Source organism: Punica granatum, chromosome 5 (genome assembly GCF_007655135.1).
Source record: "Punica granatum isolate Tunisia-2019 chromosome 5, ASM765513v2, whole genome shotgun sequence".
In the NCBI taxonomy this organism is placed as follows: Eukaryota; Viridiplantae; Streptophyta; class Magnoliopsida; order Myrtales; family Lythraceae; genus Punica; species Punica granatum.
In genome coordinates this window covers 5756386-5870016 of record NC_045131.1, presented here as the reverse complement: position 1 = coordinate 5870016, position 113631 = coordinate 5756386, and the positions used below count along the sequence as shown (strand labels likewise).

At 39.0% G+C, this 113631-nt stretch overlaps 14 protein-coding genes and 1 long non-coding RNA gene across 16 annotated transcripts; 12 read left to right on the top strand and 3 right to left on the bottom strand.

Moving 5' to 3' along the window:
* Positions 1–4558: 4558 nt before the first annotated feature.
* LOC116207789 (pentatricopeptide repeat-containing protein ELI1, chloroplastic) lies at positions 4559–6725 on the top strand. The gene has a single exon (XM_031540884.1). The coding sequence runs from the start codon at positions 4650–4652 to the stop codon at positions 6540–6542; it is 1893 nt and encodes a 630-aa protein (XP_031396744.1). The 5' UTR covers positions 4559–4649; the 3' UTR covers positions 6543–6725.
* LOC116207790 (WD40 repeat-containing protein HOS15) lies at positions 6698–13013 on the bottom strand. The gene is made up of 14 exons (XM_031540885.1): positions 12806–13013; positions 11625–11770; positions 11167–11506; positions 10338–10438; positions 10196–10242; positions 9449–9599; positions 9242–9305; positions 8829–8987; positions 8618–8739; positions 8142–8216; positions 7652–7705; positions 7497–7570; positions 7330–7404; positions 6698–7190 (listed from the first exon to the last, which is right to left on the bottom strand). The coding sequence occupies exons 1-14, from the start codon at positions 12864–12866 to the stop codon at positions 6971–6973; spliced, it is 1689 nt and encodes a 562-aa protein (XP_031396745.1). The 5' UTR covers positions 12867–13013; the 3' UTR covers positions 6698–6970.
* Positions 13014–17347: 4334 nt separating this feature from the next.
* Positions 17348–19415, top strand: LOC116209457 (cytochrome P450 81Q32-like). The gene is made up of 2 exons (XM_031543103.1): positions 17348–18301; positions 18596–19415. Exons 1-2 carry the CDS (start codon positions 17405–17407, stop codon positions 19226–19228), a joined length of 1530 nt encoding a protein of 509 aa, XP_031398963.1. The 5' UTR covers positions 17348–17404; the 3' UTR covers positions 19229–19415.
* Positions 19416–25230: 5815 nt separating this feature from the next.
* LOC116206775 (cytochrome P450 81Q32-like) lies at positions 25231–27381 on the top strand. The gene is made up of 2 exons (XM_031539579.1): positions 25231–26170; positions 26389–27381. The coding sequence occupies exons 1-2, from the start codon at positions 25265–25267 to the stop codon at positions 27043–27045; spliced, it is 1563 nt and encodes a 520-aa protein (XP_031395439.1). The 5' UTR covers positions 25231–25264; the 3' UTR covers positions 27046–27381.
* Positions 27382–28541: 1160 nt separating this feature from the next.
* Positions 28542–30278, top strand: LOC116207941 (cytochrome P450 81E8-like; the record flags this gene model as incomplete). Its single annotated transcript, XM_031541084.1, has 2 exons — positions 28542–29399; positions 29535–30278. Coding segments are annotated over 2 exons (1491 nt in total), but the record flags the coding sequence as incomplete, so codon positions are not given.
* Positions 30279–33002: 2724 nt separating this feature from the next.
* LOC116209592 (cytochrome P450 81Q32-like) lies at positions 33003–35142 on the top strand. Its single transcript, XM_031543280.1, has 2 exons — positions 33003–34012; positions 34232–35142. Exons 1-2 carry the CDS (start codon positions 33113–33115, stop codon positions 34883–34885), a joined length of 1554 nt encoding a protein of 517 aa, XP_031399140.1. The 5' UTR covers positions 33003–33112; the 3' UTR covers positions 34886–35142.
* Positions 35143–40704: 5562 nt separating this feature from the next.
* LOC116209627 (cytochrome P450 81E8-like) lies at positions 40705–42839 on the top strand. Its single transcript, XM_031543327.1, has 2 exons — positions 40705–41755; positions 42085–42839. The coding sequence occupies exons 1-2, from the start codon at positions 40856–40858 to the stop codon at positions 42721–42723; spliced, it is 1539 nt and encodes a 512-aa protein (XP_031399187.1). The 5' UTR covers positions 40705–40855; the 3' UTR covers positions 42724–42839.
* A 733-nt stretch (positions 42840–43572) lies between these two features.
* On the top strand, positions 43573–45417 carry LOC116208906 (cytochrome P450 81E8-like). The gene is made up of 2 exons (XM_031542477.1): positions 43573–44525; positions 44630–45417. The coding sequence occupies exons 1-2, from the start codon at positions 43629–43631 to the stop codon at positions 45281–45283; spliced, it is 1551 nt and encodes a 516-aa protein (XP_031398337.1). The 5' UTR covers positions 43573–43628; the 3' UTR covers positions 45284–45417.
* Positions 45418–45425: 8 nt separating this feature from the next.
* Positions 45426–46950, bottom strand: LOC116208907. The gene is made up of 4 exons (XM_031542479.1): positions 46307–46950; positions 46109–46213; positions 45859–46023; positions 45426–45660 (listed from the first exon to the last, which is right to left on the bottom strand). The coding sequence occupies exons 1-4, from the start codon at positions 46559–46561 to the stop codon at positions 45616–45618; spliced, it is 570 nt and encodes a 189-aa protein (XP_031398339.1). The 5' UTR covers positions 46562–46950; the 3' UTR covers positions 45426–45615.
* Positions 46951–49270: 2320 nt separating this feature from the next.
* Positions 49271–52070, top strand: LOC116208591 (probable receptor-like protein kinase At2g23200). The gene has a single exon (XM_031542118.1). It carries the CDS (start codon positions 49361–49363, stop codon positions 51950–51952), a length of 2592 nt encoding a protein of 863 aa, XP_031397978.1. The 5' UTR covers positions 49271–49360; the 3' UTR covers positions 51953–52070.
* Positions 52071–66162: 14092 nt separating this feature from the next.
* LOC116207914 (protein MRG1) lies at positions 66163–72083 on the top strand. Of its 2 annotated transcripts, XM_031541034.1 has the most exons (11): positions 66165–66550; positions 67672–67725; positions 67935–67948; positions 68298–68443; positions 68825–68860; positions 69597–69637; positions 70131–70232; positions 70732–70811; positions 71152–71321; positions 71439–71523; positions 71683–72083. In XM_031541034.1, the coding sequence occupies exons 1-11, from the start codon at positions 66413–66415 to the stop codon at positions 71777–71779; spliced, it is 963 nt and encodes a 320-aa protein (XP_031396894.1). In that variant the 5' UTR covers positions 66165–66412; the 3' UTR covers positions 71780–72083. The 2 variants fall into 2 exon arrangements, with proteins under 2 accessions (XP_031396895.1, XP_031396894.1); XM_031541035.1 differs by lacking the exon at positions 68825–68860 and having other exon boundaries at positions 66163–66550.
* A 94-nt stretch (positions 72084–72177) lies between these two features.
* On the bottom strand, positions 72178–73331 carry LOC116207915 (transcription factor MYB44). The gene has a single exon (XM_031541036.1). It carries the CDS (start codon positions 73279–73281, stop codon positions 72517–72519), a length of 765 nt encoding a protein of 254 aa, XP_031396896.1. The 5' UTR covers positions 73282–73331; the 3' UTR covers positions 72178–72516.
* A 545-nt stretch (positions 73332–73876) lies between these two features.
* Positions 73877–74941, top strand: LOC116207916. Its single transcript, XR_004156985.1, has 3 exons — positions 73877–74214; positions 74371–74513; positions 74592–74941. It is a non-coding gene; the product is annotated as an uncharacterized LOC116207916 (long non-coding RNA).
* A 7822-nt stretch (positions 74942–82763) lies between these two features.
* LOC116209358 (putative oxidoreductase TDA3) lies at positions 82764–84846 on the top strand. The gene is made up of 3 exons (XM_031542971.1): positions 82764–82846; positions 82968–84040; positions 84310–84846. Exons 1-3 carry the CDS (start codon positions 82779–82781, stop codon positions 84684–84686), a joined length of 1518 nt encoding a protein of 505 aa, XP_031398831.1. The 5' UTR covers positions 82764–82778; the 3' UTR covers positions 84687–84846.
* A 12517-nt stretch (positions 84847–97363) lies between these two features.
* LOC116208480 (probable LRR receptor-like serine/threonine-protein kinase At4g37250) lies at positions 97364–101113 on the top strand. Its single transcript, XM_031541956.1, has 2 exons — positions 97364–99235; positions 100105–101113. The coding sequence occupies exons 1-2, from the start codon at positions 97528–97530 to the stop codon at positions 100803–100805; spliced, it is 2409 nt and encodes an 802-aa protein (XP_031397816.1). The 5' UTR covers positions 97364–97527; the 3' UTR covers positions 100806–101113.
* The last annotated feature ends 12518 nt before the right edge of the window (positions 101114–113631 follow it).

Sequence of the window (113631 nt, the reverse complement as noted above, 5' to 3'; positions counted from 1 at the left end):
TTGTTCCATAATTGGGTATTTGTGATATTATACGTATACAATTTATATTTGAAATTATTAAATAAGAATGTGAAAATGCTGGAAAACAAAATATTTAAAACCGCAGGGTAAAGCTGAAAAAACTGCAGCCCAAGACCATCTCTCTACTAAGACAAGAAGTTGAAGAAAGAAAAATATGAAGAGAGAGTAAGATGAGAGGAGCCACAAAATTTGAGAGAATTAGGCTGCGTTTGAATTGTTAGTGTGATTTTAAAATCATGATTTTAATTTTGACTTTGATTTTGATTGTTGAAAAAAAAAATGAGATAGTATTATAATTTTGACTTGAGAAACGTGTATTTTTATTGTGTAGTGTATTGAGTTAAAATCAAAATTATGATTCTAAAATTAGTTTAACAATTCAAACGGGATCTATTGTCCAAACATCTATAAAAACAACGCGAGATTCTTTGATGGTTTAATCTTATCACGCAATTTGAGAAAGATTGATTTTGGTTAAATTGCAGCAAATAGATGAAGAAATGTTGATATTAGTGCGAGTAGTGTGTCATAAATTTTTTATTTTGTATTTTTATCGTAAAGAACGAGATTCGTAACCTTAGTATGATAAGGGAATAAAGGGGCATGAAGACTTCTACTAACAAGAATCTAGCTCGGAGTATCTCTTAGTACCACTATACTAACCTTCTTTCTTATTAGTGTGCCGTAATTTTTAACTAATTGTAAAAATTACATTAGCCGTTTCTAATTATATTGTCACACATTGAGTTATAAGTTCGATCGAGAAAATGGATGGCTCCAACAGTTCAAGCTTGTTCAAAACCTGAAAATGTTTTACAGCATATACGTATATATATATATGCGTATTTTTTTGTGTGTGTGTATATACATATGTTTATCCGCACGTGCATGATAATTTAGGGCCGAGTTTTAGAAAGATGGATGGGCATAACGCATGCAAATCAATTTATTGTATTATTTCACCCGGAAAAGAAAAAAGAGATGTTTGCGAAACCGCATGATCCATCGATATTCATTCGGGTGGTCTTTTCCTTCAATGCACCAGCATAAGCTATGTGTTTTTTTTTTCTCTGATTACAAGGGAACTATGTTCCTATTGATAATTTAAATTGACACAAGAAAAAACATAGATTAGATTGATGATCTCGATAATACTTCTATTTATGCCCCAAAACAACTTTTGTTTCTGCCCGAAAACACTTCCACTGGAAAAGAGAACTACCACATCAACGGCGCCGTGCATCTATATCTACAGCAAAAGATGATATATAAGCATAGACCGAATGATTGAATCACTCTTCACGAAACTATGACATCTTAGTCATCACGTGAAGGTCTGCATTATTGCGCTACACTCTTTTTGAATAAAACTACTTAGACATTCCTATTGAAATTTTTTTACTCTCGTTTTGTGTTATTGAATTTAGTTTTTGCTCTGGGACTTTTGCGCCATTTTCTCACTGAAAGAAAGAACAGAGAATTAGAAGTTATATTTCCCAATTATGAAGCACGTGTGGTTGGGCTTCCATCTGAATTTTCCTACCAAGTCTTCCCGAATTCTTATACAATCTGGGCTTTACATATCTCTTGACCCCCCGTAATAATTGTATTCAAAGCAAGGCTCAATGAGAACCCCATGAAATTTCTGGTTCTTAGCTCTCCAAAAATAAAAGATGGCAGCATTCGAAGTAAGTTTAGGAACTAGCTTCTGAATAGCTTTCTAATTAGCAGAAATTAACTTTCACTAAAATTCGCGATTAAATACCTCAGCTAGTTGCACGTATTAGACCATCTACAAGCCTTCACATGTGCATATGAAATTGGACCGAGGAAAATGAGGTGAACCTTCCCATGCATGCATATATGATTGGAGATGTTGGTTTCGCGATGAAAATATATATATACATTGCCAAATCTATAGGGCAGATTTCATACAACGAATCCAGTAAATCTCTCTCGTACGCTTTCATTGATCTTTGTCAAACATTCACATGTCTTTAGTTTTGGAAGATAATAAGAAAACCCTATACATTACAAGTCATGATCCCACAAGATAATAAGAAACCCCTATTCATTACAAGTCATTACCCTCTAAAGCAAACCCTAGTAGGCCCCCACAATATATTCCCAATTATAGTCTATGCAATGAAGCTGCCTTATATATTGTCACCATAATAAAATGATTTTTAGAGACTCGCCACGTGACCCAATCAGGCCATTAGATGTGTTGAGGGTGTTACTATAAATTATAAAAGTTTAGGAGTATCGACATAATATTAGTAGAATCCCATAAGGACGACGTCATTTCCGGTACAACAGACATATTCAGATTATGAGCCTTTGAATAGACAGAATCTGAGCATAACTGTGTGTGGCATTGAGCGACTCAAATTCTATTGGCTTTTAGAATTTGAGCGGTGACGATGTTGTATTCGAATCATTACTGCTTCTAAATATGGACAGTCGTGATGTCGTTTCTAAATTATGACTGCCGGCAGTTACAGATCGAGAACATAAAGCTTATCCAAGGTGGATTGGGTCAAAGTTGTGGATGATGGTTAAAAGCAATTGGATAATAAGTAGCCCACGTTTGAAAGATCAGAGAGGGGATTTTGTAACCGTTAAGGAGGAAGGAAAATCTATAAATACCAGAAGATCCCATATGATTAATACACAACTCATTCAATAGACAGAATCTCTGCAGATTTCTTAACTCTGACAAGCTTTTATTCTTTGGAGTAAAAGGAATTTAGATATCCGAGCTTGTAGTGACAGGGTGATCCCTTCAATTATTCAAGTTCACAAACTTGTAGTGGTAGAATTACATCATCAACGATACGGTCACGACTCCATCAGCTCGTTGACAGAAGGTCTCGTTCCTATTCTACGACCATTCACTCAAAGCGTCTCAATGTTGTTGCATTCCTTCTACTTTGTCTACAAATGACCTCATACCTGAATTCAGAGCCTAAACTACCTGCCTCGATAAAGAACAGAGTAGGTTATGCTCTGTAATTTTGGTTTGAATTGTTTATTTCTATCTCGTTGGGTTGCAATTCCACCATTATATATATCTTCTTCATTTAATGAAATATCTTTTATCATTTGATTATCTACTTTCATTGAGTGAATCTCTCCGATACCTATAGTTCTTCTACGTAAGGCATTACCAAAATAATTCACTTAACATTTGAAAGGAAAATATGTTTTTCAGTTTTCTCTCTTTACAGAGAGATTATAAATCGCATTTCTCTCTTCATCAAAATTCGACAACATATATTCAGCCAAAAAATAAAATAAAATTGAAGCTGCCTTATAAGGAGTTACTTTTCTCTTATTTCTCAATCGGTCAAATTAGCGATGCTCTTTCGCATTAATAACTCGGGAAAAAAAAGAGAGAGTACGAGAACCTACTTTTATTTCGTGTTATTAAGCACTTGGCATGTGATTGAGTGGATCGACATGCTAGATTTGCTTAGCTAATATATGTTAACATCACCACCCGCACGTGCATCTCCAAAAGATATATGTTACGGACAAAATGTTCTTCAAACACCGTACGTAAGGGTAAAGATGCCTCAATTATTGTAGCGCAGTAGCTGCTTACGGTCGTCCTTAGCCAATATAAGTAGATATATGCCCTAACCTTTTTTTTTTTTGATATATAAGTTATATATGTCCAAACTAAGATGGCGATGAAAATGAATTTGGTTTTAGGGATGTTGAGCTTACGTACATCATAAACATGTTACCTATGTACACATATAATATGTGCGCATGTTTGTATGTGTTCCGTATATTGCGGATATTATCCAAATCAAGGCAAGGCACGGCCCGGCACGATGGTCGATTTCCGAGAATTTCCTTTAAAGTTTATAAGACCCGATATTCTTATCTCACACTTCATTTATCTTTGCGTATGTCTTTTTAACAGAGACAAAGTTCAAGTCTGCAAGCCCAAGAGCTCAGCTAACAAATAAACGAATGAAGAAAATTGGAGTTTTGCAATTACCCGGACGATTACAAATTTGCCACCCCTGCCCCCCCCCCCCCCCCCCCCCCCCCCCCCCCCCCCCCCCCCCAACAAACAATAAATTAAGATAAAATTAATTTATTTTGTAATTAGCAATTGTCTGAAAATTATGATAACGTGAATCTCGCGTTACTTTTTGAAGCCTCTTCTAATCCTGGAGTGCGAGCAACTTTTATTGTCAACTTGCTAAAGCATGAATATGCTTCTTTTCCGTATTCAGTCGCTAGAAGAACACATATTTTACGTACATCTTCATATTATCGCGGACAACTCGAACTTCAATTCTATAAATGAATATATCAAATCAATCCGGCATTACAACTAATTCAGAAGATTTATATCCATTTTCACCAAATATAAGAATGAATTAACTTATCAAAGAATATACATATATAGGAATGAATATCTTTTGTTGTTTAGTATATATAAATGAATTTTGTCTTGGTCAAAATCTAATATGCATTCCCAAAGACGTTATGTGCACAAAAGCCTTTTCAAGTAATTTTTTTTTTTTTTTTGTGTCTGTTGTATTTTAATGGCACGTCGGGCAAAAGTAAAACCGCGCGAAACATAACGGACCCGCCGGTTCAGAGCCATGCCCGCGGCCACTCTTCTCGTCACACCTCCGCGACCCGCCACCGCGAGACGCCGCTCTCGAGCGCCGACCTCTCCTCCCTTGACCCTCCAAGAAACATTCTCGGCCCTGATTGACAAATCCCAGACTCTCAGTGACCTCCTCCAAGTCCACGCCGCCGTCCTCCGCCGCGGCCTCCGCGACGACCGCATCCTCAACTTTAAGCTCCAAAGGGCTTATTCCTCCCTTGGCTGCCTTGATAACTCTGTCTCAATCTTCAAAAGTACTCTGGAGCCGAATGTATTCAACTGGACGGCCATTATTTACAGTCATGCCCAATTGGGCTTACACGACCGAGCTATGGCATACTTCATTGATATGCTGTGCAGTGGAGTCGGACCCAACGCGTTCACGTTCTCGGCCGTGCTGAAATCCTCCCCGATTAGGCCCGGGAAATCGCTCCACTGTCTCGCGTTTAAGCTCGGCTTCGGCTCCGACATGTATGTGGAGACGGGTCTGGTGGAGGTGTATGCCAGGGGTGGCGATGTTCCATCGGCACGTAGATTGTTCGATGAAATGCCCCAAAGAAGTTTGGTTTCTCTGACCTCGATGATCACGTGCTATGCGAAGCACGGGGAGATGGGCAAAGCGAGATGGCTGTTTGATGAAATGCCGGAGAGAGATGTCGTGTGTTGGAACGTGATGATCGATGGGTATGCCCAGAATGGGTTCCCGAACGAGGCCTTAGTGATGTTCAGGAGCATGATGTCTGATGCCAAACTGAGGCCGAATGAGGTGACCGTACTGGCTGTCCTTTCAGCATGTGGGCAGATGGGAGCACTGGAAATGGGACGGTGGCTTCACTCGTTCATCGAGAATAGTAAAATTCGTGACAATCTTCATCTGGAGACTGCCCTGATCGACATGTATAGCAAGTGCGGGAGTTTGGAGGACGCAAGGCTTGTCTTCGAGTGGATGAACAAGAAGGATGTCGTGGCATGGAACTCGATGATCTCAGGGTATGCGATGCATGGGTTCAGCAGGGATGCTCTCGCGACTTTTGATGAGATGCGGAGGCTGGGCATAAACCCTAATGACGTGACATTCATTGGTGTCCTGAATGCCTGTGGCCACACCGGGATGGTCAGGGAGGGTAGGATGCTCTTCAACATGATGAAGGACAAGTACGGGATTGAGCCGAAGGTGGAGCATTATGGGTGCCTGGTCAACCTTTTGGGTCGAGCAGGGCACCTAGAGGAAGCTTATGATCTCGTAAAAGGCATGAGGCCTGAACCCGACATTGTCATCTGGAGCTCCTTGCTCGGCGCATGCAGGCTCCACGATGACTTGGCGCTTGGGGAGGAGATTGCGGAGCTATTGCTCGAGCAGAACCCTGCAAGTTCCGGAACTTATGCCCTCCTGTCCAATATTTACGCGAATTCAGGCAACTGGATCGAGGTAGCAAGGATTAGGGGCATGATGAAATCAAAAGGAGTGGTGAAGGAGAAAGGCTGTAGCTCTATAGAGGTGGACAATACGGTACATGAGTTCCTCGCCCGTGACACCAAGCACCCGAGATGCCAGGAAATCTACTTGATGTTAGAGGAGATGAATGGTTGGCTTAAGGCAGAGGGTTACAGAGCAGAGACTGATAAAGTTCTACATGATCTAGGGGATGCAGAGAAGGGTAGATCCCTAGAGGTTCACAGTGAGAGGTTGGCAATTGCTTTCGGCCTCATAAGCAGTCAACCGGGAACTACAATTCGGATAGTGAAGAACCTCCGTGTTTGCTCGGACTGCCATGCAGTCAGCAAGGTATTATCGAGGGTCACTGGACGGAAGATCATCATGAGGGACCGGAATCGGTTCCACCACTTTGTAGATGGTTCATGTTCATGCGGGGATTTCTGGTGAAGGCTACTTGCTAGTTTTCCCGGGCACTGATTAGTCCAAATAGGGAATTTGTTGTCCTATGGAAGTTGTTAATATGTTAAGCAAGCTCGTATACAATCATTGTACGATTTACTGCAGCAGAAAAGACCGTATGAAGGCGGAAATCTTCCGAAACATAACAGAATGGAGCGCACAATTTGCAAATCAATTAGGAGCATGCAATGATTGATTACAATTTCGCAGCTACATATACACAAAGTTTCCTACTACTCCCACCTCTGACAGTAACTTGGAGCTTTCACTTCTAATCATAAACAAGGCAAACGGCAAACGGCAAATGGCAAATGATCAGCTGCTAGAAATCTAACTACTCCCTGACGATGGTTAAGCATACATTACACTTCTCATCCACCAGAAACCCTACGAATCATTCTGGGGGAAGCAAGGATTTACATTCTGAAGTCCAAGACGCAGACCGTGTTGTTTGCGAAACATGCTGCAATCTTGTCACCTTCCTTGTTCCAACAGACCTCGAATATACCTCCACTGCCTGTGTATGTCCTCACAATCTTGCCCTCCTTGAGAGACCAGATGTGGACGGAATTGTCGAGAGACCCGCTTGCAAGGTACTCCCCATTGGGGCTGAATGCAACGGAGTATACAGGACCCCTGACATGATATGACCAAAAATTGTTCAGAGCAATTATAGATTAACCTTTATACAATTGAGAATTTTTCTCAATATGCAGAAAACAGTTGGGACGTTCATTAATGTATTGAATTGTCATTGAAGTAGCAGAAATCAAACCTGTGTCCATTCAAGCTGTAGATCAGCTTTCCCAATTCCACATCCCACAATTTTACCGTTGAATCAAATGATGCACTGCATAAAACAATGAAAAGTTAAGTAGAATCTTACAAGATGTAATCTTCAAAACAATCAAATTTGCCTAGTCAGTTCGTAAGAGCATGTACCTTGCAAGAACTAATTGCTGATTAGGATTATTCGTGCCAGGTCCCGTTGGGCTCCATCTGAGAGTATATATTTCCTATAATACAAATTCTTCACATGAAAACCTGCTAGACAACAAATACACGGATGGGCAGGCGAATTGATAGAGCAGGAATACCTTAGAGTGCTCCTTCAAATCATGAAGGTATTTGTCATGTTTCATACTCCATATCTGCACCATTAGATTTGAGAGAATTATTGAATCACAAATTTGTAGGTTTTACCAAGCCAAACCATGCGAAAGGGAGATTGAGAAAAAAAGATGCCAACAACAGAAATAGACTGTCCAGAACTTTAATTGGTTCATCCCTCTATTGGAAGAATTATCCATATCAGATGCCTTTCCCGTGGTGTATTGGTCTCCTGTTATACCGTTCATTAATTGAACCATAAATCGAAAATCTCAGGACTGAACAAAGAAAAATATGCACTTTCTAATACCAATGCCAGTTGAGCATTACATTAGGATACACAAAATAATTTAACAAGGGAAGCATCATGATCATCCAATAATAATGGTTTCAATTTATTCAAATGAACGATTTGAAGACCTATAGATCTTTAATGCAAAGAGGCCAACTAGTTATGCTTAAGGGAAAGCGTATAACCTTTGCAGTAATATCATCAGAGCAAGAGGCCAACAATGAACCTGTTGGATCCCATTTGACACAGTTCACTTCACCCTGAAATATACCAAGAAAAGATACAGCCATAAATTCTCTAGTCCATCATAACTCTGTCCTTGATATTACTAATTACACACAAAGGCGAGAATTCCCGATACAGACAGAAAATTCAACAGAACAAGTAACATAAGGAGGGAAGAAGCATACAATGAATTCATCAGTCCTTGTCAAACAAAATTGTTAATATATTTCAAACTCCAAAAGGGGAACTACTTAAACCAATCGAACTACCTTTCAAATCAAGTAGGAACCTCAATCTGAAGTCTAAGCGAAACAAGAGATGGAGAGACTACAACCAACCAGCAGCCCTCCCAACCCAAGGGACCCACCTCCCTCCCCACCCCACCACATCACATCAAGAAAGAGGAAGTAACAGAACTATAGAAATTTCGATGAACCTGATGGCCTGCAAAAGTTTTGACAGGTCGGGTCTCTCCAATTTTGCAAACATATATCATGTTGTCTGTTGAACTTGTTGCAAAAGAGACATTGTTCCGCCAATCAACATCAAGTGTGGGACCTATAATTGCAGATGAAATCAGTGTCTTTAAAATGAAATCAATCTTACCAATTGGCAGTACTTTTGCATCAAAAAGTTCAACATGCTACCTGTATGAAATTCAAACTGCTGTTTCCATTCCTCTGCCTTCACATCCCAGACAATAGCAGTTCTGTCACAGCTCCCTGTAAGAAGATAGTCGCCCTTCTTGTTCCACTTTAGAGAGAATATGGGTCCTTTATGCTTACTCAATGTGGTCTTTAGTTCCCCTGACCATTGAATATGCAAAATAAGACGATTTAGGACATCAGAGAATACATGAGCCAACAAATACCCCTTTGCACCAAATATACAATAAACAGTTTATGAGCCAATTCCTAGAGCATATCAATCATCCTCGCAAGACTGAAACCCCGGATTCTTTGTCTTCAACTATAGTGTCTAGGAAGGATTTACTAAAGTTCCATATTTGCTGTTTCCAATCAGTAGAAAAAGGTCAATTTATGTGAGAACCAGACATTACCATTTGTACTCCAAATTCTTGCTTGTCCATCATAAGAGCCAGTTGCAAGCAACGTACCCTCCCCCTACAAAAGATGGTTAAAAGATTTAGTACCTTAGAAAAAGAAAATTGTCTTTGATAGTTGAGAAGGTCAAGAAGACTGCAAAAAGAAGTCTCTTTCGTAGTCTAAGTAACTCAAAGGCCAGCTTTCAGCATAGATGAACTTACATTCCAGTCAAGTGTCGTGACATCCTTGCTCTTCTCGTTCGTTCTTCCCTTAACATGCTTCAAAACAAGCACATTCAGTGGACCATTCTGTGCACTGGACCTAGAGGCCCCATCAGCTATAGTCCATAAACGAGCAGTTGAATCCCCAGACCTAGGAATGGGACAGCAAGGTTTGATTACAATTCCTATGACACAAACACTAACTTCAAAGAACTCAACACCAGATCTATCAACATAAAGATAAATAAATAAATAAATGAAATTGAACCATGAAGACAGACTATATGAATCATGGATGCATATATGCTAGCTGTAAAATAGGATTGCACAGCAAAGAGCACCACTAGCTCAAAAGGAAAAGGCTGCTTTTAAGCAAGCATATTAAAATAGATTTGAAGGCTTCAGACAATCAGAAGGCAATTTCTTCATTTTTTTTTCTGCTCGCGATAGCATAGCAGCACCATTTTCTTAACATATTACCTGAGATTCAGTCACACATCAATATTTAACAAAACGCCTTTAGCACATAAAGCAAAATACAGGGATCATCAGCCTATGTTACTTCACAAGCTTATGTGAGCTATAAGGATCTATTCAGTTTTGAGCAGAAAAACATCTTTATATAAAACTACACCATTTCTTATAAGCTGGATAAGCTAACAAGTAAGCAAAGTTCCATAACTTTCTAGGATGTTACACATAAATAGAAGGTCTACTAGTCAACTTATCATTGAAAAGAGTACCCACCCTGAAGCAAGAAGTGATCCAGTGGGACTCCAAGCACAGGCACAAACCTGGGAGTGAACAAAATCAACTGTGAGAAAGCAGTCACTTGCAAGTAAAAGAAACAAAGAATAAGGTAATATGCAGGAGATAAACAGAATCAAACCTCAGAAGTGTGTCCTTCCAAGATTGTCACATCCGAACTAGGAATCTCACATGCTACAACAGATGGGGCAGCAGAGATATCCATCGGTTCAGGTCCTATCCCTACAATCAAACAAACTTCTCATGACCTTGTACTCAATGATGAAAAAAGATGGGCTACCTTGTTAATTAAAAAAGAATTACTATGAACCCGTATTAAGAAGGATTTCTACGTAAATATGTAAATTCTTAAAGGGGAAAAGATAAAACTTTTCTTTCCCCTCACAAGGCAGATTTATCCCATTGATATCACTTTCCCAAAAAAAAAGTCCTCTCCGATATTCAAGAAAGAACCTGTGATGATGGTGCAACTTATCAAACAATAACCATTAAACTGTTACTTCTCACTGAATCCCCTTTCCCATGGCCCCCTCACCCCATGGAGGACAAAATCAACTCCTTTTCCACCATTTCATATTGTCATTATACAGAAAAAGCACTTCAACCTTTTCAGATCTTGTTGTTTATCCAATTTTATGTGCTTGAATTATCAAATTTCTCCGCCTCCTCTTCTCGTTACATAAACAGAGAAGAGCCTGCACATCCATCAAAATTACAGAAGAACAATGACAGACCACAATGACATAAGAATGGACAAAAACATGCAGTCATGCGTTGCCAGATTCTTGCTTCAATACATTGCAGCATATGTCCCCCAACAACACCAACAAAATCTTCGAGCAAACTAGATTATAAAAGCATTGAGTTCTAGATGCTCTGCCATATTTTTTCCCAAGTTTCTAAAGAGAGACAGATAATGTGGGACAGCAACAAAAATAAGAATTGTTTACCTGCAGAAGCTCCATTTTCGTCATGTTTTGTATTATCTCCTCCCTCTGGATCGGTAGCCATTTCTTTTTCTTTGTGATCCTCACGCTGCTTTTGTTGCTCTTTTTCTTTTTCTTTCCTTCCACGATCCTTTTCATGCTCCTTCTCTCTTTCAATTCTATCCTTCTCTCTTGCCCTACCTCGCTCAGCTTCCTGTTCCCTATCTAAATCCTTATCTTTATCTCTTTCCTTCTGCAGATTTTTCTTTTTCTCTCTTATAATTTTCCGCAGCTCATAGACATCCTTAGTGATAAGATCTAGTGGTTCCAGGAATGAGAAATCTTCATCTACATCTGCATCATTCTGACAAGCTCAAAAGAAACACTAATCAACATGATATCCACGATTCCACGGCACTCTCAGTGTCTTCATAAATGCTAGTAGATGATATTAAAATAACAAGAGAAATAAGTATGCTAACATTACTCAAATTTGCTTCCATCTCCAAGTACTGAAGTCCTTTTTGCACTAAAGTAATAAGAGCACTTGGAGGAACCATATTGCCATCAATCGTGCATTTATTGATTCCAGCCTCATATCCCAATGCAAATGCCGAGTGGGTGAACCCTGCATTAATATGGGAAAACATATAAGCGCGAAACCCATAACCCTAAATCATATGAAACCAAACAAGGAACTTCAGTGCTCATTTCCTTTCATGATTGCCAGGCAGTTGAGGTATAAGATGAAAATATGAAGCTGAAAAATTAGGAGTAGATAACCACATGATAGGCATTCACAGCAGACTTTAGCATACTTGGGTGTGCAGATACTATAAACGTTTCCACGGTCTACTTTTAGCAGGCAAAAAACAGGGGAAGGCATAAATTCAGCGACCAATGACCATCAGGTGCACTGCATACACTTATCTTTAGAACTTCTACTGTATTAAAGTAAGCTTCCCTGCACATAACTAGCCTGCCATCCATAGCTACAAACTAGCCAACTATCCATAACTACGAACTAGCCAGCTAATTAAAATATGCGATAGTTCCACTCAGAGCTTGTGTAAGAGCAATAATTACATTCTTCTTTTTATCTGAATCCTGGGTTTCCTTATGCAAGAACAAAATATCGTTGACCACTTTTCTCCGTCTAATCCAAGACCTGGCATAACACCTTCTTCCCCTTCTTCGATGTAAATATGATATGTGCAGTACTCTTTCACCTTCACCGCATGTTATGGAGCTAGTTCACAGGGTTTTCTTCCATTTTCTGGGCGCAGGCTCATTGAGTGCCCGAGAGTCTAGCTCAATTTCACCCTAATGCGAATCAAATACCCCATAGGCTACAAATCCTCTACTCTCGAAAACCCAACCCAATTTTGCACCAAAATCTAATATTGAAAGGGGCCAAACTGAACGAAACGAGATGGAAAAGATGACAGCATGATAAAGATATGCTCGGACTAGCTTCCGAACTACCAAATACCGACCCCGTGCCCTAACGGAAAATCAACTCAGCAGGAAAAGCATTCCAGCAACAAGAATCCAACGGCAAATGAATCTAGAGAAACCCTAGGACTCGCAGGAACCCGAAAGGGATTGCAGAAGCCACCCTAATCAAGCTGAAGCATGAGCGGAAGCTCGTTGAAAGGGTTACCTGACTCCTGGAGGTAGCGGAAGACGAGGTAGTTCAGCTGGACGGAGGTAATGGAGGTCATGCCGGCGGAGAAGCTGGGGTTCGGCTCCGGTTGGGAAGACGGCAATGGAATGAAATTGCTACAGATGAATGAATGTGTTTGAGAGAGAGAGCGTGAGACAGAGGGACAGAGAGAGAAAACCGCCGCTTGAGTCTGTCGAAACTGTGGGAGATGGTTTAGCCCGTCAATTGAGTTGGACCCCCCTCACCCGATCCGACGTATGCGCCCGGTCCATGTCCACCCGAAGCGAAGGACGTGGGCCCTTCGCTTTGGGCCAAATCGTAATTTTGAAGAGTGGCTCTCCTGATTTTTTTTTTTTTTCATGATCATGGAAATACCACTCGTCCCACCCACCTCGACTCTACCAATTTTTATAGTTGAAGGGTCCCATAAGAAACGAGTCAAGCCGAACCCAGCCCGAATCAAGGAGGTTCGAGGTCAGCTCAATCATTTTCTCATGAGCTCAAGCTCAAGCTCGATTGAGCTAGAACACTCGGGCCTGAGCTCAAGTTCAACGAGGCTCAACTACTATCGAGCTCAAACTTATATAGGCTCAGTTTAGTTCGAGCTCATGCAATTTCAGCTGAGGTCGAGCTCGTTTAAATTCGAAATAAAGCCAACAATTATGGTTTTTTGAACCTTAAATATATATATATATATATATTAATCATGGAGTCCGTGTGTTGTATGAGATAAAACATGATTAATTTTTTAATGAAAAAGGCTTCAATTTAATAAAAATGAATTGTTCATAAGAACGTATAGCTAAACGTAGAAAAGAGAGAAAAAGTTGAGATTGATTTATTATGATTTTCATATTTTAAAGATTGAGAATTTGAAATGAAACAACAAAAGGCAAAAAATTAAAATGACAATAACAATAACAATGATTGAATAACTCACCTTGCGTGTAGGGTTTGAGAGCTGAATATGTTATCATTTATGTGCTGTATACTTCCTAATTATATTATTTTATACAAAATTTAGAAAAAAATATATAATCTGATTTGTTTGTAAAAATTAAATATGATTTAGATATCGATAAATTATATGATTTAAAATCTATTTTTTGAAAAGATTATATAATTTATTTTGTAACAGAAAAAAACTCACCATGTACAATGGGAATAAAATTAATACGTCAATGGACATAGCTAGAGAAATTTTTCTTAAGGACCCCATGGAGACATAGATAAGTAAAATATAAAGAAACATGCATAATACATATATTATATATAATACATAAATATATTTTCATTATAATATATGGATATATTTTCATTAAGATATTTAACTATTACAATCAACCCAAACAAAAAGAAGGAGATGTACGATACATATATTGTATATAGATATATTTTCATAGACTTTTTATCAGCGGTAGGTACATGTTGCACTAAATCATCATCGTGAAAGATAAAAATATTTTAGAAGATATCATCGTAGGTAAAGATATTTTTAATTTAAAAATTTTTATTTAAAATGACTCATGATTTACCCGTTTTATCAAATCTATCTTATGCTTTTTTTTTGTCAAACCTATCACATACTTTACTTTTTGCATCAAATCTATCACGGCGTTATTTTTTCCGTCGACATCTAACGGCCGTGCTAACATGGCATGTGGAGAGATAGTGGGCCACACTTGCCACGTGGGCGCCACGTAAGCATGGCCGTTAGATGTCGACGGAAAAGATAACGTTAGGATATATTTGATGCAAAAAGTAAACCATGAGATAGAATTGACAAAAAAAATATGATAGATTTGACAAAACGGGTAAATTATTGGTCATTTTAAGTAAATTCCCCTTTAATTTATGATAATTCATTAATTTTAATTTATAATAATTTAGTAATGATTTAAAAATAAAAAAAGCTCAAAAATGCGAGAAAATTTCGTTTGGAAATAGAGTGTTCTGATTTTTTGATAATTTCAAAAGATTTTATAACTGAAAATAATTTAATCATATTGCATTTGGATATCACCGTAGTATCCAAAAGATTTTTATAGTATTTTGGATTATTTAAAAAGGAATATTATAACCGAAAAAAATTTCGGAAGATTTTGTTGATAATTTTATAACAAAAAATAATTAAAAACTTAAAAAACTCAAAATTAAGAAAAAATTCATTCGGGAATCAAGCGTTTCTAAATCATCTAATCGGGTCCACCTCGTCCTTGCTTTTACGTATATAGATATAGCTATAGCGACCTATGAGTCTACAATATTTGCGCGCTTACAAAACAGTAAGATTCGATTAGGCTCACAAGTTTTTTGAGCCGAATATTATGGAGTTTGAGCTCGGCTTGCTCAACTGGTAAGTTCGGCTCAACTGGAGCTCTCATCGAGTCAAGTTCGAACAGTTGGTGGATTGTTTCATCTCACCTGTACCCTTAGATAAGAAAGAGTTGTTGTAAGAGAAATTGATCGGGTCTAGAGTCCTGTTCAGTACTTTTTGTTTGCTGATATTTTTGGGCTATCAGGAAATTGACAAAACATTCTAAAGATCAGAACCGAACATCAGAGATGGTTCTTATTTCTAGACATCAGAAAAATGTTGCGGGGAAACATTTCTGAAGCGTCCGTAGTAAGAGTTGTATGTTCTGTTCCGCAATTGATAAATTTACACATTCCATAATCCAAGCCAAATTATAATATATAAAAAAATTATGCATATATATAACCGTAAAGATTGAAGCATGATAGAAGAGCCGATCACCCTAACATATACTGATTCTCATTTCTAAACATCAGACAACTTGCTGCAGACTACTTCTCATAACCCTGCAGACAAAATTCTCTTGAGAGGAGTGTATTTCTTCGATAATAAGAGAGACCGGCCTATGCCTAGTGCAAAGATAGCGAAAACACTAAATAATGGGACATGAAAGTCCACTGAAGTGGGTTGAATTAAGGACCCCATAGTTTCGAGTCCGCGACTTGCGTCGAATTGCTGACTCATGCAGACATGTTTTCACAGACAAAAGCTACGAAAAAATAAAAGGGCCCTAAACAATCAAAGCATAACGACGACCCACTGGCGACGGCCACGGGCTCACGGGGCAAAGTGAGTTGGGGATGGTTGGAGACCACCTTGCCTTACATCATCAGTTTCTTCATTATATTCTTCTTTACGCCCTCCTCCACGTCAATCTTCGCCTGGAACTGGGCAGGCAGTGGAGACTCGGATCGTAAACGTGTGCCAGGTACGACGGCAATGATCATCTCCCTGGGATCGAATACAAGCGTCTCCTTCGGCAAGCCGAATTCCAGAGGGTCTATCAGGGGGAAGACAATGAGATTCCTCTTCAGCAAGGCAGGGACTCGGTGTATCTTCGTGTGTTTGCACTTTGGAACAATCGAGATCCGCAGGTGCCTAGCAAGCTAAATTTTCCTTTATTTGGTGGGGACGGGATTTTGCTTTTTGCCTCTGAACAACACTGTCATGAGCGAATTGGTCAGGTTGAGTCAAGTAGATTTTTTTTTAAGTGCATGCCGTGATATTCAGAATTCAATAAAATCTAACTAATTCAATCGAAAAATTGAGCATTAAATGTCATTCTTTCTCCCAATAAGTGCGCTTCTCGGAGTTCTGAGTCAAATAGATTTCAATTCTGATTATTAATGGCACAACGATTGGTTATGGACCAGTCTAATTGTAGTCCCCATAACTATTATTTGGATAGACTTTATCAATCCGTTTTTTTTTTCCATTAGTTTATCCAACTCAATTATATTCTTCTTCAAATTCAAAATTACAATCTATTACTGTTTTATTTTTTTAATTTAATAATAATTTCTCACCTATATTTTTTTAATAATTTTTATAATTAATTTTAAATATAAATTATATATATACTTTCATATATATATATATATATATACATATATAATTTTATCAATCTATATATTTATCAACACTTACGGTTATTAAATTAAGGTAAATTATGATTCAACTTGAAAATCAAATGCAAGCCTGACTACCAAGCAGTGCAGAGTCATGCTTTGCATCTTCATCGCCCTCAAAGGCCAAACTGCTGCTGAAGCATTCCAGCAGAAAACGTACGCGCTGACGTACGGGGAGGCAGAGGCCCAGCTGGCAAGTGGCAAGAGCGACAGATTGTGTGGGGCGCTTTCTCTTTCCCTCAATCATAGTCATGCACGTGACCCAATTCAGACCTCAACACGACTCGACCATATCCGGACTAAATATTATATTACTCATCCTAAGTAATAATCAATAAAAAAATATATATAAGCGAAAATTTATAGACTTGTTATGTGGTTAATTCTTTATTTTCAGATATTTTGATTTGATATTATATAATTAGGTGATTAAGTAACACTCACTTACTATTTATTTTCACGTCCGAGGTTTGATAGGTGACACCACTGGTCAGAGAGCCGCCCATACATATCCAGAACATCATTCGAGTCAAATTTTTCTCTTTGAAATTTCAACCACACATATTGTGATGAAGATACATATACATAATCACGGATGGATAATTCTCCACATTGCCATCACATACAAAGATAAAGTGAGTGACAGCAACAATGGAAGTGACTTTGTTCCATGTGGTCCTTTCCCTTCCCATTGTTGTGCTTGCCCTCAACTTCTTGTTCAATAAGCTTTCAAGAGCCGAGAACCTTCCTCCCAGCCTGCCTTCTCTCCCCATCATAGGCCACCTCCACTACCTCAAACACCCCCTCCATCGAACCCTCCGCGACCTCGCCGAGAAGCATGGCCCCGTGTTCTTCCTCCGATTCGGCTCCCAGCCGACGGTCATCGTGTCGTCCCTCGAGGCAGCCGAGGAGTGCTTCACCAAGAACGACATCATCCTGGCGAACCGCCCGAGAAGGAGTGCCGGGAAGTACTTCGGGTACAACTATACCACAATCTCGGCGTCCCCATATGGCGACCACTGGAGGAACCTGCGCCGGGTCAGCACCATCGAGATCTTCTCGGCCCACCGCCTCAATGTCCTGGCGGAGATCCGGAGGGACGAGATCAGGAGGCTGCTCCATAAGTTGTCCGCGGGTTCCCTCGAGGGATTCACCCGGGTGGAGCTCAAGTCCAAGCTAACCGACCTGACGTTCAATATCATGATGAGGATGGTGGCAGGGAAGCGATATTTCCAGGACGAAGTCGAAGATGAGGAATCGATGGAGTTCAAGTATCTCATCAAAGAAGTAGTAAAGCTCGGCGGGACAGCAAACCCGGGCGAGTTCGTGCCCGTCCTAAGGTGGATGGGTTTTTATCGGAAGTTTTACAAGAATATGATCGAGATCTTTAGGAGGACAGATGCGTTCATGCAGGGCTTGATAGATGAGCACCGGCGGAAGAAAATCGATGGCTCGGAGATCAAGAACACTATGCTCGATCATCTTCTTTACTTGCAAGAATCGGAGCCAGAGTACTACACGGATGAAATCATCAAAGGGCTCATAATGGTAAGTATAATAGTCATGGCCAACTTCCCTAATTTATACGAGCACGTGACATCCTAATTAAATAACGTGACATATATCAATAAAAGTATTGATTGATTGAGTGGTAAGTAGTTCATCCTTAAGGAGGAGAACACAAGTTTAAATTCCATAAAACGTACTTGTTAAGAGAAAAAATAACCTTTAATACTCGATCTTTCGACTTGATTAGTCAGATCTCATTTGACTATGAAATCTAGGATACACACCGAAAAAAAAAAAGACATATTCATGATTAAATGTATACATGTCGTGCAGGTGATGTTGCTAGCAGGGACCGACACTTCATCGGTTACAATGGAATGGGCATTGTCCTATTTGGTGAATAATCCACATGTGCTGGACAAGGCAAAGAACGAGATCGATGCACATGTTGTTCAGGATCGCCTGATCGACGAACCGGATATCTCGAAGCTGCAGTACCTCCAGAACATCATCTCTGAGACCCTCCGACTGAAGCCGGCTGCCCCGCTCTTAGTACCCCACTATGCGTCCGAGGACTGCCAGATAGGAGGGTATCACGTGCCTCGCAAGTCAATGGTAATCGTCAACGCCTGGGCCATCCACAGGGACCCTAAGCTGTGGGACGACCCCACGAGTTTCAGGCCAGAGAGGTTCGAGGGCGGACCAGAAGCGGGCAAGAAAGAAGCCCACAAGCTGATACTGCCGTTCGGGCTGGGGAGGAGGGCTTGCCCTGGTGCACCTCTCGCTCATCGTGTGATGGGCCTGACCCTGGGATCGTTGATTCAGTGCTTCGACTGGAAAAGGGTGAGTGAGGAGCCAGTCGACTTGACTGAAGGCAGAGCGGTCACCATGCCTAAGTTGGTGCCGCTGGAAGTATTGTGCAAAGCTCGCCCGGTCATGCGCAAGGTGCTCTCCGAAGAATCGTAGACTATTAAGGGTCAATAAGCTCGAGACTTTCGGGCGTACTTATGCGACCATGAAGGATCATGTTTTTATTAGTTGGGTGACTGTGAGTATCTTGGAAAGCATATATATAATTAGATATATATGTATATGTATATATAAATTGTCATGACCGTTATCATCAAAAATATAAAATAGAGTTTTCTCGTGATGGATTAAATCTTATATAATGAAGCTATCACGTAATAATATCATCAGTTAATAAGAATTTTTTATTTTGGTTTAAAATAAGAAAAATTCATAGTTGATAAAAATAATTCATTATTATCAAAAATAATATTTTTTTATGTATCGTGATATAATCTTACGTGATATTTTTATTACACACAATCCTTTTTCCTCATGATGCCATGTCATATATATAGTAAGGAAATTTGTATATTCTTTTATAAAAAATATTTATTAACCGAGAAATATATTCATCATAATATCTTCTTATTTAATATATATATATATATAGTAGAATATATAGATTATATTTTGTTCATTTTAGAAACACATATATATATTTGCAATATATATTATATATTGAGACTTAAACTACGATTATCAATTATATATATGTCATATATACAATATAGTGAAACTTAAACTATTATTTTTTGAGATGAAAATTGCATTATATAGGAACTTTTATATTCGATAGGAAATTTCTTTTATTAATTTGTATGATCTTTGCACTATATATATTATATATTTGATATACTAACACCAATATCTTACATCAATTTGATCGATTCGCAATACTTTACCAGCATTTAACTAGGTTTCGTCATGTTTTTTCGAAATGCATAACTGTCAAATTTATGTATTTCTTATGATAAAAGTAATTTGTTTAGAATATTATCTTTTCAATTGGATGTTAATTTGTTTGGTGCGTTTATTATTTGCTTAGAACTACTATATTTGCTTGAAAATTTTTCTTTATCATTTATACCTTAATAGATTTTGAAATAATATGATTTATCATATATTAAAGAATTGAGACCGGAAGAAATAACAAAATTATGATTTTTGATATGTTTTTTTTTATAAAGAGGTATACTTTGCATGTTTGATTAAATATATTATTTTATTAATCAAAATTAAATTATTAATGATTTATTGTTTCTAATGAAATTATGATTTATTGATGTAAATATAAGAAATTTTCAGATTGATCTGTTTCGTCCTTACTTTGAGAATAAGCTTATATACGATTAATAATTTTAAGATAATTACTCTCTAGTTGATGTTGAAGTAAATATATCATTTTTTCTTAGTCAATATGAATGTTTTTTTCAATTTATTAATATGCTTAACATAATTCATTCGGTTTGAAGTAAATTTTATTTATGCATAATGTGTAAAATTATTTAAATTAGTTGCAATAAAAAGTTATTCAATAGCGTCTGCACAACGTGCAGGTCATGAACTACTGTTAATGATATTTGTCTCGGTAAATCAATGTAAAGAGTCCCCCACAAGCTTTTGAATTTTTTGAGCAATTATATGTGCTGAGTGAGATTTAGTGTGGAAAATGCATGATTTCCATCGCTCCACTAATCAGCCCTTAATTGAGAACTCTCCGAGGAAAAAAAAGTCTTGGTACAGTGATATAAAACACCGATTTGAAACTAATAAGTCATAATTTTGATTCTTATAATTGAAATTTATGTCTCCCTTTATTTCGTAGTTCTCGATTATAAGTCGAATAAGATCTTTTGAAAACCCGAGCTAAAAATAGCTTTTTGACGTTCAAGCGGAGATTAATTTGGTCATAGTTGTTTCTTTCTGTCTCTGTCAAACGCTAACAACTCTCGCCCTGATTAGGCCACGAAGAGATAGATGTAAAGCTACAAGAATCATAAAGAAAAATCAACTCCGTGGAAAGGCCAAGAAAATTCAACCATTTCCACTTCGATTCAGAAACCGTGATAATTGAAACATAATTTATTCCCAGTTAAATATTTAGAAAGACTAGAATGACTAGAAAGAACATCAGCTCCGAGGAAATTTCCAAGGCGAAGAAAATTCAACCATATCAACTTCGATTCACAAACGAATAATCAACTCGAGGAAATTTCCAAGGCGAAAAAAAATCTCAACCATATCAACTTCGATTTACAAACCATGATAAGTGAACATATATTATTATTCACAGTTAAATAGATTATGGTGTTAATAGGGGGACGATTTTTGGTCGTGCATGGAATTGATTGAATCGTACTATCAAGTAATTTACTAAGCATGTGAGTAAAAATTTAAATAATTCACTAAAAAAGAGTAAAGTTGCTTGAAATGTGTGTAATTTATTTCAAATTTTGTATAATTTATTTCGAAAGATGTGTAATTTATCTTGGAATCCGTGTAATTTATCTTTTCTATTAATAATTCCATTCCTTTGTCAGTAATTTATTAGAAACTTTTATGTAACTTAATACAAATTTGAGTAATTTATTTTGATTGTATGGTACAACTGATTATATTTTCAAACCTTCTCCTCACATGCATATTTTTCTAAAACAGAAAAACTCGTAGGAGCTCCACTATAACTGAAAAAGAATGAAAGAAAAAAAAATTGTATCTAATGATCATAAATGGAAATGAAAAATAAAGAGGTATAATGGTGACTGTGCCCATCTGAATTTCGTCTTGTCGGGCATGTATGCATGTGCCTATGCAACGCGGCTTGAGAGTGCCCACCTTTCGAGGGACGCGCGACGGACGTACGTAAGAAGGAGTCTTCACTTGCCATTTTACGACCCGAATGTCGAGAGCCGGCAAGTTACCCGGGTCTAGGGGTACGTGGTACACCTAAAATGCTAAGGCAATAGTCCATACGGAATCGAAAATTTCGAATTCGGGGGTTCTATTACGTGTGGGCCTATATCCCACACGCCCTTTCGGTACTCTGGCTTGTCTAGGCTTGCCATTTTAATTTAATTACCGCTTAATTAAGTTCCGCTCATCTTATGCGTTTTGACACCGTAAATTTGAAGAAACACTTTGACCGTTCACTCTCCGACCGGGATTATTATATGAATAAATATACAACATAAACCCTTACATTGTTCTTTCAAATGAATAAAAGACAAGTTACAATGACTAAATTCTGGTCGGTTCGCGTTCGGTCATTATTTCGCTCATGCTCACCGTGTGGTTTTGGAAAAAAGACCGAAACTTAAATTAAATGCGCACTCGGTGTATGGGGGCATCGGACCCCGTGATCGACGGTTAGGGCGTTGGATCCAGTGTGAATCAAATCCTAAAGGATCGGGCTCGATCTGCATAACAAACAAGTGCAAAATGTAACAAGCCAGCTCAAATAAACAAATAATGGGGTTTTGTTATCGCCGAATTTACGTGAATTAACTGATTATTAACCGAGGTATCTTGGCGTACAAATCCTACCTTAAAACAAACAAAAGGAGTGATAGATAGGGCATGTAGCATCCAACATTATTTTAACGGACCCGACAAACGTGATGTCCATAGTCAAGTCTCGAATGTATAGGTTATTTTTAGATTATTCTATATCGTGACAATATGACTTTTACATATTAAGAGTATTTTCATCTAAAATCCAAAAAACATAACCCTCTATTTGACTATAGCCCATGTTTGATTTAAGCCGAGTTTGAGGTTAATTTGTTTTTCCATGTTTTAACCCGTTCTAAATACAAACCTATACTAGAGTGACGACAGGACAAGAACCGATAGTCATCCCCCTTGAATGGAAAATATGTGTGTGTATGAAAAATCAAGATTACGTAGCACGTATCTCAATGCTTTTGAAATTGTGAATTTAAAAGGGGAGTGACTAACAGTTCTTAAACTGTCGACGCGATTACAGATTATTAATCGGTTCGTGCAATTCATTTAAAAGAGTCAAGTGATTTAATTTAGCTAAATTTAACGTCCCGATTATCCCATATGTAGAATTTTAGATTAATTAAAAATTTACCAAATGCTTTAAGTCTACGGATTTCGAGCCGTCGAGATAGCCATTAATTGACCGCCCGATAAACTCTATTTTCCAACATGGTCACATTGTATACATATAATTACAAAAATAAAATATTTAAATGGGACACATACATTGTCGGTGGGTGATCCAAGTAGGAAAGGGTCGGATATTTTTAGAAAAAAGTCCAGGGGATTGAATTGAACGATTTTAAAAGAGTAGGGACTGATTTGAAAATTCGGATAAAGTTTCGGGGACCGATTTGAAAATTCTAAAAAATCGGGGACTGATTTGAAAATTCTGAAAAAAATTGGGGACTGTGTAAAAATTACTGAAAATGTCCTAGGACTTATTTGAAATGAATTTGAAAATCTGGACTGATTTGAAAACAAAAAAATGGCCCCATGACTAAAATGAAACAACTTGAAAAGTTCCTTGGGATGCTTGAAAAATTCTAGGAATTCAAGGGCTGATTGAAAAATAGTAAAATGACTGGGAATTTATTGAAAAGAATTTTTGAAATTTGGGGTAGATCTGAAAAGGGTGAAAGATGGTCCCGGGACTAAACTGAAATAATTTGAAAAGTTCTTTGGGATTCTTGGAAAAATTCTAGAAAATTCAAGGACTGATTGGAAAATAGTAAAATGATCGGGACTTGATTGAAAATAATTTTTAAATTCGGTGTAGATCTTAAAAAAATAAAATGCGTCCTTTGGACTGAAATGTGACAAAATAGAAAGTTCGTAAAATCGAGTTCGGGACAAATTCGATCACCCACGCGACCCAAGAACACTCATTTCAAATTATATCCATCAAGCAAGCAATAATATCCAGGAAAGGAGCCCTAATCATGCCAATAAGTCGAGAATTTACCTAATTCGGAAAGTTGAGGGGTGATTCTGTGAATAAAAAAAGCTGGACAATCGGGTTGGATCGGATCGGATCGGACTGCCCGCCTGAAGGAGAAATCGCTCAGAAGAACGTTGGGCCGAACTGGGGACGTTGGGCCGGAATGGGCCGAACTTTTGGGCCGGACCTGCGAAGAAAGGGAACTGGGTCGAGGCCCGTTAGCCGGCGGGCGGTCGGGGTCGTCGAAAACGGCGGCGACAACGTTGAAGGCGGCTGTTCTCACCCCTGGACGCCGCGATGAGGGCCGGAATGGACGCGGGAGATGGCTCTGGGCACCGCTTGAGCTGCGCGGTGTCCGATTTGGACTTCACCAGGGTCGAAACGGCCGGAATCGAGGGAAAAATCGCATTGGACGCGGGAGATGGCTCTGGGCACCGCTTGAGCTGCGCGGTGTCCGATTTGGACTTCACCAGGGTCGAAACGGCCGGAATCGAGGGAAAAATCGCATTTTCCGGCGAGGGTTTTCAAAATCAATCGATCTTGTAATCGGCCAAATCGAGGACAAATTTTGCATTTTCTCTTGCTGGGTTTTGTTTCTCCCTATCCGAATTGTCGATCTCCCCATTTAATTGCAATCTCTTCCCCTTTTTCGTTAAGATTTCAGCCGATTTTGAAGAAAATCGCGGAAATCCGAGATTTGGGGGCTCCGGGCTGGCGGGGATCGCGGGCAGCCGGTGAGCGCTGCCCGAACGTTGTTGTTGTTGTTTTTTTTTTTCTGGGTCGACGGTTTATGTGCAGCCGTTCAACGCTACTCGGCCTGCCCGAAAATTAATTTTTTTTAAAAAATATTATTTATTTATTTATTATTATTATTTTTAGAATAAGGTAATAAATTGAAAAAATAACGATTTTGTCCCCTAGAGCCAATAGACCGAAATTGGGTGCTGACAGTGACAATCGAACCTAAAATGCATTTATTGACATAGACGATACGAAACAAATGGAGCCTCTATAAACAAGAAAGGTTGTAGCGCACATTCTCACCTTATAACTTAGAGGTCCCCAGTTCAATGGTCGGTGGAACTACCCATACTACTTTATTTAGCTATTATTATTTTTATTTCATATATTACATCCATGAGTCTTCTTATAATAAGAAATGGAGAAAGCACAAATTCTCCAACTTTCATAAATCATCACAAACCATGGAAGTCACTTTGCTCCATGTCCTGCTCTCTCTTCCGTTCCTCGTCCTTGCCCTCGATCACTTCTTCTTCCACAAGCTTTTAAGGAACAAGAACCTTCCCCCGAGTCCCCTTTCTCTCCCCATTATCGGCCACCTCCACTACCTCAAACACCCTCTCCATCAAACTCTACACGCCCTCGCCGAGAAGTATGGCCCCGTGTTCTTCCTGCGGCTTGGCACCCGGCCAACAGTCATCGTGTCGTCCCTGCAGGTGGCCAAGGAGTGCTTCACCAAGCATGACATCGTGCTGGCAAATCGGGTGAATACAACCGATGGCAAGTACTTTGGGTACAACTACACCACGGTCGGGTCATCAGCCTATGGCGAGCACTGGAGGAACCTGCGCCGGGTAAGTGCCATCGAAATCTTCTCGACTCACCGCCTCGATGCCCAGAGGGGGATCCGGAGGGACGAGATTAGTAGGCTGCTCCAGAAGTTGTTGACCACGGGGAGCTCTCTCCCGGAATTCACCCAGGTAGAGATGAAGTCCAAGCTGACCGAGCTGACGTTCAATATTATGATGAGAATGTTGGCGGGGAAGCGGTATTTTGGGGACAACGTAGTCGACGATGAAGAAGCGAAAGAATTCAAGTATATTATCAATGAATTATTTAAATTTAAGATTGGTGCGAACCTGAGCGAGTTCTTGCCCGTCCTGAGGTGGATGGATTACAAGAGGATTAATAAGGGGATGATCAGGCTCTTTAAGAAGACAGATGCGTTCTTGCAGGCCTTGATCGATGAACACCGACGGAAGAAAATTGATGGCTCGGAGATCAAGAACACTACGATCGATCATCTACTCAGCTTGCAAGAATCAGAGCCCGGCTACTACACGGATCAAATCATCAAAGGATTCATAATGGTAAGTAATTAAGTGGTGATTTTCATTTTCCGCTGAAGAAAAAAGGGGCCTTCCTTACTTCATAGGTTTTGGTTGGCATATTACATGTGCGCCCTTCCTTAAGTAGAGAACAAATTATATATGCATACCTGCGGGAATTGAAATTAGTCGGACCCACTGGATTTCCAAATAATCTGGTGGGGCAAATCGAAAATATATGTGATTGTATTTCTATCCAGGTGATGTTGCTAGCAGGGACAGACACTTCATCGGTTACATTGGAATGGGCACTATCCTATTTGGTGAACCACCCGAACATATTGGACAAGGCGAGGATCGAGATTGATGTGCAAATAGGCCAAGATCGCCTGATCGATGAAGCTGATATCTCAAAGCTGCCCTACCTCCAGAATATCATCTCCGAGACCCTCCGGCTGAAGCCGGCAGCCCCGTTGTTAGTACCCCACCGAGCGTCTGAGGATTGCCAGATTGGAGGGTACCACGTGCCCCGCGACTCGATGGTCCTAGTCAACGCATGGGCCATCCACAGGGACCCTGCGCTGTGGGGGGACCCTGCAGCTTTCAGGCCCGAGAGGTTCGAGGGCACCGGGGCAGAGGTGGGCAATAGAGAAGCCCATAAGTTGATACTGCCGTTCGGGCTCGGGAGGAGGGCCTGCCCTGGTGTGCCTCTGGCTCAGCTCGTGATGGGACTGACCTTGGGGTCGTTGATTCAATGCTTCGATTGGAAAAGGGTGGGTGTGGAACCGGTCGACCTGACCGAAGGCAGGGGAAGAACCACCATGCCTAGAGAGGTGCCATTGGAAGTGATGTGCAAGGCTCAGCCTGCTATGCACAAGTTGATTTCCGAAGAATCGAAGACTACTGGGGTTGAATGAGCTCAAGACATTGGGATGTTTGAGGATGAAGGATTCACGATTTATGCAGCAGTTTTTTTGGGGATGATGAGTAACTTGAGAAGCACATATACTTCATAGCTAATTTTCACGGTATTTGTCTCAATAAATAAGTATACCTCAGTTAATAGAGCCTACAGAAAGGTTGATTGAAAATTTTCCAAGAATTCGTCGTACCGATATATTGAGATAAAAGTGATCAGGAAAATGTATGACTTCCATGGTCTCACTATCCAGTCCTGGATAGGATCATGATCACATGTATTGAGGCTTTTAAAACCCACTAAGAACATATTGTGATCATGCTAAACTGATACAGGACGAAGATTAATTTTTTTACAACAAATTGTATCGTTCACGACCATGTATATATATATATTTTTTGTTCCTGTATCTGTCGGTCTCTCGGAGAAACTAACTACTCTCAGATTGGGTGGCAAGGAGGTGGAAAACTACAAGCATTAGAAGGAAAAAAACACCTCGAGGAAATTTCCAAGGCGAAAGAAAGATCAACCGCGTCAACTTCGATCAAAAAACAAATAATTGAACATAAAATATTATTCTAGTTATTTGTTAAAGAAAACGGGGCAAAGTGAGTTGGGGATGGTTGGAGACCACCTCGTCTTACATCATCAGTTTCCTCATTATATTCTTCTTTACGCCCTCCACGTCAATCTTCACCTGGAACTGGGCCAGGCAATGGAGACTCGGATCGTAACCGTGTGCCAGGTACGACGGCAATGATCATCTCCCTGGGATCGAATACTAGCATCTCCTCCGGCAAGTCGAATTCCAGAGGGTCTATCGATGTATCTTCATGCGTTTGCACTTTGGAACAATCGAGATTCGCAGGTGCCTAGAAAGCCAAATTTTCCTTTATTCGGCAGGGACGGGATTTTGCTTTTTGCCTCTGAACAACACTGTCGTGAGCGAATTGGTCAGGTTGAGTCAAGTAGATTTCAATTACCAATTCTGATTATTAATGGCACAACGATTGGTTATGGACCACTCTAATTGTAGTCCCCATAACTATTATTTGGATAGACTTTATCAATTGGTCTTTTTTTTTTCCATTACTCAACTCAATCCAACTCTATTCTTCTCCAAATTCAAAATATCCGGATTAAACTTTATATTATCCATTCTAATTAATAATCAATAAAATACATTTAAATGAAAATTTATAGATTTATTATGTGATTAATTTTTTATTTTTAGACTTTTTTTTGAATACTATATAATTAAATGATTAAATAATACTTACTGAATATTTATTTTCATGTTCGAGGTTTGATAGATGACACCACTAGTCAGAGAGCCGCCCATACATATCCAGAAGATCATTCAAGGCAAATTTTTCTCTTTGAAATTTCAACCATACATATTGTGATGAAGATACATATACATAATCACGTATATATAATCATATCACATACAAAGATAAAAGTGAGTGACAGCAACAATGGAAGTGACTTTGCATTGTTGTTCTTGCCCTCAACTTCTTTTTCAATAAGCTTTCAAGAGCCAAGAACCTTCCTCCCAGCCTGCCTTCTCTCCCCATCATAGGCCACCTCCACTACCTCAAACACCCCCTCCATCGAGCCCTCCGCGACCTCGCCGAGAAGCATGGACCCGTGTTCTTCCTCCGATTCGGCTCCCAGCCGACGGTCATCGTGTCGTCCCTCGAGGCGGCCGAGGAGTGCTTTACCAAGAACGACATCATCCTGGCAAACCGCCCGAGGAGGAGTGCCGGGAAGTACTTCGGGTACAACTACACCACAATCTCGGCCTCCCCATACGGCGACCACTGGAGGAACCTGCGCCGGGTCAGCACCATCGAGATCTTCTCGGCCCACCGCCTCAATGTCCTGGCAGAGATCCGGAGGGACGAGATCAGGAGGCTGCTCCATAAGTTGTCTGCGGGTTCCCTCGAGGGAGTCACCTGGGTGGAGCTCAAGTCCAAGCTAACCGACCTGACGTTCAATATCATGATGAGGATGGTGGCAGGGAAGCGATATTTCCAGGACGAAGTCGAAGATGAGGAATTGATGGAGTTCAAGTATCTCATCAAAGAAGTAGTAAAGCTCGGCGGGGCAGTAAACCTGGGCGAGTTCGTGCCCGTCCCAAGGTGGATGGGTTTTTATCGGAAGTTCTTCAAGAATATGATCGAGATCTTTAGGAGGACAGATGCATTCATGCAGGGCTTGATAGATCAGCACCGGCGGAAGAAAATCGATGGCTCGGAGATCAAGAACACTATGCTCGATCATCTTCTTTACTTGCAAGAATCGGAGCCTGAGTACTACACGGATGAAATCATCAAAGGGCTCATAATGGTAAGTATAATAGTCATGGCCAACTTCCCTAATTTATACGAGCACGTGACATCCTAATTAAATAACATGTGATATACATGATTAAATATATACTTGTCGTATCCACCGAAAATGAAATGTATACATGTCGTGCAGGTGATGTTGCTAGCAGGGACCGACACTTCATCGGTTACAATGGAATGGGCATTGTCCTATTTGGTGAACAATCCACATGTGCTGGACAAGGCAAAGAACGAGATCGATGCACATGTTGGTCAAGATCGCCTGATCGACGAACCGGATATCTCGAAGCTGCAGTACCTCCAGAACATCATCTCTGAGACCCTCCGACTGAAGCCGGCTGCCCCGCTCTTAGTACCCCACTATGCAGCCGAGGACTGCCAGATAGGAGGGTACCATGTACCCCGCAAGTCCATGGTAATTGTCAACGCCTGGGCCATCCACCGGGACCCTAAGCTGTGGGACAACCCCGCGAGTTTCAGGCCAGAGAGGTTTGAGGGCGGGCCAGAAGTGGGCAAGAAAGAAGCCCACGAGCTGATACTGCCGTTCGGGCTGGGGAGGAGGGCTTGCCCTGGTGCGCCTCTCGCTCATCGTGTGATGGGCCTGACCCTGGGATCGTTGATTCAGTGCTTCGACTGGAAAAGGGTGAGTGAGGAGCCGGTCGACTTGACCAAAGGCAGAGCCGTCACCATGCCTAAATTGGTGCCATTGGAAGTGTTGTGCAAAGCTCGTCCGGTCATGAGCAAGGCGCTCTCCGAAGAATCATAGACTATTAAGGGTGAATAAACTCGAGACTTTCGGGCATACATTTGCGAGGATGAAGAATCATGTTTTTATTAGTTGCTTGAACTGTGAATATATAAATTGTCACACCGTTACATCACCAAAAATATAAAATAGAGTTTTCTCGTGATGGCTAAAATCTTATATAATGAAGCTATTGACAATGTTATCAGTTAATAAGAATTTATCATTTTAGTTTAAAATAAGAAAAAATTATTATTGATAAAAATAATTTATTATTGTCAAAAATAATATTTTTTATATGTCGTGATATAATTTCACGTAATATTTTTACTACACACAAGACCTTCTCCTCATAATGCCATGTCATATATATAGTAAGGAAATTTGTATATTCTTTTATCAAAAAATATTAATTAATTGAGAAATATATTCATCATAATATCTTCTTATTTAATATATATTTATATAATAGAATATATAGATTATATTTTGTTCACTTTAGAAACACACACATATATATATTTGCAGTATATATTATATATTGAGACTTAAACTACGATTACCAATTATATGAATGTCATATATATAGTATAGTGAAACTTAAACTATTATTTTTTGAGATAAAAATTGCATTATATAGGAACTTTTATATTCGATGGGAGATTTATTTATTAATCTGTATAATCTTTGCACTATATATATATATTATATATTTGATATACTAATACCAATATCTTACATCAATTTGATCGATTCGCAATACTTCACTAGCATTTAACTAGGTTTCGTCATGTTTTCTCGAAACACATAACTGTCAAATTCATGTATTTCTTATGATAAAAGTAATTTGTTTAGAATATTATCTTTTCAATTGGATGTTAATTTGTTTGGTGCTTGTATTATTTGCTTAGAACTACTATATTTGCTTGAAAATTTTTCTTTATCATTTATATCATAATAGATTTTGAAATAGTATGATTTATCATATACTAAAGAATTGAGACAGGAAGAAATAACAAAATTATGAATTTTGATATGATTTTTCTTGATAAAGAGGTATACTTTGCATGTTTGACTAAATATATTATTTTATTAATCAAAATTAAATTATTAATAATTTATTGTTTCTAATGAAATTATGATTCATTGATGTAAATATAAGAAATTTTCAGATTGATATGTTTCGTCCTTACTTTGAGAATAAGCTTATATATGATTAATAATTTTAAGATAATTACTCTCAAGTTGATGTTAAAGTAAATATATCATTTTTTATTAGCCCATATGAATGTTTTTTGTAATTTATTAATATGCTTAACATAATTCATTCGGTTTGAACTAAATTTTATTTATGCATAATATGGAAAATTATTTAAATTAGTTGCAATAAAAAGTTATTCAATAGCGTCCGCACAACATGTGGATCATGAACTACTGTTAATGATATTTGTCTCGGTAAATCAGTGTAAAGAGTCCCCCACAAGCTTTTGAATTTTTGAGCAATTATTTGTGCTGAGTGAGATTTAGTGAGGAAAATCCATGATTTCCATCGCTCCACTAATCAGCCCTTAATTGAGAACTCTCAGAGGAAAAAACTATTGGTATAGTGGTATAAAACAGCGATTCGAAACTAATAAGTCATAAGTTTGATTCTTATAAGTGAAATTTATATTTTCCTTTATTTCGTACTTCTCGATTATAAGTCGAATAAGATCTTTTAAAAACCGAGCTGAAAGTAACTTTCTGACGTTCAAACGGAGATTAATATGGTCATATTTGTTTCTTTCTGTCTCTGTCAAAGGCTAACAACTCTCGCTTTGATTAGGCCACGAAGAGATAGATGTAAAGCTACAAGAATTATAAAGAAAAATCAACTCCGTGGAAAGGCGAAGAAAGATCAACCATGCCCACTTAGATTCACAAACCGATAATCAACTCGAGGAAATTTCCAAGGACGAAGAAAATTCAACCATTTCAACTTCGATTCAGAAACCGTGATAATTGAAACAAAAAATATTATTCACAGTTAAATATTTAGATTATGGTGTGAATGGGGGGAGAATGACTAGAAAGAACATCAGCTCCGAGGAAATTTCCAAGGCGAAGAAAATTCAACCATGCCAACTTCGATTCACAAGCGAATAATCAACTCGAGGAAATTTCCAAGGCGAAAAAAAATCTCAACCAAATCAACTTCGATTCACAAACCATGATAATTGAACATATATTATTATTCACAGTTAAATCGATTATGGTGTTAATAGGGGGACGAGTTTTGGTCGTGCATGGAATTGATTGCACTATACTATCAAGTAATTTACTACGCATGTGAGTAAAAGTTTAAGTAATTCACTAAAAAAGAGCAAAGTTGCTTGAAATGTGTGTAATTTATTTCAAATTTTGTATAACTTATTTCGAAAGATGTGTAATTTATCTTGGAATGCGTATAATTTATCTTTTCTGTTAGTAATTCCATTCCTTTGTCGGCAATTTACTAGAAACTTATATGTAACTTAATACAAATTTGAGTAATTTATTTTGATTGTATGGTGCAATTGATTATATTTTTAGACCTTCCCTCATATGCATATTTTTCTAAAACAGAAAAACTCGTAGGAGCTCCACTATAACTGAAAAAGAATGAAAGAAAGAAAAAATTGCATCTAATGATCAGAAATGGAAATAAAAAATAAAGAGGTATAGCGGTGACAATCGAACCTAAAATGCTTTTATTGACACAGACTACACGAAACAAATGGAGCCTCTATAAACAAGGAAGGTTGTAGCGCACACTCTAGCCTTGTAACCTAAAGGTCCCCAGTTCAATGATCGGTGGGACTACCCATACTGTTTTATTTAACTATTATTATTTTTATTTCATCTATTAGATCCATCTTCCTCTTATAATAAGAAATGGAGCCTCTACAAAGCACAAATTTTCCAACTTTCATAAATCATCACAAACCATGGAAGTCACTTTGCTCCATGTCCTGCTCTCTCTTCCGTTCCTCGTCCTTGCCCTCGATCACTTCTTCTTCCACAAGCTTTTAAGGAACAAGAACCTTCCCCCGAGTCCCCTTTCTCTCCCCATTATCGGCCACCTCCACTACCTCAAACACCCTCTCCATCAAACTCTACACGCCCTCGCCGAGAAGTATGGCCCCGTGTTCTTCCTGCGGCTTGGCTCCCAGCCAACAGTCATCGTGTCGTCCCTGCAGGTGGCCGAGGAGTGCTTCACCAAGCATGACGTCGTGCTGGCAAATCGGGTGAATACTACTGATGGTAAGTACTTTGGGTACAACTACACCACGGTTGGGTCATCAGCCTATGGCGAGCACTGGAGGAACCTGCGCCGGGTCAGTGCCATCGAAATCTTCTCGACTCACCGCCTCAATGCCCAGAGGGGGATCCGGAGGGACGAGATTAGTAGGCTGCTCCAGAAGTTGTTGACCAAGGGGAGCTCTCTCCCAGAATTCACCCGGGTAGAGATGAAGTCCAAGCTGACTGAGCTGATGTTCAATATTATGATGAGAATGATGGCAGGGAAGCGGTATTTTGGGGACAACGTAGTCGACAATGAAGAAGCGAAAGAATTCAAGTATATTATCAAGGAAGTATTTAAGATTGGTGTGAACCCGAGCGAGTTCTTGCCCGTCCTGAGGTGGATGGATTACAAGGGGATTAATAAGGGGATGATCAGGCTCTTTGAGAAGACAGATGCGTTCTTGCAGGCCTTGATCGATGAACACCGACGGAAGAAAATTGATGGCTCGGAGATCAAGAACACTACGATCGATCATCTACTCAGCTTGCAAGAATCAGAGCCCGGCTACTACACGGATCAAATCATCAAAGGATTCATAATGGTAAGTAATTAAGTGGTGATTTTCATTTTCTGCTGAAGAAAAAAGGGGCCTTCCTTACTTCATAGGTTTTGGTTGGCATATATACATGTGCGCCCTTCCTTAAGTAGAGAACAAATTATATATGCATACCTGCGGGAATTGAAATTAGTCGGACCCACTGGATTTCCAAATAATCAGGTGGGGCAAATCGAAAACATATGTGATTGTATTTCTATGCAGGTGATGTTGCTAGCAGGGACAGACACTTCATCTGTTACATTGGAATGGGCACTATCCTATTTGGTGAACCACCCGAACATATTGGACAAGGCGAGGATCGAGATTGATGTGCAAATAGGCCAAGATCGCCTGATCGATGAAGCTGATATCTCAAAGCTGCCCTACCTCCAGAATATCATCTCCGAGACCCTCCGGCTGAAGCCGGCGGCCCCGTTGTTAGTACCCCACCGAGCGTCTGAGGATTGCCAGATAGGAGGGTACCACGTGCCCCGCGACTCGATGGTCCTAGTCAACGCATGGGCCATCCACAGGGACCCTGCGCTGTGGGGGGACCCTGCAGCTTTCAGGCCCGAGAGGTTCGAGGGCGCCGGGGCAGAGGTGGGCAATAGAGAAGCCCATAAGTTGATACTGCCGTTCGGGCTCGGGAGGAGGGCCTGCCCCGGTGTGCCTCTGGCTCAGCGTGTGATGGGACTGACCTTGGGGTCGTTGATTCAATGCTTCGATTGGAAAAGGGTGGGTGTGGAACCGGTCGACTTGACCGAAGGCAGGGGAACCACCATGCCTAGAGAGGTGCCCTTGGAAGTGATGTGCAAGGCTCGGCCTGCTATGCACAAGTTGATTTCCGAAGAATCGAAGACTACTGGGGTTGAATGAGCTCAAGACGTTGGGATGTTTGAGGATGAAGGATTCACGATTTATGTAGCTTTTTTTTTTTTTTTGTGAATTAATTTTATATAGTTGCATCAAGGATGATGAGTAACTTGAGAAGCACATATACTTCATAGCTAATTTTCACGGTATTTGTCTCGATAAATAAGTATACCTCAGTTAATAGAGCCTACAGAAAGCTTGATTGAAAATTTTCCAAGAATTCGTTGTACCGATATATTGAGATAAGGACTCATGAATCATGTTTTCATTAGCTGTATGTATGAGTATCTTGAGAAGCACTGATAATTAGACATACTAATGTTCTTTAAAGACAAATTTAAACAAAACAAGGACAATTGAAGATCTTCCCACCGGCAAACGCCCGATCGATTATTTGAGTGGGTGTTTAAGATCAAGCCACGAGCAAACGGCAACATGGAGCATTATGAGGAGTGTCTTGTTGCCAAGGGCTTTACTCAAATAGAGGGTATTAATTTCAACAAGAGACTTTCGCTCCCATGGATAAGCTCGTCGCCGTTAGATGCTTGTTGACTATATTAGTGGCCAAAGGCTGAGAGATGCACCAAATAGATGTTCATAAAGCGTTCCTACATAGAGACTTAGATGAAGAAGTTTATATGCAGCTTCTGCTTGGTTTTACATCCTAAAAAGCAGGATTTGTTCGCAGGCTTCGCAAGTCACTTAAGGGCTTTGTCAGGCATCACGCAATTGGTACTCCAAGTTTGCGGATGCTCTATAGCATTACAGTTTTTGTCAATCAGGCGTTGCACTCTCTGTTTATGTTTTCGTGGGGCAGAATATTTCTTGAGATACCATGCTTGTCTACATTGATGACGTGATTTTGGCAGGCAATAATTCGGGTCACTGCAAGTCCTTCAAGGGGTATCTTGATTAATGTTTTTGCATCAAGGATTCAGGTCCTCTCAGATATTTCTTGGGAATTGAGGTAACTTGAATGAATTTCGACCTTTTTCTCAGTCTGAGCAAATATGTCCTCAATATTCTTACAGAGTGTGGGATGTTATGTTCTAGGTTGTCTCCATTTATGATGGAACAACACCATCATTTACGTTGATTCGGGCGCCCCCTTGATGACCCGATTCGATATAGACACTTAGTTGGTCGTCTCCTTTATTTAACGGTCACTCAGCTAAAACTCAGTTATTCAATGCATATTTTAGCACGCAGGATCTTCGTCAAGGCCATTGGGATGTCGCCATGCAAGTACTTCAGTACCTCAAGCAACTCCCAGGTTAAGGAAATTTCTACGTCCCAACTCCATGGACCTTGAAGCATATTGTGACTCAAACTTAGTTGCTCGATGACCCACCGCTCAATTACGGGTTATTTTATAATTTTGGGTGGCTATCGTATTTCCTAGAAAACAAAGAAGATGTCATGGCATCCTGATCACCTGCAGAGGCAGAATATAAAGTCATGGCTGCTGCTATCAGTGAAATTTTATGGCTACGGAGCTTGCTCGCTTCCATTGGGATTGCACTCGCACATCCCACCCGAATATTCTACGACAACCAGGCTACATTGCATATTGCAGCTAACCCCGTATTTCATGAACGAACCAAGTGTATCGAGATCTATTGTCATTTTATTTGTGAACTCAAATCTCAAGTCAATGTCACTACCAATGTTTCAACCCAAGTGCAACTCAGAGACATTTTCACGAAGACATTGGATCGAGATCCTTCCGCTTCATCCTTAGCAAGTTGGACGTTTGAGACCCTCGTACTCCAATTTGAGGGAGAGTATTATGGGACAAATGGGGGATTTGCTATATATTAGTTGATTTAGTCAATCATGAGTTATTAGATATTCTGGCATTAATTTCTCAGACAGAATTGTTTCCAACATATTTTTTCGGTTACAAGTGAGAACATCGACCTAGTATAATCAAAGAAATATACTAATAAATAATAAATGGGTACAGATAGTCCTAGTAGATATCAAACCTGTAATTTTTTGATTGTCAGGCGAGAGCTTGCACTATTGCGCTACACTCTCTTTTAATAATTATTTCCAACATATTGCTTCCTTTTCAGCTAAGTCGTTATGCCTATTTGTACTCACTCATGAATCAATGAAAATTGAGCTGCGTGGTTCCAATGTACGAATTTCCATTGTCCCGCTAAGTCTAACAAGCCCTTAATTAGAACTCTCATCATTAGAATTAGGATAACATTTTTTGAAAAACCCAAGCTAAAAATGGCTTTCTGACGTTCAAGCGGAGATTAATTTGTTTCGATAAATTGCATCGTCAGTGGTCATATTTATTTCTTCCCGTCTCTCTCTCAAAAACTGACAACTCTCCACTTGAATCGGCCACGAGAGGAGATGCAAAGACTATAAGAATCTATATATATATATATATATATATATATATATATATTATAATTCAAATTACTCTCACGAGAGCCTCTCGTTGGATCGATGAGGACTTGCTACGTTAGCGTTCTAAAAGACCCTCAACCCCAAGTGGCATTTTGAGAGACCCTCAGCTCATTGTGAATAGTTTCTTCATGTTCTTTTAATAAAGCATACGCATAAATGCGTTAACTTTTATAATTTTTACCACAATCTCTTTTTTTTTTTTCTCTAGAAGGCAATCTTTAGTAATATCATTAACTAGTTGAATATCTGTGCATTGAATGGGCACGATATAAAATACAAATAATCTCTTAATTTTTTGGTAGAAAAAATGTTATAAATATATACACGAATTACAAACTCGCTAAAGAAAATTGAGATTTGAGGCATGTGTGAAAAGAATAGACTTGAATTAATATATATGAGCATATATATCAATCAAAAGAAAAATATGAATTTTTCGTACAAATGTGTGAAAAGATGAAATTAATGAAAATATGTGAGAAAATATATCAACTAAAAGAAAATAATAGTCTCTCCAAGCAAAATATCATAATAAAGGAAGTGAAGATAAAACTTGATGAAACTTTTTTGAAACAATCAAATTGGCATAGAGCGGCGTTGGTAGTGGATGTGGATGCAACACAATATATATATATAAAGTTTGCAAAAAACCAACACATCTTTGCAAACACAAATATAATGGTAAATGTTTCGTGTAAACGGCTTCTATTTATATAGCTCCAATATATAATGTTAACTTTGTATGTACAATATAAGTCTTCCACTATATATATACACGTTCTTATAATATATCAAACAAATATATATATTATATATAACAGCAAAATAAAAATTACAATATATAATGTTAAATACCAATATGGGTTGGTTCATGAAATTCGGCGTTTGTTTCGCTTAAGCAAGGTCTCTGGTTTAAGTCCTTATGAATGCAGAAAATTCACGCTGTGAGAGTTTTACCCCTTAACAAAATTCGACTGGATTAGTTGAGGCTCAATTGGATTTTCGAATGCCAGGATTCAGAAAAAAAAAGGTTAATAATAATGTTAACTATGTATGTGCAATATATGTCTTTGATTAAAATGAACCTACGATTTAGAAAGAGATGCATGGATTTAAAAGGGTATAGATAAGGAAGGAATATTTACGCGGCATGGAGAGTCCTGTTGATTAGAAACAAACTCTATACCACCTAGGTTGAGCAAGATGCCACTGTACTAAACATGCCTCTCAAAAGAAAAAAGAAAAAAAAATTTACATCAGGGAAAACATTTCGATCTTAAAGGACCTCTTTTTCATTAAAAATCCTTCATCAAAACATTCTATTTTCTGTTGACGAAAATAGCACGATGATTTTTCACAGGACAATAACGATTTAGAGAACGATCGTGTAAAAAATATAGATACACTGCAAGGATTTTGTCTACTTTTTGTATTGGAGCAATAACAACTTTTTATTATTTACATCTAAAGCAATGAGACAATAATACCATACCCTGTAGAATGGTGATTGTATAAGAATTATCCCCACAAACAATTACCCCATTTACGTTGTGAAACAAAAAGACCATTTTGGGAACAGACAGTATGCTTTAAGCATGCCACTTTTCTTCTATTCATGGTTTACAACCAACCAAGAAGTTACTAAATCATTGATGAAGGACACTTTTGCTTTATCCACTTAGCCTTCTGAAACTTTAATTTGCTAGCAGGAAATAGTGCATAAGTTATTCCTTTAGCATCCATAACCTAAAGAACAAAATTCAACAGATTGGACAACATAAGAAAACTAATTCAGACAAGAAGCAAACTTGTTTTCCGGAAAAGTGCCAAGAAGACTCCATTCAGCTAATGAACTATAACACAATGCACAAAGCTAATGAATTATAGCACAAAAACACAAAAATTTTCGAGGTTTTCAAAAACTTTTAAAGTTTTCGAGTTCTTCCCTATTCTCCTCACTGATTGTCCAAGAAAATAGTTCCCTTATAAGCGAAGGCTCGAAAGAGATCCTTCCTTTGTTTTCCACTAATAACAATTCAAGATGCGAGCTGAATTTGGTGGATATAAATAGCACAAAAAACAGAATATTGTAATTCAAGTCGATAGAACTGATTCATTAGGCCTTAAGATACGCAACTAAAGATGGACTTCACTGTTTCAACCTCTTGTTGAGGAAAATTCAGTGCCAAGGGCCTTGCTTGTTGACCAACGAACCAAACTCCTATCTGGATCCAAGGGAAAAAAAACAACCAAACCAACAATACATGCATGTACTACGACAGAGACGACATAGAAACTTAGGGGCGATTGAAATGGAATCCAGATGCTACTCCGATCAGTCAGACAAGGTCATCCATTCCATTTTCTTCAGTTACTATAGAGCAAGACAGTAGTCCTGGACTGGATCATTGCCGGTAGTCTAAGGCTTTCGAACCCTACTAAGACATTTTGTGATGATCACTGCTAAACTGATCTCGAAAGAAGATCAATTTTTTTACGATAAATTGTATAGTTCTTGACCATTTTCTTGTTCCCGTCTGAAAGACCTTTTCTTAGTAACCAGAAATTTCGGGTACTATGTCGATCTCTCTAAGAAATTACTAACAATTCTCACTTCGGTTGGCCACGAGGAGATGGAAAACTACAAGAATTGAAAAGAAAAATCAAATATACGAAATTTCAAAGGTGAAGAAAAATGGACCATGTCAAATTCAATCACTAACCTATAATCAACTCGAGGAAATTTCCAAATAGGGGACGAGGGAGGCCAACTGCTCATATTTTTTTTTCGATTACAAAGGAGGCTCATATACTTAGTACAATGAAATATAAATCCTAAATATCTAATAAATGGGCACATATAGTCCCACCTGAGTATCGAACATGAGGTCTCTTAGTGACTAGATTAGAGCGTACGCCACTGCATTACACTCTCTTTGATATAATAACTCATATTTTTTCTAACTAAATTTTTTTTTCTTTGGGTGAACATAATACATGAGACTTTTTTCTTTTTTAATTTTCAATTATAAAGGAGATATATAGGCCAAATTAAAACATAAAATTTAATAAATAGGTACGAACAGTCTCGCCTGGAAAATCGAACCATTAACTTTTAGATTACTATCCGAGAGTGTGTTGCCCCTATATTACACCCCATTCATAAGACTTTAAAGATGAAAGTACTCGTTTTGTTTGTTTGGGTAAATGATGAAAATAGACTCTAAATGTTATTATGGAAAGCTTGAATATAAATAAGAATTCATTATTTTATTATTGTAAAATATAATATTAACACTTAAATTAAAATACTAGAAATTTGAATTGAAAAGCACTAAATATGTTTAGGTGATTACTTTTCTAATTATTATAATCAGTGCCCGGAAACATCCAGAGGAAATACTAGTCAAAGCCCCCTAATCAACTTTCAGCCACAAATGACAGATCCATACATGGATATATATGTAATCATCAGAACGAACAGAGCCACCATGAAAGACAATTCATTCCCCCGACATTACAATCATAAATCATCACAAATTAACCATGGAACTTAATATGCTGCCTGTCCTTCTTTCTCTTCCGTTTCTTGTCCTTGCTCTCAGGTTACTGCTCCACAAGATTTCAAGTAACAAGAAACTTCCTCCAAGTCCACGTTCTCTCCCCATCATAGGCCACCTCCACATCCTCAAACACCCTCTCCATCGAACCCTAAGCGCCCTCGCCGAGAAGTATGGCCCCGTGTTCTTCCTCCGGCTCGGCTCTCAACCGACGGTCATCGTGTCGTCCTTGCAGGCGGCCGAGGAGTGCTTCACCAAGAACGACATCGTGCTGGCGAACCGCCTGAAGAGCATTGCAGGGAAGTACTTTGGGTACAACCACACCATGGTCGCTGCAGTATCCTACAGTGATCACTGGAGGAATCTGCGCCGGGTCTGCACCATCGAGATCTTCTCGACCCAGCGTCTCAATGCCCTGATGGGGATCCGGAGGGACGAGGTCAGGAGGCTGCTCCGGAAGCTGTCCCTTGGCAGCTCCATCCAGGAATTTACCCGGGTAGAGATGAGGTCCAAGCTGACTGAGCTAACGTTCAATATTATGATGAGAATGGTGGCTGGGAAGCGGTATTATGGGGACGATGTAGTCGATGATAAGGAAGCGAGGGAATTCAGGTATCTCATCAAGGAAATAACTAACGTTGGTCTTGCCGCGAACCCAGGCGAGTTCTTGCCCATCCTGAGGTGGATCGATTACCAGGGGATTAATAAGAGGATAATTGAGCTCTCTAAGAAGACGGACGCGTTCTTGCAGGGCTTGATCGATGAACACCGACAGAAGAAGATCAATGGCTCGGAGATCAGGAACACTATGGTCGATCATTTAGTCAGCTTGCAAGAATCAGAGCCCGACTACTATACGGATCAGATCATTAAAGGCCTCATAATGGTAAGTGATTCTTTTCTTTTCTTTTTTCTTTTTTTTTAAATATGGATACAATAAAACTCCAACCAAATCGCAAAAGACTACAAAACCATGTCCATGAGGAAAAGGGATATTGAGTGGCAGGAAAAATGCTATCTTACTTTTACTGGTTTTTGTTAGCTTACACTTGCTTTTCTTCAGATAGAGATTAAATTATATATGCATATTTTTCTTCTTCTGTTTTTTTTTTTTTTGGGTACGGCGGTACATGTAATAATTATTTGAGATATGAATACATGTATTTCTTTGTTTAGGGGAAGATATATGTGATTGTACTTTTTTTCTATGTATAGATGATGTTGCTAGCAGGGACAGACACTTCTTCGGTTACAATGGAATGGGCACTGTCTTATTTGGTGAACCACCCCAACATTTTGGACAAGGCGAGAATTGAGATCGATGCACGGATAGGCCAAGACCGCCTGATTGATGAACTGGATATCCCGTATCTACACTGCCTCCAGAACATCATCTCCGAGACCCTCCGGCTAAAGCCGGCAGCCCCGTTGTTAGTACCCCACCGAGCATCTGAAGACTGCCAGATAGGAGGGTACCACGTGCCGCGCGAGTCAATGGTCCTAGTCAATGCATGGGCCATCCACAGGGACCCTGCACTGTGGGATGACCCCACAGCTTTCAGGCCCGAGAGATTCGAGGGCTCGTCCGAAGTGGACAACAGAGAAGCCCATAAGCTTATCCTGCCATTCGGGCTTGGAAGGAGGGCCTGCCCGGGTGCGCCCCTCGCGCAGCGTATGATGGGCCTAACCTTGGGGTCGCTGATTCAATGCTTCGACTGGAAACGGGTGAGTGAGGAACCGGTCGACTTGACCGAAGGCGGGGGAATCACTATGCGTAAAGAGGTGCCATTGGAAGTGATGTGCAAAGCCCGGCCGATCATGCCCAAGGTGCTCGTTGAAGATCTGATCGAGTAGTGTTAAAAACATAGAGTGAGCATCCTTGAGACTTTGAATGTACGATACAGGTTGAATATAACTACTCATGTTCCTTTATTAATTAAATATTTAGGATTTTAATTTTATTGTATTAAGTATATGTGTCTCTTTTATGACCGGATAAAAAAAATCAGAGGGTGTCATAAAAAATGTTCATGTTGTTAATTTAGAAGTTCATATTACGTATAAAACTTAAAAAATTTTGTTTAAGCACTACCAACTTGGGTTGATTCAAACGGTTCAACACTTGTTTCCCTTAAGAAATGTCTTGGGTTTGAGTCTTATAGATTAAAAAGATTCACGCTGTGAGAGTTTTACCTCTTAGTAAACCGATCCAACTTGAACTGGATTAGTCGAGATCAACAGATTCCGAATACTAGCGTAAAAGAAGAAAATCAAACATGGCTTGCCCCTACTTCACACGACCATCCATATCTAATCACTTGGGACGTCTAAGCCTCCATAACTCAACCTCCTTTTCTTTTTCTTTTTCCCTTTTCGTCATCAGGAAAAAGGCTATTCCACGTGGCATAATCATATGGTTCCGAATTTCATCGTGAAATGTCCAATTTGAATCAAAATAACATTAGGACTCAAGCATTTGAGTTGGTCACGATGACCTCAAAAAAGCTTCAGAAGAACACCACGCATCCACAAATTTATAATTAGAGTATTAATATGTAAGCTGGTTCGAAAGCAAATTAAAAAAAAAAAAAAACTACTTCTCCCTAGAGAAACTTTAGCCCAGACCTACTATTTAGAACAGTAATGCTTTAGTTATTGATCCTCTATAGACACATATACACACACGCACACTTCAAGAAACCAACTATAAATCCAAATCAATTTCAATCAACTGTTACTAAACCCATACAAATTCGACGATGGAAGTCAATTTCCTTTGTCTGCTCCTTTCTCTTCCCTTCCTCGTCCTTGTCCTCCGCTTGTTGTTCCATAAGCTTTCCAGAAACAAGAACCTTCCTCCAAGCCCGCCTTCACTCCCCATCATCGGCCACCTCCCCTACCTCAAACACCCTCTCCATCACACCCTCCGCTCCCTCTCCGACAAGTACGGCCCCGTGCTCTTCCTCCAGTTTGGCTCCCAGCCGACAGTCATTGTGTCGTCCCTTCAGGTGGCTGAGGAGTGCTTCACCAAGAATGACATTGTGTTGGCAAACCGCCCCAACTGGACCACCTGGAAATACTTCGGATACAACTTCACCACCATCCTGGCATCCAATTACGGCGAACACTGGAGGAACCTGCGCAAGGTCAGCGCCATCGAGATCTTCTCGACCCACCGGCTCAATGTACTGATGGGGATCGGGAGGGATGAGATCAGGAGGCTGGTCCAGAAGCTGTCCATGGGATCCCTGCAGGCGTTCAACCGGGTGGAGCTGAGGTCCAAGCTGACCGAGCTGGCGTTTAATATCATGATGAGAATGGTGGTGGGGAAGAGGTATTTCGGGGACGACGTGCTCGATGACGAGAAGTCAAAAGAGTTCAGGTATATCGTCAAGGAAGTAGTTACAAACAGCGGGGCTACGAACCACGCCGAGTTCCTGCCCATCCTGAGGTGGATGGGTTACGGCGGATTTAATAAGAGGATGCTCAGGCTCTTTAAGAGGACGGACGTGTTCTTGCAGGGCTTGATCGATGAACACCGAAGGAAGAAAATCGATGGCTCCGAGATCAAGAACACTATGATCGATCATCTGCTCAGCTTGCAAGAATCCGAGCCCAACTACTACACGGATGAAATCATCAAAGGGCTCATATTGGTATGGATTATGGAATTTGGTGCCACTTTAAATTGATCTAACAGCCCTCTATGTATGTTTGATCTAGCTCCTAAATAACGATCGTGATAATATCTTTCGTATAGGTGATGTTGTTAGCAGGGACGGACACGTCATCAGTTACCCTGGAATGGGCACTGTCCTATCTGGTGAATCACCCGGACGTGCTGGAAAAGGCAAAGAACGAGATCGATGCACAGATTGGCATAGATTGCTTGATCGACGAACCGGATGTCTTGAAGTTGCACTACCTCCAGAACATAATCTATGAGACCCTAAGACTGAAGCCGGCCGCCCCGCTCTTACCACCCCACCGGGCTTCCGAGGACTGGCAGATAGCAGGGTACAACGTGCCGCTCAACTCGATGGTACTCGTCAATGCCTGGGCCATCCTCAGGGACCCTATGTTGTGGGACGACCATACCAGTTTCAAGCCTGAGAGGTTCGAGGCTGGACCGGGAGAACTCAACAAAGAAGCTCATAAGCTGATGTTGCCATTCGGGCTTGGGAGGAGGGCCTGCCCTGGTGCACCCCTGGCTCAGCGCGTGGTGGGCCTGACCTTGGGATCGTTGATTCAGTACTTCGACTGGAAAAGGGTGAGTCAGGACCCGGTCGACCTGAGTGAAGGCAAAGGTCTGACCATGCCTAAAGCAGTGCCACTAGAAGCAATGTGCAGAGCTCGCCCGATCTTACACAAGGCACTCTCCGGAGAATCATCAAAGACCATTAAGGGTGAGTAAGCTTTGGAACTCTGGATGCGCGTAAATGGGGGATGCATGATTTGATTTAGTCGTATAACTTTGAGAATCATTATGCATACTTAGTAGTTAATTTCATTTTCGCGGTATTTGTCGAGATGAATAAGCGTATGGACTGAGGATCGGTGAGGAAAATATATGATGTCCATGTTGTTCATTTATCTTGAATTACAGATAGTAAAAACATGACTGATCACGGACATCAGTGAGTGATTAATTTACCAATCTTGATCAATGACTCAATCCTCCACCAGACTCCCATCAAAGTCAAGATGCGATAATGCAAAAGGATAGCAACAAGGAAAGTCGAAAAACTAATTAGATCCCTCACTCCGATTCGGCTTCGAGGAGACATAAACCTACATGAAACCCGAAAGTAAATCTTTACTTGAGAAAGCTTCCGATCAATGTCTAAGAAATATTCCCTTGTTACCCCATCGGTATGTGCTGTATACCTCAGTAGCTGATCGGCAATCATATATATAGAGCGTAAGATCCAATCCATCATGTCATATAAGTATTTGACGGAAAGTGAAAGAAGCCGCATCGGATTATACCTGATGATGATCTTCTTCGGGGATCGGGACCCAGTCATTCATTGCAGGGTTGCTTCTTAATTCCGGTCGGCGATACACTCCACCCCCGTCATGGCCTCTTTCCAACTGGATACCATACCTGGCCTCGTCTCCTCCTCTCTCCACATTTATGAATCCATTTCCCGTCTGGGAATCATTTGATTCATGACCGTTAATCTCAAACTCATTATTAACTAGTGATCAAGCGGTGCGAAAAACGAATAGCGCCTACCGTGTGATGCTGCCTGTCGATCGAGCAGAGCTCCGTGTAGTACTGTGTCTCCACGAACTCGTCCGCGATCACCGGAGCCCCCTCTCCCACTTTAGAGATTGCGATCTGATCGATAGGATACGACATTGATTGATCAAATTACAATTAAAAGAATCGAAAATTCATAATCAGTTCCAGAATAATAATAATTAATTTCACCTGAGATTGAGACTGGAGAGATCGGAGCTTGTCGAGCTCCGGAATGTCCCCGCCGCCCACGTCGGAGGTGACCTGCTCCGAGTCCGATTCGCTACGGCTCGGCTTGGCAGGGCGCTTGGGGGCGATGGAGTCGAACTGCGCCCTGACCTGATCGGCCATCCGGAGCTGCTGCTCGGCGTCCACCACCTCGTCGCTCCGGCTCGGCTTCGCCGCCGCGCGCTCGGCCGCCTCGGTCAGGCAACGTTGGGTCTGCATAGCTGATTTTGAAGGTTTGGTATTTTCTTCGCTCCTCTGTCCTGTGATCGGTTTCTGCCTTGCTAAAACAACGGCATATATATATATATATATATATATATTATACACCCAAAGATATATAATATAATATATGCGCTTATATGGAGAGAAGTCTCTAGTAGGAAGAGAAGAAGAAGAATCGGCCGGAGAACGGTTTTCCGAGAAAATCCTGTGAACTATAGATCGGTTTTCCGATCAATTAATTGAAAAAGTCGTCATCGTCGATCAGGAGCATCTCTTGTTGGTTACCTATTTCCTATAAATAGGTTTCCGAGATAAAATTGAAATCGACAAGGCCATGACTCAGGAAATTGAATAAGCACCCATGTCGTGAATCGCCTGTAAGCAACCAATACGAGGCTCGTATGTATAAATTTGTCAAAAATGTCATCCTATGATGGTTACATTCATGGCCTAACTTATTAAGTACATTTAAGTGTCAAAATAATCTTTTAAGTGTTCAATAGTTCGAAGGAGATCGATCTTGCGCACTTAATGGACTGTAACGCGACATGCACCAACATTTGTCGGCCATGTGGAAAGTGGACACTCCTGCAAGGATCTATTGGTTCCACAAAGTTATCTCTTGCTATCAAACAGCCGAAGATTGTTCGCTCGGGATGAGTAATGCTTACCGAATATTTTCCAACAGAGCAATTGGTATCGTGTTTCCATTAACTAGACCTCTCTACGTGCTAGCTTCGGCTGGACTTGGGCCCACAGCCTAGCCGGATGTCACGCCCAGATTCATGCCCGAGCCCGATTCTATTGAGCTGTGACCCGAATCTTACTGGCTTCAGCAACCCATTGGGCTTTCACGGCCCAGGCCCAGCCTGTCAATACTCAGAATTCATCGTTCCGATTCCAGGCGAGTTAAAAGCGGGCGATCTGTGCTTACCTAGGTGAATCTATACCACTATGGTCTTCCTTTCTTTTTTTTCTTTTTTTTTTTACGGTGTGTATCACAAGTTATATGAAATTCTAATAAGTTTAGACTAATCCATAATTGAATCGAGTCAATCCATTGCGATGCTCAAATCAGATACCTTATTTAAAAAAAATAGTAATAAATCACTTGAATCAACTAACGACAATACCACTATGATCTTTTAGCGATGATGGTCATTTGGCCATCGGCTAAGTCCCCTTTAATTTATTTCACCTAATCTTTTGGTTGTAGACTATGCTAGTGGTAGTTCAATCTTGGCTTACTCTTAACGCTCATGAGGCATGAGTAGACCATGAAGTGTATAATTATGGCATTAAGAAAATTATTATTAAATTTTCCCCCTTTCCTATGACCAGTGCATTATAATTTGTTTGTTGGTAATATAATAGAATTAATTATCTAAAAAAACACTTGTCGCCTTTTATCAATTTTAGCACTTTTTTTTCTTACACAAACTATTTATTTGATATTAATGTTAGCAAGACTTTCATTTTTTCGATCGGTGGACCTCGACGATAATCACTGCCCGCCCAATCGGGGATACCCAGACTTAGCAAAAGTCTCATGTGACCCTTTGGGGTATAGTGGCCGCCAATGAGACTTCCATCACCCATCCTCTTCTTTTTTTTCTCAATTTTACTTGTTCTTTTTTAAAATTTGGGTAATGAGGATCTCATTGGGACCCACCGCCCCTTCATAAGTTCGCCGGCAACCTCAACTACCTCGATCGAGGGTGTGACTATAAATTCTTAGGGCCCGTTTGGTTTCATGATCAGATTTTAAAATCATGATTTTGATTTTAACTCTATCCACTACACAACAAAAACACACGTTTCCCAAGTCAAATTTATAATACCATCTTATTTTTCTTTTTCCACAATCAAAATCAAAATCAAAATCAAAATCAAAGTTACTTTTAACTCTGAAACCAAACGCTTCCTTATTTAAATTAAAGGAAAAGTTGAAACATATTAAAATTAATATCAAATTGATAATTCGTGCATTTATAAGTACAGAAAAAAAGTTGATGCTAATAATGTGAAAAAATTGTATTTTTTTTAGATAATTAATCTTATATAATATTAATATTATATATATTGTTAAAAATGAATGACATGAAAAGGGATGGAAATGTGGGACCAACAAAAGAACAAGACGACGCCCAATTCTCTCGGGCTGCTTCTGATTTTTCTTCGATCGTCTAATGCTATTCGCCCACCATCAATCTTTTATTAACTGTGTTAACAGAGTCGAGTTGAGATGATGAGATGCCATGCCTTAATTTTATTTATTTATTTTTTTTAAAAGCCAAAACAATGCGTCCTCTCCTTTCAATTCCATCGACTACGATGGTCGGATTCGGGTATCTCTTCATTGCTGCAACGCAATAGTGCTAATCCCTATTCGTTGAAAAAGATTTTTGTCTTTCATAATAATTCATCGCGATCGTTGCTATTTCGTACACTGCGAATTCACCTCACATGCACTTGGTTCGACCCGGAAATATACAAGACCATGAGGACACAAATAATCTCGCAAGCCAAGCAGCCCATGTAGACCATCAACTTGGAATAGAAGTTGCTAATGGACGTATCCTCTTGAGCATCGTCACTTCTCGGTCCCTCAGATTTATGAACACGACAAAAGAGTTCTTTTATGTGGATCTCGTACAGTTTCACCATTAAAAAAATGAAAGGATAATCTATCAAAAGCAAGACAAGTCAATCGCGGGTCAATGCTTTGCTCAGACCTTGAATGCTCTGCTCTCTCTGATCATCACCCACACCCTTTCCTCCATTGATATCCTGAAGATGACGAGGTCCATGGAAGACCTCTACATCCGCCACCACACTACCTCCACTTTCCTCCTCAGCCTCTCTTCCTCCTTCTTCCTCCTCCTCCTCCTCCTCCTGCCGTCTCTTCCTTCCATCTACTCCGAAACTGCTTACACCCTCCCCACGGCCTACTTCATCAACTGCGGCTCCACCCACAGCGTCAACGTCTCAGCGAGGCTGTTCGTCGGGGACTCCGAGGCCTCCCCCTCATCCTTCATGTACCAGGACAGCTCCCACGATGCCTCCAACTCCTCCTCCTCCGTCGACCTTTACCGAACTGCGAGGATCTTCAAGGCACCAAGCTCGTCCTACAGATTCAAGGTCAATAGCCCAGGCTCCCCGCACTTCCTTCGCCTCCACTTCTACTCCTTTGTGTCCGCTGGGGGTCGGCTCGACCTCTCCGGCGCCATCTTTAACGTGTCCGTACAAGGCCTCACGCTCTTACCCAATTTTAGTAACCCGGCAGGTAGTGCTAACAGCAGCACTGCGACGGCGACGGTGAGGGAGTTCCTGCTGACCGTTAATGGAGATGTTTTCGCCGTCTATTTCACCCCGATCGGGTCGTCGTCTTTCGCGTTCGTGAACGCCCTTGAATTCTTCCCTGTCCCCGAGGGGCTCGTCCCCGTTTCCATCCCGACATCGAGTGTCGGCTCTAATGGTGACTTCATGGAGCATCGGCGGGAGGTTCTTGCCACTAGGTACAGGTTGAATGTCGGCGGTCCCGCGGTAGAACCCGGCTCCGACACCCTCTGGAGGCAGTGGGGTAACGACTCTGGTTTCCTCCAGAACCCGGAAGCTTCGCAGACAAAGACTTACCCAGATGACCTCGATTACCAATATGACCTCACCGGCGTCGATATCTACACAGCCCCACGGATCGTGTACCAGACCGTGAGGTATTTAAATGCTACCGACGGAGTCTATTCCAATGTCACATGGCGGTTCCGCGTTAGCCCGAATTCCAGCCATGTGGTCCGGTTCCATTTCTGCGATATACTCGGCATAGGAGATAACACTGTGTGGTTTAAACTATCTGTAAATGATAATTTCACCATGGGAATTCAGGATAAGGACGACTATGTTCGTTTGAAGGTCCCTTTCAATCAAAGCTCGGTGGTTAAGTCAGGTGTGGATGGATTAATCAAGGTCTCGATTAGGAACAATTCGGGTAGCAGCCAGTCGAGTTCATTGCCGTTAGCTTACCTCAACGGCCTTGAGATGATGGAGATGATTGGGTATTGGGATGGGAAATCCACGGCCACTATGCCCAAAAAAAGCCATACCCGCCTCATACTCGGGGTAGCTTTTGGGAGCTTCGGGCTGCTCCTTGTACTGGTTCTCGTCGGAGTTCTTGCTCTGAAGGGTAGAAGGCAAAAGCCGACCGATACGGTCTCAGTTTGGTCTCCACTCCCTGCTTTTGCTGGATTTGGCAGCTCTCATGGCAATAAATCTAGTGATCCGAGCATCTCTAGCAACTCCCCCGTCCTGAACTTGCACCTAGGCCTGAAGATCTCTTTGTCGGAGATCCTTTTCGCAACTAACAACTTCGATAGTAAGTTGATGATCGGCCGGGGTGGGTTTGGGAACGTCTATAGGGCGACCCTGAGGAATGGGACCCAAGTGGCCGTGAAGAGGAGTGAGCCTGGGTCGAGCCAGGGCCTGATGGAATTCCAGAGGGAGATCATCGTCCTGTCCAAGATCCGCCATCGCCACCTCGTGTCCCTGATCGGATATTGTGCCGAGAAGTCGGAGATGATTCTGGTCTATGAGTTCATGGAGAAGGGCACGTTAAGGGAACACTTGTACAATACGGACCTCCCTGTCCAAAAAAATAAGGACCTCCCAGTCCTGCCCTGGAAGCAGAGGCTGGAGATCTGTATCGGGGCGGCGCAAGGGCTGCAATACCTCCACGAGGGGGCAGCTAACGGAATAATTCATCGTGATGTCAAGTCCACCAACATATTGCTTGATGGCAATTACGTGGCGAAGGTGGCCGATTTTGGGCTGTCGAAGCTCAGTTCGTCCCTCCTGGATCAGTCTCAGATGAGCACGGGCTTGAAGGGAACATTCGGGTACCTGGACCCAGAGTATTTGAAGACCCAGCAGATGACCGAAAAATCCGATGTCTATGCTTTTGGGGTGGTCCTCCTCGAGGTCCTATGCGCGAGGCCTCCAATTGATAACATGCTCCCAAGGGAGCAAATGAACTTGGCGGAGTGGGGAACTGCAAATTTCCAGAAGGGAACGCTCGAGAAGATCGTCGATCCATTGATGTCAGGGCAGATCAATCCCAATTCTCTGAGGAAGTTCGGGGAGACCGCTGAGAAGTGCCTTAAAGAGGACGATCAGGAGAGGCCGAGCATGGCAGATGTCCTATGGGACCTGCAGTATGCTTTGCAACTTCAAGGCAGTCCAGTCCCGAGACAACTGCACGAGGACAGCACGACTAATGGCTCATCCATGTTAGGTTTCTCCGAAGTTCAGAGGCTCCCCTCGTTCAGCATGTCGTTCACTGAAGATGATTCGTTGATCAGGAAGGAGAACGAGCACGAATCCTTGAATAACTAGTATTGTAATGGTTCTGTAATTTATCATTGTGTTATGTCGACGCATTAGTTGGTGTGGTGTCTCCCTTGCTATCATCTGAAACTGTTCTAAGTGAAAAAAGCTCATTTCCCAAAGCTCATTTCCTGAGTCCTTATCCTTGAGGCTAGATTCTGACTCATTGATGTGGAGATCAGCCCACACTTGGCCCACACGTAGCCCACACTCATTGACATGGTCTGGCTGGTGCGCAGTTGAAGTTTCGGACTTTGCCATGACTATTTAACAAGACTAATTAGGAGTGGTCTATGATCTTCCATTTGAAAAGCATTAGATCTGATGCAAAATTGGACCGATGACTGGGGGGATGGCGTATGGTCAGTTCATTCGATTTCGGGATGAATCGTCATTAAAATACTAACTGCAAATGATATTGAACCTTAATCCTTCCTCTTTCCCCTGTTTATTTATATATATCATCTTTGTGTAAAATCAAGACATGTACAGCATAATTCACCTCAAAATCAAAGAATGCCTTCGGACTCTCTCCTACAGATCAACCGATCACTCACCGGCCATTTCTGCGGGAATGCAACTAAATTACACGAAAATCATTTATGAACATCTTGTTTAAATATCGACAGCTATATAATCACATAAATTCGGAAGCCGTAACTTCTCTTCTTTAATGCCCGGAGCCTTTTCTACTCGGCCCAGCAGAGGCCGTGGTGAACACTTTGTCCGTAGTACTATTTCCGCCACCATTTATGCTCTCCGGAGCTGAATCCCCTTCAGCGCTGAGAACTCGGGGTGTGGTGAAATCGGAGACCTTCTGATTCCCGGCAGATGGGACCATTCTTCCTCGAACCATAAAGCTCAGCGCCGAGACCAAAACCATCACCAGCAACACCGTCCTCGTGGAGTTTCTTATCGATCCTGCAATACCCATCTCCTGTTGGGCTCGAACGCTCTATTCCGATTGCCGGGTTTTGAAGAACCACTCCGTTCTTAAGAGGGAGAGTGCCCTGTTCTTATGAGAAGTTAAGTTGGTGGCATCTCCGAGCTCCACGGTTCAAGGTACCGCCACTATATAAAGGGTGGACGATGACTGGGAATATTGATCTCTGGTAGGGGCCCATGAGAAAGGACGGTGGAGAGCTTTTCGGGGTGGGGCCCGTCAGAGATAGAATTTGACTTGGAATTTCTTCCCGGCTTGGTTGGTGATGGTCTGTGCAGCAATTCCACTTCGAGTTAACTGGTAGCACGTTCACTGCGATGTGCACCGACCATGCACCTTCGAAACGGTCCGGCACGAACTGTGTTCATATTGAGTTGATATCTTGCAGTTGTGCTGATTTAGGATTTTCTTGTAAGAGTTTCATGTTATGATCAAATTCTAATTTCGCAATAATAAATAAATAAATAAATGGGATCCTATATCGCGGAGGGCCGAGAGTGGAGGAGCTTCATTTTCATGCAATGGAATGATATCCTTCCAATTTTTTGACTAAACAATCAAATGACTGGTCTAGGAAGCATATGAAAGGGCATCAAAGACGCAAGTGGGAAAAGGGAAAATAATCAATTTGTCATGCATGGGAGGTGGAAGAGGGAGATGCCAATTCACCGAACACTTACCGCCCATAGCGACTATCTCTCTTCTTCTATTCTAGTAGATAAAAGGAGTCGAGCGTCGATATGTTCTTACATATGAATAGTTTCTTTTCATAAATTACGGTTCCATATACTATTTTACCTCTATAGCCGTGCTCCTCCTATCTCATTTTAGCCATACGATTTAGAATACGTTTTAACTTCTCCCTTTTTTACGTGAGATATAGTGAAACCACTCCGGTTTAGGAAGAACGGGCTTTCCACGAGGGCCTCTAGTTTCACCTTTGACGGGATTAGGAAACCAGGAAACTTTTATAGTATAGCATATAAGGTCCTAGAGAGAACCTATGTGGATCATCAATGGTTCTCATTTTCCACAAAAATTATATATGAAGCTATGCTAATTAGCAGCATAGGTGTCGGCTTCGCTGCGTGCTTAAACACTCCTTTTCCAACTTTAAATGTGGTTCGACCCATTAAAGCTCTTCTTAGGGACGCCACATTTTTGCCTGTAACTGAATCCACATATCGGCATTGGAATTGACAATTCTTTAACATTACTTTGAGGAAAAGGAGGGAAAAAGACCGCATTGGAGTTGGGAATTGGAATTGGAATTGGAATTGGAATCTCCAGTCTTCGATGAAAAGGAGAGCGGGAAAGAATGGCTGCAAAGATTGTTCTTAAAGAATGGTCTTGAGCCAATTCAAAGGAAGGGGGGATTGTGGGATTATCATTTCATAGCCTCTGACCAGAAAAGAATAAATTCATTCTTTATCTCTCTAATAAATTACAAAATTGCATGCTTTTGCATTGAAAGAGAAATTCGGATGGAGAAAACGTATGGGATTGCTTTTGATTGGACACAGTAATCACCTGTTTGGATTGAGGGATTTGAAGAAAACGGGAAGAAGAGGATCATGAGAAGAAATTATTTCTCCAAATTCTTTGGTTCAAATGAGGAGTTTTTTGGCAGTAATAGGAATTCTCAATGGGATGTTGCCCGTGTACAAGGCAAGAAATTAGGTTATATTTACTCTTTGGGTTAGTTTAAGTATAAGGTAGAGATGGAATGGGATTTTAAATCTAATGCTTGGGGTATATTTAGACTTGTGATTGAGATATTAGCCAAATGACCAAGGAATGTTAGTTGTTCAAGTATAATTAAGTGCTTTTATAATTTCTTAAAATAAAGATAATCTAGAAATTGAAAAAGAAAAAAGAGGAGGATGGACAAGTATTGGAGAGGAAGAAGAGGGGCAGTTGGAGTCTCGACGCTAGTCGCTAATGACCTTGCAGGGGGCGGTGGTGGCTTGCATTGGGTATTTACCGCTCCACAGCCTTCTCCCTCTCTCTTCACTTGAAGAAAGAACGGAGTGAGATTGGGGTTGTGGTATCCCAACATCAACTACTACAACCCCAATAGAGATTGCTAGCGATCACTTTGACCATTGTCAACCTTGAATAGGGCTATGGTTGTCGCCATATCACAAACCTAGTTTCACTCCCGTTTCTCTTCGAATGAAGAGAGAAATTGGGATCGGGGGCAATAAGGGCGCAACGCCAGCCACTGCTACCTTGGGCAACTTTGTTGGCGATCCCTAGGTCCATCAACAACCTCTCTGGGGTTAGTGGTCCATGGACGAACCTTGCGGATGAACCCTTATGTTTTTTTGGCTCGTCAGGCCCCACCATCCCTCTTCCTTCTTCGCCTCTTCGTTGGCAATTTTTATAAATTCAAAGTAGGAAAAATGGGGCATTTTTATCTTTTCAGATAGAATATCATCACAATTCACCCTAAACCACCCCTACTTAGGATTTGCTTTTTAGTAAATATAACAGATCAATCCCAATCCCTATTCCTATTCTATCGTCACCGAACATGGATTTAGAATTTTAAGTCCTATCATACCTCTTATTCCGACCATCAAACATGGCATTAAAAGAATTATGTCTAGAGTCAACTGGGAAGATCTCGATTTTTTGGCTGAAGACTATACTTACTATTCTTGTCATAGATCTCGAATTTCAGTACACGTTGAGATGGCCTCTCCTCAGTTGTTTGCCATTAATCAATCTATACGACCAACTTTTGGTATACATTACCTGATATTTTAAAGTTCAATGCATCTCAATTAATCCAGATTCAAACCAAATCGGCCAACGAAGAAGTAAAATTCTTCCAATATATGATTTTCTCTATTTATATGATTCGAATTTGAGATTTTACTTGAAAGATATAAGCGAAAAAACACTTTAATCAACCTATATTGGTTATCCATATGGCCAATTTCATTGATTGTTACTCGATATATTCGCGTACAATCACAGAATTGGGGGCACATTTTTTTTGTGAGATCTTCCGAGGGGGGAAGCTGGCATTTTGTTTTCCGTTAAGATTGGTTACGACGGAAGTCAGACCACTGGCTAGTATTGAGAATTTTCTGATTGGATCAATGAATGCCATTTCCACGTGTGAGACATCAAAGTCCATAAATATATTAAATTACCGAGATAAGATAATATTATGCGCACGTGCAATGGTCTGACAGAATCAGCTCCCGTGACACAATACCAAGGCCGCCGTGATTGTTCTGCTCACCCCAAAAGAGACCCCCGTGATTTTCTGGACGGTCGTATCTTTTCTTCTGTAAAATCGCTGAAAATTACTGATTAAATTAGGAAAGGCACTTACGCTCTTGTGATACGTATCCTTCTCTACGCGGGTTGTTTCGGTCGATGGTTTCAGAGACCTGGAGTACGCCGGCTACAAGCACACTCGAGACTAGCAAATGTTTCGACACGGTAAAGCATCCTTAAAATGTGTTAGTCTCTGATCTAATATCTCGTGACAATCTAGAAAATTCAAGCCTACAAAACGTGATGCTTTACTGGAGATTATAGCAAAAAAATCAAAGTACACAAAGCAACACAAACCAGATTATAGGAGAAAATAATAAACGCAAATGGTTTTGCTACAGCAAATGCACTGCACGTTAAAAGAGGGATTAGTGTAGTAAATTGGTTCTTCTTTTTTTTTTTGATAGGTCAAAAGAGGTTGAGGGGGCAAACGTTAGAAAATTCTATAACATATAGGACGCAATTATATAGGTCTGAGTCGTGTCGCGAATATTTAATTTGAGGCATAATTACATCAGGATCAAAAGGACTTTTATTCTCACCTTGATCTTAATGAGGATTTAGTGGAACACCATTTATCTGCAAGTCCATAATGAGATTAGAATACTACTATCACAAGTAGATTTGACAATGAACAGATTTGGATTGTCAAATTAAGAGAGTTTTATAAAAAGGGCATTTAATGCAGCGGCGTACATCCTCGCCTGTCGACTTAGAGATCGCAAATTTGATACCTAATGGGATTACCCGTGCCTCTTTATTTACATTAGATTATCATTAATACAACTTCCCGTACCATTTTTGTCATCCCGGCTGCCCGTCGACCTGGAACCATAAGTTGATATACATTTGGGCCGAGCTGGTGGAAAAGGTATTATAGGTTTGGATTGAATTTAGGCCCATCTCTCTCTCCTTCTCGTGTTACAAAATCATCCTTCTCGGTTGTCTTCTTGCATGGATCCATTCAAGCATAAAAGATAAAACAATTCTTGCCAATATTTTCCAGCCCAAAAAAATGCTAGAAGAAAATTGTAAAAATGAAAGTAACAAAGGGGATTTCAATACGAAAAGATTATTTTCTTTCACTTATTTTGACAAACTATATATAATTTTTTTTGCTGGATAATTTTGACAAACTACTAGTTGATTCTGAAAGAGAACAAATTTTGCGATTAGAATCGCCATACCATCCGGTTAAAAAAAATAAAAAAAGAACATTTCCCTAAACCAAAAGTTTCGCTTGTCTCCTCTATCTGCACAGTTATATATATATATATGTATGTATGTATATATATATATTTTGTATAGTTTAGGCGCAAAAAATTCATTGACATATAATCCCATATTGAACTTCTTTTTTTTTTGGGCAGGATCCCATATTGAACTTATCATGCAAATTATGTTTAGGTATATTAACAATATAAAAGGATCACGATTACAAAAAGATAAAAAGAAAAATCTGTGCACACCAGGTGGGGCATATTATTATTAACTTTTATAATTAGTTGTGTTACAAATCCGGACAATATTTTCTTTTTGAGTGTGAAAACTGGAAATCTGGCTCCCCCTGCTTAATTCTAGGTTTATTTAAACTATGAATTTTTACGCTATATATCTCATAATTTACCATTTTCTTAAATTTATCTATGCTTAAAAAATTACATAAAAAGGTTTATGGTTTATATTTTGTTACAAATCTATGACGTCATTAATTGTCCGTCAATGAAACGCAAGTGAGCTCCAAACCTATATGATTTAAATTTTTTCTCAAATCTTTCTCATGATTTCAATTTTATTCTCAAATCTATTCGGGAAAAAAGGGCACAATTGTAAGAATGAGCCCGCTTATTTTTCACATTAGCAATACCGTTAAATATTGACAGAAAAATTAACGTCATGATAGATTTGAAACCATATGTAAATCATAAATTTTTTTGGATAATTTTTAAATCATTGAATAAATTTGATAATGCCTTGGATATCTGACGTAATAGCGCCTTTAAACTATGCACATCGCAAATTATCTCTCTGCCCCAATTAAAGAAATCCCAAGTAGCTTATTCTTAATAAATACAAATATATTTTATGGGTAAATTATACAAAAAAAATACAAATTTTCAGTTTTATCTTAGTTTTAGCACGAATTTTCACTTTTGACATAAAAAATATCAACTTTTCTATTTTGTTTCAAATCTGCACGCCACTTTCATGGATTCCGTCTAATTGCATACATGGCATATAACAGAGTGATGTGGAGCCCACTGATACAATGAAAAGGGACATATGTGTAATTATCTGTTGAAAAAAATTAAAAAGAACCCCAGATTTTTTTTTTTTACGTATTCCCGTCTCCTCTCTCCTCAACCCATTCTGTCTTCTGCAACTCTCTCTCTAGAACCTGGGCGATCACTTCGGAGCCGACCGTCGAGAGAAGGAGCTGGAGAAGGTCTTCAGGGGATTGATGAGATCCTGCATATGCCCATTGTAGACTCCAGCGATGTTGCTCTGTACCACCAGTTTCTTCCGCCACAACCTCAGGCTCTTTTAACAACTTCACCTTCCTCACCATACCAATTCTCTCACCCATTTCACTGAATTATAGAAACACGCCGGAGCTCCGACGTAATGAAAAGGAGTAGTATGGAGCGGGGGAGCTTCATCTTCGATGCTTCCGCTTGTCGGGGGAACACAGATTCCCTCTTCCCAAGTGAAGATTCATCTCCCGCTCTGTTTTCTCTATTTGAATGGAGGATTTCTGATTGATGTTAGTTTGCAGGAGCAAGATTGGATGTGGCTTTGGATGAATTTTCAAAGAGGAGGTCGTTTTTTGGATCACCGGAGATGTTCAGCGATGAGTATTACAATGATCAGTCCCCGGTTAGGGGGGGGGGGGATTTGGGGAGAGGTGAATATGTAAAAAAGAAAAAAAAATCTAGGGTTCAATTTAAATTTTTCAAAAGATAATTACACATGGCCCTTTTCAATGGATTGGTGGGCCCCACGTCACTCCGTTACATGCCATGTATGCAATTAGAGGGAATCCGTGATGGTCGATGGATGGTGTGCCGAATTTGAGATAAAATAAAAAAAGCTGAAATTTTTTATATCAGAAATAAAAATTTGTACCAAAACTGAGACAAAATTAAAAATTTGTGTTTTATTTTTGTAATTTATCCTATGTTATTTTGTCCCGATGTCAATCCTAATATTCGGAAGCTAATTGGACTCGATTAATTCAGTCGAATCAGATTGATCCACTAAGGGATAAAACTCTGCGAGTGTGGATTTTTTTGCATACCTTATGTTATTTATGTCACATGTATTTGTCTATATATGTAAGTATATATAGCCATAGAAATTGCATCATATATAGAACTGATCCATGCAGCGTTGCGTTGCGTGAGGCAACTCACTGAAAACTCATCCTCCCAAGCCAAACTGTGCGATGGAAACAGCAACCAGATCCTCCTCTCCATCCTTGCCCTGCTTCTTCTTCTTGCTTTTCCTACTTCTGTTGAGCTGTCTCTTCTCCTCGGTGGATGCTCGGGTGATCCGCGTCGACATGATCCCTGCACAGACCTCTACAAGCAGTATTTCCGAAGACAATGCATTTTCACGGATTCATCCTCATGGATCGGGTCCTAGCCCAGGTCAGGGGCACTGGAGCATCAACTTCCGGAAAACCCTTGGAGGCATCCAGCAGTCAGGGCCCAGCCCCGGTGAAGGCCACAAGCCTTAATTCACCTTCACGCTGTTGTTCGTTTGTGCCTGGTATAGGGTCGGATACACATCAAGCTCGACTTACTCGCGGTAGTGACAGAAAATTTGCACTGCCCCCCTTAGAGCTAGCCCTTGCTTGATCAGGCAGGTTATGATCGATTTTGGACATAAAACACCATATTTTCGCAATGGAGCTCAACGAATCGATATTATAGAAAGAAGGCCTTCGGGCATATATAGTTAACCATCAGCTGGTCTTCATAGTAAAAATTAGTTAAAGTCCCATATATGTTTTTCGAATGAGGATAGATGGACGTATCGAGAGGTTTTTTGAGTGCAGATTTTTTTTTTCCGGTGGACTGTGTGCAGATTACCAAACGGGTCATTTGGCAAGCATACGGAATTGACTTGAAATGTTTGTATACTAAAATCAAATCACCTCCTATGTTAATTTGTGTTCCTTAATTTGGATAAATTTTTTGTATAAGCTTCTATGTACATAAGTGTCTCTTGTTTTAAACTAAAAATATATACATGGGGAGAATGGAGGATTAATGTTTTGACACGCTTTTGTCTTTAAATCTAGAGATTCGAGGTTTGATTGTCCTAGTTGGAGCTATCTTGCCTTTTTTCTCTATTTTGACGGGGTGAAGTGCCCTTCTATTTATATCTTTTTAGTACTATGCTTAGAAGTCTTCTTGTAACCGAAAGATATGTATACGGCGAGGTTGTCATTTTTTATTATCTCATCTTTTACAGTCTGTTCATGATAAACATTGAAAATCCGCCAATTGCATGAGTTAGTCAAGCAAAAAAGAACAGAATAAATGCATGATTAGACTTTCTTCAGAATATAAATTGTGCGTATAAGTGTGGGTATACACAAATATATAGATATAGAATCTTGTAAGCCGATTTCTCTTTTTGTATTTTTGTGGAGCAAAAGAAAAAATTCTGAAAACATGTGGGGATGATGGGTGTTGTGAAAGCGTCACACACACTGATCCAAACTGTCACGCATCAAATAAGTTTATTTCCATAAGGTCTCAATAATATAATTAGAAGCCCAAAGTTAATATGGTTGGTACGTAATCTACCCAAAAAAAAAATCTACCGAAAATAAATATGGTTAGTACGTGGTTCACCCAAAAAAAAAACAAAAAATTAGCACCTTCGTATTTTATACTTGTTAAAGCATCTGCAAATGGCTGGTACCTTCATATATTTGGAGATTTCTGACACCTGTTAAAGTTTATGCTTTTGCATAAATTAAAAAATGCACGGTGTATTCATCAAAGAGAGTATAGGATCATATCGCCTACTTTTGATTGATAATCAAAAAATTCAAGATTCAATACTTATTAGGACCACTCGTACTCTTTTATTCGATATTAAGATTTCTATTTTAATATTAGAAATTTTACAGCATTTGATATCAAAAAATAAGTACAACAATTATTTTATTTCTGACCATGAGACATTCTCATTTAAAATCATGACGATACACATGTCTTTAATTGTTTTAGTTTAAGATTCATCCATCACGATTTAATTATTCATATTTTTAACCATACATCTTTTGCATTAAATCAATCTAGATACAAGCGAATTATAAATTCAAAAAGATTATGCACGAGTTTCGTTTATGCAACTTTCAGAGTTCAAATTGACCCTTTTTTCCCCCTTGAGTGATATAATGGACTAGTCATACCCTTATTATTTTCTTCATGTAAATATTTGCAAATTATTAAGCACATACATAATGATTTGAATAACATCTATTATGTACGTACTAGCTATTGATCAAGCGTCAAAGGCACGATGCTTCTGCTTGAGATAAAAAGAAGTTAATGAAGTGGGATATATTGATATTGTTTTATGCTAATTAAGGATCTCAAGAGAAACATTGATCCATCTTATTTTGGAGGTAAGCAGGTTGGTTCGATTAGGCTCAATATATTTTTTAATTATAATATTGGTAGAACAGTAAAATTTATTACGGCCGTTACCAGATTCTTTTATTGCACTTGAACTAATAAAGTATTTTTCTAAGTTCGAAAATTAAAATTAAATAGTTTTTAATCTGGTTAAAGCGGTGAAATTCGGTTTGGTTTAATATCGAATATCGAACTGGATCCAACTAGTTCACATATGAGACCGAACGTCGATGAGAATATATGTGGCCAAAAGTATAAATAGTTAAAATATCATGGGTGAATCTTAATGTAAAAAAATAGGACACATATACGATCATGATCGTATGTGATGGAATTTAATGGTAAAAAATAAAACAATCGTGATGGTTATTTTTTTATACCACTCGCTGTAACATTCCCATTTTAAAATAATGAGGGAATTCGATTCAATATAAAACCATTACTTTTAAGAATTGACATAGACTGATGAATGAGAATATAGGAGGTTCTTTTATAAATATATATATATATATATTTACATATTTTTTTGGTTTTTTTATTGCAAATTAGTTCAAATTATTATCAAAATCAATGCCTTGATGACAGGAAATAATACGTAATTTTTAATATCGAAGGGGAAATAGTTCTATATATGTACAAGCACTTAAATTTTGATGATTCTATAATTAATGTGAAAGTGGAAACTATAGAATCAGAAACTAGCACTCGAATTCTAACTCGTTTGTTTTCAGAATTAAAATCACAAAAAATTTAACTTTAATTTTAACTCAATCCACTACACAACAAAAATACATATTTTTCAAGTAAAAAATTTGAACTTTAATTTTAACTCGACACACTACACAACATTTTATCATTTTCTACAATCAAAATCAAAATTTTCTCATCCACATTTTTTATCGTCAAGTTTTTTGAGAAAATCAAATAAAGGACATTAGATTTCACCCGAAAAATATAAAGGACATTATCGGCATCGATATTCATTGAAAAAGTCATGAGTCTCTCTATACTTCAATGCAAATAGCAAATATTCTATTGTTTTAGCAACTTTGATAAGCTAAAATACAAAATGCAAGCTAATTTGGATAATATTGATGATGATGAACGATAATGATTATACTGATAGAGATGATAGTTTAATGACTTCAGAAACTATATATTTAAAATTAATCGCTTATCAAAGAAGATTTAGCACAGTAAATTCGATATTCGTTGTGGCATTATCCGTGTCTATTCAATTATTATAATTTTTACTTTATTGTGCTAGATCCATAAATTTCTCTTATAACATATTACAAAAAACTATATCGCGTTGATTAGAAAGAAATAATTTTGATCAAATTAATCAAAGTTAAATTTTGATAAATAGTGCAGCTTATTAAGGATACAAGAATAGAAGAGGAGATGGGTTCGTGTCTGTACAATAATTTAATTAATTCTCGTTGTTATCTAAAAATAAATAAAACTATAAGAACATGAACCCTACGTATCATTATAATTAATCAGCTGTGATCTTGTCTTCGAAGAAACCTCTACCCCGTTACCAGATTTCATTTGTTTTCTTGTGGGCTTGTCTCGATTCTCTTTTGTCTGTTTTATATCCTGTATCCAATTTGCCAGTTATAATTATATACATCTTAATCTTGTTTATTTTTTTTTCCTGTTAATAATCCTTCATTTCTCAGCTCAGTTTTAGATATCTCGTCATTTTTTTTGGGTGAATAGATATCTTGTCATTTAGATTTCTTGTATTTCCTTCAGTGTCAATGGTTAGTGCAACCCAACATGATGGTTAATTAGCTAGACACTTAAATGTTGCTATTTATTTTTCTTTCGTAACTTTAGAATATAAATAATGATTTGTATGCATCGAGATTGAGAAGGAAATAAGTGCGCGGATTGACTTGCGTGTCTCTCTTTGGACGCTAGCTAGGATCCCACCTTTTTCAATATTCGCCAGCTTATATAGAGCCGTTATTATTTGGTGACCTTAAAAGGGTCTCCACATTCCGTTTTTGTTTTTATTTTTGTTTTCTGTTTTTAAAATCTTCTTGTAATAGGGCTCTAGCCCCATTTTTTCACCCAAAAGAACTAGCCAGGCACTTAATTTTATTAACTTATTTTTCTCTTATAGCTTTAAAATATAAAATAAAAGATCTGATAAAGACAAAAAAAAGTAAAAGTAAAAAAAAAAGATTAAATACAATTAAGTCATGATTGCCTCCAACGAGGATGCTTCTTATTTGTAATTATAAGCAAAACCTAAAATTTCACCTAAAGTATTTGTAAAAATTAAAAAAAGATAATCCAACAAAGTTGTCTTGATTGTAAAAAAGAGTGACTTTTTTCATGAAGTCTTAAGTTTAAGTCACTCCAGAAACCATATAAGAGAATATGCTATATTGGATCATTTACAAGACTTAAGGCCCGCTAACCTATCTTGTAGCTTGCAAGGCATTTGCATAACCATGGGTATTAGTTAGATAAAATCTGGATATCCCTTATTATCCTAAAAGAAAATGGAAGAAAGGAGATAGCAAAGATAATGTCATATTATAGATATCCACTAGTAATTACTCGCAGCGCGTTGCTGTGAATAAAAAAATTGAGTTTTATAATTTCTTATTATAAATTGATACATATGTTGGAACTTATGAAAGAATTAGAAAATAAAAGATAATACACTATAAAGGAGATGATGAGATGATTATATGAGATTCAATTTGAAAAGTATAAAATAAAAGCTATTATATTATATATATAAATTATTAAATAATAAAAGAATAAATAAGGCGTGTTTTGAAGACTTCTCTTAATGAAAAATAGATTTTTTTTTCACCGAAATGATAAATATTTTATGCGAAACTTAAATCAGCAAGAAAAATAACAATAAAAGGAAAATGGAGTAGGTTCTTCAACATCCATCTAATTATTATTCTTTAAAAAAAAAGAAAAGAAAAAGCATATCATTAATCAGGAGAGGAATAAGTTATGTCATACTATTTTGATGCATTTTTTTCCTCTCTAATTGGAATATATGCATATCTATTTCCAAAAGATTCAAATTATTAATTTCTTTTTGCAAGATTGGATAAATAAAAATATCTATATCTATATTTCGAATTGGAATAGGATGATGGTTGGGGTAACATTCATATTCCCAAAGCTACCCTTCACAATATAATATTATCAATTTAGTATCCACCAAAATTATTGAAAATTAAGAGGATAATTGAATAAATTTATGTGTTTGTTAACTACAAAAGAAAACTTCTCACTCTCTCCTTCCTTTTTTTTTTTAATCTTTTCCCTTTCCCCTCTCTCTCCTCTATTTTTCTTCTCACAGTTCCCTCCCTCTTTTTCTCTCTCTTCAACATTTTTATTTTTTATTAATTTTCTTATTTATTATTAACATTAATAAAAATATTCTTTTTGTATATATATCAATATATGTATTGAAAAATTATGAAAATAATTAAATTTTAAAAATTAATAGAAAGAAAAATAAAAATACGTGTAGCGTGGGTCGGATTTTTAACCAAGAGAAATTATAAAAGCTTTTGCATAGCACGGGTCTATGTATTGTACTGTTTAGGGGGGGGGAAGAGAAGGATATGCATAGTGGGCTTTATCTAGGCCCATTAAAGAATGGATATCTTGGATCGAGGCCCAATTCACAAGGCCGGGCTTGGACTTCAGCCCATGAGCCCACGAAGCATTTGCTAAAAAGAAAAACAGACTTTATCCTATCGAACTTCCAATTTGAGATTGCTTGGAGGATGCAGGTTCGTCGTACGAGTTAATACTGCCATATTCTCTTCTCTAGCTTTGTTTATGTTATCTAATCTTTACGACTTTTTAAGTTTCAACATTGATCAGATACGGAGAAGCACCGATAACCGTCGATAAAATCCGTGATTTAGAAAGTGCTGGTGACACCAGAAGACAAAGTACCGTTAGATCTCAACTTTCCAACACTGTAATTAGATATGCAGTTTAGTTTGGTACGATTTTAGAAAAAAAAAAAATTAAAGACGATGACCTCGAGAGACGTTTTTGTATTGATAATTATCAGGCGGCCATTCCTTGTTACAATAATTCTCATAGAATTCATTTAGAAGGCAAGATGGGGTTTCCTTCGAATATAAAAATAAAGTGAAAGATGCACGCATAATATCAATCGCGCATGCAAATATGGATTTATTTGGTACGCAAGTAAATGCAAAATATGTATGCATCAAATAAAATATTTTTTTTAGTGGAAATTCTGATACGAAAGTTCAATTAATAAAAGGAGCATATTTTTGTAATTATTATTATTATTATTATCGAATGATGAAGAAAAAGGCTTTCATTTTTCATCTTCATTTGTTCAACCGACGCGACTCATTGAGCGGGCTCGAGGAGGAGGCCGATCCCGCTCGGTGGTTATAAATTTTTGAATCGGATAACATCTCCCTCGGTCACTGCTCCGGCACCACTCTGCTTCTCCCTCTCTCTCTCTCTCTCTCTCTTTCTTTGCGAACGAGCGTTCGCCGGCGGCGGTTGGGTGGCTGAGTGCGGAGGCGGAGTAGCATGGGGAACTCTTCCAAGGACGGCTCCGGAGGTGGCTCCGGCGGGGACAATTCGAGCGGGCGCGACCCTCCCACCCGCACCTTCTCCGAGGGCGAGAAGGTCCTCGCCTACCACGGCCCTCGCATCTATGAGGCCAAGGCAAGTTTTGTACCCCCCCACTGGCACTCTCTCCTCATAATTTCCGGTTCTGAGCCATGTCCACTGTTTGTTGTGATGCTTCGGTGGTTTTTGCTTTACACTTCGAGCAGTTTTTGCTCACATTGGGGATATGTTGGCACTGTTGTCATCTCCGGACACTAGTGAATCTCGATTGCTTGGTTTGCTTGTCGATAAACGAATTCTCGTTTCTGCAAGGCTTAGTTCAATCTAATTTGTGTTTCTGAGATAGATTTGCTTCTTTTTTTTCGAGCATTGTCGAGCCTGTTCCATGTACGTTGCATGCTGTGGTGCTCTATGGTCAGATTCAGTGAAGTTCTGACTTTCATGTGGCCATATTCACGTTTTTGATCCCGGTCAGTTTGTCAGTGAAACTGAAGAAAAAGGTACAGTGGCTGCTAAGAGTATGAGAACGTCTTGACGTAGTTCTTTGTGTGCGTGGTTGTATGTAGATTTTGACTTGTTGGTTCTAGTTGAATTATCAATTTTAACCAGTCAGTTATGAGTGAATTATTGATTATAATTTGATCCATGTCGTTATCGATTTACCTAGTATAGCATTGTCATGTAAATCTAGCACTCTGGATCGTCTAATCGGCTATTGCTCAGGTGCTAGATTGATTGGAAATGCTATGTGCTCGTCACACTTATTCTATGTGTCCTGCCTAGCAGTTAATTCTCGATGGGAATTTTAGTAAGGTGCACCAGGACACGACGAGTTTGGAAGTACTTGTTAGTTTTTCATTTGAACTAGTATGATAATTTTGAATGGAAGAGTTTTGAGCATCCAGCTAATTGAATCTAACTGCTTTGCCGCACGGACGTTACTGGCAGCACTCTGAGGATAATATGTAGCTTTCTTTATAGTTGGAAAATCTCTTAACTTTAGCCATAAATGATTGAATTCTATGGAGACCCTAATTGGTGAATTTATTTTTTGATAGTCCACGTTTGTTTCCTTTTCAGTCTGCTGTAATAGATGAAATAACTTTGCCAGCCTCCACAATTTTGAAAGTCATTTCTTAATTATCTGATCTTCATATGTTATCGTCTACTAGTTTTACTTCATTTTCTGCTGTTAACTCATTTTGTTTTTTAATCAGGTTCAAAAGACTGAGGTTCGCAAGAATGAATGGAGATATTTTGTTCACTACCTTGTAAGCAGCTTTCTTCAACACTCGTGCACTTGCACCTTAATGCTTCTCTTTTCCGCATCTAGCTGATGAAGACGTCTTTTCCCATATGGGCCTTGAGATATTAATAGTTCACTTTTCAAGTGCTTAATGCTTGAGATAAACAAAAATCTACAATTTCATGACTCCAGATTGTAGCTACTAGCTAACGTACACGGATTATGTTTTTGCAGGGCTGGAACAAAAAGTGAGTGTGCCTCCCTTTGATCTCTCGGACTTGTGAGAAGTAATAATGTGCAGGATCCTACTCTTTTCTCCCTATTATGTGTATTATGTTCTCTTTGAATTTCCTATAGTGTCGAATACTTTCTTGAGCATCTAATAGGTTCACAATAGCTTTAGCACGTAACATATGTTGAAGAAGCCTTGTTCCAGATTTATATTATTTTTGGCATATAATCTGAAGTAATTGTCATGTATTGAGAACGTCCTGGAGATGTTAAATGTATGTGCTGGAAAAGTTTTTGGCTTCGTGTTATGTATTTCCCAAAAAGAATCTGATAAATCATTACTGTGGCTGGACATTGTGTCCACAGTTGGGATGAATGGGTAGGTGCAGATCGTCTATTGAAATATACAGAAGAGAATATCATGAAGCAGCAAGCCCTTGAGAAGAAGCAGGGTATAGATAGGAATCCAAAATCTGGACGTTTGACTCAACATAAGCCTAAAATTTCTGCTGGTTAGTTTTCTTTCCCGACTTTTTTCTCTTTACCGTGAAAGTTTAAATTGCAGTTCTGCTGGGTTATTATTTTACAGTCTCACAGATGTTATTAAGTTTTGGTATGTGTTTCTAGGCACTGTTTCATGATTTAGTGATAATGGTGTGTTGTTCTAAATTGATTTGATGGGCATAATCTCGCCCATTAGATTCTTTCCCATGTGCATCAAACATTGAAGCTTCTCCACTTTTGCTGGTTCCTAAACATATTATCCTTTTGAAGCCCTTCCAGAAGTAAATAAAATTATTAAAGTTGGATAACTGGCTGAAGACGTGCTCAAGTAGGTGTTACTGGGTTACATACACTTATTATGATTTTACTCTTCTTTTTGGATGTTGTAGATGCTAAGGTGGATAAAGAGGACCTCAAGAGCATTGGTACTTCTCATTTGTTCCATTTCCATTTACTTATAGTTAATTAAGTTTTATTGCCATCAGGGTGCCTTCCGTTTAGAATTTTGAGTCTTAAATCCCCAGAATAAAGTCTAGGTTTTTTCATGATGAAATAAGTATCTAATGGGATAACTGTCTCCGAGTCCCTACATTGTGAACTGGCACTAATTATTAGCATTGCCATACTTCAAAAGATTTTTACCAAATGAGAGCGACTGAACATAGTAAATTTGACTTGATGTGGCTTTTATTCCTGTGCACTTGTCCCTGAAACAGTTGTTTAGACTGCTCTGTATATATTTTGATTTTGGTACTATCTCCAAAGAGTTCTACTTGGTGTGCATGATTGTAGCTTTTAATATATGTGATTCCTACATTTTCATGCCTTTAGGATCACCCTGAAGGGATTTAAACCTTGAGTTTGGATGTCCTTATGCTAAATTTTGTTTTGCAAGTGAACTGTGTTCCGCCAGATTGGCTTTCTCAAGTATTTAGTAAAGTAATACATAATTTGAATGGAAGACTCCCTTCAACTGTAATCTAATGCTTCTCTGATCTTTGAAATTTTTCTAAAGCCAGTAAGGTTTGCTTCTCCATCCCTTGAAATGTGTTCCGCAGATAATTAGCCTCACCTAAAAATGTATGGGATAATTTCAGTTGTGCTGATCGATTCACTTCAATCTCAACTGCTTTATGATATAGTGTTTTCTGTCTACTGCAGCCACCAAAGGGAAGAAGCGAAAGAATGATGCGGTTACAGAGGTCTGGTTTGTAAACTGGCATACCAGTGGCATTGTCAGTTGCTTATGTTGGAAAAGTTAAAAAAACGAAAAAGACACCATGCTTGCATGTCTTCCACTAGTTTTTGTGTCCCTAGATATGCATATATATAGATTAATGTGGCCATATTTCTAATGTTTGCATAGTGCATTCACATATATGTAATTTCGTATGCAAGTTATATGCATCCTTTTCTTTTACTTTGCCTCCATGATAGTGTCTCGCCAAGCAACTGTACTGTACAGCACTACGAAATTTTCTTTAAGCACGGGCAAAGAATAATTAAACCATCTGGAAGGATGTCAACTTAATCATGACTCAAAAGCTGAATGGTCCCATCTGTGCAGGCACCTTAATTTTAGTGGTTTACTATATTTTCGTTTTTGAGGGCTATTTTTCATTGATTTCTGATTCTGACTTAAAAAATAGCAGGATTATGGTTGGGTTAATAAATGAATGTTTTTCTAATTGTTAGAAGGACAATGTTGTAGCGGAGAAGCTCGTCAAGATTCAAATTCCGTCAACACTAAAGAAGCAATTAGTTGATGATTGGGAATTTATCACTCAGCGGGATAAGGTTTGTCTGTCTACTGATGCTATTAATTGTTGGAATAGATTCTTTACCTTTTTGATGCTTTCTATGAGGGAAATGGAGTTTTTTGTTACCGAATAGTATGAGTCTAGCTTGTTCAGTCAGTCTTCTATCCTGAATACTAATATTACAATTGTTGCGAACCACATCACTTCACATATTGTTTGCTGCATGTTGAAGTATACAATTTCATCTTGCAATCTGGTAATAAAGAGATGCACCTTTCATAATCTAATAAAAACTGACTTTGTGCAATGTCTTATCAGATAAATCCCTTGCAGTGGTCTGAGTCGATCAACATTATTAAACAGATATTACTTACATATCTATCACCTCTTTGTGAGAGCTAATTATGTTGAATTATTAATAGTGGTTGCCTTGGTGATATAGTAATTTTGCTTTTTCAGCTAAATTGCTTCTTTTCATTTATGAAATTGTAAATGGATCTGACTGATTTGATTGGAATGTTGCCTTTTCTCTGCAGCTGGTTAAACTTCCTCGTTCTCCAACTGTTGATGATATCTTAACAAGTTATCTCGAGCACAAATCCAAGAAAGATGCAACGTATGTGATACTTAAATCCATTTTAAATAAAATTATTATTTGTCTCTGTCCTGCTAAATTTATTTTCCTCTGGTATATTCGAGAGCCCCAAGGACTAAATTAGATAGAAGCAAAACTCTAGTCCGACAATATTGCATTGCATAAATCCAATTAAAATCTCATGCAGTATCTCACCTTTGCTTGAAGAGGTTTATTCATTGAATATAGCCCTAGAATCTGTAGGAATTCCAACGCCCAATCAGATAAAGTCAGCCGTATATTTTGCATGGTTTTCATGGCTATATCTGTGTTTGCCTTAAAGTGGGACATCCTTAATCTTGTGCTTATTTTGGTGATAAAGAGTAACTGATTCGGTCGGTGAGGTCTTAAAAGGATTAAGATGTTACTTCGACAAAGCCTTGCCAGCAATGCTCTTGTACAGAAAGGAGAGACAACAATACAAAGAAGCAGTTGCAGCTACAGTGTCTCCCTCAACCATCTATGGGGCTGAACATCTACTGCGACTTTTTGGTATGCAACCCGATATATGAATGTTCATGCACTGGTATTGGTTGGCAAGACAAGAATATATCATTTGGATTCAAATGTTATGGTTAGCCTAATTTCCATAATGCTGTGGGTTTCCAGTGAAGTTGCCGGAGTTATTGGTTCAAGTAAACATCGAAGAAGAAACATTAACCCGCTTGCAGCAGAAACTGGTTGATTTCCTCAAGTGCGGTGCTCATTCCTTGAATTACAACCTCGTCCATTTTAATTATGCGTTGCTTTGATCTCCACATTTTTCTTAGAACATAATCTCAAGAGTACAAAATTTATGGCTCGTATTGATCCTCAGGGGCAGATTTTTTACCTTTACCCCTTAAAAGTGCAGGTTTCTGCAGAAGAACCAGAGTACATTCTTCCTCTCCGCGTACGAGGGATTCAAAGCTTCAGAAGGTAAAGGCAAGAGGAAAGAAGATCGAGACTAAACCCTTGTCGAGGCAGAACATCAGGCATATATTTCGTTGGTTGCAATTCCGTTGCGGTGTGGGTCGTTACATTCTCGGACAAGAGAAAGACATGCTGCTGTTGTAACATTAGCCATAGTTATTCATTCTTTTCGGGGGCGAATTGAGAAGAGGGGTGAAATAGAAGTGTTACTGATTCAATTAGTACAGGATGTACAATGATAGTTTGCATTCTAGAACTTAGGCAGACAATTCCCGCTTATTTTCCATTTCCACATTGATTACTTTCAATCTCATATTTTGGGTTTGAGGGTTTTTTTTTTTTTCTCTCTCTCTCATTTCATTTATTCATTTACTTAAGTTTTCCAATTTTATGATTTTCCAATGATGGCAGTGGGGGGGGGGGAAAAAAAAAAAAAAAAAAAACTGACCGCTGAAACAAAAACTGAGTTTGAATTTCACGGCATCGTCCGGTGTCATGCTTTCCATTTTCTCAATTTTCCGACAAGCCTTCGGCTTTTCCTTTCATCCCTTGTGCCCATCTCAGTCAATCAAAACCTTCCAACTTCCCTCAAATCCATCTCTCTCACTTTACATTGCCCAAATTTATTCCCCTACCAAAAGAAATATCCTTTCTTCTCTACATTTACCAAATGAAAATGAAAAACAGCTTTCCCCCAATATTAACACATCTCACCATAGTCTCCTACCATGTTCGGTCTCTCACCAGCTTTATCCGGTAAGAACAAAGTTCGATCCTACTGCTGTCCAAGCATGCCTATCTCAACCCGATCGGACCTGGTCGTAAAATTACGATTGTACCCCATCCGATCGATCACGGCGGTCCTAATCCCCTCACTTATCGCCTCCTGCGAATGAAACCCGAATCCCCCACTCCTCTCCAATCCCGCCATGTAATCCCTCACCTCCTTCCTTATCACCTCCTGCACTGCTGCCATAAACTCCTCGCTGAATGGGCCCCCGGTACGGGGCGGAGCCGACTTGGCCCGATTTGAGCTATACCCCGGGAGCGATAATGTGAGCACTGTCGGCGGATCGTCTGCCCCCGGCGGCACCGTCTCGGGCGGAGGAGCCGCGAGGGGAAGGACCGGGGAGGACATGAAGTCAACGCTGGAATCACTGTCGTCGGAGCCGGATGAACTGCCGAGGTCGGCGCCGGAGCCCGGCTGGGCGGGGCGCTTCTTCCAGCGGCGCTTGAGGGTGGAGTTCCAGTGGTTCTTGATGGCGTTGTCGGTGCGGCCGGAGAGGAGGCGGGCGATGGAGGCCCAGCGGTTGCCGAGGCGGGCGTGGGCGCGGAGGATGGTCTCGTCCTCCTCGGAGGTGAAGGGACGGTGTTCCACCCCGGGGGAGAGCTGGTTGCACCAGCGGAGGCGGCAGGACTTGCCGGAGCGGCCGGGGATGGAGCGGCTGATGAGGGACCAGTTCCGGGCGCCGTGCGTTCGGACCAGCTCCCGTAGGGCGTCGTCCTCCTCGGGGCTCCACGGCCCTTTGACCCGATCCATCACGGCTGAGCTATACAGACTATCTGGGTGGTGCTAAGCGGCGATGGCGCGTATATATACTGCCTGTTGAGGAGACTGGCTGGGACGGTGGGGGAGGTGAAGGGGCGACCGGCTGCTGCAGGTCAGGCGGTTGGGAATGGGATACAGCTGGAGGGTGACACGCGTCACGCTCCCCATGCGCCAATGCAAACGAATAAAGCCACAGGTCGCTCTCTCTGTCTGTGTGTCGCTCGGCCTTGGCTGTCTGTTCTTTGGGTTGGGTGGCTGACGTGTAATCTCGTATCTCTTTTTTGGTATTCTCGTACGTATAGATGGCTAATATACCTGTATTCTTGTACCTGCTGACTCGGTCAGCCAGTAACAACATTTAATATAATCCCTTGTAGATGTAGAAAACTAAGGTATTCACTGTTTCTCTTCTTCTTTCTACATTTACCGTTACCGTGGCTGCACGCTGCTCATTTACCTTTCCCATGGCTGTTCGGAGGATCTCATTGCCGTTGTCCCACTCTCTCGACTTTTACCACCGCCTCCGCTCGGGCTTTGCTGTCTCAAAGTGCTGCTTCACTTTCCATCGACGCTCGCAATGGTAAGTGTAGGTTTATTGTCTCTTTTCGCCTTGAAATCAGAAAGTAACTACCTTTACCGATGGGTTGATCAATTGGATAAAAAAGTTATTATGATCTTTATGGGGTTTTGTTTGATGGTCTGCATTGGTTGGTCGAGTTAATCTGCAATACCGTTATCTGTTTTTCGTTTCATAAGGGAAGCTCATGGAGGCTTCATTCATCGAGTTTAGTTCGATGAATCCGATTCCTTCAGTGATAAGGAACCACAGTGCCGCTGCAGTCCTGAAGGAGTCGATAAGCCCGGGTGTCTCGGTGAACTACACTCAGCTCTTGATTAGTGGCAAGTTTGTCGATACGGTGTCGGGTTGGTTTCGTGCTTGATTTGAATTTTTTGAACAATACGTTATGCCATAATATTGCAGCACCGTGGCCATGGAGAAAATTTTCGTGCTTGGCTTTCGAGGTTGCAGCCTAATGTCGGTGTCTTATTATTCATGTTGTTAGTGTTCCCTTTGTTCAGGAAAAACCTTCCGGAAGTTGGACCTTAGGACAGGGGAGGTGATCGCCCATGTAGCTTAAGGGGATGCCGAGGACGTAAACCGAGCAGTGTCGGCTGTTCGTAAGGCGTTTGACGAAGGGCTATGGCCGAAAATTACAGCCTACGTAAGTCTTCCTAATCACACCAGCTAAATTTAGTTATGCACATAATTTTTAATCACCGAGTTCACTATTCCTGTAAAGATCGACGGTGCTTCTTCGGTTTGTGGATTTGTTGGAGAAGCATAATGGCGAGCTAGCAACGCTTGGGACATGGGATAATGGAAAGCTATATGAACATGGATTTCAATAAATCCGTTCACATGGATTTTTTTCGATTACATGAAAGGCCATTTGCCTGGATTTAATAAATGTAAAATAATTTACTTAGATTTTTATTTTAAATTATATGTCTTCCTTCTTTCTTTTAATCACGGTATTCTCGGCGTCTTTTCATTTTTTTTTCCCTTTTATGTCGTGCACTTTTCCTTATCTGTCTCTTTATATCCCTCTACCGAAATTAACATTTATAGCTAGGTTATTTATTTTTGGCATTCTTTCCATTTTTTCTTCTTTTCCTCGGAACGTTTTCCTTCTTTTCTTCGACTCCTTTGGTAGCAGAGTGAAATTGGCGAAAGAACATTAAAGAATAATAATCTTATAGGCGTTAAATTTTAAAATTTCAGAATTTATAGATGTAGTATATATTAATGTTTAATCACATTACTTTTATGTATTGAGTCTTCATGGATACGTAAGTTACATTTATGAATGGTCAAGCTGGCATTTAAATTTCAAAGATGAAAATGAGATGAAAATGTGGTACCATCCTACAGAGTGCTACAAAGTGAATCGTTCCTTTATTAGGGTGGGAAATCTCAATTCATCACGTGTAATTATATAATGCTGTTAAAAAATAATTTTAAATAAGAGGAATAGTAAATTTCCGCGCAACACGCGGACTAGGAAGGCTAGTAAAAGAATATTTTGAATTCAATTCTTGTCATTAAACTCTCTGTTTCCTTAAAATCATGGACTTTTCTTTAAAAAAAAAGAAAGAAAATGACGACCGAACTAATTTGAATTAAAAAAAGAGAGAGCATAAATTCATGTCATGCTCAACTTGGTAATACACAATTATTAGCGAATCAATAAGTCAGGGTGGTTACATACGATTCTCGCAAAAAAATGGCAATTTTCCTTCAAATTTATATATACAATGGGGACATATGTAACAATAATAATTTTGCATATTGATAAATTAAGTCGTAGTTTTTGTTGTTCTCGAGTGAAATATGAGGCTAGCTAGAGCTCGGGACACCAATCGTTTCCTTATGTGGTCTGTGTAAACTTCATTAAGAAGTTATGATTGAACTTCTTTTTTTTTTTTTTTTTTCCTTTTGCGTGGGTGAACATTATCAAAAAATTTATTGACATTTTATTTTTATAATTTGTGTAGGGGCACACGTAATTTTCTGAACTGGCGGAAAAAGACAAAAGGCAGCTGCTGAATCGGAACACGAGTCCTTGCAGATTTCCCGTCAATGTCCAGCCTGTTCATACTTACATTAGAAAAAAAACACTGCCCGCTGCACCTTACCTTGACGGCCGTTCCCAAACAACCTACCGACACTTGTCCGTCGCCCACCGGCATGAAATTCACGGAACCGGTTAACCGTCTCCAATTAATGCTATCACTTTATTTCCTCTTTCTCTCGCTCTTTTTTTCCTCCCTTTTTCCATGCAGCACAAAAAGGCAAAAACTCAATTTCTATTAAATTCCTTGCACTTGTTCTGGGCATTAATCAGTCGGTTAATCTTTTTGGCAAGACCATTGTTTGCTAATTTTTCTGGTAACTATTTCTCATGACATGAACTGTCATAGAGAAGTTTTCTGTCCATACAGCTAAGAAAATTAATCATTTTACCGAAAAAATGAGAAAACTAAATGTAACTGATGTGAAGAAAAATATTGAAAAAGGAATATTCTCTCACTATGACGAATCTCACTCAATGGATACTTCATCTCCTTGTATTCTTGTCTTATACTTCTCTTGCCTTCGTCAATCTCATGTGTTTGGCTGCCACTATTCTAAATGCCCTCGACCAATGAATCCGATGTCAGTTGGGGACTTGGGAAGGCTTCCGCGAAGAACCCCTCCGATGCTCAAATTAGAGTCTCACGAGAGATATGATTCAATTCACAATAGAGGAACAATAAATTTAACTTGTACCTGAGTGTAGATTCGATATTTATAGAGAGATGTTGGAGACTCTACTTGGATTATTCTGGGCTCTTTCGGCCGTTACTCGGGCTTGAGGCCCATCAAGTTGGGTTGAACCCGTTTCGTCTGCGACCTTAACCTCCCACTCGTGGAAGGGTGTGGAAGTTTATTGGCCTTGGGTCGAGGAGGATCGGCGAGCCTCCCTTGTGTCCGGGAGGCTCGGCGAGCCTCCCGCAAGTTGAGCCTCCCATGGGCCGGGGGAGGCCCGGCGAGAATTTCTCACATGGGAGGTTCATCGCGTCTATTGGGCCGGAAGGAGTCCATTGGGCCCCCCGGAGTTTATCGGGTGCGGTTCGGTGTAACTCCCTTATCAGTAACCACAACTCTAGTTATTAATTCTCTACATATGTTAACTATATTCAGGGCACTAACTATGCCAAGCGCGCCCGAATTAATGACAAATTATGAATGGGTCCAGCTTTATATTTGTGTTGATCTGTCTAGAAAGGTAATTTGATTCGAAACAGAAAAAGAATTTGAGATGAAAGGTGTTGTCTAGCCAAACAATTCTTTGTCGAAATGGAAACTGCTTTATAGATGGCTAGCGAGAGGAAGGATATCGACATATAGCGCCATGCATTAATAAGGACTTTAATTATTAAAAGCTTAGTGGATTGTAATAATTTAAATCTCTTCAAAAGAGTATCCACTCGAACGATTTAACCCAGAATTCGACCGTCCACTAGTTCTCTCTCCTGAATTATAGGAAGTTCAGCAGCTCCTTGAAAACGACCCCCAGCTTTGACATGAGGAAGCAACATGTCTTCTTTCTTATAGTTAAATTAAAAAAGAAACAAATGTGTCTTAATTTATTATTCAATGCTTGCAGCAAAATAAAAATACAAGGCGTGTCTTATCCATGCTTTATCTTTTATTTTTTGTGAGAATTAATTTAAGTTTTTAATCGAAACAAACGATTGAAGACCTCATAACTTTTTTTTTTAAAAGTGCAACAGTTACTTTAAATTTAGATATTTTTATTAGGCAAAATAGCCTAAAATCTCACATTGAAAAAAAAAAAGAGAATATCTACAGGTTTATATGTGACTTAAATATCACCACTTAAGAGTTTTTAAGTTGAAATGAACCTGATCCGTATAAGTTCAGCGAAAACTTAATATGGTATCGAAGCGGGTTATGCTTCCACGTGCTCATATGATCGCAATCGTTTAAGGGGATTTGACGACGGGTAAGCAAGTGAAAAGAGAAAAAAATCACATGTTGCACGTGAGAACAAAGTTCTGAAGCAAAATAGCCTAAAATCCCACGTTGAAAAAATTGAATAAATATCCATATAGTTATATGTAATGTGAGTACCATTACTTAATGGTTTAAATTTTTAAGTGAAAATGAATATGATTTCATAAAAGTCTAATAAAAATTTAATAATTTTGAATTCGATTTTTATAGTAAAACTCTTGCCTTTAAAAAAAATATATTTATCTCTTTCTAGGTCCACACTTTTGTTTATGATTAAAGGGAAATGAATCTTCACAAACTATGATGCCCGACAGCTGCCACATTAACAGCTTAAGGTAAAAAAGTTTTCATTGTATTCATTGTTTTTGTTTTGTATTCATTGTTATTTGTTATTGCACCAAAGTCTTCTTAATATGCATGCCACTGAAAAAATTCTATATAAACACTAAGGTGACACATATACAATTCGCAAATGATGGCAAGAAAAATCCAAAATAAATAGATCTTGCAGGTTCGAAGGATAACATGGAGAGTTGCGAACTGCAATATATGTATTTTTCTCACTTAGCATTTTATTACATACCGTCAAACTGAATCCCCATCGTCTCTCTCACCGATTATGTACAATTCATTTGATTGCGTGTACAATTACTTTCCACGTCTTCAGCATCATTCGATCTCAAAAAGACAGAGATCATACGATAAATCAGTATGATTTCAACATATACTCCGCCATTACCCGTACAGCCGTAATTATGCTTTTCGCCATTGATCGGTGTATACTATCAATTAAGTGATATAATACCAAAGAGTACGTCGAGTGTCAAAAATGGGCGTGTACCATAGCACATGTCCTCTCCTTTTAACCGATAAATTCAAAGCTCAATTCTTTTTTTTTTTTTCCCTATCAGCAAGTTCAATTAACTTTGATTGTGCACTTTTTTTTTTAGTTTCGCTTTTTCGGCCTTTTAGATTTATAAATCACCTGGAAAAAAATAAATACCAGTTACAAGTGGCATGTGAAGTACTCAATGGTATCACAATACACGTGTACAGATTTCATGTTATTAACTTTTTGTGGGGAAGTAATTATCAATGATAGAACGAATCTTGGCTTTAAGCAAACGGAGCTGTCTGCTTTAAACCGTCAAAATTGGATAAGGAAGAGGACACGTCGGCTGGGATTTGCCAGCTACAACGCATTTCACTTTTATCTTTATTGTCCTTTGTGTTTTTTCCTTTTTTCATTTTCTATCATATTATATAATAAATAAAAAAAGTACTAATATAAAACTTAATTGAAAAAACTATCAATATAGCTCTTCAAACATCATATTATTATTAATTTGATCATTCAAATATTTTTTTCATCAAAATAGTCTATCATATTTTTATTAATTTGATCCTTCAAAGTTTTTGTCATCAATATAATGCTTCAAAGATCATTATGTCCATCAAATTAATCCTCCGTTAAAAACACTGCTACTATAACTTAACTCTGTCAAATAATTTTTATCAAAAAAATAAAATAAAAATAGAAAAATATATTTGTTGAAAAAAAAAATCCAAATATTTTTCACTCCAACACATGCATTGTGATTTTGTCAATCGCCTAATATTCTCCATCTCCGCCTCCATCTCCATTCATCTTTATCTTTTTCATTGATATTGAGAACTAAAAACAAAGAAACCAATCAGACACGTACATTTTCAACATGACACATCTATAGATTGAGTATTACAAAGGGAGTGTGAGAAAAATCGAGAGAAAGCAGTTTTTCTTCCGTCTAAATAGAACTTTTCTATTTTTATTTTTATTCCTTCTTAGTTCTTATGTAAAATTTTGGATAGTATATAAAATTTATGATTATAAGATTCTTATCCTTTGTAGTAGGGACCCATGAAGCTTTTAAACAACGGGTGTTGCACACAAAAATAAAATAAAATAAAATAAAATAAAATAAAATGAACAAAAGGGAATCAAGTTTTTTTAATTTGCACCATTCGTTTCAAGCAAATTCTTAAAACGTACTTCCGACTTGATTCTTATTCGGGGGGGGGGGGGGGGGGGGGGGGGGGGGGGGATTTTCTTAAGCAATTCAAAATAAGCTTCTTTATTTTTATTTTTATTTGGATAAGTGGAAGTACAATAATTAAAGTTCTGTGTAAACTGATACGTTGCTTGCAGCAAACAATTGAAAAGTCACTATCAGGAATTGGCATATGTCGCAATCACACAACGAAGATCAATTACACTTTATATTTTGAACTAATTAATTAAATTAATTGGTCCACTGCCAATGGAGACTTCATTAATTACGTGGACTTCATTTTGCCGGTGCAACTTTTCTCAAAGTAACGGAAGTCTCTGTAAATAATTGAATGAATGAGTTAAGTGTGGGATGTGACTTATTGCCGTATTCTTAATTAATTATTATTACTGTCAATGGCTACATAGATGAACTTCATAATATTCAGCATACATACATGTCAAGCTATTTCTGGGATATATCGTTAGCTAGGTTACATTTGGTACATAGAGATGGAAAAAATGCAATGGAATGAATATCTTGTCCCTTCATGTCTATTTGCTCTTTTTAACGAGTTAAAAAGATCCTTCCACTTTAGTAGTCCTCTCTTTCGATTTGATAAAATGGTCGCGACTTCATCAAATTTGAATAATTAATGTTCACTCTATTATTCTAACTATTTCTTATGCAACTATCTTATATTTTGTTTTGAACTCCTATATCAAAATATATACATATAATGATATCTCGGTAAACAAGTTCGCGATTTTAACTCCTTTATATGTTCAATTAAAAAAAAAGTACATGTTCTCTCAATATAATTATATTTCTCTTTATGAAACTCATTCTATTTCATTTTATATCATGCCGGTTTATTAAACGTGATGTTATGATGCGCCAATAATTCACTAAATTTCAAAACTTTTTGGACAGTTGGTCATTGACATGGTAGTTAATCAGTCAATTACGTGTTGTTAGGAGGATAGAACATGTCAGGCCAGGCCAGGAGGAAGATGGAATGATTAGACGTAGGAGTCAAGTTGTAAACAAATCGAGCTTGGCTAACCCATCTTGCTAGGCGAGGGTAATTCGGGAGATTCAAAGAAATGGAACTTAATTTGCAGTCTATGTTACAATGGTGATTTGAATCTTTACTACTCTTTTTGACAGTCAAATCATATCTAATACATGCAAACCAATCATTTTAAAATAATCCAAATCCATGGATAGACACGAGAATTTGCATGACAACATTAATATATCCTTGACCTCTTGTTAGAACCACCTGCTTTAAACTAAAAAAACTGCCATCTTCCAACTGACCACCGGACAAAATAAAGAAATATGAGTCCATTATTTTAATTCATAAAATAATTTCAAAGGTATAGTTGGAAATTCGATTGTCAATTAATGTCGATATGCACTTCGACCTAATTCTATTGTTTCCACAAATCTTTCCACTTTTCTTCTTCCATAATCTCTTCATTGTTTGCTAATATGAGTTACATATCAAATGCGTATAAAAATACAAGACCAAAGTCGAAAGAGCAAATTAATTAAGAACTAATCCCTTTCTCTATATAAGAGCAGTTGCGAAAAATCTGTTCTGATATATAATTTGTATAAAATTTACTGGACATTTAAGTTTGTAACAAAACAAGTTTTCGCCAATTTGAACACATATTTTTTGTTCTTTTCCAGCGTGAAAGTTCGACTCTCGAAAGTTATCTTGTCATAATATAAGAATCAAATAATAAAGATAAATAAAATCGAGAAACAAATAAAGGGAGAAAAAGAGAGTTGATAGTGCATGAAACGGCCGCCCACTAAAATGATTACAAGTTCCAATTTGGACTTTGCAACTTATGACATTGAACTTAATCCGACTTTAATTATTATAACCTCTATACATATACAAATATATATATATATGGACATACTCCTTATCCAAATTGCCATCATGAATTCTCAGCCTAGCCTAGGTAATAGGCAACTCTCAAATATATGGAAAAATATAATATAATCTATATCTTAACATCGAGAGCCAATCATTCTTTCCCTAGGGTTTGTGAAAGCAGGACACGACATTTATGTCAGGCCCCCACCCACTAACTCTAACGTAACTCAGTGTGCTTTTGATTTGAGAGTTAAAATAATTTTAATTTTAATTTTAATTATGAAAATGAACAAATGAAATGATATTATAAATTTGACTTGAAAAACGTGTATTTTTATTATGTAGTGGATAGAGTTAAAATTAAAATTAAAATTCTAAAATTAAATTTTAAAATCAAACGGCCCCTTAACATCGTACCATGCATACCTTGGACTCTCAACGGCGCGTAATTAACATCTACCTTGACTTTCCAAATGATGAAGTTTGACCCTTTGATTTGTTTATTAGCACACGATGACAATGGAAGGCGTGCATATTGGTTAGTGTTAGTCGCGTCTCCCGATATATAGACTTCTTTTACGCCTAGAGTGCAATTACTGGCTAAGAGTGCATGGTCCATCTCAAAATTTAAAAATAGATCATCATACTTTGACTCGTGGAAAGTTCTTAGGGGATGAAAGGCCCTTCATCAATTTTATAATATATATATATATATATGCCTATGCTATGCCTGCAAACAACATAATATCTATATTATATACACAGTGCGGGATTACCCAACCTTGTAATGATTTCAGAGGTATCCACGTCATTAATTGGACGCTGAGAGTAATAGCAAGCCAAATATAAGCATTATTTTCCTTTGTTCTTAATTAATTTTCTCTACGAATTTCGGCTCTTTCATATTCTTTTCTCATCTGTTCCTTTCTCTTTCCATTGTTCGACACTGTACTGACCTTCCTTTGCACCTGATGGACCTATGGCTTTCCGATACATTTCGAGATTGCACTTCGCTGTCCTGCCACCGTGCTTAGCTATTTCGAGTCGGTTAGTCAGCAAGAACCCCATCCGATCCTTAAGTTGTTTTAGATGAGTTATGAACCTAAGGTTGAACTTGTAACTTTGGGTTTAAAAACTCATAACTAATGTGGGTGCATAAATTATGCAGACCCAACTGGACTCATCTGATGGGCTTTGGGCTGAACTTCAATAGACAAATGGGCCCATTTTCAAGCCCAGACCCAACTGGGCTCATCTGTACGCAACAAAAGTTCTATAATCATCGACGCTCAACACCCAGCACACGTGTCAGCCCCACAAAGCTCCCGACAGATTATACAGCACCGGAAACGGAAATGCCGGCTCTGACATCATCGGTGTTTCCACTCTTCCCTTTTCTCCGACGGAATCGAACCCCAAGCAGACACTCACTCCCCGCCTCGATCAGCTCCTCCTCTTCGTCAATGGAACCTGACCAGAGCCGGAACCGGGTGGTCGTCTGCGGCGGCGGCGTGATCGGCGTCTGCACCGCCTACTTCCTCTCCAAGAGGGGCGCCGCCGTGACCCTGGTGGAGAAATCCTCCGTCGCATGCGCTGCCTCTGGTAAGGCCGGCGGCTTCCTGGCCCTCGATTGGTGTGACGGCGGCCCAGTTCAGAACCTGGCCCGGGCGAGCTTCGAGCTCCACCGCTCCCTCGCGGCGGAACTCAACGGCCCCGAGTCGTATGGTTACCGCGCGCTCACCACCCTCGGGTTGACCGTCACGGAACCCCGAGAGAGGTCCGATCCAGTCACTCCATCTGGTTCGAAGGTCTCCGGTTTGCCCGAGTGGGTGGACGGGCCGGCCAAAGGAATCCGTGTCATCGGGTCGGACCAGACCACGGCGCAGGTCCACCCGCAGCTCTTCACTCGGACGTTACTGTCCAAGGCTGTGAACGATTACGGGCTCGAGGTTGTGATAGGGAAGGTACAGCAGGTCGATACGGTAGGCGGGCGAGTCCAGGCGGTGGTGTTGGAGGGCGGGCAGGCCATGGAGGCTGACAGCGTCGTCCTGGCGCTTGGGCCGTGGTCAGGGAAGTTCGGGCTTGTGTCGTCTCTTTTCGGGGTCTACGGGCTTAAGGCCCACAGCATTGTGTTGGAGCCGAAACAGCCCGACGCAATCACGGCACATGCGCTATTTCTGAGCTTCATCCCCCGGGACGGGGGATTGCCGATGGACCCGGAAGTGTATCCTCGTCCTACAGGTATATATTGTTACTTATTTTCCAAACGTGCAGCCACTTGGTCCAAATTTATAACAAATATATAGGATGTAATGGATGTTCGTAATGGCACGAATGGTTGTACCAATATTGTATTAGTTCCCGGATTGTTGCAATTTAGATGATATAGTTGGCATGATAGAATGGAATCGTTGATTTTCCTATGTAACTATAAAATCACTAATTTTCTGTTGATATTGCTTTGTTTAATGGAACTGAGCCGATACGTGATTTGATCGGATGATGTGCAGGCGAAGTGTACATATGCGGTATGTCCTCTCGGGAAGAAGTGCCCGACGATCCTGAGCAAATCAGAGGCAAACCGGAGTCCATCAAAGTGCTGAAGGAAGTGGCCCGGGCCGTCTCAACCCAGCTGGATGAAGGGGAGGCTCGAGTAAGGGCAGAGCAGGCATGCTTCCTGCCCTGCACGGATGACGGCATTCCCGTCATTGGGGAGCTTCCTGATGTGAAGGGGTGTTATGTGGCCACAGGACACAGCTGTTGGGGCATCCTCAATGGTCCTGCCACGGGGGCTGCCATGGCTGAGCTCGTGCTAGACGGGCGGGCTGGTATCGTGGACCTAACTCGGTTCAGCCCCTCGAGATTTGTTTCCAGTAGAAAGAAATAATATGCAGCGAGTTCCTGACTACGGTTCTCCATTCATGAATTCTACTTTTAGCACGTGTACTGTCAATTTGCCTGGATCGTGTAGATTATACCAATAAATCGGGTGCCTTAATTAATAATTAACATTGATTCAAGAAATGAACTACTCCGCATTTGGTCTCCGCCTCTGGCTAGATTAAAATCCTTTTCCATTTCGCGGTAACAAACACGGCAATAGCATTTCATCTCTGATGATTTATCTGATCCGAGAAAGGATCAGAGTCACATTGGAAACATGTGGGATTCATCACATTTTTTTTTTTTCATAGGAGGTTTGAATTACGGTGTTGTTTTGGCCTGTATGTCATCATGCTGCTTCCTTCTTGAGCTCGACAGTATACTATTACCGTTGATGCTTCAGTTCAACCGACTGAAACATAGTTCGGCTTCCCATCTCGAACGAGTCAAAAAACGCGTAGTACCTTGTCTGTGTTCTCGAAGAAAGTTGACTCGTATAAGTGGCTACGAGCAAACGACTGCATATCCTCAGCTACATTGTTCCTCGACAAGTGACCTTGAATGTAAGTTGTGATTCACAGAGGTAAAGTGGGTCATACTGTCAGGTGAATTTGCTTCCCCTGGGAGTGTTGCTTGTTGGGGGGATTGACCCAGTGGGCCGAGTTTTTGGTTTGAGTCCACGGAGGGTTTTTTTTTTTTTTTTTGGGTGAAGGAGTCCATGGAGAATTTGACAAAGCTAATTAATGGAACTTTTCCCTTTCCTGTACAGAAGAAAATTCAAGCGAGATCTTTGCCAAACAACATTTAAGGCATTACAATTTACAAGGGCTTGAGGAAGCCCTTCTTTGGTTCGAAGGGGTCCGAACCCCATTGCTTTCCGGACTTATAAAAGACTTAAACACATAAGCAACGTGCTGCGAAGAGTACGTTATTCATTGACTTCTAAGCTCTTTATTGTTAGATCTTGAAACTATACGTGGCTACTCATTACGATAAACCAAATTGTTTTGTCATGGTTGAGACTCGTTACGTGAGTCTGAATTTCATATATATTTTCGAGGTGAAATTCGGTGCAATGATATCAATGTCGACTTGAGATTAAAGGATCGCGATTTGTGAATTTGCGTCATGCCCTTGTATATGATTCCTCCCTCTTTATCTGTCTTCCTTTTCTTTTGGTCATGGGCTTTTTCAGTAAACCAATACCAAGAAATTCATATTTTCTCTATGTGCGGATTTCCGATTTCCGTAACCCGTAAGTTAGATTTGCGGTATAAATGTTATGTAGCCAAAAAGATAGAAAGAAACAAAGAAAGATTTGCAGCATAAATCACAAAGTTAATTATCAGAATTAAACAGTTTGGTATTATCTAATTTGCATGCTTTACTTTGGTCTGTAATCCAGTGATCCAAATAATTACGACATGAAACCGCCATTCCATTTTTATACGGTCATCAACTTTACAGATTCCTGATGAATACTTGCATGCACAATACATATACATACATTTATTCATATAGATATTAAATTGAATACGTGCTTTGGTTGACTCGTTTATTAATATGGAATGATACGATATCCGTGGCACGAGTGAGAACAAGCAAAGGCAACCAATGTAATAAATTCTGGCTGGTTACATATGTATAAATGTCACAGGACGACAATTTAGAAATTAAAAGATCTAAAAAAAATGACATAATTTCTCTACAAAAAAAAATGACATACTTTTTCCACAACGTACGGCAGTTAAAATGTAATACGCACATTTCTTCCTAGCTTTGGAGGAAGTCTCCTATGTAACGGATATATTGCGTGATACGTGAGTACAACAAAAGCCATGCATGCACGCTGCATGGAAATTCATAAGAGATCTGAGTGCAGTACATATTTCTCTTGAGATAATAAGAACAAAGGATCATACATCTAAGAGTTAGTATAAGTAAATGGGATCATAAGAAGTACATATCTTTTAAGATTATTCCTTATGTAGGAGTATACTTTTCTTGCTAGATTATCTAAGAGCATACGTACTAGTAATAGTTTACTCTCAACCTCTTCTTTTAGACAGTCGACGGACAGGATCGGAATAGCCTGATAATCGTCCTAGACAGGTACGATGCTGAGCTAAGAAATAGAGAAAGGATTAACTCGGCCGTTCCAAGATGATCTTCGAGATCTAAAATATATTAAAAAGAAAAAAGCCAAAACCAATTAATAATCAACTGTGTCACGGTCAATAGGAAAACCATCGGCTTTTGTGGAGGTTTGTGCTTTTAGAGAAAAGGGAAACCTTATCAAACGCAAAATTCCCTGCAAAGGCAGCGCAAGCATCGGAATCGGGTTCCAATTTTAAAGCTTACATTGAAAAGAAGATTCCATCAATAATGTCGGTAAAAAGGGAATACTTAGTAATATATATGATAAACTTTTCATCACGGACACAACTCAATACGACGATTCCCAATTATCTAATAATAGTAATTATGCCCCCCACGTTTTTTACTATAGATACTTAACTACGGGGGAAAAATAAAGATAAGAGTGTTAGATATATACATATATATATATATATATATATAATGGAAAAATAATAATACAGAACAATTGATACACGCTTTTGCCTATTAATTAGGAAATTTCATTGGTGAAATGCCCATGTCCTTTACTTAATTTTCTATTTCCTTGCATTATGTCCGTAAGTTTAACCGGAAAAAAAAAAAAAAAGAAGAAGAAGAAGTTAAAAGTAAGAAAATAAATTATAAAAAATGATAAAAAGATTGAAATTTATATTAGACTGGTCTAAGGTAACTCCGTGGCGTGGCAATCACGGGGGTGGACTACGCTTACCGAAGTTCTATTAGAAACCAGCTCATCATCATTTCCCTGCATCTCTTCCTCTTTATACTAAAACAACATATATATATATATATATATATATACCCACGCACACACAGACACACATACATTATATATATTTATATAAGTAAAATTAATTAATTAGCTAGTAAGAATTCTCTCTCTGATATGTGTATATGAATCAGGGCAAAGCATGTGGATGTACAGCTGATATTTGCATTTTTGACCAGAAATAATGGTTTAAGTAATGAAAATATATCGAGTTTGTTTAGGACACGTGTAGTCTCACTCTCACCAACTAGGTGAATCGGGGTTAATTATTTTCAATATGGTCCTTGAAGTCTTCTCCGGTACATCTTGGATTGTCCACGACTAGTATAAAGCAAATCATACTGTTCAGGGTGCATGGTCGATCGACTGCTGTCTAGTATATTGGCATAAACACGATTCAGGGAGTTGCAACATTCGGATTCAAAGAAATCAGGAATTTGTGGTCGGGATATATTTGAAGCTGCTAAAATGGTAATTAACTACTACCGAGAAAAAAAATGGTAATCGTCCGAAGTCAATGTAGGAAACCTTTGAGACGTAAGATTCAGATCGATTAAGGACAAATGTGGGATCAAACACCTTCTGAATCAAACCTGACCCATACGACTTGAATGATGAATCGAACGTATTGGACGATTATTCACGTTCATTAGTACGTATGATCTACACATGAGATTAATCTCTACTCAAGTTTGTTATGCTTCGTTCACCCAAAAAAAAAAAAAGGAAGAAGAAGTTGGCTATGCTTCAAACAAGATCAAGTAGACATGCATTAATTATTGGTCAAGAGAGTTTGGTCTTCATATATAGGAGGACCCATCTCATTGAGGGACGTGAGTGTCCCCAATGACAAAAGCAAAAATTCACACACGCTACCCCACCGATCACGCCACCTTGTTTAGTTCTTGGCACCTGGCCGTCTCTATATATATGCAATAGTAATCTTATGGAAACAGCTATCAATAATTGATGAAGAATTGAGGAGAAGAGCATCCTTCTAATTAATTTCTGGTTTGTTTTTCTTCTTGTACTGTCTTGTGACAACGTAGTATGGACTTGTCTGATGTTGGAAATTTGTTGGAGAATCGAAGAAGAGATTGGGAAGAGCAATTAAGAGGACGTGGGGCCACCGACCACACACGTACGTGCATGGACCCAATTATTGAATTATGGGAGGAATTTTGACTAATAAGGGTAATTATGTCTATACCTTGCTGAGTCCCCAATATTTGGATAAATTTATCAGGAATTGAGTTGAGTGAGGTGAAAGCACAACGTAAACGATTAAGTCCTCAATCCTGGTCGGTCCCAACCAAATCAAAGAACTAATAATTTGATTGGTTCACCATAAACGTCTTCAATGGTTGCATGCTAGCTAGATTGTATATTCAGTAAATTATTTTAATTCATCGCCATCGGCTTTTTCATTATCATATTTATTAGGGATATCATCAACTGCCACATCATTCATAGTTTCAGTTAAGGGCAACGGGTGTGTTATTGAATTGTTGGTATTAGTAGGAACAAGTCGATCATATTACAATCGCATATAGTGTCGGAGGGATGTCGGGTCTCAATCATCCATTATTTATAGTTCCCTAGTGTTCAAATGTTTTGATTTGCCAATGTTTATTGGTTCCGAAGGAAATTCAAGAATGCAATACAAAGATACAGTATTTTAAATAAAAGGGTGCATATAGTCCCGCTAATGATGGTCGAATCTGAAACCTTTCAATTCTTAGGCTAGAGTATGTCGATGTACTACGCTCCTATTCATTGATTATAAGTAAGCATATTTGGATTAATAATTATAAAGACAGAAGTAAATTCCAATAAGCCGAGGAAATTTATTTCATTTGAAAAACTGACACTTTATTAAAACCTAAAACTTATAAATTGAGAAGTTGGATTTGATTGTGATTAAGATTGGAGGATCCAAATTGCAGCCGTTGTCTAGTAGCTGTCAATGTTGATCTTAATAAGTTCGCAGAAAACTATTGTAATGAACCATTCTATTTTATCGAACTCCCGTCCTTATTTTCTTTCACATTAGTTAAATCACCCATGACTAGTTCAACTAACTCGTAATTCCGATCGATTTACAGCTCTCTCTTGTTGATTTCGTTCAAACTTTGATTACTTGCATCCCAATTTAACGGACATGTAAATGCTTGAAATTCTCGCTAACCGAAAAAAAAAAAAGAATGCTTGCAATTCTCGACTAACTTTCCCGTGAAGTGAGGGTAAAACAAGATCCGTTGAATGGGGGCAGCTCTCAGTTCAGTAATTACCGAGCCAATCCTTCCGACTATTGTTCCCTTTTGCAGGATGTGCACGAAAATGCAATACGTTTATGGGTCATTTTTCAACTTTAATACCACCTGTCCCCCTTGAATTAATTAAATGAATAGAAATTTATTGAGATATTCTATCGAAATAAAAATATATATCAGCATCAGCTCTATACAAGTAGTCGTGCATGGGAGACTGCCAACGATATATTCGACAAGAATAAGATAACAAATAACTATTACTATAATAGTAATAATGTAGGTGGGAATTTTTTCCAAAAAAATAATGTATAGGTGGAGCTATTATTATGTTCAAAAAAGGAAAAAGAATTCCGCACGCTGTCGCGGATTATTTTTATGATGAAATTACATTCAGAACTATCAAGAGATGATATAGCATAGTGACGCACCTCTCGCCTGGTGATCAAGATGTCCCATGTTCTATATCCGGTGGGACAACCTGTATCACTTTATTAGATATTTAGGATTTCTATTTCAATATATTAAATTTATGAGCATTCCTTATAACCGAAAAAGAATTATATTCAAAACTCATTTAAAGTATTATAAATTCGCCTCTATTTTAACTTTCCTAAATATAATTTATTTTATTTGACTATTATTAATACAATCACCACTAATATTCATCCATAAATTCAAATTATCAAATATGTGAAATATATTATAATATTTAAGGATTAAATGATATTGAATGAATTAAAAATACTTTTGAAAATTATATAGAAATCTAAAGAAAATATTAAAATATAGAGCACTTAAATTAATATAGATTATGCTCGCAAAAGTCTATAATAACTTGTTGAGTAAAATATTAAATAGATTATTTTTTCATGTCAATAGAGTTAGGGAGATTTTTGAAAGAAAAATATATTTTGAGAAATTAGACGAATTTATCTGAAAACGGTGAAAAATAATATAGAGAAACTTAAAGAAAAAGGAAAAAAATGAATCAATTAATAATTCATTGACGTATGGCAAAAAAAAGAAGATTTTTTTCCCTTGAAACTCTCATTTAGCTTACGGTATCGATAGATATATCATGGTGGATATTAGCTACATGCCTTCACAAATGTGAATTTTGCAATTAATTTCTTGTCTCACTAGAGGATAAAATATAATTAATATCATGTATTTTGGGCACAACAATTAGTATTACAGTTATTGTGAAATATGTATATATATGTTTGCTGATAACAGACATTCAAGTTATTGTGACAATATGTTATTTGATATTAACGACTGTAATATTTTTTCTGAAGTGCCCAATGAGAATTCCTTTTAGCTTTACCCATGTGTAAATAAATAAATAAATGTATTTACAGTGGGGCTTGCTTTGGACACCGCCAATTGTCTTTCGTAATTTATCTTTTCGAAGATACATTTGTCTATGGACATGAAATTTGCCATCCCAAAGAGAAAAGGAAAGCCTGGGCTAACTTCAACTCAATATATTTTTATGGTTTATTTAATGGTTTTGTCTTTTCTTAATTTTTTTTTTAAAAAAAAAAATTCCCATCCTCTTTTAAGCACAATGTCTATGCATGAAAGGAATGCAACTTTATATTCGGTAGCTAGCTTTTGGAAAATATTGCTTTGTTATTAAGATCTGAACCAAACCAAATCTCATACCGAGTTATGGCAACAACCATAACAAGATCTTCCATTGTCATCTCCTTCCGCTTATACTTCAGATAATTCTTGAAATCCTTCCAACCAGAAGACAGCTTTTCAATGACAACAACCACTTGAAAGGATTCACTTAGAGCCATCCCCTCAGCCTGAATCTCATGCAAGAGCACTTGCAATTCCTGCACTTGACTCACTACGGTCCTTGAATCCACCATTTTAAAATCGAGGAATCGTCCAACGAGAAATTTCTTCACACCGATATCCTCTAATTTATATTTACGGTGCAAGGATTCCCATAGTTCCTTTGCCGTCTTAAACCCCTTATAGACACTATATAGGGAATCATGAAGACTATTCATGATATAATTATGGCAAAGATAGTCGGAGTGCTTCCAAGCGTCAACCGCACTAAGAGCCTGCACATCTGACTTCCCCACAGATAGAGTTGGAGCATTTTCAGTCAAGAATCTTGCAAGGTTCAGAGTTGTGAGGTAGAATAGCATCTTTTGCTGCCACCTCTTGAAGTTCAACCCATTGAACTTCTCGGGCTTCTCGACATGGTTCACAGGGACTATCGAGGGAGCAGCCACGTTTTGGCTAACCAAATGGTTAGGCAAGATAGGAGCAGGGCCGAAGCCAGTAGTCTGGCTTCCGTTGGTCGTATCTCCATCGTTCCCCGACGCCATTCGAATCGCTCAAATAACAAATTCTGTTTCAAGATTGTAATAAAAAATTTAATTAGCCGTAATAAATCACAAATATTGAACGATAATTCAAATAGCTATTCGGACAAATAGAATACTATAAAATTAACTGAATTTCATTAGTGTAAGAACTTGGAAATTCAAACCGAAACAAAGGCGAAATCGAAAGATACAAGAGAGAGCCAAGTCCCGTATTAGACACAAACCCCTTGAAACAGAATTGTCCCCTCCTAGGTGCTTGAGGTTACGTGGACAATCGTTTCCCGGGTAAAATGGCAACAAGCAAAGCAGCAGCAAAAACAGCAACGCTTCAGAGAACTCGAAGAGAAGCGTGAACACTTTTGAAGTCGAATCTTTCGTAGAAAAATTGTAGCCAACCACTTGTGTAATTTCCTTTTGGTCTCAGTAAAAGGAAGTTGTTCTTCTCTAGGGAATTGCAACCAAGGGAAGACTTTTCTTCCTCTTTTCAATCGGCTACAGGAATCAAAAGGAATGGCAGGAGGCTTTTTTCTTAATTTAATTTGCCGCATGTGCCTTTATAGCCTACGGGTTCTATCTTTCCATGACTCTTCCTATTATCCTTTCATGGGGAATAACTCACATATATTCAATATATATGTTGATGGTATTTGATTATTCATGAATGCAATCCTTTAATTTCTTGTAACCAATAAGAAAATCAAGAATTATTGGCTTGTGAATAATTTTCTCATTCATTCATTAGCCATATTTTCCAACAATATAAACGCCAAAGAGTTTAGCGTCGAACCCCACCCTTAATAGTAAAAATTGATCATAGCTGTAAATTCTTTCTAATAGTGTGCTTTTCTTTTTAAGTTAAGATTTTCAGAAAAATTACAAGCTTCGTGATGAGCTATTAATAAATAAATAAATATATATTTATTTATTTATTTTTTCCTTTTTCTCGAAATATTGTACCAGATTTTTGTGGGTAGATATAGGCTATTAAATTCTTTCCTAATGGTGTGCTTTTCCTTTTGAGTATAAATTTTCAGAAAAGTTACAAGTTTCGTGATGAGCAGCCATTAACAAAAAGATGAATTTTCTTCTTCGTGATGTGGATTATTGCTCCTTCATGTACCAATCAGGACCCTCATATAACTTTTATAGCACAGATAACTCAATCGAAAGACTTAATAGGTTTTTGAAGATCAATATATATGCACATTTCCGAATAATTATACATGTGAAGTATATAATACAGTGTTAATATATAAACTTTTTCCCTGTTGATCAACAGTACAAAAGTTTACTCTGCAACTGTAGGGGACCTATGGATTCCCCGTAATGAAGGGCCTGGTTGAAAAGAATTGCTATCAATTCCAGAAGTTGGGAACCATTAAGAATACCACGCAAAGTCGAGGGATCAAAAGCGTAAAGCTTTTCAGTGCGGTGACCTTCCCAAAAGTTCCTTTATCTCTCCGATCTGTCTTTAAGATAACATCGCACGAGGGTCCAACACCATTCCATCACTCGTTGCCATTAGCAGCTTTTCTTTCCAAAAAAAGAAAATTCTTTTTTTTTTTCTGTGTGTACTATTTGATACTCAGAAGGTTAATGAACCTTAATTAACTCAAGTTCGAGTGTGATTTGTCTATTAAAAGATAAAATTATCTCAATTACAAAATTTTCTTCATTCATAAACTCGAATTCCAAACCTTGCTTCGGAGAAATAAATATTGAATATCTTGAATCAATTCATGTAAGTAAAAAGAAAAGAAAATTATCTAAGAAAAGAAAAGAAAATTAAAGATGCCATAGAGAGGAGCTTTTCTCGTCAGATTTTTTTTTTCTGAATGTTAAATACTTTTTTTCTCGCCAGCGCCCTTTCAATAATTTGTTCCTATATTTAATAGGAGAAAAGATTAGTAAAAGTAAAGGAGCCTTTCTAATCATTATTAAAAGTGGTCTAATGGGCACCCAAAGACATCCTTAATTTCGATTAATTATGCATGTGAACAAAAGCTAAGAACGGTCCACCACAGCTCCTGCGACGAAGGTGCGCCAAAAACGCCTTTATCTAGTAAAGTTGATAACAGATTAATTATCAAATAAACTCGATTTCATCTACCACAACAGACAGCAAACGAATTTCGAAAATGTTTACAAGATATATAGTCTCTCACAAATCCAGCCAGTCAGAACAATCCTAGCTATAGATAAACTGGGCTCTCTTCTAGCAGGAGTTTTGATGCCTGCCTTTCTTTTCATAATGATAGGTTACGAATGCCGATTCTTGATGGCGATGGTTAACATGGAACCCGAGACAGGTTTTATTATAGGATGCTCCTGCTAGTTTGTTAGAGTGAAAAAGGGAGGATGAGAGGATGGAAAAGTAGCAGATTAGAGGAGAAGGGTGATCATGAATGATGATGATGATGATATAATGGTTTTCCCTTGTGTGCAAATGCAGAGAGAGCAACAAATTCACTGATTGAAAGTATTTCCATTAAGTGATGCTTTTTCGTTGTCACAACTTACTCCAAAATTGGCTTACTGCCATTGAAGCTCGAAAGAGATTTATCGAGGGAGTCTAGAGACTCCAGATTTAGACATTTGACCTATTAATTTATTTAAATATTCCCCAAGAGTGTGTGTGTGTGTGGGCGTGTGTGTATGTATACAAGGTCAAACCAAAGCCATACAACATGGCAATTTGACCTAGATATTAATGTTCCCTAACTTCGGTGTAAAAGATTAATTAAAAATTGCTTCCCATTAAGGAAAGAGTTTAAGTTTTGACGAATGTAAATTAGTTCAAGTGGGTCGGCGTTTGTTCCCCTTAAATAAGATTTCGAATTTGAGTCTTGTGACTAGAGAAAATTCATGATAGGAAAACTTTATCCCTTAGTTGATTGACTCGGCTTAACTAGATTAGTTGGAACCCATTAGTCTTTCGAAAAGGTGCACAAAAGAGTTTAATTTTTGCAATTTGTTGAGTAAATAATGGCTTTCTTTTCTAGTGGAAAATGGAGGCCAAACCTAATACGAAAGAAATCAAGAAATACAAGAGAGACGGGTTAAGGCAGTTCCAACAATATTATCATATGAGAACATACTCAACAATGGATGGTGGATAACGATAAGAGTGTAAGCTGAATGGAAGAGTTAATGCACTTCAAGCCAACCAATCAGTGTAGGCCTTTAATTTCCCTCAAGTGTGATCAAACTCAATAGTTAATGGTGAATTTTTACCATTATTACGTCCGGGTTTTCGGTGAATTTTACCATTACGTGCTTGATCGTAGGGGTGAATTAATATGGGTGTGGTTGAATGCCATAGAGGGATGAGAATTTACTTTGTCCAAGGACACCCTTTTGGTCCAGCAAATGGGCAATTCTTTGCTTCCATCTTTCTCAGACATCTTCAATGAAAATGGAACCCATTTCAACAGTATTTTGAATCCCCACGCAATTCAACCACTCCATTAAATTACATCCCCAGAGCTAGGCCAGGTCTTCAGACTCACCCAGGCATTCAATGAACACCAGAATTTTCTTTCCATTTATCAATCGAATTTCCGATGCTGTACTGTAGATGAGATTAAATTGGAAATGGGGTCCCCTTCGTAATAATATATATCGCACAGTTCGAAGAAAGCGAATCATGTTTGATTATGTCGTAATAACGTCGAGACTAAAAATTAATTAACCTGGGCACCTGGCTTGCTCATGTAAACATGACCCGTGCCAGGATGCAAAGAGAATTAAGATTATGACATATCCCGGTGATTGATGTATACTGTACATACACAGAAAGGAGTTTTATGTGCTGATCGTACTGATCAATGGGACCGACCCATTTTCAATTAGTAATCGTGCCAACAGATCATAACAACCTTGTTCATGCTACGTGCCATGTTTTTTTTTTTAGTTCTCTCTCTCTCTCTAATAAGAACTTTTTTCTACGGATTGAGAGTGCCTTTTCTTTCTTTTAACTTGACCAAAATGCCAAAAACGATGTCGAATGTTTCTGGGGTTTATTTAATAGAATCATACTTAGAGATGAATATTAACAATAAAAGAAACATTAATCTAGTTTTTGCTGGAAGCTATTAAAACCGAACATGGCTTGAAAATTAATAATTTCCCAAATCTTGCTCCTTAAGGACAATTAATCTATTCCGACAGCATGTTACTGACAATAAAGAAATGTAGTTTCAGTACACCCTCTTATTAATCGAAACAAAATTAAAAGGATTTCTTGATTAATAAAAGTCAATCTTTTGGGTGTAAATGTGTTGTGACAGTGAGGGACCTGCCACAGCCTTAGCTCCATCTTTATGTCCTCTCTTGCAAAGATGCTATTCCCTTCTTCCTCTCCCCCATCTTCTTCTTTCTTATTAATTAGATGCAATCTAATTAGCTATGCAGTGAGAGTACAAATCATCTTCTTATCATTCTTTTAATCTATGCCCTGAGATCACAATCTTAACATACGAATTAGTAATAAGCCACTAATATGTCGAACTGTTTCATATGAAAAAAGAGCTATCACGACTAAATGAGAGACCTTACACAGTATGTACGTAAGTTAATGTGAATGAGCATGTCCCTTTACATATATGGCGATAATGCAAAAGATCTATGGATAACACCTGAACTGGTTCATATGAAAAAAGAGCTACTAATAGACGCAACTCCACATACATGTAATAGATTTACCCAACTAAATACTACAGTTGACAACTTCGCGCTAACAACCTGCAAGATCGGTCTAATCACACACTCCGTGCAGATGACTCAATAAGAAGCATTCTCCTAATTTTTTAGGTTATTTGAATTTAGATCTTCACCAAGAAAATCACTCTTTATAATTACTAGGCCAACATACCCAATTGGTAACTGGTTATCGTTAGACAAAATTTCATACATATGGTAAACTTACCGAATATGTAAGTTAATTGATGTGGATGAGCATGTGACCTTACATGATGATAATATAGAAGATCCATTGCAGTGTGTATATGTGTATATATATATATATATATATTGTACTATTAATGATTGTTTTTAATTAGCTACAGAGCTGCTCAGGAGCATATTGGTAGTGAGGAGTTTTGGTTTAATTTGGTGAGCTGTGCTGTTTGTGCAATTTTCCCATAACATTTTTCCTAATTTTTTAAAAACAAAAATCCCCCTCTTCTTCTCTCCTCTTCACATGGCTTCTCAGTGTATGAATGCATCATAATAAATCTCAGTTCGCTCTCTCTTCTTCTCTCTCTCCTTTGATGAGAGAGAGAGAGAGATGAGTCCTCTCTTCCATGAACAATGAGTTGCCCTAAGAGAGTTGATGACCTTCATCACCTCCATCCATGGTGGAGGAGGAGGAAGACAATTCACTCCCTTCTCCTCCTCCTCGCCCTCCTTTGTAGTGTCATCACCACCCCTTCACTAGGCCTGGACACTGATGGAGTCTTGCTCCTCTCCTTCAAGTATTCCATCCTCGATGACCCGCTCGGCGTGCTCGCGAACTGGAACTACAGTGACGAGACCCCGTGCTTATGGAACGGCGTCTCCTGTGGGGTCCCGGGGAACTCCACAACTTACTACCGCGTCGTGGGGCTCTCCCTCCCGAATTCTCGGCTCTCCGGCTCGATTCCCTCCAACATAGGCATGATCCAGTTCCTCCGGACTCTCGACCTGTCCAGCAATTCCCTCAATGGGTCCCTCCCCTCGACGCTTTTTAGCACAGCCACCGACCTCAGGTTCCTTGACCTGTCGAACAACCGGATCTCCGGGCACATACCGGAGATGATAGGTCAATTGACGAATCTCCAACTGCTCAACCTATCCGACAACGGGCTATCGGGGAACTTACCGGACAATCTGACCAGCCTACAGAACTTAACCGTTGTTTCACTCCGGAACAACTATTTCAATGGCAGCGTTCCAAGTCAGTTTAGCTATGTTCGGGACCTTGATTTATCCTCGAACTTGATTAGCGGGTCACTCCCGCCAGACTTTGGCGGGGACAACCTTAACTTCCTGAACATGTCCTACAACAATCTCTCTGGGGAAATCCCGCCCAAGTTCGCCTCTAGGATTCCCGGGAATGCGACCCTCGACCTCTCCTTCAATAACCTTACTGGAGAGATCCCGGAATCAGTTTCGTTCCTAAATCAGGAGTCGCATTCATTCTCAGGTAATCCCGGGCTCTGCGGCGTTCCAACCAGAAATCCGTGCCCAATTCCATCTTTTCCATCGTCCCTCCCAAATGTTTCAGCTCCAACTTCTCCACCTGCAATTGCTGCGCTTCCTAAGACGATAGACTCGAGCCCGGTGGATGGCCAGCCCAATTCAGGAAAGAGCAGAAGCCGCTCCAGGCTTCAGCCTGGCACAATCATCGCCATTGTGGTCGGCGATGTGGCGGGGATTGGGATCTTGGCCATGGTTTTCATGTATGTTTACCGGATAAGGAAGAGGAAGAACAACCTCGAAGCGGCAAAAAGAATGGAATCTAAATCAGCTGCAGCAGCGACTAAGGATTCGTGGTCGTCCACCTCATCAGAGTCGCGTGGCTTTAGGCGCTGGTCTTGTCTGCGGAAAGGAGGTAACGAGGGGGCCAGCTCTGATACAACTGCATCTGACAGCGACGAGGAACACGGGAGTAGTACTACTGATAATCACAGGGCGGGACCGAATCAACCGTACAAACAGGGGACGCTGGTGACGGTGGATGGTGGGGACAGGGAGCTGGAGCTGGAGACACTGCTCAAGGCCTCGGCGTATATCCTAGGGGCAACCGGTTCGAGCATAATGTACAAGGCGGTTCTGGAGGACGGGACCTCCCTGGCGGTCCGGAGGATTGGGGAGAGCAGCCTGGACAGGTTCAAGGACTTTGAGGGGCAGGTACGGGCCATCGCAAAGCTGGTCCACCCGAACCTAGTCAGGGTAAGGGGGTTCTACTGGGGGGTCGATGAGAAGCTCATCATCTACGACTTCGTGCCCAATGGCAGCCTCGCTAATGCCCGATACAGTAAGTCCCATTTCTTCTCTTGTGCAATTTCGAGTTTTCTTGTCTATGTCAGTAAGGATCATTCGGCATGGAATTTACAAGCATCATAACATCCAAGGACCCGCATTAGTTTCAATATCATTACGAGTGGCACCATCACGTTTCTGAGTCCGGATTATGGAGAACAAATCCTAGTTAGGGATAAATAGAAAGTTCTTAATTCGATCTACTCTTTTGACGCTGTCAATGACACCATTATCACAGTAAATCTCGTGTCGGGCCCCGCAACATCAGTAACAGCAATCAGTGATCTTCCAGGTTTAGCGTGTCAGCATAGTTAGTACACGGACCATGAATGTGCCAGCAAGAATTCAGGGTACTGAAGGCGAGAAATTTTTCCGGAAATCTTACGGGTATATTCCTCGAAAATCCGAGGAATCTAGGCATATTGGGCCTCACTCCTTGGATCGATGATCGTCTTGTCCGGTTGTTGCATGTTCGATTTAGAACTCGGACGATCAACTGTCCATGTCGATAAGTTATTCGAGTACGTTCGACTGCATCTTAGGGATGAGGGACAGAGACGGGGGAGGGGGGCTGGCGTGGGGTTGTGGAGTAGGTGCAACTGAAGCGTTTGTTGTTTAATGCCGAGGAGGCAAGTCAACTGTCTGCCAGTCCCTCGGCACTTTTTTATCCAAATTTAATAACATACCAATGCCACCGTCACGACCTGCGATATCGATTTACTTACGTTTGCCCGTCTCTCCTTTTCCATTTTCACCCGAAAAATATTTATTGATCGATTTTCACGTCCGCGACACGTTTGAGTGGACGGTTTTATATTAATGTGTAAGTCCATAATGTTGAGTTTGTTGGGGTTAATGTTGCAGGGAAAGTGGGCTCATCACCTAGCCATTATCTTCCATGGGAGGCCCGGCTCAAGATAGCCAAGGGGGTGGCCCGAGGGCTGACCTACCTCCACGAGAAGAAGCATGTCCATGGGAACCTAAAGCCCAGCAACATCCTATTAGGTCCCAACATGGAGCCCAAGATCGGTGACTTCGGTCTCGAGCAACTCTTGGTCGGCAACACAAGCTACAAGGCTGGAGGGTCGGCCCGGAACTTTGGGAGCAAGAGGTCCACTGCATCCCGGGACAGCTTCCAAGACCCTGGCCTGGGTCCTAGCCCCAGCCCCAGCCCGAGCTCGATCAGTGGCATCTCCCCGTACCATGCGCCCGAGTCGCTGAGGACCCTGAAGCCCAGCCCAAAGTGGGATGTGTACTCATTCGGGGTCATCCTGCTAGAGCTCTTATCAGGAAAGGTAATAGTCGTGGATGAGCTGGGCCAGGGGAACGGGGTCATGGTCGATGACCATAGCCGGGCCATGAGGATGGCCGACGCCACGATTAGGGCTGATCTCGAGGGCAAGGAGAATGCCCTATTAGCATGCTTCAAGTTGGGATTCAGTTGTGCATCCCCAATCCCACAAAAGAGACCCCCAATCAAAGAAGCACTCCAAATGCTTGAGAAGGTCCCATCTAACTCATCTTCTTCTTCTTCTTCCACATTATACTACTATGGAAATTTGTGATGGGGTTGTAGGTAGGGACCATTTGTGTATGTAAGGGTGGTTGACTGACATAATTTTTGCCCAACTTGTTTTTTTTTTTTTGGGTCTTTTTTCTGTTGGGATATTGAAGAAATTGAGAGTAGAAATAGTATGTTTGTTTCAATGAGGGGCCCACAAGCGATCTGGTTCTTTCCCGCCCCCCTCTTCAATCATTGGATTTGGAAGGACTGCCTTATCGATGAATTTTATCATCAGCAGTGTCAATTTTGGAGTAGTCACTTTCATTTTCTTGTTTTAGCTGATTAAAAAATGTTATTTGATGGACTGAATCGGCATATAGATTTATTTTCCTGTCGTAATAAGTCGACATGAGTGGCCAATGAGGACCATAATCAGTTGAGTTTTGGGGCTTTTGTCTCAATTTGATTGGTCATGTCAACTTCTAGGATAACAACAGCTCATAAATATTGTCCCTTATGTCACGTTATGAACATATATATAGTAATTCAGAAGTTGTGTGGACTGGCATACTCGAATTTACAGATATTGATTTACAATATGACACCAATACTGTAACACAACTATCCTAACTAAATTGTTTACAAATAAGATCTCAATTTTTTACTTTACCAGGATATACATTTTAACCCGAAAAACTGGCAAGAGGTATATTCATTCCAGATCTGTGAATAGGACATTTGTATGTCGATGAAAATTTTGATATTTCCTAAAAAAAGCTAAATTGGTGACATATTTATATGATTATGACACGATTATGATAGGATTCAATATTGTCTTGTATGGATGGGAGTAGGATTACATCGGACTTTCCTACCTATTAAGGGTGGGATAATCTAAGCCTTTTTTTATTAGCTTTGCAATAATCTCAATTTATTATATATAAATATAAAATCGGCATTTACCTAATATCGAATTGAAGACAAGACAATTAGGTTGGGTGTATACATTTGAAGAGGGCCCGACAAAATCTCCCCCTTAAGAAATCCATAAATCTTCATGCATGTAACTCACCCTTTTAAGCTGTCTGCAATCTTCCTAATAACGCGTTAACGCACTACTAAAAAGCCCTGACATTTGATAATTACGATAATATAAGATTAATCTTATCTGAAATTTGCTAATATTCAAATCTTAAATATTCGTTTATATATATATCTATACACACACGAAATTTTCATCACATGGTCCCCTGAGGATGGGAAAAAAAGCTTCCAACGATATTAATTAATACAAAGCAAATCGACAAAGCGCGAAACAGAGAGGCAACGGCTATGGAAAGAATTTGGATAAAATATTAATTTTCAGAAATCTTCTACGCAATTTTCAGTGGATATTTTTTTTATCGGTTTTCGCTTTCAATTTACAAATTAAATGCCCAAAACCCACCATGTTTGCATCCTATACACTGTGGTTTTATCGTTGATTCATTTCTCGTCAAAGTAACAATAAACAATCGAACCTCCGTAGGTACTAGAACGAACGGACTGGTACCATGACAATACGACATGCTCATGACATGGGATTTTACGAAACGATAAGAAGATTACTTGCTTTGCATGCATACAAAGTTACGCATGACACAATGGTTTTGATATAACTCGTCAGATATCATCTAGCTGGATATTTCCTAAGCCCATTAATAATGCTCAGAGGATTTCAAAGCCCATCCCAAAAGCCATTCATTCTAAATGGTCTCGTAGCCCTTTACTAGTTCACTTTCAAGAAGGTCGGTTTCCACCGACATTCATCGACTATACATTTACAGGGAACTTGGAAGAGTTTCAACTTTCAAGGATACATCGACTGAGCATGTGCATAATATGTGCAGTGACAGATGACTTCTCAAGCTCGATCGGCTAATTATCATGGATGTAGGCAGTTGAGTTGGTGGCAAATTTATTCATTTGAGTTGGAATATCCTGGGAGAGCAAAATCGGATTTTTGAAAGCCACCGAGCTGGCAAGAGGAAGAGGAAGAGGAAGAGGAAGAGGTCTATTATGATATAGAAACAACTCAAGGACCGAAAGAATGGGCAATCCGAATGTAATATTAATTCCAGCATATATATAGATATAGAGATCGTGCGTATTCGACCGAAGCAACCATGGGGAACAAAAATTTTACAATCCTAAGTAACTCATTCATCTACTTATTATAGGCTGAAAGATGCAATTAGCATCTAATTTGAACTAAAACCGTACCTCTAGATATATAAACAATGGGGTTCAATCTTATTTGATAACATCTTATTCCTCATATTACGAGATATGTTCGGGATATGCTAAATCTTCTACGACAATATCTCGGGATACACTTTGTATTACATTTCCATTGTAATCTTCCTAGATTAGGCACCTTTTGATTCCTCCCTAAGATTAGTTTCTTCTAGTTTCCTTTCAGCAAGAGAATGGGTTTGTTGTATATATGTAATCCCTTCGACATCAAATAAATTAGAACATTCAAGACAATCTTTTATCTTATTCGAATCGGCCACGCGACAAGGATAAACTTGCTGAGAGATCTCGGAGGTGCATATTTGTAGGTTATCCTCATGGGAAGAAAGGGTGGCGGATGTTCGATTTGGAGAAAAAAGAGTTTTTTGTTTCAAGAGATGTGTAGTTCTGTGAGAATGAATTTCCCTACGAAAAAATTGGTCGATGAGCACGGGAAATCCTTTACTTTTTGAAACATGGGCCGAGGAGAATGTTGAAGGAGAGGGGGAGTTGAATAGATTTGGGGATGACGGTAAGGGAATTCGGGATGGGAGTGAAAAGGGCAAATCAATTGTGACCAGGCCGACATCAAAAGAGGAAAGGAGAGCCAGTTTTCTAATGGGCGACCCAGAAGGGGAAGAAAGGGCTCGTGTTTTACTGGGCAGCCCACGAACAAATTGGCGAAATGGATGGGCGGAACAAGAAGAGGAAAGCCCACAATCGAGCATGCCCAGCGGAGCAGCGAAACGGGCCTCTCAGAATGCAATGACCAGTCCACAGCTGAACAGCTCCAGTGGTCTGAATCTGTCCAGCCTAATTCGCGCGCAGAGTCTCCAGCTCGTAAGACAACCTGATCGAGCTTAGCAGACTGGAAATATTGAGACCGGCCTAGCTGAACAGACCGCCAGAAACAAGGAAGTCGTGATTTCGCGACGGTCGGGCAGAGCAATTTTGGGGCCTAAGCACCTCAAGGATTTTGTGGATCACAAAAATAAGGAATTCAATACTCATGTCGCCACTCATTACCCCCCTTGCTTCCCAGTTCCATCGAAATCATCAGGTACGCCGTATCCTATTGAAATGTATCTAGCTTGTGCTGATTCTCCTAACTTTGATTTATCTTATTTGGCTGCTATCGATTCGGATATTGAGCCTAAGACTTATCAGGAGGCAATTCGTGATTCTCGATGGAGAACTACAATGACAGAGGAAATACGCGCTTTGGAATTCAACCATACATGGACATTAGAAACCTTACCTCCTGGCAAGCGACCCATAGAACATAAGTGGGTTTTCAAAATAAAACGACGAGCAGATGGAAGTGTTGAGCGTTATAAGGCATGTTTACTTGCCAAAGGATTCACTCAAGTGGAAGGCATTGATTTTCAAGAGACTTTTGCTCCAGTAGCAAAATTAGTCACTGTGCGATGTTTGTTAACTGTTGCAGTGGCGAAGGGGTGGGAAATGCATCAGATGGATGTACAAAATGCATTTCTCCATGGGAATCTAGATGAAGAAGTATATATGAGACTACCGCCGAGTTTCTTTTCACGAAGAGAAGGGATCGTTTGTCGGCTTCGAAAGTCTCTTTATGGTCTTCGGCAGGCTTCACGCAACTGGTATTCTAAGTTTGTGGATGCCTTACGAGGATACGGATTTCATCACTCTTTGTTTATTTATTCAAGAGGAGAGGTTTTCTTGGGAGTTCTTGTTTATGTCGATGATCTTATAATGGTCGGCAACAGTCCTGCTCACTGTGCCTCGTTTAAGAGGTACCTTCATCAGTGCTTCCAGATTAAGGATCTTGGTCCGTTGAAGTATTTTTTGGGAATTGAGGTAACTCGTACTGATTCAGGCCTCATTTTAAGTCAAAGGAAATATGCACTCGACATTCTCACTGAGTGTGGTATGCTGGGATCTCGGCCTTCTTATGTTCCTATGGAGCAAAATCATGGGCTCTCTGTTGATTAGGTTCACGTCTTGCAGACGCAAGCAGATATAGACGTCTCATTGGTCGGTTGATTTATTTGACTATTACCAGGCCTGATTTGAGTTACTCAGTGCACATATTAGCCCAATTTATGCATGATCCACGACAGTCTCATTGGGATGCAGCCATGAAAGTTGTGCGTTATCTAAAGCAGTCTCTAGGATAGGGAATTTTCATACAGCCAAATTCTCTGGATCTTGTGGCATATTGTGATTCGGATTGGGTAGATTGTCCCATGATTAGAATATCGGTTACATGATATTTCATTACACTTGGAGGATCACCGGTTTCTTGGAAGATACAGAAACAGACTACAATATCCCGATCATCTGCGAAAGCTGAGTATAGAGCTATGGCTGCTACTGTAAGCGAGATTATTTGGCTGCGGAGTTTGTTGAGTTCTCCAGGGGTTAGGAGTGACCATCCTACACGCCTGTTTTGTGACGATCAAGCTGCATTACACATTGCAGCTAATCCTGTGTTTCACGAGAGGACCAAACATATAGAGATAGACTGTCACTTCATTCGTGAGCACATCCAGTCTCGAGTCATCGCCACTGCACATGTTTCATCCAAGCTGTAGTTCGCAGATATATTCACAAAGGCATTGGGTCGAGATCGGTTTACTTTTCTCCTTAGCAAGTTGGGGCATTCGACCATCTCGTGCTCCAACTTGAGGGGAAGTATTACGAGATATGTTCGGGATATGCTAAATCTTCTACAACAATATCTCGGGATACACTTTGTAATATATTTCCATTGTAATCTTCCTAGATTAGGCACCTTTTGATTCCTCCCTAAGATTAGTTTCTTCTAGTTTCCTTTCAGCAAGAGTGGGTTTGTATATATGTAATCCCTTCGACATCAAATAAATTAGAACGTTCAAGACAATCTTTTGTCTTAACACCTCAAGCGACAAAATAATTTGGACTCGGTAAATTTGGACTCAGAGGGATGGGACGCGATTCAGCTATGGTTTTTCAGAATCGAAGGAAAACTCCTGTTCGTGATTGTAATGGAAACTCGAGCGGTACCTGAGGTTGTTATCTTGATCTTGTTTGAGGAAACATATTATCAGGGAAAATCAGCTGTATTGATGATTTGGTTAGTTAGCGCTGTATATACTTTTCTTGTTTGATTTCCTTCTTAAATTCTTTCAGTGCGACGACTCCTGAATATCACACACACACACACACACACACACACATATTGGTAGACAATTGATTATGAATCTTTATTTCTTTTGATCGAGTTGGTTCATGGGATTTTGTTCTTGACTATATATTATGTATTGTCATCCAAACGTTGTATAAGCTACTTACATGAGGTGTTCTAGATGGAAGTTGAAATAAGTTCGGCTTTGTCGACTGGGCACATCACGTTCAATGTAGATGATGTTACATGGTATCCTTTGCCAATTCATTCGGATTATAAATCTGAGGAGTTGGATAATATTTTCCGAACATTTATAATATGGAATTTATTCTACGTAAAAATTGTTAATTATGAGTCTCTCCCAATGATTTTGCAAAACCTTAATAAATTGACAACGTTATTAAATAAAACTTCGTCAGCATAGTTAAAAGAATGAACTCACGCATCTTCTAATCTCTTCAAATTTATTGAGGAGAAAATCAAAATCATTAATAGTATCTGCAATTCAGAACGCGTATTATTGAAGATAGTGAAGAATTCTACCAAAAACCGAAAAAAAAAGATAGTAAAAGAAAAAAAAAAGGAAACAGGAAATTAGACAATAAATCGAATGATACTATAGAATTAGAGCCACAATGAATATCAAGAAAGCCCTTAAAAACTAAACCAAACTCTTTCTTGATAAAAACAAATCATACTCTTTTTTTTGGAGAAATATTATTCTAAAAATTTATCGGTTAAAAAAGATGTTCATGGGTATAATATAATAAAGTAAAAATCTTAATAGCTTATATAGAGGTACAGATAGCCCCACAATAAATATCAAATTCAAAACTATCTTAATTACTAAGTGAAGACGTACGTCACTATATTATACTCTCTTAGATAAAGGTGATTAAAGTTGGCAAGCATCCGGAAAAAGTAGGTAGAATGTTTTTAAATGCCACGAATTGTGTTTTACTCATTGTTCTCCTCAGTAATGTCCATGTTTTCTCCCGCAGGTTTATCAGCAGCCTTGACCATGGCGAATCCTAGTTTTCTATCAGATCGGAACGATATTACCCGAACAACGTCCTCTTCTTTGAGCTGCTTCATTTTTCGACTTGATCACAGAATGCCATCACCCCCCTAAAGCATAGATGAACGTGGAAGACATAGACCAGAGCCTAAGGCTCAACTTTGAAACCTTATGGCAAGGCTCGATGAGCAATACATCGATGATTTGCCTGTTATAAAGCTTCTCCTTCTCTTCTTCCCTGAGGAAATCATGGATGACTTGACCAGGAGGAATTCAGAACCGGCCGCTGTCCGTATGATCAAGTTCGCGTCAGTCCCATGCATGCGCTGTTCAATACTCAACCGAACCTTGGGTGGCATCTCAAAGTATTCCATTTTCTTATTAGATTTTACCACTTGTAATTTCTCAGGGCCTTCCCTAGTAGGCTTTTGACGTTCTTGCGCGATTGGCTCTTGTTCTCCGGATCCGTAACGCAGTACTCTTGTATCGAGTAAAGAATGCTTCATCGTATTTTTCCGAGGGACTGCTCCATCGTCGTTCCCCAGTTCCTTCTCAATGGGGATAGTACTTTCTAGCAAAGAGCGTGTCTAGGACGCTGCAACAGTGGTGTTCACCAAGAGATAGAGATTCGACCAGTCTGGCTCAGCTCCTTCCATCTTTCGTCTCCTTCGCGATCTTCCCCTACCATCGATGATATATAATGTGTGTATATATATAGCACAGATACAAGTAATTTACATCTTGATGGTGGATATAGATTGGTCTTATAAAGATAAACTGGATATAGCTAGCGTCGGAATTTTTGGTACTATTTAAATTCTCAACGAAATTACAATCCTAATTAATTACTCCTATCAGTGCAAAACTCGAGTCATATAGAAAATTGGGCCAATTTCTTTTGGATGTGACTTCATACTGGGCCGACCTTTAATATGTCTCCTCAATCTCGAATTGGGCTGGGCTGGGCTTTCGAGGACCAACTTTAGTTCCTTATTGGGTCCGTTGTTGCATGACTTGTGTCAATTGCATATAGATTGTAATTACAGGGAAAAAAAAAAAGGCAATTATACTTCGTGTTTGATCCGCATATAATGTAATTACTTCATGTTTGATTTGACTTATATAAACGTCCAATTATAGAAGCCATCATACGAGAGTTAATTTGTACATAAGAAGCCTTAATTAAATTTGTCAATTAATCATCAATGATACAATAGATTGCAAAGTATATGGTAAAATTTACCTCGTCTTTTCTCAAACTATTATGTTCTATTAAGTAATGGTGACCCATATGTATCAAGTAGGTAATCTGTGTGCTATTGGCTAGGAGCTCCTTGGAATTCCCATTGGATATGCACTTCTTTCAGAACTCATCGAGTGCTCTGAGAACGATCTCATGTTCGGCGCAATATTATCAGAGCTTCCATATATAACCTGCCATGGCGTCTTTTGATTTTATAACTTCTGTGATTGGGTTTGAGGCTTATCTTCTCAACCGACAAAAACAAAACAACCGGCACGTAATGTACCAGACAAACTCAATTCTTCTCTAAACCTAACGAGCAAAAGGTACTTAAATGACTAGCTAGAAATTATTTACGCAACAAAACCTGTCCATTCGAAGCCGTTTCAGGAACTGTTCAAACCCAAAATGGTAGTTGGCTGTCGGGTATTGAATTCATTTCAAGGCCGGGAAAAGTCATAATTCGGTTAGATTTTGAAAAGACCAAGGTCTAAAGTCAGCATGGTATTTACTTAATTTGTGGAAAAAATCGTTAGGTTAAGTCCACTATTGAAGCATGACTTGGTTCGTTTGGTTTGTATTACCGTAAATCAAGGTTTGGGTTCGAGTTTTGTGTGGATGGAGGAAATTCATGATTATAAGAGTTTTATCTCTTATAAATAAGTCGGCCCAATTAACAAGGGCTAATTGAAGTTTATTGGACTTCCGGATATTAAGTGGGGTGCATAAAATAATTTTTTTTTAAAAAAAAGGTCGACTATTGGATCAAAAATACATGCATGGAATTTGAAGACTCTTCACTGCTTACAGCTTAGAGCAGATGCAACTATATTATGTTCATGCATTAATGAAGAAACACTTATAACACTGGATTCTCGATATAATGCCGGTAATTATTCATGTCGATAATGTCTGTCCTTTATGTTTTCGGAGAAGAAATAATGTTCTGAAGTAGCTAGGGGCTGGCACATAAATTAGATTAGAGGCGAATTAATTAAGGGTGTCGAGTATTATATACCTATACACACACACACATATATATGATATTCATCAATGAATATATGTTCTTAGATGGAAAGGAAAATTCCTCACATCAGTAGGTGAAGCCTCTCACTACGTAGGTAGTGGGGTCAATAACAGAGAAAGGAGGGAGCCTCTTCTGGTTTTCTAAATGAATGAAGAGGACATCAACCTAACCATTCACTTGAATATAGTATCGTGTGATCGACAGGCCTCTCTAATTTAATTGCAGTCAGGTTTGTCCGAGGCGATAAACGTGTCTAGTTCGTGTCTAGCTAGGACGATTCGCTTACCATAAGCCCTATCCAGATCATTCCTAGAGACATTTAATCGTGGTTACATAGATGGGAGTCGAAGGCTCTCCCGGACCTGGAATTCCCCACAAATACAAGACGAAATCATTTAGTCTCTATCGACTCAATCCGTTGCGTCCCATCTGCTAGTGAAATGCTATATATATTCCTGTTAGATGGAAATCACATGGGGCAGCTGATCAACAAGAATACACAAGCTTGTCGCAAGATTTGCAGAACAACCCCATGCAGAATCCTTGGGCTCGTTGTTTTCTATATAATAATCTTACTTAACTCAATTTAATTTTATTTTTCCCTCAATTTAACAGCACAATCATTATTTTTTCATTTTTTTTTTCTAATTTAATAATAAATTTTCTAACATATTTTTTCTAATCATTTTTATAATTAATTTTTTGATAATAAATTCTCTATCTACCTTCACATCAATATATACATACATATATATATCTTCACACATCAATATATTTATTAACACTCGTAATCATTGCACAAAATCAAATTGAATTGGATCATTATCCAACTCGAAAACCAAACGCAAGCTTAAATTTGCAAACCCTTTTATAGGCCGACCACCCAACCATTTAAACCCCCGTAAACTCCCACAACTGTGGTATATATATATATATATAGATATATATACACTCGCGCGCATATATACATACATATGTAAAGAAGCCAAAGTTGCAATTTAATTGCTCATATTGAGTAAGTTTTCCTCTGTCTCAATACCATCGGGACTTATGTTGAAACATATCTATAGCTAACTGTTTGTCTGTGTGTGTATACATAATATATATTATATATGTGTGTGTTAGCTAGTGGGCTCATATAGTGGGAAGATGTCTGAAGATTTTCACCTAACAAAACTACTACTGCTGCTGCTGTCAGCTTCCAGTTTTAAGTTTCAATGTGTAAGGAAGAAAACCAGAGAGCACTCAAACTTTGACCATTTCTTCCGAAATGGATATATGAAAACGAAGCAGCAGCTGCCGAAGCTCAATCTCTGTCATACTTGGCTGTTCTCCAACATGTTTGACAATTAGCTCTGTTTTATCACATGCCATTTTGTACTATATGTCTTATGACATTACATGTATTAAATTCACTTAATCGATCTCTTATATGTATATGTTTCAACATATTCCTCCTCCGACATTAAGTGACGACACCCGTAATTCGGCAGATATTATCGCCAGTTAAGGATCTATACTTTATTTCCCTGATATGTTGTAATGAAGAATTTGGTCAATGTCTCGTAGACGTATGCATCCCACCTTATGAAATTGTGAGATTTTCAGGTAACCACGACAGTTTAATTTATAAGGTTATAACGGTGCGATTTATGTATTTGGACCTTAATATACTCCCATGCTTGATTAGTTTTGAAGGCCCATTCACTTGGAATTAATTAAATATGGGGGGTAAATGCGTGCAGTAACATATCAAATCTCCGCTCTGATACTATATTGGACTATTGGATGACCAGAAATCATCTAATAAAAAATGTTAACCTTGTTATATACCGTATGATTTATGAATTTTTCAGTCAATAGAAATAATGCCTCAGATATATGTATCGTTCATCAAGATTCCTATATATATGTATTGCTGTTTTTGAGATTTTTATGAAGGCAATCTGCAGCTGCTCTGCTGTGGTGGATGGATGGTATTTATGCGGTGCAACTGCAAATATATATAGAATAAATAGCCAATTTGATCCCTCACTTTTCACGATTGCATCAATTTTGTCCTCGTTACATCATTTAGGTCCTTTACTTTGTAAAATTGAATCATTTAGGTCCCTTACTTTGCAAAATTTGCATCATTTTGGACCTAAATAATGCAGTTTTGCAAAGTGAGGGACTTGAATGACGTAGTGAGAACCAAATTGATGTAAATTGATAAATTCCAGGACTGAATTGATGGAAAAAATAACTCAGGGATCAAATTGACACAATCATGAAAAGTCAGGATCAAATTGCCTATTTACTTTTATATATATATATACACGTGTATGTATTTATCCATACTTGCATAAATAAATATATATTTGTAGCAGTCCAATTTATTTATCCTCTTTTTAATGTTGTTATTTTAATCAGAAAAGCACGATAAATAAGAACGATAAATTATGTAATAACTGAGAGGTCGCTTTTCCGCTAAATTTGTGGGACATATATGCCCGACTATTGGTCGTCGCCAATTGCATGCAAACTTCCCCTTTATCAATGCTTCCTCAGGTCTCTTTCTCATCATAAAATCAAACAAGCCTTATTGTCGTACATTCAATAAGTATATGAGAACGAATACGATAGAACATCGACCTCGGTAAGTGTATTGTATAATATGTACAAGTAGTAATTCAAAGTATTCTGAATGGAATGTGCACGTAGAACCCTTTAATTTTTCATTCTGATGTATGACGTTACATGTGACTTATGATTATGAACGACCAATCGAAGTTAAGTGGATGGGAGACGACTGTTCAAGAGGCACGTGACGCGCTTCCCGTGCACGAAGCCCCGTGCTAATATTCAAAACACAGGCGCCCAAAAGGAAGGACCACAAGCTATGGGAAGGACATATATACATGCAATAACAAACAAACATTTAATATATATATATATATATATATATAAGAGAAGTTCATCTTGCCCTTTAAAATAAAGTCCATCGATCCTCAAAAGAGCCACCGGTAAAACTTCCCTTTTCGTCGCACCCAACAAAAGAGAACAGACCCCTGCTTAAAGGATTAATTACATAAAAAGGTACGATCTTCAATTGAATTTTCAATTCTATAACCTTTTGAAATAGTATAGAAATACACGATAATTTGTTTTAATCTCAAATGTAATATGATCTTTCGTGTTAATCTCAAATCTAGCACGCTGTTAAATTTTTCGTCAATTTTAACTGTGGCGGTGGACTGGGCATAAATGGTTCCATGTGTCGTAACATTATTCGATAAGTGAAAATATGTAGAATTAAATAAAAATATATGAGGTCCACTTATTATGCTAGATTTGAGACTAAAATAAAATATCGTGCCAGATTTTATATTAAAATGAAAAGCTGTGCATTTGTGTGTAATTTTTGAAAGATTATGGTTAAATTGAGAATTTGAGCAAATATCATGTCTCTATACTCGATTAACCGCAATTAAATTACAACCTTTCTATTTATCCTCTTTACAATACGTATCTGTTCTTTCTATATATATATATATATATATATAGATATATGTATACATGTCTAAAGAAAAAAAAAGAAAATGAAATATAGATAAAAACATACCACATAATATTTAGGAGGCAAATATTCTCTACAACTATTTAGTACCCACTCTAAAAAATAAGATATCAAAGCATAAATATGTCTAAAATCATAATGCTCTATCTCACCTTTCACGAGTCTTCGCGTTGCAGATTTGAAACGGATTTCATCTTGTAGCTACCCAAAGAAGTAGAAAATATGCTGTAGATCGAGGTCGGGAGCCTATGGGTAAGCATAAGATGAGATTATTACCGTTGTTATAAAAGATTACCTAAAAAAAATGATTAAGTTGAATAATGATAAAAACAAAAAAAGAAAAAAAAGACATTTAATTGGGAACAGTTATGGAGATACGGGGAGATGTCTAGAGAGGACAGGGAAGAAGAGGCTGTCGGGCAGCGGGAAGTCAGTTGTCCCTAAAACAACACACTTGGGCAAGTAATAGGCTTTCTGGCTGTCACACATATATACACACTGTCTTCTTTGACCTTTCTATTCAACTCAAGGACCTCTCCCCTCCCACTTACACATTATAATTACCCCCATTTTAAGTAATTTTAATTCCAAAATTATTATGATTACCATTATTATTGTAAT

Bases quoted from the DNA above. Each gene is read 5' to 3' on its own strand.
- LOC116208907 (XM_031542479.1), bottom strand. From the start codon at position 46,561: ATGCAGACCCAACGTTGCCTGACCGAGGCGGCCGAGCGCGCGGCGGCG. The intron at 46,214-46,306 runs GTGAAATTAATT...CCTATCGATCAG, and splicing joins CTCTCCAGTCTCAATCTCAG to ATCGCAATCTCTAAAGTGGG. The intron at 46,024-46,108 runs GTAGGCGCTATT...AATGATTCCCAG, and splicing joins TCGACAGGCAGCATCACACG to ACGGGAAATGGATTCATAAA.
- LOC116209592 (XM_031543280.1), top strand. From the start codon at position 33,113: ATGGAAGTCACTTTGCTCCATGTCCTGCTCTCTCTTCCGTTCCTCGTC. The intron at 34,013-34,231 runs GTAAGTAATTAA...ATTTCTATGCAG, and splicing joins TCATCAAAGGATTCATAATG to GTGATGTTGCTAGCAGGGAC.
- LOC116209457 (XM_031543103.1), top strand. From the start codon at position 17,405: ATGGAAGTGACTTTGTTCCATGTGGTCCTTTCCCTTCCCATTGTTGTG. The intron at 18,302-18,595 runs GTAAGTATAATA...CATGTCGTGCAG, and splicing joins TCATCAAAGGGCTCATAATG to GTGATGTTGCTAGCAGGGAC.
- LOC116208591 (XM_031542118.1), top strand. From the start codon at position 49,361: ATGACGAGGTCCATGGAAGACCTCTACATCCGCCACCACACTACCTCC.
- LOC116207790 (XM_031540885.1), bottom strand. From the start codon at position 12,866: ATGACCTCCATTACCTCCGTCCAGCTGAACTACCTCGTCTTCCGCTAC. The intron at 8,217-8,617 runs GTTCATCGAAAT...GGTATATTTCAG, and splicing joins AAACTTTTGCAGGCCATCAG to GGTGAAGTGAACTGTGTCAA. The intron at 7,571-7,651 runs GTATTCCTGCTC...TTTGTATTATAG, and splicing joins ATTTGAAGGAGCACTCTAAG to GAAATATATACTCTCAGATG.
- LOC116209627 (XM_031543327.1), top strand. From the start codon at position 40,856: ATGGAACTTAATATGCTGCCTGTCCTTCTTTCTCTTCCGTTTCTTGTC. The intron at 41,756-42,084 runs GTAAGTGATTCT...TTCTATGTATAG, and splicing joins TCATTAAAGGCCTCATAATG to ATGATGTTGCTAGCAGGGAC.
- LOC116208480 (XM_031541956.1), top strand. From the start codon at position 97,528: ATGAGTTGCCCTAAGAGAGTTGATGACCTTCATCACCTCCATCCATGG. The intron at 99,236-100,104 runs GTAAGTCCCATT...TTAATGTTGCAG, and splicing joins CCTCGCTAATGCCCGATACA to GGAAAGTGGGCTCATCACCT.
- LOC116207915 (XM_031541036.1), bottom strand. From the start codon at position 73,281: ATGGATCGGGTCAAAGGGCCGTGGAGCCCCGAGGAGGACGACGCCCTA.
- LOC116207914 (XM_031541034.1), top strand. From the start codon at position 66,413: ATGGGGAACTCTTCCAAGGACGGCTCCGGAGGTGGCTCCGGCGGGGAC. The intron at 66,551-67,671 runs GCAAGTTTTGTA...TTTTTTAATCAG, and splicing joins CTCGCATCTATGAGGCCAAG to GTTCAAAAGACTGAGGTTCG. The intron at 69,638-70,130 runs GTCTGGTTTGTA...TCTAATTGTTAG, and splicing joins AGAATGATGCGGTTACAGAG to AAGGACAATGTTGTAGCGGA.
- LOC116207789 (XM_031540884.1), top strand. From the start codon at position 4,650: ATGCCCGCGGCCACTCTTCTCGTCACACCTCCGCGACCCGCCACCGCG.
- LOC116208906 (XM_031542477.1), top strand. From the start codon at position 43,629: ATGGAAGTCAATTTCCTTTGTCTGCTCCTTTCTCTTCCCTTCCTCGTC. The intron at 44,526-44,629 runs GTATGGATTATG...TCTTTCGTATAG, and splicing joins TCATCAAAGGGCTCATATTG to GTGATGTTGTTAGCAGGGAC.
- LOC116206775 (XM_031539579.1), top strand. From the start codon at position 25,265: ATGGAAGTCACTTTGCTCCATGTCCTGCTCTCTCTTCCGTTCCTCGTC. The intron at 26,171-26,388 runs GTAAGTAATTAA...ATTTCTATCCAG, and splicing joins TCATCAAAGGATTCATAATG to GTGATGTTGCTAGCAGGGAC.
- LOC116209358 (XM_031542971.1), top strand. From the start codon at position 82,779: ATGGCTTTCCGATACATTTCGAGATTGCACTTCGCTGTCCTGCCACCG. The intron at 82,847-82,967 runs GTTAGTCAGCAA...TAAATTATGCAG, and splicing joins TGCTTAGCTATTTCGAGTCG to ACCCAACTGGACTCATCTGA. The intron at 84,041-84,309 runs GTATATATTGTT...GATGATGTGCAG, and splicing joins AGTGTATCCTCGTCCTACAG to GCGAAGTGTACATATGCGGT.